Source organism: Rhipicephalus sanguineus, chromosome 10, assembly GCF_013339695.2.
Source record: "Rhipicephalus sanguineus isolate Rsan-2018 chromosome 10, BIME_Rsan_1.4, whole genome shotgun sequence".
NCBI classification, from domain to species: Eukaryota; Metazoa; Arthropoda; class Arachnida; order Ixodida; family Ixodidae; genus Rhipicephalus; species Rhipicephalus sanguineus.
The window spans coordinates 112,888,114-113,022,586 of NC_051185.1; the positions used below are offsets into that span (position 1 = coordinate 112,888,114).

At 46.3% G+C, this 134,473-nt stretch overlaps 1 protein-coding gene across 1 annotated transcript; it reads right to left on the bottom strand.

The window, feature by feature from the left end:
- Nucleotides 1–51,432: 51,432 nt before the first annotated feature.
- LOC119406666 (serine/arginine repetitive matrix protein 1) lies at nt 51,433–121,665 on the bottom strand. The gene is made up of 11 exons (XM_049420174.1): nt 121,543–121,665; nt 111,251–111,354; nt 107,831–107,955; nt 103,483–103,595; nt 72,791–73,078; nt 70,761–70,985; nt 63,919–64,206; nt 61,899–62,111; nt 57,971–58,750; nt 54,310–55,002; nt 51,433–52,161 (listed from the first exon to the last, which is right to left on the bottom strand). Exons 1-11 carry the CDS (start codon nt 121,663–121,665, stop codon nt 51,433–51,435), a joined length of 3,681 nt encoding a protein of 1,226 aa, XP_049276131.1.
- Nucleotides 121,666–134,473: the final 12,808 nt, after the last annotated feature.

A 134,473-nucleotide genomic window follows, 5' to 3' on the forward strand; every position in this document is an offset into this window, starting at 1 on the left:
TTATCTAGATATCACCGGGGCGTATGACAACGTTAATCAGGAAATTTTGTGGGATATATTGAAGGAAGTGGGCATAGGTGACGACTGTGTACAGCTTTTGAGGGAAATATACCGAGGAAATACAGTTCGTATAGAATGGGAAGTAATAAGTAGCAAGGACAGCGTTGAAATTAGCAAGGGACTGAGACAGGGATGCCCTTTGTCCCCGCTGTTATTCATGCTGTACATGGCGAGGATGGAAAAAGCGCTAGAAGGTAGCAACATTGGATTTAATTTGTCACACAAACAGGTCGGAGCGATGGTTGAGCAGAAGCTTCCAGGTCTATTTTATGCTGATGATATTGTCTTATTTGCGGACAGTCAAGATGATATACAGCGACTGGCAGATATATGCGGAAGGGAGTGTGAGGCTCTAGGACTAGGATTTAGTGCAACAAAATGTGGATTGATGGTATTCAATGATCACGGAGACCATACGGTATTAATACAGGGCCAAAAAATACCGAGGGTAAGCGAGTACAAGTACCTCGGAGTATGGGTAAATGAGGGGGATAGATATATGGAGGTACAAGAGAAAGCATCGGTAGCAAAGGGAAAGAGGAATGCTGCAATTATGAAGCACAGAGCTTTTTGGGGATACAATAGGTACGAGGTGCTTCGAGGGCTGTGGAAGGGTGTGATGGTTCCGGGGCTTACATTTGGGAACTCAGTGGTGTGCGTGAAGTCAGAGGTGCAATCAGGAATGGATGTAAATCAAAGGACGGTGGGCCGCCTCGCGTTGGGCGCTCACGGGAAGACGACAAATGAGGCGGTAAAGGGTGATATGGGATGGACAGGCTTTGAAGTGAGGGAAGCGCAGAGCAAAATAAGATTCGAAGAGAGGCTGAGGAAAATGAAGGAGAGTAGATGGGCAGAGAAGGTTTTCAGGTATTTGTATAGAAAAAGCGTTGACACGCAGTGGAGAAAAAGAACTAGGAGGCTCACCAGTAAATATACGGCTGGCAGTGCGGGCGATATGGCAACAAGGAACATTAAGCGGAAGGTCAGAGAGGCGGAGAGGACTTATTGGATGACAGCGATGGAAAAGAAGCCGGCTCTGAGTAACTACCGAAAAGGAAAAAAAACGAAATAAGGAGGGAAAGGTTTTATGATAATTCAAAGGGAAGCGCTTTACTGTTTGAAGCAAGGTCGGGCTGCCTTAGAACGCGTAGTTATAAAGCGAGATTTAGTAACGAAGAAGAACAATGTACATGCTGCGGGGGAACTAAGGAAACGATGGAACATGTACTGATTGAATGTGGCGATATTCACCCAGGTATACGTGTGGGCACGAGTCTACATGAAGCCTTGGGTTTTAGGGACAACAATGGAAAGCTGAACACGTCCGCGATAGAAATAAGTAAGAGACGGTTAGAGTATTGGTGGCAGAAAAGTAGAGATAAAGAACAAAAATAAATAATGGCGGAAAAATAAGGTCATTCTGCCTTAAGAGGCAGAGAGATGGACCGTGAATTTATATTTTTGGTATAATAACATAGATTTAATCAATGTAGATAAGGTATTAGGCCAACATGAAACAAGGAAGCTTTCTTTTTTTTTTTCTTCGAGCCTGGTGGCAGACATGTCACCGCCCCGTTTTAAAGGGGACGCTCATAGCATCCATCCATCCATTAGTCGAGGCAAAAATTAAAGGTGAAAGTGAACGCGGGATGACAGAGATTCGCGAAAAGAAGAAGGCCGCGCCTAGGATATTTTGGAGCCACCTAAAAGCGCTGGGTAGGAAGTCTGTCACAATGCAACAACATATGGTAGATGAAGGAGGAAATCAATTGGAAGGGTATGAAGCGCTAGGTTACATCCGAAAGGTAACAGCCGATTCGTTTAAAAAGGTCGCCCTGGGGATTCCCCCGGTGAGTAAAAGTACGCAAAGGAGTGCGTCCGACGAAGATGTAGTACCAGAGAATTTCAATTGGACGGAGGCCAAAGGAAAAATTCCTAAGCGCACTATTCCGGGCTTAGATGGGGTTCCCGTCATCCTTATTAACGAACTCGGACATAACACCAAAGAAGCACTGCTGAAAGCCGTAGAAAAGTGCTTACAGGAGAGGGAAATACTACCAGACAGTTGGCGAAAAAGTAGAATGAACTTAATCGATAAAGGCATGGGCGAAAAGGTTAACATTCGCTCGTATAGACCGCTAACCATTACATCTGTGCTATACAGGTTGGCGATGCAGGCAGTAAAATTAAAAATAGAAGCGTGGGTAGAACAAAATGACATTTTGGGAGAACTTCAGAATGGATTTCGAATCGACAGGCGGTTAGACGATAATCTGTTTGTTCTTACCCAGTGTATCGACATATCGAAAATAGAAAACAGGCCCTGATACGTAGCTTATCTAGATATCACCGGGGCGTATGACAACGTTATTCAGAAAATTTTGTGGGATATATTGAAAGAAGTGGGCATAGGTGACGACTGTATACAGCTTTTGAGGGAAATATACCGAGAAAATACAGTTTGTATAGAATGGGAAGGAATAAGTAGCAAGGACAGCATTGGCCGCCTCGCGTTGGGCGCTCACGGGAAAACGACAAATGAGGCTGTAAAGGGTGATATGGGATGGACAGGCATTGAAGTGAGGGAAGCTCAGAGCAACATGAGATTCGAAGAGAGGCTGAGGAAAATGAAGAAGAGTAGATGGGCAGAGAAGGTTTTCAGGTATTTGTATAGAAAAAGCGTTGACACGCAGTGGAGAAAAAGAACTAGGAGGTTCACCAGTAAATATACGGCTAGCAGTGCGGGCGATATGGCAACAAGGAGCATTAAGCGGAAGGTCAGAGAGGCGGAGAGGACTTAATGGATGACAGCGATGGAAAAGAAGCCGGCTCTGAGTAACAACCGAAAAGGAAAAAACGAAATAAGGAGGTAAAGGTTTTATGATAATTTAAGGGGAAGCGCGTTACTGTTTGAAGCAAGGTCGATTCAGTAACGAAGAAGAACAATGTACATGCTGCGGGGGAACTAAGGAAACGATGGAACATGTACTGATTGAATGTGGTGATATTCACCCAGATATTCGTGTGCGCACGAGTCTACAGGAAGCCTTGGGTTTTAGGGACAACAATGGAAAGCTGAACACGTCCGCGATAGAAATAAGAGATAAAGTAGAGATAAAGTTCAAAAATAAATAATGGAGAAAAATAAGGTCAATCTGCCTTAAGAGGCAGAGAGATGGACCGTGAATTTATATTTTTTTGGTATAATAACATAGATTTAATCAATGTAGATAAGGTATTAGGCCAACATGAAACAAGGAAGGTTTTTTTTTATTTATTTTTTCTTCGAGCCTGGTGGCAAACATGTCACCGCCCCGTTATAAAGGGGACGCTCATAGCATCCATCCATCCGTCCATCCCCTATTAATCACTACTAATAAAACTAGCTGCAATAAAAAAAGAACCTTCCGTGCATCAAGAGACGTAATAAAATGCTGCTTGTTCATTTCTCTTTGATTCATGAAAAAAAGAACCTCTTTTGCTTTGCCAAAGGGAACGGCGCGCGTGGTTCAAAGGTTCCGTTTTCGCCGAACTGCGCTTCGCCCGGCGCCCGCCTTTGCTCACACGGTCGCGTCTCAGTGGTAGTTTCAGTACCGCGTACTGCCGCGTGTGTTTTGCACGCTCGTGAAAGTCGCTGTGACAGAAAGTTCGACAAAATGCCGCATGCATGTGACGTTGCCGGATGCCCGAATGGCGCACGCCGCCAGTGCACGCCGCCGCGCAGTAAAGGCGGGCAACGTTGGGCACGGCAACAGTGACGTCAGAAAGACCACTTTGAGGCGGGTGATTTCAAGTGCCCTAACGCGATTCGGACCACTAAAACGTGATTTTATTTCAAAATAAGCACTTTATTTATTTATTTATTTATTTATTTTATTTATACATACTGTCAATCCCAGAGAGATTATAACAGGTGAACAATCAAAGACAGTGATTTAGTACAGTCAATAAAAAAAATAAAAAAGTAAAAATAAAAAATAATAATAAGAAATTAAGAAAAAAACATACACGAACATTTTTTCAAAGTACAAACACATTGGCACTTTACTTAAACAAGAACAAAAAAGTTCACGTAACACCATATTAGGTTTGCGAGGCTATCAAGTCGCCTTCTACTAGTTTTGAGAAAGTGGCTAAGGATGTGCTACTGGTAATGGAGGGGGACAGGCTATTCCATTCTCTGATCGCAAGCGGGAAGAATGAGAATTAGAAAGCATCTGTGTGATATTTGTAAGGGGCAATGTTATGAGAGTATTTGTGGCGGGTAGTTCTAGCTGCGGATAGCTTGATGTAGCGGGACTTGTCTATGTTTAGCTGACTGTGTAACAGTTGGTACATTAGCTTTAAGCGTGCCAATGTCGCCCGGTTTTTTATGGTTAGTAGTCCAGCCTTCTTAAGCAATTCTGTAGGCGAATCTGTTCGATTAAATTTGTTAAAAATAACCCTAAGCGCTTTTCGTTGGACACCTTCGAGCGTGCTGGTTAGTTTTTTTGTGTACGGGAACCAGGCAGCGTTTGCGTACTCCAGGATGGGTCGAATAAGTGTATTATACGCCAGTAACTTTGTGTGTGGTGGTGCTTGCTGTAATCGCCTTTTTATAAATAACAGTCTTTTTAGCGCAGATGATGTGATGTAGTCAATATGAGCGTCCCATCGTAGGTCATGTGACAGAATGACCCCTAGATACTTATGTTTAGTGACTTTAGAAAGGGTAGCTGAATTGATGACGTAGTTGAATTCGGATGAATGCTTTTTTCTAGTTATAGATAAGAGCGCGGACTTTTTTTCGTTAATGTTCATTTGCCACTGACTGCACCAAGCTGAAACCGCTTCTAAGGCCATATTTAAGGCGATATGGTCCTCGTGTGAGTTTATTTCTTTGTACAGGATGCAGTCATCTGCAAATAACCTGCATCCAACACTAACAGATGAAGGCAGATCGTTTACAAAAAGTAAGAATAATACCGGCGCCAAAACGCTGCCTTGCGGTACGCCAGAGGTCACCGGTACAACTGACGATTGGACGTGGTTTATTTCCACGAACTGCGACCTGTCTGTAAGAAAGTTAGTAATCCAGTCAAGAATTTGGCCCTTGCCCAGAGTAAGTTGGAGTTTCAAGATGAGTTTGCTCTGCGACACCCGATCAAATGCTTTCCAGAAATCCAGCAGAATAAGATCAATTTGTTTTTGATGATCGATGCTTAATGAGGCGTCATGGACCATTTCAATGAGTTGTGTTACTGTAGACATGCCCTGACGAAAGCCGTGTTGAAAAGGGGATAGTATTTTGTGTTCTTCAAGGTGTTCCGTTATGTGCTTTAAGATTATGTGTTCGAGCAGTTTACCAACCGTACACGTTAATGAGATGGGTCGATAATTGGAAGGTTCGTTTTTATTTCCGGACTTATGTATAGGAATCACTTTTGCTATTTTCCAATCCTTTGGTAGGGTGTGCAACGACAATGATCAGTTAAAACGTAGGCAAAAGTATTTTGATATCCACTCGGCATATCTTTTTAAGATATGTTTTTAAGATAAATATTGCTTGGCACAAAAATAGCACTACGATTCTTCTGGACCGCTATTTCAACAATCAACGTCGACTTAATATTTGCCTTTAGTGTTCCTTTAAAGGGGTACTGACGCCTTTTTTCGAAGGCGAGTTTACTCCGCCATACAAATTTCCTGTATGCAGAGACGGCTCTCAGCAAGTGTGAAGCTCAGCAAATGCTCATAAGATATTTTATTTTGATGTTAAAGTCCATTTTTCCATGGCGCACTAACCGACATCGACACCAGTGCCACTAGGCGTCAACGTGAGTGCGTCCACATCAGGCAGTGCTACATCTGCCAAACAACAATCTGTGACGACACGTTTCAATCTGTGACGAACTACTTCTGTGACGACACGTTTCACTTTCGTGTTATACCGCTTCCTATGACAGAGGGATCAACTATATTTTTTACTTGAAGCCGCACACCACATTTGATCAGTAGAGATTACTTAATAGTCACCCAACTTATAGCGAAATCTGGTTGAAGATAAACGGCACAGCTTCATTTTGTTGCGGATCTCTGTTTTTGTCAAGTTCACACGAGAACACGCGCTGCGCGTCAGAATTAGAAACTTTCGTATAGCATCAGCATAGATGGCGGGCAGCGCGAACAGCGTGCTAGCCACGTGTTTACCAACATGCACGCAACTTCGCTATTCCGTATTTGGCGCGTCGCGCGTCAACTGAGACGACAGAAAAGCTTGAAAATGATGTATTTTGTCTGCAAATAATGAGAGTAACGGCTACATAATGCGCCAAACCAGACATTTCAAAGTAGTCAGAAAAAAGCCATGTCGTCTACCTTGAATTCTTGTCGCCAGACGGGATCGAAAAGTAGCCAATTTGGCGCAAACTAGCCACCAACGGCAACCCTGTCCCTTAAAGGGGTACTGACACAAAAATTTTGGCCTCGCGTTTTTTTGCTGCAATGTGTTGCTGGGGGCCTGTTAGTCAAACACGGCACACACTAGGTTGTTTACACATGGAACAAATGGATACTGATGTTTCTTCACACATTCTGCACGTCTCTTAGCTAATGGTTGTGTGGCCTTGAAAATGCTCATTAGTTTCTGTGGGGCAGAAAAAAGCAAATCTACCTTAACCTTCTGGCCACTTTTCTTTAGGGCGCGTGACACGTTGTGAATATACGGCACGACAACCTTTTTCATTCCCTGAGAACTGTTTACACAAGTACCATCTGTCCAACTTTTTTAATCCACTTCCTGCTACTGAGATAAGTACATGGCCGGGGTACCCTGCCATTAAAAGGCGCTCCTTCTGATTAACAAAACTACTAGATATCTTATGGGGGCATGATTTGCGAAGCGCATTGTTAAAACAAAGATTGGCAATTGCTCGCTTCACCAGCTTAGAATGAAATGATTTTTATGGAAGCAGCATCTTGTTGTCGCGAGGGTGATAATCCCAACACACATGATGTTCGAACAGAAAAATTCTTAGGTGTAAAAACTGAATAACATTCTCAACGGGTTGCTCATGTGTTATCACCAGACTGTCAAGATGATGGGTGAAAAGGTTAACTACATCACTAACATGTTGAGTGGAGTCAAACAAAACAAGGTAGTCGTCTAAATACCTGAACACTTTGGTGATCACCGCTGACTTGCATGCTTCGATCCGTCTGTCATAGTGGGCTAAGAGAATATCACTTAAAATGGGCGCCAAACACGACCCAATACCAACTCCTTCTTTTTGAAGATAGACCTGTCCATCATATTCAACATAGGTTGACCGTAAATAAAACGTCAGAAGTTCTAAGAACCTGTTAGCTGACATGCCCGTCTTTGTTTGAAACGTGATTACTCTAAAATGGTCAATACAATCTACAACACACGACAACAGCGGTTTCTGAGGCATGGAGTAATATAAATCTTTAACGTCAATGGAGCAGAGCAGGCTGAAATACCTTTGTCAGTTTTCGTTCTTAGGAACTGTACCACATCATTCGAGCTTTTAGGAACGAACGGATCATCAATGCGCAACATGCGGAGCGCATCCTGAAGAAACCCGCTCAGCTCCTTCTGCCATGTACCTTAGAGCACTGCACGGGCCCGGGCCGGCCCGAAAGCCCGGGCCCGGCCCGGCCCGCGGGCCGGGCCGTCCGAAGCGTTTTTCGGCGGGCCCGGGCTGGGCTCGGGCGTGAAAGTGCGGGCCTGGGCCGGGCCCGGGCTGGAGGCTGCGGGCCGGGCCGGACTCGGTAAGTCGGGCCTTCGAGCACACGCGAACGTTACGCATTGCATGGTCTACGGTATACTGTGCCAAGCTGAAGTGACACGTGCAAAGAGCTGGCTCTTAGTAAAGCTTAGCAATAAAAATAGAAAAACAGTTGAAGTGCTATTTTTTTTTCACCAGTATAGATATAGATTGGCACTGTATATTTTCACTAACGTTTCGTCTGCTGGGCCAGACTTTGTCAAAGTAACAAGTACATCGTAGTGAGTTTCCTTATAAACACACCAGATCATGTATATATATATTAACAGCACTAACAATGGGCCAGATCACGGTTGTTCCCATGGGAGGAATAAATATTTCGGTCTTTTATTCTAGGTTGACACATACGGTACATTTCATTTATATTCCTTGGTATTACGTGCCAAAACCACGATATGATTACGAGGCACGCCGTAGTGGCACCGGATTAATTTCGACTACCTTGAGTTCTCTAACGTGCACCTAAAGATAAGTATATAGACGGGTGTTCTTGCCCCCATCAAATTGCGGCCGCCGTGGCCGCGGGAATCGCACCCGCGTCTTAGGACTTAACAGCGAAACAGATTAACCGCTGAGCTACCACCGCAGGCAAAGCAACATTTCGATGCATGTACACAAAGGATTTTCCGTCTGATCGCCCGCTACAAAGCGCACGGCATCATTAATAATCATCATCAACAACTAATATCCTCTAGCGGGCCCGGGTCGGGTCTGGTCATGAACAAGCGCGCCCTGGATTAGTGTAGTAATGAACGCCCGGGCCGGGCCCGGGCTTGGAACGACGGGCCCGGGCCGGGCTCGGGCTGGGTACGGTCAAGTACGCCCGGGCCCGGGCCGGGCCTGGGCTTGGAACCACGGGCCGGGGCCGGGCTCGGGCTGGGTTCGGTCATGTACGCCCGGGCCTGGGCCGGGCCCGCGCTTGGAACCACGGGTCCGGGCTGGGCTTGGGCTTCATAAAGCGGGCCCGGGCCGGGCCCGGGCCGTAAAATCCGGCCCGTGCAGTGCTCTAATGTACCTATCTCCGAAACTATCACCCTAAAAGGCCATCCCTGTTTGTGAGTTTTCACGGAGAACATTACCTTCAAATGAAGGTCATCGCTTTTGACTATGCACTTTGTTAGCTGGTCTAACTTGAGATCAGAGCATATCCTTTTCCCTTCCGCTTTCACTTTTTTCAACGAAACATTAACGCATCTCTTCATTGCAGTGTTCACCGCTTCATGGGCTTTTGTTGCGAACTCACCTCCTGTAAGGACAACAAATCCACCATCTTTATCCGCTGGCAGAAGGCACAGAGGCACAGAGAATTTTCCCGCAGAAATTGCTGCACTCGACGAACTGGCTGGTGGTTCGATGCAGGCCTCTTTCGGGACACCACGCTGACGCATTCATTCACGAGGCTGTCCTCATCACTGTTCGTTGCTGCTCTTGCTACACGTCTTGCGATGGAAATCAGCTCGGGGGCCGACTTCTTAGGTTCGGTGGCGAACTTGGGGCCAAGGCTTAGCGTCTTCTTGACGTAGTCAGGAAGGCGACCATCCCCCGATGTCTTGACAGCCTGAGTCGGAGCGTGACGAACCTTCGGCAGGCGTGCTCGCAAACTTGACAAAGCCACCGATCACATCCACTCTGTCGCTGCACTCTGTCCACTCTGTCGCTGACGCTGCAGGTTTTCATGTGCGATGAGTAGTACTTCTGCGTACGGATCTATTTATACCGTTGCTTTCGAAAATAAACAATCAGTTGAAAGTTAGCGCCTGTCCTGTTGTCTTTTCCTCGTCCGTGTGTGTTAGCGATATGCCCCATTCTGAAGCATATAACCAACTAGCCCAAAAAGCCACGTTGACAAATAGACCTCATCCTGCTCGATTTTTCGAAAGCGTCCGATCGGGTATCGCACAAGAAACTCATTAACAAACTTGAAATTACACTTGGCACTGGCCCTATAGTTCAGTGGATTCGCAACTGTCCTAACGAACCGCACCCAGTTTGTGGAAGTGCATGGCCAGACCTCCCGTAGCTCAGGTAATATGAGGGGTACCCCAAGGAAGCGTTGTGGCTCCGATATTATTCTTAATTTTTAGAAACGACCTACCATCAAAAATTACTAGAAATATTCGACTCTTTGCCGACGACTGCATTCTATATGGAAACATCAACTCGCAGGATGACCACATAGCATTAAATAATGATTTAAAAGCAGTGTCAGGCTGGTGCACCGTTTGGCAGATGACTATAAATACTAAAAAATCTGCTGTCCTATCAATAACTCGGAAAAAAATTAAGTCGAGCTTCTTGTACACCGTCAACGGCATCCCGCTGGAGTGCGTTCAAGAACACAAATACCTTGGACTAACGATAACACATGATTTGTGATGGAACTCGCATATCAACAACGCAACATCTACTGCACTGAAGCGGCTTTTCTTTCTTGGGAGGCACCTCCGACTAGTTCCACCCGATATAAAAATGCTGGCCTATAAAACCTCTGCTAGGCCTGGAGTATGCAAATGTGATTTGGTCCCCATACACAAAGGAACTAATTAAGAAAGTAGAAGGCGTCCGAAGGAAAGCGCTGAGGTATATATATAATAAGTATAAGCCAACAGACTCTCCCTCCGAACTACTCAAGAATGCCGGGATTCTAACATTACAAAACCGATGAGTACTCGCCCGCTCTAAGCTCTTGTACCAGCTTCTGCACAAGCAATTTAACACTGATGTCTCCACATACATTTCCAGAAGCGAAACACGGCCATCGCGACATAAACACACACAAACACTCAAGGAATATTCATTTCGTACTGACTGTTTCACAAATTCATTTTTTCCTTTAGCGACAAGAGAGTGGCACGATATCAGCGAGGCCATCACTAGCAGCTGCTCCTTGGATGTATGCACTTGTTCGATGGGAAACAGGCTACTAGCGTTACAGATTCAACTCTCCTGTACTAAATTCAAGATAATCTTGGTTTTCACTGCTCCTTTTTTTTACTATTTAAACACACATGCGTACTATCTTGAAGCGCTTCGTTTCACATTCTAAAAAAGTTACTTGTAACTATATAGTGACCATATTTTGAATGTCATACGATGCACATATTTTTGTAATTATATTTGCACCAACACTCCTGATATCATATATATATATATATATATATATATATATATATATATATATATATATATATATATATATATATATATATATATATATATATATAATTTGTTTACTCGCTACGTTATCATTGTTTTTGCCCTTCCTGTTATAATCTCTCAAGGGATTGACAGTATTTGTAAAAAAAAAAAAACTCCTGCAAGCACAAACCCTTTGTGCTAGTCGGCGACTAAAACGTAGACATGATGGACCTTAGGACCTAGCTTCACCCACGCGTCATAATTCACTTCGTGGAGATGCGTTCCATTTTTTGACAAATGTTAGTTTCGCACAGTGTGCGTCGATTGAAAGATGCTTAGAGCAGCGCCTCCTCTATTTTTTTCAATGCCAGTGCAAATGCTCGCTTCTCAATGGGAACGGTTGGTCCGCCTTAGTTCAGGGAATAGTCGTGGTGGGACGCCATCTAAAAGGTACGACTGCTTGCGTCATACATGCGTCTGGGCGCGTTCCCATGGAGATGCGATAGACACGCTGTCCCTCTCCAATACCTAGCGTCTGTCAGATATGTTCCTTCATGCTCCTTTCTTTGTGGCTTGAAGGAATGTCGCCTCCAACCTCACAACGCTCGTGTGGCACATCTTGAAGGCAGCGCATGCAACAGCGTCGCAGTGACGCGTCCCAGTTGGTAGCCCACATAGCGCCACCAGCGCCGCGAACGAAGACGTGCCGTCTCAATACACCGCCAGCGTGACAGCCAACATAGTGATCATGAACAATTCAAGACGTCGCCCCACGTATAACATGATTGCAACCGAACAAAAAATCACCTGCTCTGACTGCCGTCGCGAGGCACCACCTAAAGGATATACCCTCCCCTATGAACGCAACGCAGAGGCGAAGGCTAGCCAACAGGGTAGAGTAGGAAAGAGCTAGAGGAGAGGGTGGTGAACGGCTGGATCGGGCGCATCTGGCTGGCATTGAAAAAGTAGAGTAGGCGTTGGTTAGAGTATTGTTACGTGGTCGTGACGTCGTTCAAGGCAGCAGTCAGCACGTCAGAGATGAAACTCTTTATTTGGCCGAACTTGTGGCCGGTAAACTGAAAGACAAACTACAGCAATGCACTGATAGCGGCGAACAGAGCGTCGACCGTCGATCAACTGACAAGTGGTGAAGTGCGTCCGCATTTATACATGTGCCGTCGAATATCCCAGTCCCACTGGTGGTCGCGCGAGCTCTGGAACAATCTAGGCCGTTCGCGGCCTGCGCGCAATCCTAACAAAACGGTCTACAATAATCGCAAAGCTTCTCGAACAATGAGGCGTGGTTCGCGCTGAGCGTTGCTGGCAGTCTTTGTGGGCGAAAGCAGAATACAACAAAAGTGATAATAAGGAACGCAGGTGGCAATGCCCCCCTCTGAAAAAAAAAGCATCGTCCCGATGCTTAAAACAGAACATGAGGGGGGGGGGGGGAATGGTCAATGCATGCAACAATAAATGACCACAATAAAGAAATAAAGTACAATAAACATTAATCGCAAGCAAGAAAGTACAATAATAAAGAAAAAGTGCAGCCTTCAGAATCACTGTGTGGGAGCTGAAGAAGTGCCGACTAGTGCGGCCGCGCTCACATCGGATCCGGCTTTCAACAAATGTTCTCGGGTAGTTACCCCTGCGGAATCGGGTGATTTATGCTTAATCGACGAGGCGAGTCAAGAGGACTCTGCTGCTACCGGATTTTCGTCGGTGGAAGGACTTTTCGACGTTCTGTAGGTGTCTGAACTTTCGTTCACGCCGCGGTCCAGCTAACCCTACCGTGGTAAGCCTACCACGGCGAGGCGACGTGGGTAGGCTTAGGCCTACTCCCGCACATGTGGGGCTTCGAACCCAGGATGGAAGTTGTGGAAGGAGAAGAGATTTCTCAAGAAGAGGCATGCGACCCGGGATGGAAGGTGGCATATGGCCGCCGGCCCGGCAAGAGCAGGGAGGCATATTCTTCGACTCAAGACGGTGGAAATACACGCGGTAGACGGTGGAACGGCGGCCGCACTGCTGCACCGCGCGACGCGATACGACGCGTCACTGTTGCTTCGAGGCTCCCTCCACTGCCGAGGGACACTTTTCGTATCGTTGTCCGACCAAGGAATGGCCTGAATGTAAACAAGATCAGTAGAATACGCTTTGAGCAAGCCTTGGCCATGGCAGCGGTCTTGGCTCCTGCCGAAATCGAAGAGGACAAAATGTGTCCCAATGGTGTTCAAAATATTTTTGTGGTGTGCACCCCGCACGAGAAAAACGCAGACGCTTACGCCAGAGTGCAGCAAATTAGGCTCGGCGAAGGCACGTTCGGGGTGGCGGCGTACCTGGCCCCACCCGAGAATACGTGCAAAGGAATTATAAGAGGAGTCGACGTGGAAGTCACCGAGGCTCAACTCAGAGCGAGAATTGTAAATCATCGCAACCCGAGCGCTTTGGAGGCCAGGCGGATCAAGAACACCACGGCGGTGGTGGTGCTTTTCGAGGGCATGAGGGTGCCCAACTACGTGGCATGCGGCGCAAGCATATTTCGCTGCACGCTCTACCGACGCCACACGGAAATCTGCTACGAGTGTGGAGAACTGGGACATCGGGCTGACGTGTGTCCCAACCCGGGAAGCAAGTGGTGCCGCACCTGCGGGAAACGATCGCCGACGGAAGATCACCGGTGCGACCCGAAGTGCACTTTGTGCGGTGGCCCGCACCCTACGGCGGCCAAGGAGTGCAGGGACAAATTTCAAGTTCCATATATCGTAAGGAGACGACGGAGGCAACGGAGGCGACGCGCCGAGCAGCTGCAGGGGTTTCATCGGTCACGTGACTCGACCAATGTCAGCACGGCGGGTGGCAGGAGCCGCTCGCGTACGCCAGCTCTGCGGGAGCGCAACACCGAGAGGAGCCGCTCACGCACGCCAGCAGCGCGGAAGCACGACGCTACAAGGGGCCGCTCTCGATCCAGAGGGTGCTCGGCGTCCAGCGTGAGAATCCAGGAGGAGCCTGCCTGGGCGGATCGTGTCAAAGGGACGACGAAGAGGGAGCAGCAGAGACCAAAGGAGGTAACGCGGTCGGCTTCGCCAGAGCATGGTAGTAGGTCGCACGTAGATGCATTGCTTAAGGAAGTTAAGGCGCTTAGAGAGGAGGTACGCCGCCTCAAAGCCGTCAAGGCAAACCCCAAGCCTTGTGAAATAGAGGCGAACAACCAGTCGCCAGAGGTAGTCGAACAGGTACCCCGCGTAGGTCTCACTAAAGCAAAGCGTAAGGCGCCTCTACCTGAAGAGGAGAGCGACTAGGAAGCATCTGAGGGAGAGGCTCAGCAAAAGAAGATGTTGGAGGAACTACTCAGGATAAGTAGAGAAAATCAGGAAAGTGTAAAGCTTTTGTTGCAAAGAGTAACGGTACTGGAGGAAAAGGCGGCGATTAGGGCCAAAGCCAAGGTCCGAACGCAGAGCAAGACAACGAATCACTCCGAGGATGCTCCGGGTGCGGAGCAAGGCATGGTAATGTAGCATCATGGAGGGCGATCACAAAGAGCTGGTAATCTGGCAGTGGAACTGCGCTAGTTTTCAAAGGCGCAAGGCTCCACTGCGGCAATTTTTGGAGATTCAGGTGGAAAAGCCGCAGTTATTGTTATTACAAGAGACACTATGTGATGTCCCTACCCTCCCTGGCTTTAAAACTGTGTCGGTCAGGAACGAGGGAGGAAGAGGACTAGCCACGATGATAAGCAAAAAGTTAGCCTATATTGAACACCAAATCCAATCCGGACGGGGTAAAATGGAGGCCCTTTTCGTGGAGGTTATACCGCTCGGACGGCTCAAGCAGAGCGTCTTTGTACTTAATGTGTATAGCCCGCCGTCGGACTATAGACAGACGTTTAACTGTCTCCTTAGGAAGGCGACGTCGATAGCCAAGCGCTCTCCACTGATAGTTGCCGGGGACTTTAACGCCCCTCATAATGCATGGGGCTATGCGAGACAGACGGTAAAAGGAGAGAATCTGGTGAGGATCCTGGATGATCTCGCGTTTACTGTAATCACGCACCCAGGGTTCCCCACTAGGCTGGGCACGTCGGTTGCTCGAGACACAACGCCTGACTTGGCATGTGTGAGGAACGTAGGTAACGTCGCGTGGGCCAATAAAGGGAGAACCTGGGCAGTGACCACTTCATAGCAGCGGTAACTTTACAGGTCGACGCCAAACCGACAAGGGTATTTAGAGTCACGGACTGGGACCAGTTTAGGACAATTAGGAAGGAGCGCACGGACACATATTCCTCGTTCAGCGAGGTTATCGCCTCGCTCAAGGAGGATGTAGAGAGGTCTACTAAGGTAGTACATACGGAAGCGGAAGTCCCAAGGATGGACCCCCACCTAGCGCACCTGTTGGAGGCCAAATCCTCGATTCTGACGAGGTGGAAAACACAACGGCTAAACCGCAGGCTAAGAAAAAAGGTTGCTGAGCTTAATAGAGAGATAGAGAGATATTGCGTGGAGCTCAATAGGCTACAGTGGGACGAGGTATGCGCGGCAGTGGACGGGTCCATGCGCACAGGAGGGAAGTGGAACCTCTTAAAACACCTCCTGGGTGACGCGCAGACTAAGGGGAATCAAAGGCAAACACTCAGTAAAGTCATCCACAGGCACAAGCAGGAGGGAGGTACTGAACAATCGTTTTTGAATGCGGTCGCGGATAAATACCTCACCATATGGCCGACGCAGGACGAGGATTATCCGCAGATCGAGTGCGCGACGGTGGAGGATCTGTACGCACCCTTCACCGAATCGGAGATAAGGGTGGTGCTGCACAATTTAAATAGCAGATCGGCTCCGGGGCCGGATAAGGTTTCTAACAGACTATTACGGAACTTCCCACGAAACACAAGAAAAGCTAGAAAACTTCTACTAAACATCTAGAAAGGAAACTCCAAAAGTATATTAGAAGTTTAATTGAGATGTTATTTAGACGTAAGCAGCTTGAAAACTTCCTGTAGCTGTGCTAACGCCACGTTATTAGAAGTCTAGAAAACTGCTTGCAAGAATTCTAAAAAACTTCTTGCTAGATCTTTTTAAGAGCTTTTTTAGACATTTATTTTTCATGCAAACCAGCTTGTTGAGGAGCTTGCCCTAGTCAATTCGTTGCATCATGCCAGCCTTTTGCAATCACGTTTTAGCTGTTCACTGTCAAGCGTAATAGGTAAAGGGATGCCTGCGTAATATGGCATCAGGTTTATTTCTGGAGCTTCTCTAGCGAGCAGAATTGATAATTCAAAAAAGGCAGAAGTTCAGGGGAAGATGGAAGCTTAAGGAGGTGTGAGCTTCTTCGACACGGGGTGTCGCTGGAGCCATTTCGACAAGCGGATTTGTCAATTCACAGCTTTGAAGAAGACAAGTTTGCTTGTCGAAGCGCTGACTCCAGCGACACCCCTTGTCAAAGAATTTCTCATCTCCTTAAGCTTCCATCTTCCCCTGAACTTCTGCCTTTTTTGAATTATCTTCTGCTCGCTAGAGAAGCTCCAGAAATCAACCTGATGCCATATTACGCAGGCATCCCTTTACCTATTACGCTTGACAGTGAACAGCTAAAAGTGATTGCAAAACACTGGCATGATACAACGAATTGACTAGCGTGTTGCTGGAGCCAACATTTTGACAAACTAACTTGTCTTCAAGGTCCAGCCTTGAAGAAAAGTCCGCTTGTCGAAATAGCTCTAGCGACACCCTGTGTTCAAGAATTTTTTATCTCCGCAAAATTGGTGTTTTTCTGGCCAAAGAATTAGTTAGTCCTGTTTATTCAGACATGACATTCCTTAATTTATTGTGCTTAACAGATCTAAGCATTTTGATGTCGCCCCATTTTCATTACTTGTTTTGTATGGAATGCGCTATACCGTGCTTCCAAAAGTAAATGCGCAATTCCAACAAATGTTGTTGGTCATGCATAACCTTTATTGTGGCAATTCCAAACAATATGTTGGTCACTTGACATAGGCTGGAGCAATGGAATTGATGACTTTGTTCAAGAACCTGCACGCAAAAGGCACAGTAAAGTACAAGGTATCTCAATCAATCAGACATGTATCAGCACAACAAAAATCGGAAGGCTGTCTTGGCAAACACACAATCACAGCAGCAATACTTTGCTAAATCATCGAACATTTGTAAACGCCAATAGGAGCAGTTCAATGGCTTATTTTGTCTCAATGAAGTAAATTTAGATATGTTAAAGAATCTTGGGTAGGCAAAATTTAGAGTTCCTCCACAGTGGTGTGTGGCAATAATATTGTGGTTTTGGGAATATCTGGAATTCTAATTTCATCCTGCACATAAAAGGCACGATGAACCAAGAAAATGTTTCTGTCAAGCATGCACCTACACCAGCATAACAAAGAAACAAATAAAACGAAACAAGAGGCTAGTTTAGGTAAACGACAACGAACGCCGTAGCACAGGGCAACATTGGTTTAGGGAAAAATTCACTCTAGTTGGTAGCACATACTAAGAATTTTTTCGCATAACCAACACAAGAACAAAAATGGAGGGACACAACATGTGCACTGACTTTCAGTAGAGTGGTTTATCACACACGAGGCAAACAGTTGCACAATGCCGGTGCACTCACACTGCACCAAGAAGCGATGCACCGAGATTTGTCTTTTTCCATTTCATTTTTAGATATACATAACACTCATAAGCTCACAGACTACTGCACATTCCAGAAAGTCTATTCTTTATCTGACAAGGACAGGGACAGAGTACTAACACAAGTGGTACAGATATTTGCGATTTTGGCAGCTTATAGTATTATCAATCTCATTAGTTAAGCTCTGTTGGTTGATAAAACCTTTGAGTTCTGCAAGAAAGGTTCACACCCACACGCTCTACAGGACAATGCAAGCCACCCATCATTGGCTTTATTTACAAGATTACAATGCTCCCTTAACCTATCATTCATGCAGCTGCTTGTTTACACGACATACTGCTTACTGCAGGAAAGAGGTATCTGATAAGCGACAGTTTCTCCACATTCCACAAACCGCATTCTATGTCGTTTCTGGCAAGCAGTTGTCTTCTTCGGTGCTTGGCTGCTAATTCTGCACATCGATTTCAGCTTTCATGGAGCGGAAAAACTATTGTACATTAGCAAGTGACATCAACCTTATTATGTAGTGCAAAATATCGTGCAAGTGTGGCACAACAGCTATTCCTTTTTGAGCAACATCACCGTTGGAACGGCAGACTAGAGCAATGGAGCGGTACTTCCTAATCGGGACCTCTGCGACTAACACCTTTGTTTGAGTGACGTGTTGTTTGTGAATCTTTCCAATGTGCTATGTGTTCCGTTGAGTTGTTGCGCTATTCAAGTACAGAATAAAAAGGTTGGCATCACGTGCTAATGTGCAAGTAGTTTTTTAGCTCCATGCAAGCTGAAATCGATTTTCAGAATCAGCACTCAAGCACCAAAGACGACGACTGCCTGCAAGAAACAACATAGCACAAAGTTTGTGAAGTGCAGAAAAGCTGTCATTTATCAGATACCCCTTTCATGCGTTAAGCAGTGTGTCGGGAAATGGGGCACTGCAGAAATGATAGGTTGAGAGCATTTTTAAGAGGCGAGCGATTGTTGGGTGAGTTAGTGTCTCGAAATAGCAAATACCATCGTAAGTAGCGCAACTAGACAGGACAACAGTGTTCGTCTGTTCCTTTTTGTCGTCTTGTCTAGTTGCGCTACATACAATGGCATTTATAAGAGAGCATTGTAACATTGTAAAGAAATGCAACAATGGATGGCTGGCGTTACAGTGTAAAGCATGTGAGTAGGAACCTTTTTTTTCAGACCACAAAGGTTTTATCAGCTAATAGAGTTGAACTAACGGAGTTGACAATACAAGCTGCCAAAATTTCAATAGGGGGTACCAATTTTGTTAGCACTTTTCGACTGTCCTTCTCGATTAAAGCATTGACTTTCTTGAACATGGAGTAGTTCGCGAGGTGATCAGTATGCCGTATATTTTGCTAAAATAAAGCGGAAGAAGACATATCTCTCTGCATGGCACCTTGGTTAAGCTTGAGGGCACCATCCCATTGTCTATAAGTGCCTCGTGTGCAATAAACCTTTTTTTAAAAGTTAGTGCACACATTGTCCCTCTTTTTTCGGCTCTGTGTTGCTTATGTGCAAAAAATTTTTACCAAGTAGGTTGAGGTCACTTATGAGTACAGAAAATAAGATACTTCGAAAATTTCAACCACAAATACACACAATCACTACAGCAAAACCTAGTTAACAGTAGAAAACTTGTAACAGCCAAAGTAAAGTGCAGCTGAACAGTTGATATTGCCCACACAATGCGCTTAAATTAAGGTAGGTTTCAGAATCCCGGGTAAGCAAAATCAACGAGTTCCTCCACAATGGTGTGCATCACAATCGTGTCGTGGTTTTGGCAATAGTCGGAATTTTATTTTCATCCTGCACGCAAATGTCACAATGAAGTCAGCCAAGCATGTGCGTGCAACAGCTTACCTTGTGTCTTTAAGAAATCATGACAAATCGGAACATTTTCGAAGCATATGTTTTGACGCCTTCTGCACATTCTACAGGCCTCACAGCAAAGTTACTTGAACACGGGCACGAGCTGGCGCTCTGTCAGCGGGTTCAGGTGACGCGCTTTCACATTCATTACCCTCAACACAGATTGTAGCCAGGCAGGCATTCTCTACGCTTTCAGTAGTTGAGTTTTGTGCTGAAAGGTTACTTTCATTATTTTGCACCAAGGCGGTCTGGCGAAAAAGCGGCTCAACTGCAGCATCGAGTCGGCGAATTGTCGACGCGATAGGGAGCCGATAGCTTTTTTCTTTCCATGGCAGACCCTTGCGCGGAAAGCTAAAAATGGCACTTACGTCTGTTGGGTGTCTGGAAGACAATGAGGTCCTGCAGTTTTGACACGAAAAAATAGCAGGACGAACAAGAAGCACATTCCGAAAAGACGGAGAAAGGATATTCAACTTAACAATACTGCGCAGTTATCGCGGTTATCGTCGGCGGCTTCGGTGGAGAGGGAGCGAGGGCGCCAGAGCAGCGGCGTCACGGGCGGCCAATGAGAGGGCACGACACGATTACGTAAAATGACGAAGTGTGTGGCGATATGATGTCTCGATTATGGCCTCCAAGACAGCGGGCGCGCCCGCCATCTCGGAGGCCATGTCTCGACTCTCGACGGCGGGGGGAGGAGGCGAGGTTGAGGATATTCTAGGGACCGTAGTTGAGGAGAAGACGCTTTTCTTCCGCCCTCGCTGGGAGCGCGGCTCAGCAAGCATGGTCTGCGCGCGAAACAGGAGTGAACAAGGCCCGGCGCGGCTTTGCTCCTCTACCATGATTGCCGCTTCGCGGCGGTTCGAGTGTAGCGGGGCCAGCAGAACGAACTAGCTGCAGATGACGCTCGAAGGACCCGGGGACACTCTTGGTCCCCATAGATAGGAAAACTTGGTTTATTGATCTTCACATGTTGAAATGTGGAGAAATATAAACGCGCTACCCTTTCTTTTTATTGCGCATGCGGTTCAGGCGACCAATATTTGCGATTACGAACGTATACGAGCGACCGAAGTTCATAAGTGCGCATTTTAATGGCAAGAGCTCTAAAAAAATGTTTACTAAACGTTTTAAAAAGACTTCTTGTAAGAAACGCTTTTTAAACGTCTTCTAAAAAACTTCTTGTGAAAAACGTTTATTCAACGTCGCATAATATACCTAGATGTCTGCATACCTTTTTAGTCGTTTCAAGAAGTTTTTTAGAGGTTTTGTGTTTCGTGGGTTGGACGATAAGGCAGTGGCACTACTAACTGAGGAGATCAACAGAGTATGGGATGAAGGAGATGTGCCTGACGAATGGAAAGCGGCCTCGGTGATACTGATTCCAAAACCTGGAAAACCCCTTGATTTGGACAAAATGAGACCGATATCGCTAACTTCGTGCATAGGCAAGGTAGCAGAACACGCGATTTTGAACAGGGTTTCCGGGTATATAGAGCCTCTTTCCACATAATATGATGGGTTTCCGGCACGGGCTATCTACGCAAGATGTTATGCTAATGCTGAAGAAGCAAATCTTTGATAGCGGCACTCGGGACGTGAGGGGGATGCTAGCCCTGGATCTCACTAAGGCGTTTGACACAGTGTTCCATCGATACATACTGCAGGCCACGGCGGGCATGGGCCTGGGAGTCAAATTCCAGGCCTTTGTCAGGTCGTTCCTCATGAACAGAACTGCTACTATTCAAGCGGAGCAGATTCGGTCGAGCGAATACAAATTGGGACCTCGGGGTACCCCCCAGGGTTCAGTTATCTCACCGCTGCTCTTCAACATAGTCATGAAGGGTCTTTCAGACAGGCTGGGTGGCCTCCGGGGCATAGGTCACGCACTTTACGCATGACATCACGACATCATGACATCACGATTTGGTGCCCAGGGGGTTCCCTAGCGGACATCGAGCAAGCTTTGCAAGCGGCCTTGGACGAGACGGAGACCTACCTCGCGGACACGGGTCTCAAGCTGTCTCCGAGTAAGTCGGATCTGTTAGTTTACAGACCGGCAAGGCAAGGAGTTAGAGGTCTAACGCCTTTAAACCAGCTCCCCGTGGCATTATATGCGAGTGGACAGAAAATTCCTAGAGTCGACTCAGTCAAAATCCTAGGCCTGCTCATAGACGCGAGGGGCTGTAATGCCAAAACAATTACCCACGTTACAGCCAAGACAGAGAATATGCTAAGGTTAATCGCTAGGGTGTCCAACCGCAAGAAGGGGTTAAGTGAGGACAACCTCCTTAGGATGTACCACGCGTTTCTCATGAGCCATATTAACTATGTGGCGTCAGCTCTAATATGGACTAAAACAGAGAAAAGGAAGTTAAATACGCTCATGCGCAAGAGCATCAAGAAAGTCCTAGGCTTGCCTATTTTCACGAGCTCCGACAGGCTAGATCAACTTGGGATGCACAATAACATCGACGAGATAATAGAGGCGCAGGTCACTGCCCAGGTGGTTAGGCTATCGTCAACAAAGGCTGGCAGGAGAATCCTTGACGAGGTTGGCATGGCTTCTAGGATCATGGAGGAACGGCGGACAACACTGAGTCGGGAAACGAGGGCGACCTACATGGTGGGGCCCTTCCCGCGAAACGTACATCCGCAGTATAACGAGGGTAGACGTAAAGCCCGTGCACGAGCCATCTTGAGGAGAGTTAAAGATGACATGGACTCCGCCGTCTTTGTCGATGCAGCGCAGTACGGGAACAGGAGAATGTTCGCGTTGTCGGTTATAGACGGGTGGGGGGAGCTTCGCTCCTCCGCCTCAGTAAGGGCGGCCACCCCGGGTATAGCGGAGCAAATTGCGGTAGCGCTGGCCTTGTCTGACCCAGAGCGTTCCTACATTTACACCGACTCGAGGGAGGCAATCAGAGCTTTCGAATCGGGCAACCTCGCTCGAGAGGCGGCCTCCATTCTAGAGAAGAGGGCTTGTCCCGGCTCTCATTTTATCACTTGGTTCCCTGCACACATGGGGAAGAACGTTCTCGAGGGCTTCCCAAACCTCAACGAGCTGGCCCACGATCGTGCGCGAGAACTCACGCGCCGCGGCGGTCTGGAGGCTCCGGAGGGGCAGGAAGGGACTCAGCAGAATGATCAACTTCTGACATTTAATGAGGTAACAAAGCATTACCAACTTGGCAGGAGAGTCTATCCTCTTCCTCACCCGAAGCTCAGCAGAGCTCAGTCAGCTACTCTGAGAATGTTGCAGACGGGGTCTTTCCCGTCGTGGGGCATTCTCAGTAAGATGTACTCGGACGTTGACCCCGGTTGCCCCGACTGCAGTGAAACCTTTTGCTCCATGGCTCACATGCTCTGGCGATGTCCCGCGTTGCCTCAAACCCTTCTCTCCAGCGAAGCCGAATGGGAGGAGGCCATCAGAAGCACGGCACTCCGACAACAAGCCCAGGCTATCCAGAGGGCCCATGAAAGGGCGGAGCGTCACGGCGGTCTGTCCTCTACGTGGGCGCGGCCAGCAGTTACAACGGCCTCCCGTTAGGGAGTCGTGACTCCTCAGGATCCAATAAAGTTCGTTGTCTGTCTGTCTGTCGTCAGAATCACTAACGTGCGTAATATGGCTTGAGGCGCACGACATGGACGACTTCAGGTCGCGGACGGCGCCGCTGAGAGTTCGTAATGACGTCAGGGACAACCTCGTAGTCGAGTGCGCCGAGGCGTCGAAGTACCCTGTACGGTCCGAAGTATCGTCGAAGAAGCTGCTCACTAAGTCCCCGTCGGCGTATTGGCGTCCATACCCATACACGGTCACCGGGTTGGTATTCCATGTGGCGTCGTCGAAGGTTGTAGCGGCGGCTGTAAGTCGTCTGCTGGTTCTTAATCCGTAGGCGGGCGAGCTGTCGTGCTTCTTCGGCGCGCTGTAGGTAGGTGGTCACATCGACGTTTTCCTCGTCGGTCACGTTTGGTAACATGGCGTCGAGCGTCGTTGCCGGGCTCCGGCCGTAGACCAACTTGTATGGCGTCATCTGCGTCGTTTCTTGTACGGCCGTGTTGCACGAGAAGGTCACGTACGGAAGGATGGCGTCCCACGTCTTGTGTTCGACGTCGACGTACATGGCCAGCATGTCGGCGATGGTCTTATTTTGACGCTCGGTCAGGCCGTTGGTCTGAGGGTGGTAGCCAGTGGTCCGGCGGTGGCTTGTCTGGCTGTACCTCAAGATCGCCAGAGTTAGGTCCGCGGTAAACGCCGTACCTCTGTCGGTGATGAGGACCTCTGGGGCGCCATGACGCAGAACGATGTCTTCAACGAAGAACTTCGCTACCTCGGCGGCACTGCCTCTAGGTAGGGCCCTTGTTTCGGCGTAGCGGGTCAGGTAGTCGGTAGCTACGATGATCTACTTATTACCACTAGTCGACGTTGGGAACGGCCCCAGTAAGTCCATCCTGATCTGCTGGAACGGTCGCCGAGGTGACTCGATCGGCTGAAGAAAGCCCGCTGGTCTTGTAGGCGGTGTCTTGCGTCGCTGACAGTCTCGGCATGTCCTTACGTAGCGAGTGACGTCGGCGGCAAGGCGCGGCCAGTAGTACTTTTCCTGTATTCTTGCCAGCGTTCGGGAAATACCGAGGTGTCCTGCTGTCGGGTCGTCGTGCAGGGCCTGGAGGATTTCTGGTCGCAATTGGCACCACGAGAAGGTACTTGGCTCGATGTGGTGAGAAGTTCTTCTTTTGGAGAACGCCGTTGCGTAAGAAAAACGACGCCAGTGCTCGCTTGAACACTTTCGGAACGACGGCGTTCTTGCCCTCGAGGTATTCCATAAGGCCTCTGAGTTCCGGCTCGGATCGCTGTTCAGCGAAGTCGTCGGCACTTATGGTTCCCAAGAAATAGTCATCATCCTGGTCGTCTTGCGGCGGCGGGTCCACCGGGGCTCGAGACAGGCAGTCGGCGTCAGAACGTTTTCTTCCGGACTTGTAAACGACGGTAATGTCGAATTCTTGATGTCTCAAGCTTCATCGTGCGAGACGATCTGAAGGGTCCTTCAAGTTAGCTAGCCAACACAGGGCGTGGTGGTCGCTCACAACTTTGAAGGACCTGCCGTAAAGGTAGGGGCGAAACTTTGATGTAGCCCAGATTATGGCAAGGCACTCCTTTTCTGTCGTTGAATAGTTGGCTTCCGCCTTTGATAGCGACCGGCTAGCATAGCTGATTACCCTTTCCAATCCGTCAGTCCTCTACACAAGAACGGCGCCGAGTCCTCATTGCTTGCGTCGGTGTGCACTTCTGCGTGGGCGTATTCGTCGAAATGCGCGAGTAACGGAGGCGTCTGCACATAGAGTTTCCTACAATACTTACTAGAGGGAACTCTGGCGCTAGTGTCTATGGGAGCTGCAACGCATGACACTTCAGCTAGCATGGGAATGATGGGTAGTACACAAATTTGCCTAAACTTCGTACTTTCGGCTCCGTTTAGCTCCTCGTCGGCTGCATCCGCTTTGTCGAAAAACGAACTTCAGCAAAAGTCAGCAGTTTCACTTCGCTACTTTAACTTCTTTAGGCTCAGCAATTCAAATCTGGTCACGAAGTTCATAGCGATCCATTCTTTTATCCGAAAGAAATCCAAAACACAGCAATAAACAAAGCTACAAGTACGTTTGAAGCCGCAAGCACGAAGACTAGGCAAATTTGTGTACTACCCATCATTCCCATGGTAGCTGAACGATCGCAGCGCCAGAGTCCCCTCTAGTTAATTTTAGGAAACTCTATGCGTCTGCAGGCGTCGTTTTAGTTCTTGAAATGCTTCCTCCTGCACCGTTTCCCACTTGAACTCGACGTCGGCCCTGGTATGGTTAGTAAGTGGCTCGGCGATGCGGGCAAAGTTTTTGACGAACCGCCTGTAAAGGCACACAGGCCGAGAAATCGATGCCTTCTTGTCGTCAGGTGGCGGGAATGTAGCGATGGCGACTGTCTTCTGCGGATCAGGGCGTACTCCGGACTTGCTTATCACGTGTCCCAAGAACAAGAGCTCCTCGTACGCAAAGCGACACTTTTCTGGCTTCAGGGTGAGTCCGGAGCTCTTTATTGCTTGAAGCACAGTTTCAAGCTGCCGTAGGTGTTCATCGAAGTTTGAGGCAAACACGACGACGTCGTCCAAGTACACGAGGCAAGTCTGCCACTTCAAGCCAGCCAGTACTGTAACCATGACACGTTGGAAAGTCGCGTGTGCCGAGCAAAGACCAAATGGCATGACCTTGAACTCGAACAGGCCGTCTGGTGTTATGAAGGCAGTCTTTTCTCGGTCTCTCTCGTCGACTTCAATTTGCCAGTAGCCGGTCTTGAGGTCCATCGACGAAAAGTACTTGGCGTTGTGCAGTCGATCTAGGGCGTCGTCTATTCGTGGGAGAGGGTACACGTCCTTCTTCGTGACCTTGTTCAGGCGACGATAGCCGACGCAAAAACGTAGGGTGGCATCCTTCTTCCTCACTAACACCACAAGTGACGCCGACGGACTCTATGGACGGCTGGATGATGTCGTCGCGTAGCATTTCGCCGACCTGCTTCTTGACGGCCTCGCGTTCTCGCGTCGAAACTCGGTACGGGCTCTGACGGATTGGTCGGACACTTTCTTCTGTTATGATGCGATGTTTCGCGACTGGGGTCTGTCGAATCCTTGGCGACGACGAGAAGCAGTCCTTGAATTGTAGGAGCAGGGCTTTTAGCTGGTCTTGCTTGTGCTTCGGGAGGCTCGGGTTGACGTCGAAATCGGGTTGGGTTCGTCGATCCGTTGAAGCAGGTTCGGTAGCATCGAGGAGGGCGAAAGCATTGCTAGCGTCCACGAATTTGTGGATGTAGGCGACCGTCGTACCAATGTTGAGGTGCCTATATTCGTGGCTGAAGTTTGTCAGCACTACCTTTGCTTTGCCATCACGCAAATCTGACGGTTAAGAAGTAGGTGCTAATCGCCCTCGATGACACCTTCAAGGTCTGCGGGTTCTTCGGTGCCGACGGAAATGATTATGCTGGAGAGAGGCGGAATGGTGACGTGGTCTTCTATCACATTCAATACGGGGTTTCCAGGCGTCGTGTGTGGCGGCAGCGCTTTTTCTGAGGTTAGTGTTATTGACTCAGACCTCAGATCAATGACGGCGCCGTGGTGGCTTAGGAAGTCCATCCCAAGTATCACATCCCTGGAGCAATGCTGTAAGATTACAAAGCTCGCAGGATAAGTCCGGTTATTGATGGTGACTCTTGCGGTGCAGACTCCAGCCGGCGTTATCAGATGACCCTCAGCGGTCCGGATTTCGGGGCCTTGCCAAGCGGTCCTAACTTTCTTCAACTTTGCTGCGAACGGCCCACTGATGACGGAATAGTCGGCTCCATTGTCGACGAGAGCGGTGACGTTGTGGCCGTCGAATAGTACATCGAGGTCGCTAATCCGTCGTCTTGCGTTGCGGTTAAATCGCGGCGTCGGGTCGCGGCTAGCTCGGCTTGTCCCGCTGCTTCTACGTCGCGTCGACAGGTCTTCAGGGACCGAGGTTTCGTCGTCAGGGCTTCGTCTGCTTTGCGTCGTGTTCTGCAGGTCTCGTCGCGTTGTCGTCGTCGGTGGCCGCGGAGGATCTTCGGCATTTCGTCGTACAGCAACCGCACCTACATCGGTTGCTGCCCTTAGTTTCCCGGATACGGGCTAGGCGACCGGCCCTGGTTTCGGCCAGTGTGCTGCCGACGGTGCGGTGACATGTAGCGGCCTGGTGACGGCGAGCGGGAAGGTCGTCGTTCTTGCCACTGTGTTCCGGTGAGGTAGTCGTCGATGTCTCCAGGCCGTTCACCTGGCTAGGAGCGGCGCATTGACGGCGAATCCGCGTAGCCCCATCTGTCGGTACTGGCAGCGGCGGTAGGTGTGGCCGGCTTCCCCGCAGTGGTAGCAGAGCGGGCGGTTGTCTGGGGCGCGCCAAACGTCGGTCTTCCTTGGCGAGTAGCGCGGGGCATAGCGCTGGGTGACAGGATGACGGTAGGGCGTCGGTGGTGGTGGCGGCGGCGGCGTCTGGCGGCCAAACTGTGGCGATGCGGTGTCTTGACGTGAGCGCGGAGGGGGAACGTAGCGTCGGGCTGCTGCAGCGTAGCTCATGGCTTGCGGCTGAGGCGGCGCTGGCTGAGGAACACCCAGTGACTGTTGAATTTCTGATCGAACGTGCTCTGCGATCGAGTCCACTTGAGGCTGTGGTGAGGGTAACAGCTTGCACAGTTCCTCCCGAACGATCGCTCGGATCGTTTCGCGCAGGTCGTCGGAGGCGACGACATGAAGAATTGTACTGGCGGGTTCACATTTCCAGCGTCTTCTCAATCGTCGTCTCTTCTGAGACGAATTCTTGGACTGTCGAAGGTGGGTTCCGCATCAGACCAGCGAAGAGCTCTTGCTTTACCCCTCGCATGAGGAAGCGGACTTTCTTGTCCTTGGGCATGGCAGGGTCAGCGTGGCGAAACAGCCGGGTCATTTCCTCTGCAAAGATGGCCACGCTTTCATTTGGAAGTTGGACCCGTGTCTCCAGCAAGGCAGCGGCCCTTTCCTTTCGGACGACGCTTGCGAACGTCTCAAGGAAAGCGGAGCGAAAGACCTCCCAGGTTCGAAGAGTGGACTCCCGATTCTCGAACCAGGTCCTTGCTGCGCCCTCAAGGTAAAAGTAGACGTGGCGCAGCTTGTCCTCGGAGTCCCAGTTGTTGAAGGTTGAGACCCTTTCGAACGTCTCGAGCCAGGTTTCGCGGTCGTCGCTTGGTGATCCATGGAAGGTCGGCGGCTCTCTGGGCGGCTGCATCACGACAGCTGCAGGGGACGTTACGGCTGTCATCGTGCCCGTTGTATTCGTCGTCGTGGCTCTTGGCTTGTCCTGTAGGAGACCGTATTCGGGTTGCAAGCCTTGTAGCCTGCGGCTAGCTCGCTGTTGCACGAGGTCTTCGACGTCTTCTTCACGCTGTGGCTTGGTTCCCGGCTCTTCGTAGGTCTCCGGAACATGAAGGAAGCAGCACCTCCACCAGATGTCACGTGGTCGTGACGTCGTCGAAGGCAGCAGTCAGCACGTCAGAGATGAAACTCTTTATTTGGCCGAACTTGTGGCCGGTAAACTGAAAGACAAACTACAGCAATGCACTGATAGCGGCGAACAGAGCGTCGACCGTCGATCAACTGACAAGTGGTGAAGTGCGTCGGCATTTATACATGTGACGTCGAAGATTCCAGTCTTATCACTGGTGGTCGCGCAAGCTCTGGAACAATCTAGGCCGTTCGCGGCCTGCGTGCGATCCTAACAAAACGATCTACAATAATCGCAAAGCTTCTCGAACAATGAGGCGCGGTTTGCGCTGAGCGTTGCTGGCAGTCTTTGTGGGCGCAAGCAGAATACAACAAAAGTGATAATAAGGAACGCACGTGGCAGTATCCAGTGCACGTAATGTAAGGGAAGTAGGCAATGAGAAAGCACCCCCATAACAGCGCGCCTGCTCATCGTGGCACTTAGTTACAGATTAAGCTGGCCTGCTGCAGACGCCTTGTTTGGTGTGCAAGGGGCGTTTTGGCAACGTCACCTAAATCACGTGTTCGCTGTGTCTCGCGTGCTCGTGATTAGCGAATAATGGAGTCGTAAGTTCAGGTAGTAGGCTGCAAACTGTGCACGCGTTAGCCTTTCAGAGAGCGGAAGCAGCCCAGCCGCGCAAACGCTAGACGCAAATAAAATCTGAGAATACATTTTTCCTGAAGATAAACCGCCAGAGTAATGTTTTTATGCAGCAAGATAATTAAAACTCTCGATTTGCGCACAATGCAAGCTGGTAATAACCATCAGTGGCACTGAAGTGAGCACAGACAAGGGCCATTTTGGCATGTTATATCTCGTGAACAAAAGAAATGAAGACATATGATATTGAAATGGTGTTTTGACTGACATAAGTGCTCTTCGATAAAAATTTTCTTCAAGATGTAGACATGACTTTTTTATTTTATTTTTTGAAAACGACGTTTTTTGAAAAAAAGGCTTGCTTCTTTAATTATCTTTTTTTGTTTTACGTTACCTGTATTGCCGGTAGCGATCTTTCGCAGAAATGTTGCGAAGGCCTTTTTCTATATTTGGCAACGTTTTGAAGCTTCTGTGTGAAATTGGAAACGTTCCAAGGCGCATCAAAACCAGCAAATTTTAGCACGAAAGTGTTTTATGCCGGGGTCCACCACGGCTCCACTGACGCATTTCTGTCCCGCGTTGATGCCTAGTGGCACATCTGTACCGACGACTAACGCCGGTGATCATGATTTAGCCCTTGCGGTAGCTGAAGTTGCAAAGATATACCTGGACACCGCATGTGGTGAATTCCGCGCAAAGATGGTATCAACAAGCACATACTAAACACTGGCACTCGATATGTACTCCTTCAAAGTGTCGTGAAATGCGTAGAGAAACGCGACGAGCGTCGTGTCTTCCCTCTAGCCTGGCCGTTAATTCTCACAATGCGAGCGGGGAACGCGATACGACAGGCAGGCGAGCGTCGGATAGCTTTTTTTCTATATGAATGGATGCTATGAGCGAGGCTTGAGCTAAACCGCCACCTCGCGGTGTGTTAAAGCGTAGACGACATTGCGCTTCTCCTATTGAAAATGAGCCGAATGGGATGGTCGTAGCAACGGCGCGTTGCAGGAGGTAGCGGCGGAGGCAACGATGTTTTTTTTAAACCCTGGTGGCACACATGTCACAACCCTGTTATAAAGCGGACGCTCATGGGCACACTGCGCTTGCATAGGCGGCTCCACCAGCGCGGCGGCGTTCAGCGCCAATGCGGCCGTTTCCGCGTCCGTGGGGTGATAGCTTTCCCTCCCTGACCACACGCGCGGCTGCTTGTGCAAGCATAGTGTCGCCTGCGTGCGTTCCTCTGTAACTGCTGACTGGTTTTCAGACCGCCGAAGGTTCGGAATAATTTTTCAGGCGAGTAAATATTGATAAAGGCAAGCTTCTGTACGAGAAAGTCTCGTACAGTCGCGCTCAATATAATTTTCATCACGGGAGCGCGTGGCCTCAGGAGTTTAATGATTGCGCACGACTTCAATTTGCTTCATTTCTGTAATTAATATTATTTTCCTATTTGGGAACATCCCCAGTGAGAGAACAGCGTTTAGTTGTAGAAATAAGGGCTAGTGGAAGGAATGAGAAATCTTTAAACTCGTGAGGCCACACGCTCCCGTGTTGCAAGCCATATTGAGCGCGACTGTACATAGTGGTAAAGTACTTGTCTCTGAAGACGGAAGCGTGGTGACAAGTCGGTGTGTGTCCCAAACGCGCATCAACGCTCCGTCGAGGACTATGAAGTTGGGAGTAATGGTACATTCGACTGGTCGTTTGAGAGCGCTCTGACTTTGTTTAAAACTGTTAAATTGAACAGCTTTAAAGCTCTCCAACAAAAATAAACAGGTATGCAAGTCATGTTTCCCCTTTCTGATCATATTTTGACCCGATAATGTTAGTGGCAATGGTTAGTTGCTATTTTACGTAATTTTTTCAGCGCCTGCGGAGCGCTCGAAAACGACCAGTCGAATGTACCATAAGTAAGCGTTTTTACCCAATGGTCTGGCATTACTTCATTCTGTTTTGTTGTTTTGAAGCTCTCTCTCTAAACAGATGCGTCATTGACGCGACCTGCGACGGCAGAGCAGGCATGCTAGTGCAAGCACGCTGCGGCAGTGGACGCGTGTACCTGCAGACATATAGAAAACTGATTTTAGCACGAAGATTTTGTTATGTAAAGCTAACAAAAATAATAACTAGAATTAAACAATGTCGTCGCGATACCGATTCAGCGTGGAAAAACACATATCGCCATTCGGAGACCATTATCAATGGGTGTATCACAATTAATTCAGGTCCGAAACAATGTTTCATTTCATGGGCGCCTCTCCCATTGAAGAAACGTAACACCCTGCACCGAATAAAATGACAAGAAGTCTTGTCACGACGAACAAGTTGTATCCAACGTTGGCGTCTCTCCTTCTACCACTGATCATTCGGGAAGCGGTAAAACTTTGTTCCAGGTGAATTGCTGCAGGTACTGTGACGGCCCACAACACAACAAACTTTGTTGCTGCGACGCGGAGCCATGGAACGAGCGTCAAAGAAGAAACGCTTCGCAAAACTGCGGAAAAACATGAAGGAGCTAGTACAAATGCTGTAACCGGCCGCGGCGTGCGAAAGCAGCTATCACCCCAGGGACGCGCGCGCCGCCGCTAGAGGCGTTCCCGTCAGCGGAGAGTTTGCGCGTCAGCGCAAAGAAGCCGGCTCTGAGTAACTACCGAAAGGAAAAAAAAAACGAAATAAGGAGGGAAAGGTTTTATGATAATTCAAGGGGAAGCGCTTTGCTGTTTGAAGCAAGGTCGGCCTGCCTTAGAACGCGTAGTTATAAAGCGAGATTCAGTAACGAAGATGAACAATGTACATGCTGCGGGGGAACTAAGGAAACGATGGAACATGTACTGATTCAATGTGGCGATATTCACCCAGGTATACGTGCGGGCACGAGTCTACAGGAAGACTTGGGTTTTTGGGACAACAATGGAAAGCTGAACACGTCCGCGATAGAAATAAGTAAGATACGGTTAGAGTATTGGTGGCAGAAAATTAGAGATAAAGTACAAAAATAAATAATGGGGAAAAATAAGGTCATTCTGCCTTAAGAGGCAGAGAGATGCAGCGTGAATGTATATTTGTTTTGGTATAATAACATAGATTTAATCAGTGTAGATAAGGTATTAAGCCAACTTGAAACAAGGAAGTTTTTTTTTTCTTTTTTGTTTCTTCGAGCCTGGTGGCAGGCTTGTCACCGCCCCGTTATAAAGGGGACGCTCATAGCATCCATCCATCCAGTTAGAAGCGCAGTGTGTCCATAGCATCCATCCATCCATCCATCCATCCATCCATCCATCCATCCAAGAGCACTGTGAGGCGAAAGTGTGAACGATAAAAGGCGCGTTCATTTTGGCGGTAGCTTAGTGGGCTAAACGCCCGCCAGCCATTGACGCGGACCGAGAGGGCGTGGGTTCGACTCCTGTCCACGGAACATTTCTCGTAGCTTTTTGCATAGCTTTTTCTTTGCCCTCTGAGGGCGTTCATTTTGCTGACGTATTTCCGTCATGAAAGTCTTGGTGGACCTCGGCATAAAACACTTTCGTGCTAAAAATGGGAATAAGGACATAAGAAATTTGGCGAAGCTTGCACTAAGCCGCGCAATGCTCGAAACAGCGAAACTGCACTATTCTGAAGACTAATCTGGTTGCTTCTAGGTTGTTTCTGGGCCTTAGCTAGGTGATGAGGGTTCTAGGTTGCTTCTAGGTTGCTGGCTTTAGCTAGGTGACGCTAGGTTGTTTCTACGTTGATTCTCAGAGCAGAGAGATTCGAGTTAAACCACAGACACTCACAGACACAACACGGTTGTCCAAACTCTAGAAACAGAAAGTCGCGCTGAAACCAAGCGTTTGCACCTCTCATATATCTACGGGCACGTCGTCTTTGGCGTAGGCCTTCCGTCGCTTCGGGGTCTTCTCGGAGCCGCCGTTGCCTTTCACGGTCCCTAATATTCTCTTGTTTTACGTACTCGGGGTCTTCGGCTCGCCGCTGTCGCTTCGCAGCCATTTGCTTGGCTAACTCTTGCCTTCTTCCTTTTCAGTGGAAGTTGTGTGTAGTCGGAGTTACCCAGTTTATGTGGCACATACCGGTTTATGATGACGATAGTGTTCTGTATCGACTCGGAAGGAATGATTTGCTAAACATTGTCGCTGTTAAAGGATAGAAAGACTTGGCACGACTAGTGCGAAGCTGCAATACGAGGGAACGGGAAAGGCAATGGCAGCTGCGAGAAGAACCACAAGCGATGGAAGCCCTACGCCAACGACGACGTGCCCGTATATATATGAGAGGTGCGAACGCTCGGTTCTGGAGTTTGGACATCATTGTCGTGGCTAACCTAGCTAAACAAAGCCTAGCAACAACCTAGAAGCAACCAGATTAGACTTCAGAATCGTCCAGATTCGCTGTTTCAAGCCTCGTGCGACTTGGTGCAAGCTTCGCCAATTTTTTTCACCAGTCAATGACGCAACATTTTCCTTCACTCATGGGGTGCGCAAATTTTGTACTTTATCTCAGGGTTGTCCAGACGAGCCGTGCACTGTTCACCCGAGGAGATGAGCTTTCTGAGCAAGACGTCTATTTCGTGTATTTCTGCATGCCTCAAATCGCGTGCATTGCCTTCTCCTGGAGCCTAACTGTCTATGCTCTCATTGTGCATCGCGTCTTAGTCGTGCCTTTTCACCTGGTGAAGCTTAGAGTTGAGGAGCGAGAAAGTGCTTCTCTGTGGGGCACATCTTCACCGAAGTCATCGCTATTCTTCTCCCGTACTCCCACCATCATCTTCTTTCTCCAGTCCGGCTGGCCTACTTGTGATGGCTATGGCGAACGTTTTTTACCTCCGACTACATGGCATTGGGGCTTTCTCACCCGCGCAATTAGCTCTTCGGTAGATCCGAACTTCACCTTCGCGTGGCCCGTGTTCGTGACCATGAGCACGCGGCTCGTAGGAATTATGGCGGCCACCTTTGCCACCGTCATGGAATTCGAAGGCAATCGCTGGACGTCCAGAGTGTCGGGCAGGTACCGCGGACGACGCGCCGGGTCTTTCCATTTCTCGCCGCAGTACGACACCTTGATGCGGGCCCCTTCCAGCACCGTGCCCTGAAGAGCCTGCGCGGCTGCGGCCGCCTCTTCTTCGCTGGCGTATCGGGCGTAAGCCCATGCCAGCATTCTGCCATGGTGGCCGACGCGGACTTGAAGGGCGCCCTTGCAGATGTCCGTTACCTGCCGGAAGGTGGTGCGCACGGCAAAACACGATAGCTTGACCTCGCAGCGGTCGCGAAGCTCGCGGTCGATGACCTGTGACGTTGGCACATACTCTTCTAGCCTGACCTTCTTCAACGACGAGCAGCCGTAGGTTTCTGGGCTTCGGGGATGCTTGGGTGCAGTTTGTTCTGGAACCCTTGATGTCCCTGGTCCGTCTTCGGTTGCTAGCTTCCGGCGCTGGGCATCACTGTCGATGGCGGCCACGCCGTGGCTGGAAGAAGCAGCACCATCATTGGGGAGGGAGTTGGCATCACGTTGACCGTCTCTATTCCCGCACGACTGTGCGCAGGTCGACTCGCCTCCAACTTTGCCACAGTCCATCCTTGGCCTCCAGCATCCGACAATGATGATGATGATACTCCTGCGATAATTGGCACCTACCCACTCAAGGGATCGGCCAGGAGTCGGGCGCATCATATAATCTGAAATTTTTAAGTGCTAATACAGATTATAGAGTCAGTTAGAATGAATAGTTTTCTTAATTATTACCAGTTTTAGCCTTGACCATGTTGCATAACCTCGCAAATGACCAAGACTCATTATGTCACTTTGACATAATTTAAAAATTTCAGCTTTCGAACTCAACCTCTTCTGCGTCGTCTTCTCAGCCTACAATCTCGTGCTGCTGCTGATGATGATACTGAGAATTAGCACAGGCTCGCACCATGAGGAATATGCCTAAATATCAAAGCTCATACTATTTATAACTGTAATAACCGATGTGGACACCACAGCAACTTTTGCAAGGTTGTTTTATTGCGTAAAACATGCGATTATATGTAGGCACGGTGGGTTGCTTATCGATTCACTTACCGGCGATGGTTCTATAGCAGAGGAAATGCGCAGTACACACTGAATCACTCAGTTCATGCTGCTATCACATCCCTTCCCCCCTTGCACTCGAAGTGGTTAAGCTTTAACCATGAATTCGCTGATGGCAGAGAGTGGCAAGTTCACTGGCATAGGGAGCGATAATTAAGGAGCATTAAAAAAGGCATCGCATTTTTTCACGCTTTGTATGAGCTCCAAACGAAACGAACGCACTGAAATAAGAAACATAAGCAGCGGCAATTGATCACTGAGAAGGCCGATCAATTTGCAGTGCGAGGCAACTTGTCAAATGACATCGAAACGTACACGAATTCAGACCAAAAAAAAATTGAATCGTCGGGACGGCACATCACAAGTTGCCTTAGGCGCGCCGAAATCGTAGTTGTAACGAAATTGTTTTTGAACTGATCTGATAGCGTCCGCGCAACAATAGTTGTCTGTGCACGTATTCACAAATTCTCATATTTTGCGGCCTAAAGTTCACAGCAAGGTGCAAAAACGCGATCGAAGCGAAAGCGAAACCATCAGTACGAACACATGCAGACGCTGATACATGCAGAAGCACCGTCGGTCGCCGCGAACCCGTGAGATCGCTGGCTTGAGGCTTCTTTCTGTTATGCTGCATTTGGTTATACAGGCAGTCTGCTCTAGCTCTAACAAGATATTTCACATTGTTTGCACTCAGCTACTGACTACATTTAACTAGAGAAGCCGGTTTAGGGATCTCCATCACGGTGACCGCGTGAAGCGGGCGCTCCGTTTTCTGAAAAGGTCTGACAGCGACTGTCGACTATCTCGTGCGTTCTATTCGTCGGAAATTATTATTTTGACAGTAAAGAACCTATTTACTTTCGAAAGTAGTTGCAGAAATCTCCTGGAGGGCTTCCGCGAGGTGTTTTTGTAGAGCACGGACAGCAAATCCTATGGGGAGCGCGCGGCGGTAGCCTGCCTAGAACGAAATCGAGGCGCGTCAGATAGAGGGCGACTCCGTAACTCCTCGTGCCCAATACCGATGATATTATTGACAGCGCCCCCTATACACAACACATACCCCTCTCATAACAAAACAACAACAACAAGGACGACAACAACAACAACAACAACAACGACAACAACAAAAGTCAGTCTACTTTCGCGCACTCACTTCAGAGATGTTTTAACAAGGTGTGGGTTCGAGCTAGTTGGTACTCCATGATCATCACTTCTTGCGCAAAATTTTCTAAGACGACGGACGAAACAGACACGGACGGGCGCAAACTTCCAACTGTATGTATTATTAACATGTGCCCTAAATATATAGAAATGTGACTATGACAAAACAAAAACACCAATGCCACAGGTATGCAGTGTGTCAGCGCGCATCAGCTACTCACTCCCCCAAAATGTAGTGACCCTTCCAAGAATGCCATTTCCTTCTGTGTAAATGAAATTAACGTCATGCTCACGCAGGTGCTGCCCTCCCACTCTCGTTGCCCCACAAGTTGCCACTCTCGTGTGGACGACCTTACATTGGGCAAACAGGTCGGTGTCTAAACCACCGCCTGCGCGAGCACGCGAACAGGGTGGACGGGGGCAGGGATGGAAATTTGGCCATTCATTGCCACGAGTGTGGATGCAAACCGCTGTATAAACAGTGTACTGCTGTTTTTCATGACGCGGATCAGCGCACGCGAGAGATTGTGGAGGCAGCCAAAATGCAAAGGGAGGGCAGCAACTGCGTTAGCATGACGTCAGTTTCATTGACACAGAAGGAAATGGCTTTCTTGGAAGGGTCACTACATTTTGGGGGAGTGAGTAGCTGATGCGCGCTGACACACTGCACACCTGTGGCATTGGTGTTTTTGTTTTGTCATAGTCATATTTGTATATATTAAGGGCACATGTTAATAATAAATTCAGTTGGAAGTTTGCGCCCGTCCGTGTCTGTTTCGTCGTCGTCTTAGAAAATTTTGCGCAAGAAGTGGTGATCACTTCAGAGCACATATAACACGAACAACGTTCGTGCAGCCCTTCAAGATTTCTTGCAGCATTCGCTGAAACACGGCTGGTGCCGATGCGAGGCCAAAACACACTCTGCAGAAGCTAAATAAGCCTTCGTGCGCTCCACTTTATGGTAGGCTGCACAAGACCCAGTTTAGAGAACCATGCTGCTCTGCTCAGCGCATGCAACAGTTCCTCCGTGTTTGGCAAAGGGAATCCATCGGTGACTACTATACTTTGTTTGGCTCGCACAAATCGACGCATAGGCGAATAGTTCCATCCTTCTTCTGCACAACGACTATAGGAGACACCCATTCCGCAGCACTTACCCCTTCTATAATGCCCGCATCCAAGAATCTTGTCAGTTCAGCCGCTACTTCCTCTCACAGCGTCAGGGGCAAGCAACGAACCTTCGCTGCTACTGGTTTTACATCTTCGCGCAGCTTCACATAATGTACGAAGTTTTTCGCTAGTCCCAACTTATCAGCGAAAAGAAAGGAAAACCCACACAATTCAGGAGGAAGCGACTAGGGGCTGATCGTGACTTGTAGGCACTCCAGTGTGGAACCGATGATGTGTAACATCTGGCGCACCGCATCTATAGTCCTAGTAATGCCATGCCTTGGGGAACAACGTCAAAGCCGAGGCAAGCCGAGTTGTTCCCACGTACGACTCGGGCTATGAACCATCCCATGGCTGGAATTTTCGTCTGTGAAAAATCCAGCAGCGTCGCTGTAGCAGCAGTTATAGGAAACCTGTTGGTGAACTTGACTCGATAAACGTAGTCTGGCAAAATAGGCACCGACGACCCAGTATCCACCAGCAACTGAAGTGGCTCGTTCTCAATAACGACATCAACTACCAAAGTCCTTCGTTCCACTTGTCTAAGTGCCAGCACAGTAAGCGCGTCTTCTACGCTAGCGCCGTCTTTCCGGACCGTCCGTACGACCCGCTCCGCCGACATGCCCCAGACCGCTTGAAAATGTCCCATCCTGTGGTTTCCCCCGTGCTTTACAGAGCCGCACGGGTAACACCTGTGCACCGACGTCATTGTCGAGCCGCCGTCTGGGCCTCTGCCTTGGGATACGGGCTGTACTATGTCCGTTTGTGGCGACCCTTGGTCATAGACCGCAGCGCCCTCCGCTGCCTGCTCGTACGTCTGCAGTATTTCTACAGCGTCTGCCAGCGTAAGTTGTGACTCCTTTACGAGCAATTTCTGTCGCAACTCAGAGCTCCGTATTCCATCAACAACCCTGTGTCGCAGAGCTGCCTCCTAGAAATCCCGAAGTCACACGTCTTCGCTAACTGTCGGAGGGCACTGACGTACTCTCATATCGGCTCATCTGGCAGTTGCTGACGTAACGTGAATCGACGTCGCTCGACCAGTACGTTGATGGCGCCTGAGAACTGACGCTCCAATAAGCCCAACGCATCGGTGTAACGATCCTTGCCACTTGCCTCCGTCTTGTCTTCTCCTGCCAGCTTGTTTGCCTCCGGCCCGGCTTTTGTCGTGTCTGGCGTCCGCGCCGGCTCTGGGCCCAATGTGCGAAAAACACGGCGTCCCTCGACTGCAAGACATTGCAGCAGAATGGCCTTTTTCCGTAGTGGCGGTTGCGCATCCATCCCCTTCGCTTAATTCAAGGAACTTTGTGAAATCATCGCGCCACTGCTCTCATGGAATTGTCGCATCTCCAGGAGTCTCCAGGAAAGGCGGTAATAGCGGTAGTCCGTACGCTGCCATCTCGTAGGTGACGCCCCTTGGAACGGCAGGAAGCCAGGTAAGGGAAAACAGTTCGTCGCTAGCTCGCTAGCTTCACCGACTGCGCCAGATTGTGGTATCACGAAGCGCCGAATGATAAGTCAAGACGATACATTTACAGGGAATCACTGCCTTTATTTTTATGGCAATCGCTTATATACCGATGATATCATTCACAACGCCCCCTATACACAACAGGAGGCTTTGCGCCAGTTACAGACGAACACTTTCCCGAATCTTATATCTCTACCCGCACTGCTATATGCAGACCGTTGCCCCGGCTGCGGAAAGTCGCCCGCGACATTCCATGTCACGACTGAATGAACACATCTTCCCTCGATCCCTTACCAGTTTTCCTTCAATCTTTACGTAACGAGGAGCTCTGAGACGATTCTCTGCGCGACGAACCTCCCGAGGTCCTCCGAGCCATGATACAGCGGGCCCGACTCATCGCTGGAATCATCCTAGGGACCCCGGACTAGGGTTTCCTCCCACGCGCGCCTTCCCCACTCAAATATCAATAAAATCCGTAAACATGGGTTTCATCGCAAGCGTCCATCTTTCCCTTCATGTCGTTTTCTAAACATCAATAAAGACGTTTTACTCTCTCTCTCTCTCGAACAAGGCTCCTCGGAGATGCAGCTACCGCGCACAGCAAGTACGGATGTTCCTGACTCAAGCCGACTTCTGAAGCAAGCCACCGAAGGCAATCCCCGGAGCTCCACGTCAGCGGTGAAATGCCACGCCGGGTGAACGAGTCGACGACGACGTGAGGCCTAACCGGCCTAAAAGCTATCCACGTCAGCGGGAAGACAGCCTGCATGCACGGGCGACGGACGACGCATCGGGCGTGGGCATCAATGAACACAATGAAACTGGACAAAATGGGCATCAGATTGGACTTGGGCGCCGTCCCGAGTCAGCGGAGTCAAGTAAGAGCGGCCCGACACATCAGTGATTCTAGAGTAGCCAGACTATGAGTAGGACAGTCTAGTTAGCAGTGATATAGCTAGAGACTAGTTGTAGTTTCTTTGCAGTTTATGTTGTTGTATATTTTGTATATTTTTTGAGTGCCGTGCGTTACCCTTTTCATGAATGTGTTGTGCCCTTAACCGAGTCCTTGACTGAGTCCGTTAACTAGAATCACCCGAATCCATGATAATTATAAGTTTTAGCTTTTGGTATCAATGTTTTCCGATTTTGATCAGGCAATTTTAAAGCCTAAACAGAAAAGGTCAGAGAACGCTCCCCCCAGGAGGCGCCGTATATAACCGTTTTTTTTTTTAAATTTTTTCATGTGAGAACGCACGTGCAATCATTACAATCTGTGTTCGACGTTGTAGGTATACGAAGCGATTAGAACGCACGTGCAATCATTACAATCTGTGTTCGACGTTGTAGGTATACGAAGCGATTAAAAGCTTGCTATGCCTGCGATACCATAAAATTTTTTAGCTCTCTTAACAAAACGTTGTGGTTGACAAGGCCGAAGGCTTTTGGAGAAGTCTAAAAATAAGCCGAGTGGCAGTTTTATGACATTCAAATTTTTTCTAATATCAACTGTTTTCTGAGCAAGAAGAGCAAGTTTTAGGCGATACCATTTTTACGGAAACCATATTGAGCAGATCGCAAAGGATAGTGTCCTCGGCGCCATATCTTGACATTTTTACTCTAGACATCAGGGGGAAAAGACCGCAAGCGTGGTAAAATGTGCCTATTCAAGCGACAGAAGCATCGACTTATTATGACGATATCTGGGCTAACATAACCCATGAGTACTCCGTTTAATTTCTATCCTGTATCAGCCATCAGGCGTATATGATTGGTCGACACCTTCTGGGCCGTGCCCGCGCAGCGCCTGTCGTAACGCGATGCAACGAAAGGCTTAAAAAGGTCCCATCGCGTAAGGACTGCTCACGTGTGCCTAAGTAGAACCTGTTCTAATGGAATAAATTAATTCTGGTACTGTCTCCTTCTCCACATTAGCCACTCGCTCTTGATCAAAACTTTTCGGGTTGCTCTACAATCGCTGGCCCAGCTCTCACGATGTCACAAAACCGCGAAAACTCACGACGTCACAATGACGCGCGTACGCAGTGAACAACGCCTCATTTTTAATATGCCGAAGAATACTTTTTTTCTCTTCTCGTTCCGAATGACATAGAATACAGCTTCACGCCGACGATTTTGCAGCGGCTAGTCGTAGGAGCTGGCGAGAATGACTTAATTAAAATTATTTGCGTATAATAAATACTGTCAGGGTTAGTATGACGGTGTTGAGCCATTCGTACGCGTGTGTGACATCACTCTGTGAACGTTTTTTTTTTCCCCGAGAGCTAGTTTTCTCTAACGTTTTGATCCAAGTCGCCGTGGTCGTTGCAAACTACAGCACGGTGACCAGCAAAGCACAACAATCGGCAACGCAAGCGCAACCTTCATCTTACGCTGCTCCGCTTTAACTCGACATGTGTGAAACACTCGGAACTTATGCCCGCTCGTCGATTCACAGCAGGCAACGTACAGTACCGCCTTCGACTATTGACAGTGGGAGAGTCAGCGCACCCCTTTGCCCCCCGGTGAATACACGTATGCCTGCAGAAGCAACCAGCAATTCTCTTGACAAACCTATCAAGAAGAACGCATGAACGCATGCGAGGCCAGGCAATTTTCAAAGTGCCGGGTAGAAAGACGCTCTGTGCTTATTCAGAACAATGAGAAGGGTTTCACAGAACTGCTTGAAGCTTTCCTCAAGGCTGAACATTAGAACCTCAAAGCACGAAGACAGATCCCAGCTAATATACACGAAGATAAGATACAATGTGTTTCAGGCACGCGCGAAACATTTTTTAAAAGGTGAATAGACCAAAAATATAGAATTGACACACATTGATAAACGTTTATTGTAAGCTCACGTAATATTGAAACGTAGTACATCCTGACGCTGTTACTCACGGTTGCACTATTTAGCCTGTAAAGCGTGCTCCACCTTGCTGCTTGTCTTACTGCTGCCTGGATGCATGGTCTGGTATTCAGTTAAGTGAATACAATTTACAACTGCAGGAATGGAAATGACGCCGGAACTACAACTCGTATTACGCTGATCCGATGAACCCTGTATGTGCGGCAGCATTAAGTTGGCAAGTTACCCAAGACACTGCAACACAGCGCCTGGTATTCCTCCCAGCGAGACACGTAGAAGCCATTCGTTTGTCGGAGGCGCTGGTATTCGAAGAAGAAAAAAATATTAGTGGGCAAGTAAGATTGTGCTCGGTCATAATGTCAATAATCTCGTAAATATTTCGTGATCACTTTGTAAATACTTTTGTTGCATTAATGTTGAAACTTTTGCGGCTCGTAGCCACGTCAGTGGTGAAGGAATTAGCTTAGAAGTAATTATGTGTCTTTTTTAACGGAGATATGATGGTTACGCATCTATTCCTTCAGGCGAACAATCTCTGCGGAGAAATACGGTTCTGTACCCTGGGAGCCCTTTTTTATGATTTTTCTCTCTGACTAAAATGTAAATTACTCAGATAAACCATTCGAGCTAAAACAACAATTTAATAGCATAGTAGAAACAATACTTGTTTGCAATGTTTTCACTGCTAACACCTAAGTGTTAAATAGGGGAATAAAATGCACCAAAAGTGAGTTTCTTGATATCTTAGTGCCCTTTGATAGCCCTGTTAAGCAATGCTGTTGTCCAAAAATAGGTTCTGGGCATAGTACAGGTTCTTAGCACTCGTTTTATGTAAACTTTACGCTCTTTCCAGGAGTGTTCTAAAAAATAGTAGAACTAGAATGTTCTGGCATCTTTTATGAGCCACAAAAATCTAGGAATGCGTAATAGTGAGCAAATGTGACATGTTATGTAAGACTCTTTCATTTCTCAACAAAGATGTGCTGTTCTCGCATAGTAAAGGGGCAGGTTTTCCGCAACGCGTTTTTCGATGGATTGGTTGGCGTCTTACGCGAAATTGACGCTGTTTGTATGCCCCTGAAAAATGTTTGTGGGAAAGAAATAAATTTTTGTTTTGTATTGAATGACACCAAGTTTGCAAAAAAAATAGTAGCTAGTTTAGCTTAGGCTGGGATATTTTATGACACATAGCACATACCTTAATACATCTGAGCTGAGCTGGAGTCTTTAAAAAGAGAATAGAGAAACATAAATCACGCTGTACGCCATTATCTTTCTTACATTCTACAAATAACAAAGCTCGATTATCTTGACAACAACGGATTTTGCAATAAGAGTACACGCGATGCCATGTTTAGTTTCCTACGGCATTTTATTCGCAAATTACCATGAATAGTAATTGTAAAAAACATTCAAAGAGAAGCGGGCTCGCATGAGGCGTTTAAAGGGTCGAGTTAAAAAGAAACGCATGTGCTTGCTTGTTGCGTCTAATTTGTCACACATGAGTGAAGCCAGGCTTTCGCCTTCGCTTTCGCTTTCCAAAGCGTTGGAAGCAATATGATGAAAAATTCGTGAACGCGGGGTGTCACTGGAGCCGACGTTTCGACAAGCGGACTTCTCTTCTTCAAGACTGCAACTGCTTTTCTTAGCGCAAGTGCTAAGGCAACTGCGAAAGCGGGGGTGGGGGAGAAGGAGGGGCCGACGTGCTGAATTGGGTGAGTCAAACGGAATAGTCTGTGAAGAAGAAAGGAAGCAGGGGAAGTGGGGGTGGACACGTTTCGCTGAATTATGGTTTATAGCCAATAATAACTTCACGGGGATAAGTACGATTAGGAACTCCTAGAAGAAGGGCTTAAAGGCACCCATGCATTTGTGACCATGTTGAGGAACCGTTTTCTCAATAACTCAAGGGAATATCCACACAATACATACAATACATATACCATTTTCTTTTCGAATTTCGCGCTCTTTCAACTGCGCCAGATTCATTAAAATGTTCCTAATATTGCTATTTTGGTGAATTTTTTACCACTGGGAACTAAATTTTTAGTTAATTTGCATCTTTCAAAACTTGTGACACAAGACGTGCATAATTTCAACTCTGGTACAGTAGTTACGCGCTTGATAAGCTTCTCTGTAACGTGCTATTCTGGCCTCCCTTTGCCCTGATGTTTCAACAGGCATCTTTGCCTTTGGTTGAGGTTTCACAGCCTGCCGTGTAGTTCTGTCTACTGGATGACTGGATTCAGCCTGTCGCTTCCGCTTAAGCGCATGCACAGACGGTCCAGCTTGCAAGACTGAGCGACCAAGCGCCTGCGAAGCAACCTTAAACATTCGCCTGGTTCGCCTGGTCACGTGGTACCGTAGCAGCGAGGCTCCGAGCGAGCGTAGCTGCGACGCCTCTCCGCAGCGGATCACGTGGCGTGACGTCACGCCTGCCACGCTAGTGCTCCGGTGGCTCAAGGCATGGAGTTTTCTTATAATACATTAGAGGGAAATGTGGCGCTAGTATCTATGGGAGCTGCAACGCATGTCGCCTCAGCCAGCATGGGAATGATGGGTAGTACTTTGATTTGTTTAAGCTTCGTTCTTTCGGCTCCGTTTGGATCCATGCCGCCTGCAGCCGCTTTGTCGCAAGACAAAGTTGAGCAAACGTTCAGCAGTTCCACTTCACCACCTTGACCTTTTAGGCTCACCAATTGAAATCGGGTCATTAAGTTCACAACGATTCATTTTTTATCCGATACAATTACACCAAACACAACAATAAACAAAGCCACAAGTGCATTCGAAGCCGCAAACACGAAGATTAGGCAAATCCATGCAAGGCCGTAACTAGGGGAGGGGGGTTGAGGGGGTTCGGACACCCCCCGAAATTTTTTCATGCTTTAACTTTTCGGGGGACACTAAAATACTTTCACGCCTTCACAGCGACCACCAGTTGCCACAGTTAGCCGTTTTGCCCACAAACACACCCCGAAAAAAATTCCTGGTTACGGCCTTGAATCAATGTACCATGTATCGATGTATCATGGATCCCCTGGTGGCTGAGCGATCGCAGCACAAGAGTTCCCTCTGGTAAATATTGTAGGAAACTCTACGACTCAAGGTGGTTGCGACGCGATGGTAGCCATGGTAGCCATGGCATAACAGAGTGTCCGCTCTAAAAATAGATATAATGTTAATAATTCACCGCGCAAAACTGTAGAGGGACATTCACGTTATCTTGCACTAAACAAACCAGCGCTAGAACGTCTAAAGCCCATAATACCCAGTCGTCTTACTTGACGAATCTGTAAACCGAAAACTTATTGGCGGAGTCCGCAATGAGCTCAGCATACCTTGCTTTCAGCGACGAACGAACAATAATGGAAAGCATGATCGACGAACAAACAATACTAATTTTTTATTTCAACATATTTCACAATCACTGACCATGACTGTGTACGTAAAACTTCCGCTTTGATATAGTGCAAATAGACTACGTCTATATTCAAGCGTTGCTCGACCCCGGAGGAATACGCTAACGAAATTTACGTATGATATATCATCGCATCGTAAAGTACACTTCGTTTCGATTACTCACGTCTGTGCTCTAAAGTGAGCTACGTCAACCGTTAGTTACCCTTTAAACTCCAGTGTAGTCGACGTGCCTGGTAAAGCCCCGATGTGCACACAACGACTACGCTTACAAAAAAAAAAAAACGCCAGGCCTGCGCGAAAAGCGCAGCACAGACACAGCGAAAGCTGGAAGAGCGGCATTTCTAGAGCCTGTTATAAACTCTCCTGTGGCTACTAATACAGGTACATTAGGAACGTACCCACTGCGCAACAAAGCGTAATTTTTGGGAAGTTGGGAAGCACCCAGCACGACATTATTCGTTGTTCTGCGGAGAAGCGAGGTACCATATGTAAGCGATTATGTGCAGTTTGTTGATGCGGCGCTTGATGACGATGAATAATTATGGTTGCGCCCTTTGTAATGGGTTGGAAGCTTTAAACGACCCACTAGTTACGTAATGCATATTGCGTGACGCCCGGTCGTTATTTAACTGTCCCACCACGCTTTATAACACACTTTAACCAGAGAAACGTAGAGCGAGAGAGAGAGAGAATTGACTTTATTGAGACCCTGAGGAAATGGATCATGGGAGCCTTATGGGCTTCCTTGGCAACCAACAGAAGTGCACTTGCGAGGAACCCACTACGCTATAAATCATTGTAATTTTTGAGAAGTAGGGCAGTAGGCACTGTGCCATTTTTCGTCATTCTACAGACAGCCGTGGTACCTGCTAAACGCATGTAAGGCATTATGCGCACTTTGTTGATGCTGTGCGTGATGACGATGAAGAATTATGGAAGAGCTCTTTGTAATGGGTTGGAAGCATTCAACAACCTACTCGTTGCGCAATTCGCATTGTGTGACGCCTGGGTACAGAATTCGCGTTGTGCTACGCTTGGTGCTTATTTTACTCTTCTACCACGCTATATTGCGTATGCTAATGTGGTTCCTTCGCGACATGAAGCCTGTATAGGACCTTTTCGCAAAGCAGTTTCAAGCACCGGCATGGCTCAGAGGTTGAATGCTGGGCTCCCACGCAGAGGGCCCAGGTTCGAACCTCGTTCCATCCTGGAATTTTTTCTTATTTAGTTTTTTTTCTTATTTCGAGCGATACTGGTTACGGACACCGGCGGCGGCGGCGGCGGCGGACAACTACGGCACCATAAACGGCCGGTGAAATGATCTCATAACAGCTTTCGCTGTAAAACACGTCGATCCACCTCGTAACATTTGGCTTAAAGCAAAAAATGCAGCATTGACAACTACTCGCCGATTGCTTCGCATGATACCGACTTCCACAAGGCGTGGGATCTGCCGAATTTTTTTAGTGAAACAATATTCGAACCTAATGATCAGCGTGATTTTATTGTTGATTCCTCTGAATTTTTACGTTATAGCCTCGTGAAGTTGTGAGTGCCGAGTGTTTGCCATTTCTCTCGTGACCTGCAGTCTCCTTGTCCCATTGGCTGGATGCTTGACAAGCTGGGCTTCGGCATGAAAGGAATCAAGACGGGCACCCTGGCTGCTGCTTACCAAGCATCGAAGCACAGTAAAATCCATAAGACGAGCCTCTTCTCCATTCTTCAGAGCTGGGGAGCGAAGGGGATTCCCGGATGGCAAAGGTTTTTGCTCGGCTACTACACTTTCTTCATCTGCTACGTCCTTGGCATGCTGAAACTCATTATTTATTTATTTATTTTTTACAATACTGCCAGTCTCTACTGAGACCATATCAGGTGGGCACTATGCACAGATACTACGAATACTCATCATATTGACCAATCAGCAATACATAAAAAAAGAGTAAATCAACTTTGCTCTTTATACATATGCAATTTACACTAAATATATAAACAAAATACGAGTAGATGCAAATGACAGATAAACATTACAAGCTGCATACACGACTACATGCACAATGTACAAGTACATATGCTTATTGCACGAATGATGCTACTAACAAATTGAACATTCTATAGGATTTTTTCAATGTCTGATTCAAACTGAGATAGTGACGGTGTTAGCCAGACAGTGACTGAGTGATATACGACTCCTGATGGATAATACTGTGACCGGGACTGACAAGTAAAAATAAAACTGTTGCGCACCTAGTCTACGCTTTTCGCTAGTCGGGCAAACTAATGTTACGTTAATGACGCTCCGGTGGTATGAAAAATTCTTCACCTGCCAATTCCAATATCTTTCGTTACCTCTAGCGTTCGCTTACAAGAATATCCTTTTTTTAGGGGCGAAGCTCCTTAAAGCGGCACCCGTTCGTCCCTCGTAGTGCGTAACCAGTCTTAACGCTTGTACCAGATCTTGACCTCCAAGGTGGTGCCGGTGGGAGATTTCTCCTGTGCGTTGTTGAACAATAAAAAATTCGCAGCGTGCGCGTTAACTAAAAGCCGAATTCTTGTCTCTCATTCCCCATTAGCAGCCATTGGCATGTTCCAGTAGGAAACGTTAGTAGAAGTAGAAGTGTAAGTGTTAGCTAAAAGCCGACTTCTTCTGTGTCTCATTCCCATTAGCAGCCATTGTTTACCTCCGTGGTGAGATTTCTCCTGTGCGTGATTAAACAATAAAAATTTTGTTCAAAACGCCGTTGATTGATGAAATAAACCAACGAAAGACGCCAGATGTTTTCTAAAAGCAAAACGAAAAGACGCCAGCTGCTTAACGAAAGACGCCAGATGTTTTCTAAAGCAATGGTTTTCTAAACAATGAAAATTCACAGCGTACATGTAAAATTAAAATTAGCTGCAAGTCGTCATAACGCTCATCGAACCTTTAGTATAAACGCGCCCGATCTCACGTCGGTGATGATGTACTGGGCAGAATTCACGGAAGATTCACGGTTTACCGATGAACCTCCGCAGCTTCGCCCACTCATCATCATTCACTCCGTGGATATGCTGTGATTTTTTTTCTCCAGCAATAACATTTCTACAGCCAGTTGATCGACATCGAACGTGATGGATCTAGAATCTCGAGACTTGTAATAGACATAATTTATGTCATCAGAGCTCACCTTTTCTTACATTTTTCTTCCCTCCTCATTTTCTAATGCATTGTAGGAGGTCAAAGTAACCTACGGTCAAGGCCGGACTTTATACCTTCCTGTGGGTAAGCGCGTTCCTCGTCTTACTTGAAAAATGCGGGATGGGTTCTCACATTTCTTTAGGCACTGTCGTCTTGTCAGGTTTTTAAAGTAGATAGGACTATCAAGCGCTTATTCAGTTGAGTTTCAGGCTAAACCCCGTATTCACAAGCGCTCCTCGACTCGACCCTTCACTCGAAAAGCACCTCGACTGGAGGAAATCTCGAGCGTTTTATTTGAGAGCAGCACGGCGTCCATTCGGAGCGTGTCTCGCTTCGTTCGTCTTTCCGGATGGATCAAGCTGCCGCCGCCATCCGTCGCAAACTGAGCCATAGCCGCGGAAACTGAGCCGTTTCCGCGGTTCGGAAATCACGGTACAAGCGAGTGCCAAGACGACCACTCGCTTGTACCGTGCTGTGTTGTATTCTGTGTATGAGCCAGTGAATTACCTGCTTTCGGATAGTAGTCGTGCATATGCTCAAAGTCTTACTACAGACGCCAGTGCTTTCACGTCTATTTTGATGAAGATCGTACGCCGCATCTGTTCAAGCCCACTGCGAAAGACATTACGAACAAGCGGAAGGGAAACGTAATAGCAAACTTTTCTCCAGTTAATGGGTAACTTACTCGTGCTAGCTTCTTGCATGCGCCAGCATTAACCGCACACCTGAGCAACGAGAAGGTACGTTCTCCTATTTTTTCTTCACATTTTCCACCTGCTTGATGAAAGGAAAACAAAAGGCAGTGTTATAGGGCACAACGAGTGTGCAGTTGGTGGTATTGAAAGTTGATGAACTACGTGATTCGCAGCTTCGATATACAGTATTTATGCAACTCATTTATGAACGACCAAGCCCAGCTATAAGAAATACATCCGAGAGCTTGTGCAGTAGAAACCTGCATGTACGCAAAAATGCATTGTAGTGTCCCGAACAGAAGACGAAGAGGAGCGGTAGCGTGAAGAGAAGGCAAAGAAGATCAAATGTCGAGATTAAACAGTGCACAACAGTTGATCAGTCTTAGATCCCTATTTTATATTTGGCGCAGCCCGACAGTATGTGGATAGAAGTAGGAGTTGGTACTACTGCTGCGTGACTGCCGTACGTAATGTCATACAAGGCCGAAGACGAGCAACAAGTCGAACTACAGGAGTCAGCGACGTCGCCAAGCCTGCTGCAGTCCATCGCAAGTAAGGCGAATGTCACCGAGGCGGATCTCGGCCGCCGAGGCGTGTGGAAAATCAATATCAAGATGTTCCACTATGACAGATAACCGACAGATGTTCCGACAGATAACCAGAGACAAGCCGTTTTCAAGAGACGCTAACCAGCACATTGCGGTGCTTATGGAGCCGAGGTTGCAAGTGCAGGCGTTACAAACTGAGCAATATACACGATTGCTTGCTGTGCTAACACTCTACGCGCTAACACTGGTACCGAAAATGACTTGGTCAAGCCGGACATGTTCGATGGGACGTCCTCGTCAGCAACTACTTGGCTGAAACTCTTCGAGTACGCTAGTGAGAATAGCTGGATGACGTCACAAGACAAAGTGCAGAATATGAGGTTGTTCCTCATTCATAATACCAAGAGGGGGTATGAGCTCCGAATGTTAGACCATCCGGACGATTCCTGGGATCAGTGGAGAGCAAGTTTAATCTCGGCTTTTGACCAAAACCCTTTCTACCGGTGGGACAGAGCTATATTTTTCAAGCAACGATCATGCTCACTAATTGATTACTTCTACGAAGAGACGTCTTTTACAATCGGCAGACCCTGCGCTGCCTGAATCATCCATTGTGCCTTTAGTCATCCATGGTATGACAAAGGAGTGTCAAAAGCAAGTGCACATAAGATCGCCCAAGATGGTTGAAGACCTACTGGGATGTCTTAAGGACGTTTACGATGAAGCCTCTGGGCACACTGACCAGCATAATTAGACCCAATCAGCGAGAGTTCCTACAGATAATGCAGCGACCGCAATAACAGCAGCCACATGAAGTACCACTTCATACTACCGGCCTAGCAATTATGGAGACCTCCAGGAAACAAAAAACGAATAAACGAGGGTGCACAGCCCACCCGTGTAACCAAAATGAGGCTGTATACTTGATTATGTCAAACGTTTTACAACTGCACTGATTATGAATGGAAGAAACGTAAATGCATTAGTTGACGCAGGAGCTTTGGCTGGGAAAGCAGGGAAACTTATTGAAAGCTATGTTTCAGCTACCCCATCGCTAAAAACTCGGTTAACTTCTGGCATCAATGCAAACATTGCGCTGGCGCGGATAAAACGCTCATCTCAAGGTGTCAGTTATACCCTATTTACTAAAGGCTGGAATTCCCCACCCACCTTACCGGGCAGATGGAAGGTTACCGAAGGTTGCAGGTTCAGTGCCTGTCGGCGGCAAGTTGTCTTAATACAATACACTTAAAACAGTACAATTAACGTGCCCTATACCTTCCTTACCTTCATTATCTGTTAGGTTTCATTAGGGTTGTATCAAACAAAGAAACGAGCCTTCAAGATTCCCTTATTTCATTTACCGGGAGGTATTATTCTCAGCGTGCAGTTTAAACAGAAACATCGACATTCTGTCAATAGCTTAGCCATTCGCGGTTATTCATAACACGTGGAAGCTGCATTCCACATGAGAGGGAGCTGAAACAATATCATCATTGCAGCACTTGCCTACAGCAAGCTTTTTTCCTAACACACCAAACGTATACAAACACCAAGCTTCCCAGTATTTCTATGTCTGGGACAGCAGATTGGGGAAATACATTCGCAAAGTTTAAAAGGTTTCTTCGCAGTACATTATACCGTTTCACAATGTTATCTCGCGGGGCATTCGAAGTACGTTTTTGCGAAGCGGTAGACGAAAACGTCACTTCCTCGGCGTGTTGGCTTGCGCAGAAGTCTGTGCAAAGGGGGCCGGCATAAGGACCACAGGCAACGGAGAAGCACCCCGACTCTTTCCCTGTTCCGCTTTTTTCCCTTCTGATGCTGCTTCTTCTTGCCTTCTTTTTGCGCTTTAGGCGGCGAAGAAGGAGCAGCTCGTGACGGATGCACTTGTTGGACAGCTGGTGCTTCCGTCCCAATTAAAACTGCTGTTGTCCCGGGTTTTCCAGCCGCCAATGCCTCTTTGGGAGCCCCGTGTTCTTGCGCCCCTTCCACTGCCTTCTTGTTTGCAGTGGTGGGCGCTACGGAAGGCTTCCCGGTAGTATGTGACGGCGAGGTGCTCTGGGCGGGTTTTTGGGAATCTTGGGCGAGTACAATTCTCCCCGGCGATTTCTCTGGTGAGGTTCGAACGTGAGCCGCGGAAATTTTCCCAGGAGAGTCCGGTGACTTGGAAGACACCTTGCACCGCGCGTCTTGCCCTACTGTTCTTGGTTTAGCTTCTGCAGCGTCGGCAAAATGCTCTTGAGCAACCCTGGAGGAGTCCACCAAACCTCGTGCTCTTTGATGGGTGTTCTCTGCCATTGTAGGCGACCTCGTATCTCGTGCATGCGAATCAAAAATCACTAGTCCGCCAGAAGCTGGCTTCCGACGCTGATCTGCATCCTGCGAAGTGAATACAGTTCAAGTTTAAACGTACCCACGAGCTCTCATATTTCGATTGTATCGACCACTGGTCCGCTACAACTAAAATATTGTAATAAATTGGATAATAGTAGAAGAATATTTGAAAAACAAACCACATTACTAAAATGGTTGGTTATTCCAGCAACATTTAGATAAAGGCATAGCAGAAGTGTAATATGTTCCTTCTGTATTTGTTCATTTCGTTGCTGCCAGAATTTTACGCGCCTGAAACACGGTGTGATTATGAGACACACCGCAGTGGAGATACTCTGGAACAATTTCGACCACCTTAGCGTGCAGAAAATTGAAGTACACGCGTGTTTTTGCATCCGCCCCCATCTAGGTGCCGCGGCGGTGCCCAGGTGTTCAACCCACGTCCTAGAGCTCAGCAGCCCGACACCGCACATGCAACGATACCACCGCGGCTCATGTTCCTTCCATAATATGTGTTTCATGGTCATGCTCGTGTAACAGCTAAGTGAGGATGTATTTTACGTAAGAAAACCACCAAAAGCGATGTAAAAAATACATTTCGCGGTCATTGGGCCTCTGCATAGAAAAATATATGCTGACCAAGCTTTTCAATTTTGGCTTTAATGAACGTTTCTATGCTCGATTAGGTCCTTGCGAGGGTTGGCCGCCAAATGCTCGCTTGCTTTAGGCACCGGAGATCTATAATTGGCTGAAGAACGTGCCACTGCCACTTGCCCTTTGGCATGGAGTTGACTAATACGTGCAAACAAAGAAACTGCATCCTTGCATTGCACCAATATTGCAAGTTGTACGAGTTCGGGCGTATTCATGCCTCGAAGAAAGCAGTGAACATAAACGACGACAAAAAAGACAAATGGAAAGAACACATTCGGCTGTGTGTCTTTATTCCTTTCTAGTCTTCGCTTTCTACGTGCACTGCTTTCTTCAAGACATGAACTGCATTACACATACACCATCACCATTAGCTTACAACAGGTGCATAAAAAGAAGCAGCTGAAGACAGTTTGAAATGAACTGGTGGAATGAAAAGAAGTAAGCGCGTAACGTTAACAAGCAGAGCAGTCGGGCGGCCGTACGGATAACAAAGCGATCAGACAGATGTAGTCGTTTTTTAGTAGAGGTTGACTCGTTAGAAGTGAAGCTGACAAGGACATACCTCGATAGAAGGCAGGGCCTTGTTGCAAAAACATGGCTGATCCCTCCATCATAGGAATCGGCATAACAAGAAAGTGAAAAGTGTCTTCACAGGCGTAGTAGGGCGTTTATTGTGCACTGATATATGAGAGCTTATACAATGTCTATTGGTGTTTGGCAGCTATAGCACCTTTAAACTCAAAGAAGGATGTACGAAATAAACACACAAGTATACTCAGGACGAGCGCGAACTAACAACTGTTGCAGTTGTTAACTTCGAGATTGAGCAGCGCGCTCCTTTCGCAAGCGCGGCCGCTACAGCCATCGAAGTGACGTTCATGCGCTCTGTAACTTGAACGCAACCTTTGCGGTGAATACACAAGTACAGCGCATACGAGCGCATACCAGTGTATACACATTATCGAAACACAACTTGAGCAGTATAGTTGTTGCTAGTTCACCACTTACATTTATCTAAATATCGAAATACCTTGTTTTTCGCCTGCACAGACTTCCATCGAATACTAACGGCATTAAACGTACGGGGTTGCGCGATGTCTCTAATTTAAACATTTTAGAAAAAAATTTGTTTACTGAGACATAACGCGATGAACTCACAATATTCCCGTATGTGAGGGAAAACAAAGTGATTATTTAAATGGAATATAAATAGTTGTGACACACTTGGCCTGTTCTCTTTATCCCTCGCTCCTGCTTACAGAGGTGCCGGTACTCGGCTAGGCCCCTCTGTCGTTAAGCCTCTCCGCGGAATGGGTTGCAGCGCGATCGCGACACACGGACAAAAGAAAGAAGACAACACACGCAGCGCCTTTCTTTTGTCCTTGTGTCGAGTTCGCACTGCGACCAATTCCTCTAATGACATACCAACAAGTCCACTTTGCGACTCTCCGTGGGATTTTTTCCCAGGGCAATCGTGAAGCTTTGGCGCCCATGCCAGCTTATTTAACGTTAACCTTGACTCCACAGGTTCTTGCTTACCTTGTCCTGTGCGCGCTTCTTCTGATGTTTAGCTCGATGAGGTTTCGATGAGACCGGTGATATGTTTTTTGTGGTGGAGAGTAGTCTCGGTGACACCTCACCAGGCTGCTCACTGCTTGCTGCCGCCAGCGCCTTGGCCTTTGGATCACCAGCTTCCCGCAATCCTTGCTGTTGTTGCCCTCCATCTGGAACTTGCTCTCTCTTCTCTGCCACGTCTTTCAACTCTCCCACTCCCACTGGAGGCTTTGTGCGTGAAACACCTTCCTGCCCTGGCACCGTAGGGCCTCGGGGAGGCGGTGCCCCAGACACGCGAATGTACATGTCGCTAAGAATACCTCCCTCGGTGGGGGAAATCGGGAGAGCCTTATTTTGCAGGAGCATTTCCTGCACGCTCAAACGAGGTTTCTTGGAAGCCGCGTTCGCTTGCCCATGTTCTTGATCGATAACGTTTTTCTCTTCTGCTGCTTGAGCCAGCCTGGCCCCATCCCTGCGATGGGGAGGAGGAGAAGGAGCTCTAGACGTATCGGCTCCCTTAAAACCTGGTTCCTCGGGCACGTGCTTTTCTACACGTTCTCCCAATTTCTCCGAAAGTCCATGATCCTGCTCAGGGGCGTTCTCGATTTTTCTGTTGGCTTCCTGTCTGGGGTGGCCGCCTCTATCCTCAGCCAGCGGGCGTTCACCAGCCGGAGTAACCTGAAAGATACGTTGTGCACGTAGAGCACAAAAAAGTGTGCGAGTTAGAAGAATATAAAGCAAACAACCCTGGTGTGTGCTGCACTTCACGGCGTGTTCGTGTACTTGTCTAGGCCTCCTATTTTACGTCTTATCACGTTACATCTTCGATTGCGAGAGTACTCTGTGCCTATAGCTCCGTAATTTCACCGCCCCCCCCCCCCCTTTGTTACTGGGTCCCAGAGTATTTTAAACGGGCACTGATTAGCACCTATTGTTTACAGCTTTGGAATAACACCAAACAAAAAATACGCCATATCCACGAAGTGAATGATGATAACTGGGCGAAGCTCCGGAGGTAATCTGGTAAACCGTCAATCCCCGTAAATTTTGCCCACTCAATCATCATACAAAGACCTGACACACTAACGCGGGGGTCCTCATATATGACGTTAAGCTCAGGGGAACGTGTGTTGTCGGCGTTGCCGTTTTGCCTTTCGAGGGCGAGAGCGCGTTCACGATCGTTTTCATCAATGGTAGAAAGAGAATGTGTGGTCTGGAACGCGCTTACACTTCATAGTCATCAGCGTCATCGTCATCGTTATCACGTGTAGGGGGTACATTCCACTATATTGGAACGCGCTTATTCTTCATTGTCATCAGTCGTCATCGTCATCTTTATCACATGGAGTGAATACATCCCACTATACGTCGGTACCTACTACTACATACTACAAAGGAGGGACCGGCCCACACCCTGAGGAGCTTCGCCCCTAAAAAACCGAAGCACGAACGAAACGTTTATTTTTCGAGTATTCGGCATCCCGTCTGTTATGTCGAAAGGGCGTGTCTTTCGATGCGACTGCGTAAACATACGCGGTGCAGGAGTCATGAATACCACTCACCACAGCGTACAATGTCACAGCGTTATCGCTAAGTTATGCTTTACTCGTGGCCATCCGCTTACCATTCGCCTATTCTCACGCGCTTACTGCCGCGAGACGCCAACGTTACCTTGTCTAGAAGTCTCGAAGCTCATGATCCCTCTCTCTGATACCATATCAGGTACCTTCAATTAACACGACAGCGTTAAAGGGCCCGTCTCGCAGAAATACCCTCTCGGCGTTGGCGTCAGCGGCGTCCGTTGGAATCGCGATGGATGCGAAGAATAAACGCCAGAGGGTCGAGCCATAATCGAAGCCAGGCATTCTGCGTGGCAGTCAGTTTCCCTACCAGAGAGCCACGCCAGGGCTTGCAACCGCTTTATAAAAAATGAAAACCGTACAGTGCAATGCACTTATGACGATATTGACAGAACCATAAAATCTGATCGTCATAAGCGATTATCGTCATATCTGGACCGGTAAAAAAGAAAGAAAGAACATATCCACATGTTTCCTCGTGCATGTAGGCCTAGCTATTATTAGAGACGAGAGTTGGGCAATTTAGTGCGAATTGACTTCGTACATCACTAATTAGCGCAAAAAAGGACAAATGACCAAGTGAAGAAAACGACGTCAGCAACAGACAGACAGCAAAAGGTTAGCGCCGCGTCCCGTCTGTTTTCGTCACCTTGTCCTTTGTCCTTTCTTGAGCTCATTACTTATGTCTGCGGGTCCAGCTAATCACCAACGACGAATGAATAGAGTCGAAAAATTCAAGTCATGGCAATGAACACTGAACACTTTATTAAGGGCCACAAGATAACTCAAATTATTTAAACATGCTAAATAAACGATGTCGGCTACGCACTAGTGGTCGGCAAGCCTGCGGGAAGGGCGGAGGTGGGCGGCCTTCTTTGTTTCTCTTTATTTTTCGCTCTTTCCTCTCTTGTATATTTTATGTCTTCTTCGTCACTCTTGATTTATATCTATTTCTCTCCATATATATTTCTTTATATTTCTCGCTGCTCTCTCTCTCTCTCTCTATGCTTTACTTTCTCTCCTCCTCCTCACCCTCAGCTTCCTTTCCCACCCTTTGGTGTACTATACCATACACGGCTATGCTATTCTCGGCTAGCGTACCTGGATAGCTGAGTGGTTTCGAAGCTCGCCTTCGCATCCTGGTTATGCGGGTTCGAATCCCGCCTCGTGAATGTTTTTCGCCAATAATTTCTCTCTTTCTGTTCTTTCTTTCTCTCTCTCTGTACTCGTTCTCTCATACATCAGAGTTGTTCCATCCCACGCCGGACGCTATATATACTGCATGGGATGGCTTGAATATGGGCCACACGAGCGCTCTTCGGTGGTGGCGATATTGCCTCGAGCTGCACAGGGAGAAGTACGAAGGAACAAATCTGACAGACGCGTGATATAGGAGAGGAACGGCGCGTCTACCGCAACAGCAGCGTTGAGCGCTCAGACGCATGTGTGACGCAAGCAGCCGCACCCTTTAGGTGGCGTCGCACCACGGAAACTCGCTAAACTAAGGCGGCCCAACGGCTACCATTGAGGAGTGAGCGTTTGCACTGGCGTTGAGAAAAATAGAGGAGGTGTTGATTACACGATCATGGAAATGCTGGTTCGGAATTCCATTTTCTCGATGTCCACATTTTCCTGAAATGGGAATTCCTTAAGCGTTGTCCAGCAGATCGTTTTAGTCCACTAACACGAAATATTTCAACGAAGCGCCCATAGTAAGTGCACTACTTCCAAATTGTTTTCGCATCGTTGGTAGAACGCATTTGTACGCTTCAGTTCAGTTCATATTGTGCAAGCACGGGCGCGTGGCCGAGTGGTAAACGCACTCGCTTTAGGTACACGAGTTTAAACCGCAGCCCCAGAAAGGAAATTTATTTCGTTTTTATTTATTACTTCTTAGGTGCGCGCAAGTAGTGGGCAAGGAGGGTTTTTCGAACGCCACGAGCTTCACAGGTCAGTCATTGCAAGCCTGCCTTTAACTGGCATTCCAAACGCTCTAGCAAATGCCTATCGATCCGCGGTTAATTATGACCAAATTCGTTGTAGCTAGATTGTTCACAGTGACTTACCTTGTCTGCAAGATGTTTAGCCTTGTGGCGCTTAGGATGACGGTGCTTGGGCGTGGTTCCCTTTGCTGGGGACGCTAGTTTTGCTTTGGAAGGTCGCTCCCCACTTCTTAGATCACTGAGCTCTCTCTTTCCAGCTTCTGCTTGTTTTTGTGGTTGTTCCAACGACCCTTTCCTTTCTGGCTTTTCTGCCGCCGTCGCATTCACCACTTGCTTTCCTCCTGTGGCTTCATCCTGTCCTGGCATTGCCGCCACGGCGCCGGGAGCAGCCGGTGCTCCCAAAACCCTGATGTGCAAGTCGCTTAGTAGACCTCCGTCACTAGGAGAAAACGGCAAGGCCTTATTTTGCATGAGCATTTCCTCCACGCTGAGTCGAGGTTTCATCGAAACCGCAGAGGATGGCGCTTGGGCTGCCTTTTCTTTGTCGTCTGCAGCCTCAGGTAATCTGGCACCTTTGGCCGCCTTGTGGTCCAGTTGCGTAGATTCAACAGCCCCAGGCGATTCGGCGCCCTGAGAAACGAGTTTCTCAGACATTTCTCCGTCATGATTCGCTTTTTGCGGAAGTGCGAGTTGACCTTCGTGAACTATTTCACTCTGTCGCTGTGCTTCGCAACTTGCAGCTTGCGCCAGGTCTACTTCAGGAGCTGTTTTTCGGGCGCAGGCATCGGCGCCTCCATCTTCGATGGCGGGCTGTATGTCAGCAGGTTCCGGCACAGTCTCTTGCTCTAAAGGACGCACGTCGGCATATTGACGTTCGCCTTGACCTTCGCAGGCTTGCTGAACCTGAATATTGAGACAATACAAACAATGGGACCATTTTTCAAAGAATATAGGTCAGCTGCATTATTGTCAGAACTATTCAGGATTGCAACATAGCCACCTAGCGGCGCCCTGAGACGGAAGTTTGCGAATCGACGCCATGCCACCGTGCACAAGCCCCAAAAAGAAAAAAAAAACTGTGTACAAACACTGTTCTGTCTGCCGCATTGCCTATCATTGTGGTGGAAAGAGAGCAACGCATCGTTTCACTGTTTTCTGAAAGAAGGAAACTATATGCACAACGGAGAACGACGTGCACTAGAAACTTGCGCGTGGGAAAAAAAAGAGGGACACTATGCTGGCGTGTTTGAAAGAGCTAACTTGCGACTGCTTTCTCCCCAGTGAGTACACCACTAATTTGTATATGTGTTGTTTCTAATATCATGCTGGCATCTCGAAGAGCGGTGTCTTTAGGCAAGCGCTTGAATAATCATCAACGTCGGCAGCAGGAATGTTCACGATGACACACTTTTGTCGGCATGTCGGCATTTTCACGCTGACGCGCTTTTGTCGGCATTTTGTCAGTACTTTTGTCCTATAGTGGTGAAGCCTGAAGCGGACCTACGATAGGCACAGGTCCTAGTGAACCACAAATATCGCGTGGACACCTGTGGTACGTTTCTCGTGGACATTGTTAATGTCTTTTCGCTATCCATAGAAATCCACATTACAAATATTAGATGTGCCCGCAACTAGAGAAAGCTCACCCGTGCTAGGTTGCAAGTATACGTTGCACATGGATGCTGAGTGGACATACTTCATACAGTCATACGGTGGACATACTTCGTACATACAGTCATACATAGACATTGTCCTTTAGTAAATGAGAACATTTTTCATGCACTTCACAGACTTTCTGAATGTAGTTGATGTGTTAGATACAGACCTGCGGTCCCATTCCTTGCCGCTGTGCTATACTTTATAGAATGCGTCAAAGGCGTGAGGCTGGCCTGATTGCTGTCGTCATAATAGATATGTGTGGAGGTATTCAGGGTGCATGTATACACATTCATGGCCGGTGCCCGAAAAGCCGATCCTAGTGACGGTTAGATTGACCTTATCTGACAACTACAGTCATGAATGAGGTGGACGGCGCATTTGCAAAACAGTATGTAGCCTTCCTTTGTTAAATTCAGTATACGTATAAATCCACAACGCAGAAAAGCTACATTGATGCAGCTTTCAGAAACGTCCCATAAGACAGTTTCTAACTTTGTATCTATCGCTTTGTGCAATTCTACCCTTCCGCACGCATTATTACATGTGTTAACAGGACGTCTCACACTTCATGACGCCTGCGCAAAGTTTTGTTTTTCTGAAGGAGTTTCAAACACTAGCGTGGCTTCGTGGTAAAACACGTGACTGCCATGCAGGAGGCCAGGGTTCGATTCCCACTTAAACGGAATATTTTCATTATTTATTGGTATTTTTCGCTCAGAACCAACGACGCCGATGCCGAAATTTTTTCGACACAGGATTTTTGAAGTTAGGATGGACAACTGGGCGTGTTGGTCTTGCATGATTCGAGGTAGAAGGCGCGATGACATCGACGGACAAGGAGAGAGCCACACACAACGGCGCCTTCAAGGCTATCGCTCTTCAAGGGTGCTCTTTGAAGCTAGCGTGTTATGAACCACATTTGATGCAGGGCGTGCCTAGGAAATGAATTTCCTATTTCGATATGTTTACATATAGCAGCTCTTGAGATGGACCTTTTTGTATACAGAAAGAAGGAGCGTAACGATATCTTTCAATTAGGTTCAAGGCAATCTGAAAAGAAAATATGGAAGCAGAAGCTTTACTTACGTCATGTACGTCCTTGGATTTTATATGCCAACAAAAGGCACATACAATGTTCCTCCAATGCAATTAATCCGGTAAAAATCTATTGCTGTAGCTCGTTCAAAACATATATCCATCAACACCTATTCATTTGGTTCCCTCGTACTACACCACCCCTTCATCACGCATTCGAATATTTTGCCAACACATTGAGTATATGTTCATATGAAATATGCGAAGCCGTACCGTATACGATCTAAACCTTTCTTTGCAGAGTGGCATTAAAAAGCGTGCAGGTGCTGTTTCTTAGTAGAACAAAAATATCAATTTAACGAGAGCAGCATTTTGGGCTAGTTGGTGATCTATGACATCAAAGAAGTTGCGCGACGAAAACATGGACAGAAGAAGACAAGAAGAAGGTACTTCGCGCGCTTTGTATTCTCAAGGTCCGCCTGATAAGCCAGCCTTTAATGCATTCGCTCCTGTGTGCAGTGAAGCAGTTCGTGTCGAGGGTTCCTACTGTTAATATCTTGTTTAGCTTCCTCAGTGACTTATCTATGTGAACATGTTTCGGATGAGCGAAAGAGTCCGACTTGCAGACATACAAGATTCACCACTATTGGAATCATCGTAATCAATCGGCCCGACTACGCCCACTGCGAGCAAAAACCTCTCCCGCGTTTCTCTGATTAACCTTTTCCTGCGCTTGCCGCGGCCACGTTATCCCTACAAACTTAATCTCATCTGGCCACCTAACTTCCTGCCCATAGAGTTTTCCCCAATGATTACTAGAGGGAACTGTGGCGCTGCGACAGTTCAGCCACCATGGGAATAATGGATAGTACATTGAATTGCCTAGACTTCGTGCTTGTGGCTTCGAACGCACTTGTGGCTTAGTTTATCGTTGCGCTTCCACTTTTCTTTTGTATAAAGGAACGGCTCGTTGTAACTCTCATGAGCCTATTTGAGTTAGCGAGCTTAAAGAGATTACGGTGGTGGAGTGGGACTGCTGAACTCCTGGTGAACTTTGTCTTGCGATGAAGCGGTTGCGGGCCACAGGAAGCCTTAAGGACGAAGTTTAGGCAGATCCACGCACTACGCATTATTCCCATGCTAGCTGAAGCGTCATGCGTTGCAGCTCCCATAGACACTAGCGACAGATTTTTTTCTAGTGTATTATTAAGAAACTATATGTTCCTGCCTCTACTTGGCGCGCTTGCCTGTTCTTGGAATCCAGTCTTGGAAACGACCGCTTCACGCACGTTTCCTGCTTGTACAACACTTCGTTCTCAGCATAGTAAGTAGAAAGCAGTTGCATTTCCGTGCCCACCTCTCTTGGCGCTGCGCTCCGTTCCGGGCTCCGTTCCGGGCTCCGTTCCGGGCTCCTGATTTTCTGCTGCTGTTCGGCAGAAGCGGTAGAAGCAGGAATTGCGACTTCAGGTACCTCCGCAACCTCCTCAATCGCCGGATGGCTCTGCACAACCATCTGAGACGGCTCGAGTCCCTCGCGGACTGCACTGATCGAAGCCACATACATCCCATCCTGAAAAGGAGAATTGAATTATAGCTACCTCTTAGACACCTAATATGCCTCCATATGATAGTGCCTCTTGACTATCAGTTCAAAACATTGAAACAACATCAAAAAGATCTTCAAAGATTACATGGGCTGATATGTGGCTTACAAATAGTAGCCTTGTGAAAGTTCATACCCTACTTTAATGAAGAGTCCTGCCGCAGGACTCTTCATTAACGTCGCTTTCTTCTCCTGCGTGATTTTACAAAGGTGTGAATAGGAAACCATATGTCGTTCTGATACTATTAATGGGAGTTGACTGGCATCTGGATTCATTTTTAACAGGCTCTCCAGTTGCATTGCACCAAATGACCGACTTTAAGTAAACCAATCTTTTAAGGCTAATCAACGCTTCAAGGTTTAAGGCCAATCTATGTTTAAGGCCAATCTATGTTTAATGGTCGCGTCGTGAGCCTGAGAAAATATCACGTGAGTGCGCGATCTGTGCGTCCTTTGAGCGTTCACGTGAGTTAAAAAAAGAAAGCGTGAATATCAGGTGACCGTGCCAGCTGCGCCTTCACTATGTCGCTTAGGCTTGACTAAAAGATGAAAAAAACGGGGCATTCGCGTAATACGAACTTCCCGATAAAATAGCTACACCAGATGGAATTCGCCTTGGAATCGTCGTAGACGAGTCCAAGGCGAATGCATCAAAGAACCTGTACGTTCTTTTTGTAATTTTCGTAAATGCGTATCTCGATTTATATTAAGAACCATGGCGCGATGTCCAAGTCCAGCGAACGCGCATAAGTGCCCATAATAAGATTACGTTGAATAGCATTACGCTGAATATTGCATGTCCCTCTCCTTCTACCATCATGAAAGCAAGCGAAGTGGCAAGTCTTTTAGTATTCATCATCCGTCTTATTTTCTTGTTTTCAAATATGCGCCACGCCACTGCTTATCCATCAACTACACATATGTGCAGAATTTCACTGTGGCGGGATCGCTCCAGATAACTTTGTTTTAAAAATGAATGAGAGTTCGATTACCTTTTTTTTTTATCTGCATGTGGGTTTAAAAAGTTACCGCCAGCGATTTGACAACTCTACGTTTCAGTTTTATCGCGTTACTGTTATTACTACACGCGCCATTTAGCATGCGCTCCATTATGCTCAATATCTAATCGATCGACAACTTTGTACAAACACATAATGGAAATAATGGAACATGTATAAACTGAAGCTATAGCGTTACCCATTATGGTTAGCTCCTTTACTTTTCCTGCTTTACGTTTGATTTATGCGAAAAATGTGAACCGATACTAAAAATACTTGTTCTGTTCGCACTTACATCACACTGTAAATAAAGAAGCGTACGCTACAGTGAGGATTTCTATGCGGAAAGAGCATCGTGCGTCGGACAAAAATGCCACATGTAAACTACGCTGCTACGAAAACAGATGTGGCCAATACTTCAACGATCTCGTGAGCCTGAATGTTCCTATCGTGCTAGGTGACGCACTAGAAACCACGGATTATAAGATTATACAAAGCATAGAAACTTCCAGTCTTGTATGTAAAATTAGTCCACCAATGTGACCGCGTTACGTTAACGTTCCACATAAAGTTAAGTGTGCTCGCCCAGATGGTCCATTGTAATTGCAGTGGTACTAAGTTACAAAGAGTACTACTGTAGATAAGTGAAAGCAGATCGTCGAAGTATTTTGAACCACAGAAGTAACCTGGCTGTCCTGAAGCGATAACATAAGTGTTTACTTATATACGTTTAATCTAGACTGCAGCTAACACTGGTTGGTCTGCTGCCCCCTGACCTGCTTGTCAGCCCAATCCTCCGCTTCAGCCACGTCTCTCTCGCGAATCCCCGACCGTCGCACCGAGCTCAGGTGTCGGGACACGTGCACCGTGCCGGACAGCGAGGCCACACCACTGGGGGCGGCGGGCTTTGGTTTGCGCGATCTGCGTAGGGTGTCCGATCCTGGCTGGACGAACAGGCGGTCGCTGGCCACCACAAAGGCAGAACCCAGGAACTCGGTGCTTGATGATGAGCTGGAGTCGCTGGAGGACTCGGCAGGCTTCTTAGACGACGGTCGTGCGCCCGGCTGCAAGACACGTTGCCACCGATATGGCTGCTGTACACACAGTACGATGTATAACTGTGAAAGTGGAAATCATCTATACAGCTCTCGCAAACTTTTCCTCCTTAAAGGGGCACTGCAACACTTTTCCAAGTAACCATCGAATGGGTTTATTAAAGGAGTTTATTGCCTCACGGATCGACCACCGTAAAAATTTTTAGAACCCGTCAAGTACAAGCGGAGTTACGGAAATTTGTCGCACGCTGTAAGCGCTTTCTCTATTCTCTCGACCCGAAGAGAGCGCTGGAAGCTGAGCAGGGAGGGATCGCACGGGGAAAGAAGTCACGTCACGCGCGCGTCATGAAGGCGAGCACTTTCTCTTTGCTTTTTTTCGAACGTGCGGCTTACTTTCAGTGTGAGCGCTCGCGCTGGAGTGCCGCGCGCAGGCATCAAGGCAGCCTAGCTCGCGCGGGCACGTGTCGGCCTCCCGCGGCGGTAGCGGCAACTATGAGCTCACGATGCTCAAATCATAGTGAAGTGTATGGGGCAGCGCTAGAACGCTCAAATCACCCAATGGCCGTGAATATTGCTATATGGCGCGGTCATTTGGGTATATGGCAGCATTTGTCGAGAGAAGAGGGAACGATGTCTAGCAGACTTTGAGAATTAATTATAAATTCCAGGCGGCGTGCTGAGCGATAATGTTTGGCGCGCGTGTTCTCAGGAGCCTCGACTACCGACCGACCGGCAGCGTTTTCTACCCACGTTGAAAAAGTGTTGCAGGGCCCCTTTAAAGGGCGCAATAAAGTTTCGTTCGTGATTAAAGCTCGAATTTGAGCGAGGAACGACTGAATGAAAGAAGGCAGACATGAGCAACGGGGAAATGAACGCAATACGAAATCTGCCACTACAATTTCGTTATTCTTATGGTTTTCTTTCGCACAACCACCAGTCGCACTGTTTAACGGTTAGCTCGTAACGCGTTCACTAAAGAGGGATCACGTCTCGTCTTATTTCTAGCAACCATATTTTTCTCATTAGCTGCATCTGAGTGACGTGAAATAATGGCCAAATGGAAGAGCACGATATTTCAATTTATCCTGTGCCACAGTATCACATCATTATTGTACTATATGGCTCTATGTCATATGCATATGCAAGTACGTAAATTTCGTGAAGTTTCCATAGAATATTGCCACGTGCGCTTATTTTGCTATTTTCATGTAACTGGTCTGTTACACGTATAACCACGGCCAATTGGTTCTCAGAGCCACATGCAATAAGTAACGCGATTCATTATTGGGGAATTTCGGCATCTAAGCCAATGGTATTGTTATATTTTTACCTCTGCTTCTCATCTCCTTGATATCTAACATACATTATAATGTACTAACAAAAGGAGCTGAAAACCATGTGCTACGAGTACACTACTTTTTTTTATGTAGTAAATTCAGTCGGTTTGCACTGCCCTCATTGAAAAATAATGCAATGGTGGGACTAAACTTCAAAACATTCTTTCTTGACTAAAAGAAAAACTACTTCGATTAAACTTTCTGTGGACGAAGATGTTATGATTCTCAATCGTATGCGCTTTTCTGCTTATTTTTTCTTGGGCCACCTTTGGGTGCTACAGACGTCTAAACATAGGCCAATGTAGCGTTTTTTTCAAGTTCAGGATTTTATTTTGGAACCTGTACGCCGCACACAGGCAGCACAAAAACTTCAGGAGATAGTACGTTTTATGGAGAGTTCTATAAAAAGAATTGATGTATATTTGGTCTGCGACCGCCTTTTTTTGAAAAATTCCCGAAAACGCAGCACTTTACTGAATTTTACCTACGCGCCAGGGCGTGAAAAATATAAAGCTACTCTAAGCAACTGTCCTATATAAAAGCGCGATGCTCTAAAAACACAAAAAAGTAAGTTTGGAATGATTGCGTGAAATGGTTAATTTATAGCGAATTTTTCTTTCGTACCTGGTTTACCACCATATCGAGAAGTTCAAATGACGCTCACGTGCCCGAAATATTTTTGCCGCTCAAAATATTTTGGGAAAATACCGTACAACTAATGTCTATAAGTGTGTAATTTTCTCAGATTTTTTCAGAGAAATCAATTTTTGTCGAGCGCCCAGACTGGGACAGTTGGCATAAAATGACCCTATTACCATAAGCATTATTCAAATATTCTGGCATCATTAATGAAAAATGATATGTTGAAGATATAAAACTTTCCTTTGCACTACAAAAAGATCGAATACTTCCTTTTTCGTTAGTGTTAATATATCTCTATCTCGCGCACAGCATTCGTTCAACGTAAGTGGCATTGTGAGTTCAACCCTTTCTGTGTGTAGGGGAGAACGGAAATGTACGGGAGAATTCGTACGCGAGAACAGAACTTCAAATAGAGGCTGGTACCTAAAAGGATAGAACGCTATGCCTTCCTTTAAGCTTGCTGGGTATAAAAGTTCTTAATTTCGCCAAGTGTGGCATTTTCATACATTATTAGTAATTTGTGAATGTAAACTTTGCCCGAATTCATTTCATTCTATGATTACGAAAACTGGATCTGTGCGTTCTAGAAACACCACAATATCGATAGACCACAGTGCCTTTTTCAGTATAATGTACCTTTATATTATGTTTGTAAGTGTGGTGGTTCCGCAAACTGACGCGCAGTAAAACAAGTGGGAATTCAACAAGGCGCAGTATCAGGTCGGCGGAATATGCACTGCACTGCCTTTTTTGAAGAAAACCCGCTACGGTGGTCTAGTGGTTATGGTGCTCGACTGCTGACTAGTGATGCAAAACTATCGGCAAATTGACTATCGATAGGATCCATAGTTTTCTTGAAATTATCGATAGTATAAAGAAACTATCGATAGTACTACTATCGATAAACTATCGGTAGTAGCATCGGTAATATTACTAGCGATAAGACACTCTTAGGAAAAAAGTTAGTAAACAGTTAGTACATGCATGCATTTACTAGTTTCAAACGTATTTTACAACCCTGGCGACGTCCCTTTACTAACCAGCAGCTAGTAAAGAAGGAGCCTTTCTTAGTGTGTTTAACTAGGTAATTGTGACAGCCTTATGGAAAACTTAGACAAAACTTTATTTTTTAGATTTTGTTGGATTAACATTATCGTGCTACGTGATGGCATACATGCAAACAGTGGGATACAAGACGCTGGGTAAAAAAATAATCGATTATCTCTAAATTCTATGACTGTTAAGCGGTTCAGTGTGTGCTATTCCGAAGTAGGTATATAGGTCAAGCTGCTGCGTAGAAGCTTTGATATTCTGTGTCGGCGCCTCCATCTTCGATGGCGGGCTGTATGTCAGCAGGTTCCGGCACAGTCTCTTGCTCTAAAGGACGCACGTCGGCATATTGACGTTCGCCTTGACCTTCGCCGGCTTGCTGAACCTGAATATTGAGACAATACAAACAATGGGACCATTTTTCAAAGAATATAGGTCAGCTGCATTATTGTCAGAACTATTCAGGATTGCAACATAGCCACCTAGCGGCGCCCTGAGACGGAGGTTTGCGAATCGACGCCATGCCACCGTGCACAAGCCCCAAAAAGAAAAAAAAAAACTGTGTACAAACACTGTTCTGTCTGCCGCATTGCCTATCATTGTGGTGGAAAGAGAGCAACGCATCGTTTCACTGTTTTCTGAAAGAAGGAAACTATACGCACAACGGAGAACGACGTGCACTAGAAACTTGCGCGTGGGAAAAAAAAGAGGGACACTATGCTGGCGTGTTTGAAAGAGCTAACTTGCGACTGCTTTCTCCCCAGTGAGTACACCACTAATTTGTATATGTGTTGTTTCTAATATCATGCTGGCATCTCGAAGAGCGGTGTCTTTAGGCAAGCGCTTGAATAATCATCAACGTCGGCAGCAGGAATGTTCACGATGACACACTTTTGTCGGCATGTCGGCATTTTCACGCTGACGCGCTTTTGTCGGCATTTTGTCAGTACTTTTGTCCTATAGTGGTGAAGCCTGAAGCGGACCTACGATAGGCACAGGTCCTAGTGAACCACAAATATCGCGTGGACACCTGTGGTACGTTTCTCGTGGACATTGTTAATGTCTTTTAGCTATCCATAGAAATCCACATTACAAATATTAGATGTGCCCGCAGCTAGAGAAAGCTCACCCGTGCTAGGTTGCAAGTATACGTTGCACATGGATGCTGAGTGGACATACTTCATACAGTCATACGGTGGACATACTTCGTACATACAGTCATACACAGACATTGTCCTTTAGTAAATGAGAACATTTTTCATGCACTTCACAGACTTTCTGAATGTAGTTGATGTGTTAGATACAGACCTGCGGTCCCATTCCTTGCCGCTGTGCTATACTTTATAGAATGCGTCAAAGGCGTGAGGCTGGCCTGATTGCTGTCGTCATAATAGATATGTGTGGAGGTATTCAGGGTGCATGTATACACATTCATGGCCGGTGCCCGAAAAGCCGATCCTAGTGACGGTTAGATTGACCTTATCTGACAACTACAGTCATGAATGAGGTGGACGGCGCATTTGCAAAACAGTATGTAGCCTTCCTTTGTTAAATTCAGTATACGTATAAATCCACAACGCAGAAAAGCTACATTGATGCAGCTTTCAGAAACGTCCCATAAGACAGTTTCTAACTTTGTATCTATCGCTTTGTGCAATTCTACCCTTCCGCACGCATTATTACATGTGTTAACAGGACGTCTCACACTTCATGACGCCTGCGCAAAGTTTTGTTTTTCTGAAGGAGTTTCAAACACTGGCGTGGCTTCGTGGTAAAACACGTGACTGCCATGCAGGAGGCCAGGGTTCGATTCCCAATTAAACGGACTATTTTCATTATTTATTGGTATTTTTCGCTCAGAACCAACGACGCCGATGCCGAAATTTTTTCGACACAGGATTTTTGAAGTTAGGATGGACAACTGGGCGTGTTGGTCTTGCATGATTCGAGGTAGAAGGCGCGAAGACAACGACGGACAAGCAGAGAGAGAAACACAACGGCGCCTTCAAGGCTATCGCTCTTCAAGGGTGCTCTTTGAAGCTAGCGTGTTATGAACCACATTTGATGCAGGGCGTGCCTAGGAAATGAATTTCCTATTTCGATATGTTTACATATAGCAGCTCTTGAGATGGACCTTTTTGTATACAGAAAGAAGGAGCGTAACGATATCTTTTAATTAGGTTCAAGGCAATCTGAAAAGAAAATATGGAAGCAGAAGCTTTACTTACGTCATGTACGTCCTTGGATTTTATATGCCAACAAAAGGCACATACAATGTTCCTCCAATGCAATTAATCCGGTAAAAATCTATTGCTGTAGCTCGTTCAAAACATATATCCATCAACACCTATTCATTTGGTTCCCTCGTACTACACCACCCCTTCACCACGCATTCGAATATTTTGCCAACACATTGAGTATATGTTCATATGAAATATGCGAAGCCGTACCGTATACGATCTAAACCTTTCTTTGCAGAGTGGCATTAAAAAGCGTGCAGGTGCTGTTTCTTAGTAGAACAAAAATATCAATTTAACGAGAGCAGCATTTTGGGCTAGTTGGTGATCTATGACATCAAAGAAGTTGCGCGACGAAAACATGGACAGAAGAATACAAGAAGAAGGTACTTCGCGCGCTTTGTATTCTCAAGGTCCGCCTGATAAGCCAGCCTTTAATGCATTCGCTCCTGTGTGCAGTGAAGCAGTTCGTGTCGAGGGTTCCTACTGTTAATATCTTGTTTAGCTTCCTCAGTGACTTATCTATGTGAACATGTTTCGGATGAGCGAAAGAGTCCGACTTGCAGACATACAAGATTCACCACTATTGGAATCATCGTAATCAATCGGCCCGACTACGCCCACTGCGAGCAAAAACCTCTCCCGCGTTTCTCTGATTAACCTTTTCCCGCGCTTGCCGCGGCCACGTTATCCCTACAAACTTAATCTCATCTGGCCACCTAACTTCCTGCCCATAGAGTTTTCCCCAATGATTACTAGAGGGAACTGTGGCGCTGCGACAGTTCAGCCACCATGGGAATAATGGATAGTACATTGAATTGCCTAGACTTCGTGCTTGTGGCTTCGAACGCACTTGTGGCTTAGTTTATCGTTGCGCTTCCACTTTTCTTTTGTATAAAGGAACGGCTCGTTGTAACTCTCATGAGCCTATTTGAGTTAGCGAGCTTAAAGAGATTACGGTGGTGGAGTGGGACTGCTGAACTCCTGGTGAACTTTGTCTTGCGATGAAGCGGTTGCGGGCCACAGGAAGCCTTAAGGACGAAGTTTAGGCAGATCCACGCATTACGCATTATTCCCATGCTAGCTGCAGCGTCATGCGTTGCAGCTCCCATAGACACTAGCGACAGATTTTTCTCTAGTGTATTATTAAGAAACTATATGTTCCTGCCTCTCCTTGGCGCGCTTGCCTGTTCTTGGAATCCAGTCTTGGAAACGACCGCTTCACGCACGTTTCCTGCTTGTACAACACTTCGTTCTCAGCACAGTAAGTAGAAAGCAGTTGCATTTCCGTGCCCACCTCTCTTGGCGCTGCGCTCCGTTCCGGGCTCCGTTCCGGGCTCCGTTCCGGGCTCCGTTCCGGGCTCCTGATTTTCTGCTGCTGTTCGGCAGAAGCGGTAGAAGCAGGAATTGCGACTTCAGGTACCTCCGCAACCTCCTCAATCGCCGGATGGCTCTGCACAACCATCTGAGACGGCTCGAGTCCCTCGCGGACTGCACTGATCGAAGCCACATACATCCCATCCTGAAAAGGAGAATTGAATTATAGCTACCTCTTAGACACTTAATATGCCTCCATATGATAGTGCCTCTTGACTATCAGTTCAAAACATTGAAACAACATCAAAAAGATCTTCAAAGATTACATGGGCTGATATGTGGCTTACAAATAGTAGCGTTGTGAAAGTTCATACCTTACTTTAATGAAGAGTCCTGCCGCAGGACTCTTCATTAACGTCGCTTTCTTCTCCTGCGTGATTTTACAAAGGTGTGGATAGGAAACCATATGTCGTTCTGATACTATTAATGGGAGTTGACTGGCATCTGGATTCATTTTTAACAGGCTCTCCAGTTGCATTGCACCAAATGACCGACTTTAAGTAAACTAATCTTTTAAGGCTAATCAACGCTTCAAGGTTTAAGGCCAATCTATGTTTAAGGCCAATCTATGTTTAATGGTCGCGTCGTGAGCCTGAGAAAATATCACGTGAGTGCGCGATCTGTGCGTCCTTTGAGCGTTCACGTGAGTTAAAAAAGAAAGCGTGAATATCAGGTGACCGTGCCAGCTGCGCCTTCACTATGTCGCTTAGGCTTGACTAAAAGATGAAAAAAACGGGGCATTCGCGTAATACGAACTTCCCGATAAAATAGCTACACCAGATGGAATTCGCCTTGGAATCGTCGTAGACGAGTCCAAGGCGAATGCATCAAAGAACCTGTACGTTCTTTTTGTAATTTTCGTAAATACGTATCTGGATTTATATTAAGAACCATGGCGCGATGTCCAAGTCCAGCGAACGCGCATAAGTGCCCATAATAAGATTACGTTGAATAGCATTACGCTGAATATTGCATGTCCCTCTCCTTCTACCATCATGAAAGCAAGCGAAGTCGCAAGTCTTTTAGTATTCATCATCCGTCTTATTTTCTTGTTTTCAAATATGCGCCACGCCACTGCTTATCCATCAACTACACATATGTGCAGAATTTCACTGTGGCGGGATCGCTCCAGATAACTTTGTTTTAAAAATGAATGAGAGTTCGATTACCTTTTTTTTTATCTGCATGTGGGTTTAAAAAGTTACCGCCAGCGATTTGACAACTCTACGTTTCAGTTTTATCGCGTTACTGTTATTACTACACGCGCCATTTAGCATGCGCTCCATTATGCTCAATATCTAATCGATCGACAACTTTGTACAAACACATAATGGAAATAATGGAACATGTATAAACTGAAGCTATAGCGTTACCCATTATGGTTAGCTCCTTTACTTTTCCTGCTTTTCGTTTGATTTATGCGAAAAATGTGAACCGATACTAAAAATACTTGTTCTGTTCGCACTTACATCACACTGTAAATAAAGAAGCGTACGCTACAGTGAGGATTTCTATGCGGAAAGAGCATCGTGCGTCGGACAAAAATGCCACATGTAAACTACGCTGCTACGAAAACAGATGTGGCCAATACTTCAACGATCTCGTGAGCCTGAATGTTCCTATCGTGCTAGGTGACGCACTAGAAACCACGGATTATAAGATTATACAAAGCATAGAAACTTCCAGTCTTGTATGTAAAATTAGTCCACCAATGTGACCGCGTTACGTTAACGTTCCACATAAAGTTAAGTGTGCTCGCCCAGATGGTCCATTGTAATTGCAGTGGTACTAAGTTACAAAGAGTACTACTGTAGATAAGTGAAAGCAGATCGTCGAAGTATTTTGAACCACAGAAGTAACCTGGCTGTCCTGAAGCGATAACATAAGTGTTTACTTATATACGTTTAATCTAGACTGCAGCTAACACTGGTTGGTCTGCTGCCCCCTGACCTGCTTGTCAGCCCAATCCTCCGCTTCAGCCACGTCTCTCTCGCGAATCCCCGACCGTCGCACCGAGCTCAGGTGTCGGGACACGTGCACCGTGCCGGACAGCGAGGCCACACCACTGGGGGCGGCGGGCTTTGGTTTGCGCGATCTGCGTAGGGTGTCCGATCCTGGCTGGACGAACAGGCGGTCGCTGGCCACCACAAAGGCAGAACCCAGGAACTCGGTGCTTGATGATGAGCTGGAGTCGCTGGAGGACTCGGCAGGCTTCTTAGACGACGGTCGTGCGCCCGGCTGCAAGACACGTTGCCACCGATATGGCTGCTGTACACACAGTACGATGTATAACTGTGAAAGTGGAAATCATCTATACAGCTCTCGCAAACTTTTCCTCCTTAAAGGGGCACTGCAACACTTTTCCAAGTAACCATCGAATGGGTTTATTAAAGGAGTTTATTGCCTCACGGATCGACCACCGTAAAAATTTTTAGAACCCGTCAAGTACAAGCGGAGTTACGGAAATTTGTCGCACGCTGTAAGCGCTTTCTCTATTCTCTCGACCCGAAGAGAGCGCTGGAAGCTGAGCAGGGAGGGATCGCACGGGGAAAGAAGTCACGTCACGCGCGCGTCATGAAGGCGAGCACTTTCTCTTTGCTTTTTTTCGAACGTGCGGCTTACTTTCAGTGTGAGCGCTCGCGCTGGAGTGCCGCGCGCAGGCATCAAGGCAGCCTAGCTCGCGCGGGCACGTGTCGGCCTCCCGCGGCGGTAGCGGCAACTATGAGCTCACGATGCTCAAATCATAGTGAAGTGTATGGGGCAGCGCTAGAACGCTCAAATCACCCAATGGCCGTGAATATTGCTATATGGCGCGGTCATTTGGGTATATGGCAGCATTTGTCGAGAGAAGAGGGAACGATGTCTAGCAGACTTTGAGAATTAATTATAAATTCCAGGCGGCGTGCTGAGCGATAATGTTTGGCGCGCGTGTTCTCAGGAGCCTCGACTACCGACCGACCGGCAGCGTTTTCTACCCACGTTGAAAAAGTGTTGCAGGGCCCCTTTAAAGGGCGCAATAAAGTTTCGTTCGTGATTAAAGCTCGAATTTGAGCGAGGAACGACTGAATGAAAGAAGGCAGACATGAGCAACGGGGAAATGAACGCAATACGAAATCTGCCACTACAATTTCGTTATTCTTATGGTTTTCTTTCGCACAACCACCAGTCGCACTGTTTAACGGTTAGCTCGTAACGCGTTCACTAAAGAGGGATCACGTCTCGTCTTATTTCTAGCAACCATATTTTTCTCATTAGCTGCATCTCAGTGACGTGAAATAATGGCCAAATGGAAGAGCACGATATTTCAATTTATCCTGTGCCACAGTATCACATCATTATTGTACTATATGGCTCTATGTCATATGCATATGCAAGTACGTAAATTTCGTGAAGTTTCCATAGAATATTGCCACGTGCGCTTATTTTGCTATTTTCATGTAACTGGTCTGTTACACGTATAACCACGGCCAATTGGTTCTCAGAGCCACATGCAATAAGTAACGCGATTCATTATTGGGGAATTTCGGCATCTAAGCCAATGGTATTGTTATATTTTTACCTCTGCTTCTCATCTCCTTGATATCTAACATACATTATAATGTACTAACAAAAGGAGCTGAAAACCATGTGCTACGAGTACACTACTTTTTTTTATGTAGTAAATTCAGTCGGTTTGCACTGCCCTCATTGAAAAATAATGCAATGGTGGGACTAAACTTCAAAACATTCTTTCTTGACTAAAAGAAAAACTACTTCGATTAAACTTTCTGTGGACGAAGATGTTATGATTCTCAATCGTATGCGCTTTTCTGCTTATTTTTTCTTGGGCCACCTTTGGGTGCTACAGACGTCTAAACATAGGCCAATGTAGCGTTTTTTTCAAGTTCAGGATTTTATTTTGGAACCTGTACGCCGCACACAGGCAGCACAAAAACTTCAGGAGATAGTACGTTTTATGGAGAGTTCTATAAAAAGAATTGATGTATATTTGGTCTGCGACCGCCTTTTTTTGAAAAATTCCCGAAAACGCAGCACTTTACTGAATTTTACCTACGCGCCAGGGCGTGAAAAATATAAAGCTACTCTAAGCAACTGTCCTATATAAAAGCGCGATGCTCTAAAAACACAAAAAAGTAAGTTTGGAATGATTGCGTGAAATGGTTAATTTATAGCGAATTTTTCTTTCGTACCTGGTTTACCACCATATCGAGAAGTTCAAATGACGCTCACGTGCCCGAAATATTTTTGCCGCTCAAAATATTTTGGGAAAATACCGTACAACTAATGTCTATAAGTGTGTAATTTTCTCAGATTTTTTCAGAGAAATCAATTTTTGTCGAGCGCCCAGACTGGGACAGTTGGCATAAAATGACCCTATTACCATAAGCATTATTCAAATATTCTGGCATCATTAATGAAAAATGATATGTTGAAGATATAAAACTTTCCTTTGCACTACAAAAAGATCGAATACTTCCTTTTTCGTTAGTGTTAATATATCTCTATCTCGCGCACAGCATTCGTTCAACGTAAGTGGCATTGTGAGTTCAACCCTTTCTGTGTGTAGGGGAGAACGGAAATGTACGGGAGAATTCGTACGCGAGAACAGAACTTCAAATAGAGGCTGGTACCTAAAAGGATAGAACGCTATGCCTTCCTTTAAGCTTGCTGGGTATAAAAGTTCTTAATTTCGCCAAGTGTGGCATTTTCATACATTATTAGTAATTTGTGAATGTAAACTTTGCCCGAATTCATTTCATTCTATGATTACGAAAACTGGATCTGTGCGTTCTAGAAACACCACAATATCGATAGACCACAGTGCCTTTTTCAGTATAATGTACCTTTATATTATGTTTGTAAGTGTGGTGGTTCCGCAAACTGACGCGCAGTAAAACAAGTGGGAATTCAACAAGGCGCAGTATCAGGTCGGCGGAATATGCACTGCACTGCCTTTTTCGAAGAAAACCCGCTACGGTGGTCTAGTGGTTATGGTGCTCGACTGCTGACTAGTGATGCAAAACTATCGGCAAATTGACTATCGATAGGATCCATAGTTTTCTTGAAATTATCGATAGTATAAAGAAACTATCGATAGTACTACTATCGATAAACTATCGGTAGTAGCATCGGTAATATTACTAGCGATAAGACACTCTTAGGAAAAAAGTTAGTAAACAGTTAGTACATGCATGCATTTACTAGTTTCAAACGTATTTTACAACCCTGGCGACGTCCCTTTACTAACCAGCAGCTAGTAAAGAAGGAGCCTTTCTTAGTGTGTTTAACTAGGTAATTGTGACAGCCTTATGGAAAACTTAGACAAAACTTTATTTTTTAGATTTTGTTGGATTAACATTATCGTGCTACGTGATGGCATACATGCAAACAGTGGGATACAAGACGCTGGGTAAAAAAATAATCGATTATCTCTAAATTCTATGACTGTTAAGCGGTTCAGTGTGTGCTATTCCGAAGTAGGTATATAGGTCAAGCTGCTGCGTAGAAGCTTTGATATTCTGTGTGTGCTTCTGTGTGCTCTCGCTTACGGTCTGTTCATGCCTCAATGTACGTTGTTGTGACGCATACTTACTGTGGCAATTAAATAAATAAAGAAATTAACGGTTGTTAATTGGTGCAACAAGCCGTGCCATTTTTGTTTTTTTTCATTTCACCTTATGCATGCTTTCTCGGTACAATCAACTTGATATGGCAACGCACACGTACACTTAAACAGAATAGGCGTAAGCCTCTAGCTGGGTAATTGTAGTCCTCTAGAGTTAGTACGGTTACTAAGTTGCTGGTGTGGTTACTAACAATTTAGTAATCGACTAACCATTTTTGTTGGTACAATTCATTTACTAACAAGGTAGCGAATTTCACTAACCTGCATTTTACTATTAGTATTTTGTTGGTGAAGCCTAACTTTTTTCTAAGAGTGTACTATTGATAGTGGTGTGAATAATGATGCTGTTGCTGGCCAACGATATTGCCAAAACAATTGCGATGGCCTACTATCAGCAATACTCAGTTCGCTTAAGTTATGAGTACTTTTCGGCGAGAGAAATAAATTATTTCCGCAGTAAAAATGACGGAATATGTCCATCAATAAATTCATATTTAAAAACATCCAGTTACTCCTTGCAATTAAAAAACTTAGTTCTTGATATTTTTTTGCTTTATTTTGAAATCCTAAAAGGCTATATGAACTTAAAGAAGCAGTTCCGCCACATGTAACTACTTCCTTTCCGCTACGGCTGAACGGTTTTAACTTAATTATCATGTTTGAGCGAAACATTCCGGTAAATCTGGTAAAGCAACAGAAACACGTGAACTTTCTTGCCCGTCAGCACTGCTCCTCCTGCTCAACTATGTAACACCCACTCGGGGAACCAAGCTTATGCTGAAATGTTCGCGCGGTTGATTTTGTACTATTGATAGTGCTATAGAATTTACTATCGGTATCGCTATCGATAGTTCTTTTTTACCATCGATAGTTCAATAGTGACTCAGCTATCAATAGTGTCGATAGTACCATCCATAGTTCTGCATCACTACTGCTGACCCGCAGGTCGCGGGGTCAAATCCCGGCCGCGGCGGCTGTATTTTCAATGGAGGCGAAAATGCTTGAGGGCCGTGTATTCAGGTGCGCGTTAAAGAGCCCCAGGTGGTCGAGCAGTACTTTGGTTTGGGCTAGTTGGTGCATGATACTGTTTGGAGAGGGCAGCGCAAAGCCACAAGGACGAAGAAACCAAGTTGACGCCTACTTGGCGTCTGCTTTGTTTCTTCGTCCTTGCGTCTTTGCGCTGCCCTCTCCACCCAGCTGGTCGAAATTTCCGGAGCCCTCCACTACGGCGTCTCTCATAATCATGTCGTGGTTTTGAGACGGTAAACACCGACAATTGTTATTATTCGAAGAAAATGCTATTCCTAGAGCTGCTTCGCCCACTTTATGTAACGCCGTAATATTGCCATGATTTCGCTGATACCTTGCCTCTCTTGCCCCTGGTGATGTCAGTTAACACCATCACACAAAATTCCCTCTAACACCTCGGAAACCAAACCAAAACTGCTAATTCTTGGGAAATATTCTTTTTTCTAGGATACCCACTGCGAACGACACCATCATTGTGGTATTTTTGCAGAACTGGGAGCCCCAGCGAAAAAGAAGCTTGACCGAAGTCATGGGAGACGCTGAGGCGGGTGAGCTGAGGCGGGTAAGCACCGTTTTCGGGACGAAGTCTCAGAATGTTTCAAGGACTTCCACATAGCCAAATAAGACACTGGTTCTGATTTTGTGCGCTGTAGTGAGTAACTTGAATGAAGAAGCTATTTTCTCGTTTCGCAACCACCGAGCCCTGATGTCTTAATCTGTCGCAATGTTTGTAAATCCATCAATACTTGCACCACTGGCTGAATTTGTTTGCGGTCTTCTGAGGGCCTAACTGTTAGTAAAGCACGCACAAACAAATTTTCGATAAAAATGAAAATTCCCAGGCTGAAAGGTTAAACTACCGCAATTACTGGTAGCTTCTAGCACAGACAATTGCTCTCTGCAGGACGGCTAATGATGGCTACAGCTTTTAGCCCAGGAGACCATCCAGAATGTAATGTTTTCGTTTTATTCTGGAAAATAAAGAGAGAATGAATGAATGAATGAATGAATGAATGAATGAATGGCTACTTGAAGCATATGCTGGCTCTCCGTAGCAATGGCATCACTGTCTTCATTCAGTCGCAGCCTAATCATTGAGTTGTCTGCAATTTCATTAACCATGGTATAAAAGAAGAAAGTGCGATATAATTTGTTTTTAGGAGACAGAAGGACCAGCACCACCGCGAAAGTTTCCATTAACCATGGTAAGAACAACCATTCAGCTCTACTATCTTTTTCCCTGCGACCTTTCCTGTAACCATTCTGAATTACGCCATTGTCAACACAAACAATCAAAGAGCAACCATCATTCAAAAGCTGCGTATGAACATGAAATATTATTAACGTAGTCGCGATGGGCTGCCAGTAGCGGCATTTCATCCACACTGTCTGCATACACACACTTTTCACTGTGGATTGATGAACACCGTGGCCACGGGATTTTTCGACAAACACCGGCAAGAAACGTGAGCCATGAGTCAATGCTGCCAAATTTCAAGGAAATTGAACTTATTTGACGTGTATGTATGGCGACAGCTTTGCGTGGTTGTTCCTTATATTCCTTCAGATATATTTAAAGAGGCTTTCCCGTGCCTTCAGCTTGCCCCTTACCTTTGCTCTCCGAATCTTTCTGCGTTGTTCGAAATACCTTTGTGCTTCAATGTTTGTTGAACCAGAAAAAACGGGCAGGCATTGCCATTTTGCGAAGCTTCATTTAATTCAGACATATGACATGTAAGTCTCATCGCCGTCGAGTTTTTCTCTATTGAAATTACTAGAGCGAATTCAGGAAATTATGTGGTTAAGGTACTATGGATATTATGGTTCCACGACGGATCTCTCTAAGGTTATTGCCTGCGCCGTAACAAACTCTTGCAGTCACATTTGCTGCACTTAATTGGCGCTTGTTGTCCTAAATGTCGAGCCATTCCATTTTTTTCTGAAAGCAGAAGGCAATAAAAAGGCTCGCAACATATGCATAGTCGTCACATAGTGTTTCATTTATAATTCGACGTCTCGTTGACAAAAATTTCGTGAATTTTCAGATTCGCAAAGACTCTACGCTGGCGCAGATATCCTGCTAGCAGCTCAATGAGGCACTTGGAATTGGAGTTCACCTTTACATTTTTGGATGAAAGTAGTAACTGCAGCGTCCTTGGTGTGCCGTTTCAAGCGACAGTGCAGTCGTGGTTATGTCGATTCCGCAGCAGGATCCGAAAAAAAAATCTAATACGACAAAGAATCCAAAATAGCGTACCTGGGCTCTCGCTCGAGGAGGGCGCTTCCGGACGTCCGTGTCGAAGCCCTCGACCACGAGCGTTTTTCGATAATACATGGCATGCTCCCAATTGACAGGAACCCACGTTGGTAACGGGAGCAGGCAGTGATCTATATCCTGAGCAGACAAAGTTTGATGATTGATTGGGCTTTCTACTTGTCGTGACATTATTTAATCTTGCTCAAATGTCTACAGCAAGACACAATAACACCAACCTACAATAACAACAGCTCACGCAATATACGTAAAAGAATAAGCACAACGACACGGGTAACACCGCCAGTAAAACATCGAGGAGGTTCTATATGGCATGGACCTCAAGACGATTGGTTTTCTAACCACATAGCTTGTATTAAAACAGCTGCACACGAATTTAGTAATTAAGCTTGTAATGAGTTGAAAAATGTTTCTAAGCAAATTCTGTTAGGTCAATAAAACAATTTTTTCGCTGTTTACTTAGCTTGCCTATTAACAGCACGCGTTACCCAGGATTGAGCTCTTGTTGCTGCCTTCACGAGTGGCGTTGAATGTGTGTTACCTACACTTCAAACGTACTACACTTAAAATATATGTGAGTGAACAGCCGTCTTCTCGGGAAAGAGGACCAAGAGCATGCTAAAGCTTACCAACTCTGTTTCATTCATAAAGACAATGGCGAACACCGGGATGCAGCTGAGCTGAACGAGGTCGAACCACGTCATCACAGCATAAATCCAAATTGGATAATGACCGTCTCCATAGAAAGACGTAAGTTTGGCTGAGAGCAGGGCCTGTAGAGAAAGATGACAGCTGGTGTTGGTAAAAAGGTCGAATCACGAAGGAACTCATCTCTGTGTACCACAAAGCCCACTATCTTTTCTTGGCAAAGGAACCTATCTATCTATCTATCTATCTATCTATCTATCTATCTATCTATCTATCTATCTATCTATCTATCTATCTATCTATCTATCTATCTATCTATCTATCTATCTATCTATCTATCTATCTATCTATCTATCTATCTATCTATCTATCTATCTATCTATCTATCTATCTATCTATCTATCTATCTATCTATCTATCTATCTATCTATCTATCTATCTATCTATCTATCTATCTATCTATCTATCTATCTATCTATCTATCTATCTATCTATCTATCTATCTATCTATCTACTCTTGTGGCCGTATCACTAGGTATATAAGAAAATGCGCATGACATGACACGAGGGTACGAGAAACGTGAACGACAGGTCATGATAGCAGACTGCCCTGCATCCCATGCACGTCATGAAACAAATGACAGTGCCTGGTGCAAACTTCATTATCTTGCTATATACAGAATCTAATAAAGGCACTCCATGTGTCTACGATAACAATAAATGGAAGGACATGACATGAAAATCATGACATGCGTGGCAGCTATTCGCGACATAATTGATACAACTTATATGATGACTAAGACATGAAGCCTGCGTTGTCATTTCATTGCCAAAGTACATACCGGTACGTGCTTTCATGCATAACAAACACCCGGTAATGAATGACACATTGTGGCCCGATATATGTGGAACAATCTTGGCAGAGAACAGTGCTTTGCGATAGGTAACGAGACACTGGAAGTTATAAAGGAGTACGTCTACTTAGGACAGGTAGTAACCGCGGAGCCGAACCGTGATAGTAAACTAACTAGAAGAATAAGGACGGGATGGGGGTCATTCGGCAAGCATTATCAAATCATGAATGGTAGTCTGCCACTATCCCTCAAGAGGAAGGTATATAACAGCTGCATCTTACCCGTACTTACCTACGGAGCAGAAACCTGGAGTCTTATTACAAAGAGGGTTCAATTGAGGAGGACGCAGCGAGCGATCTGGAGTCTTATTACAAAGAGGGTTCAATTGAGGAGGACGCAGCGAGCGATGGAAAGGAAAATGACAGGTGTAGACAGGAAGAGAGCAGAGTGGATCAGGGAACAAACGGGGGTTAAGGATATCATAGTTGAAATCAAGAGGAAGAAATGAATATGGGCCGGGCACGTAGCACGTTGGTAGGAGAACCGGTGGTCATTAAGGGTAACTGACTGGATTCCAAGAGATGGCAAACGCGTGAGGGGGAGACATAAAATTAGGTGGGTAGATGAGATTAAGAAGTTTGTAGGTATAACGTGGCAGGAGAAAGCACAGGACCGGGTTGATTGGCGGAACATGGGAGAGGCCTTTGCCCTGCAGTGGGCGTAGACAGGCTGATGATGACGATGATGATGCATGTAACGCATGTAATCTATGGTATGACGTTATGCTTACGTCGTGAAGCCATCATGGCCTATTCGTTATGCATGCATGGTAAACATGCAGCGATGAATGGCATGTCATCTCATGAATTATAAGACGCGCGTGTCATGCATGGCAAGATATGAATTGAATAAGTGACGATATGACATTGTAATCTTCTCTTTAGCTGCGCTATCTAGACAAACAGGGGCGAAGAATGATATGCCATGACTTCAATGGCATGACACTCTGGTTAGCCAACTGTCGCCTAGTGGAGTGTAACTGTGCCCAGCTTTGGCTATCTCTCCACTGTGATGTTGGCTTGCTAGTTCCGTCTCCTGCTAGCGTATGTTGGGTAATGGTGGCAAACTGTTCGTTTGTGCGTGCTAGTTTTTCCTAGCACTAAAGAGTCAGTTTCACTGTAAAGGCGAATAAATGAATACGATAGCATCCAATTACGAAGTCACAAGAACACCAAGCAGCTCGATACTTGCAGCGCACCCATAAAGCGCAAAGAACTCACGAAAAGAACACACACAGGATGACCACGAACTAAGAAGGGCAATAGCCCCAGGCAGCACGCCGGCATTGGACCAATGTCGGAACAACGTTGGTAAACATTGGCAGAAATATTGGTCCTGCGTTGGCTTTTGGGGGTTTGCTACACCTAAATGTGCATTGGTCCAATATTGGATGCCAATGATTTTCCAATAACGACAAGGATGGCTGGAGCCAACATTGTCCGTCCGACATATCGCCAATAATGGCAAGGATGGCTGTAGCCAACATTGTCCGTCGTACGTATCGCCAACATTTTATAAACATTGGCAGCTCCAATGTTTTTTGCCAGCCTTTATCGTTGGCTGCACCATCGTTCTTTCTTTTTCAGCGTTTCACACTGGTTCTTGCCAGCCTTTTTGTTGGCTATGTCAACATCTTTACGACATTTTTCACTGAATGTGTAGTTTAACATGAGGTAGATTTTTGTGCACGTAAATAAATGCATGTTGGCCACGCTTTTGCTTTTTGGCAAGCAGCAGGGATAATCAGCGTAGAAAAGCTGAGAGTACACACAACTTTATTCTGCATGTATACATATGTCAAAGATACTGCAAGTATTGAAAATAATTTCACATTTCACGCTTTGTTCTGCTGACCGCTTGCACAGAACCTACACCAATTACCTTGAATAACGCTCTTATATTAGAAATCGTGGAAACGGGACCACTCACAAACACACACAGCCTCCCTGTTAGCGCTTATTTAAGTTGTCAGTTCACCGAAGGTTCAAAAGGAAATGAGTGAAAAGCGAAGCGTAATGCAAAATGAAATAAATGAACATCTACATGCGAACAGACATTCGACACAGATGAAATCCATAACCATCTTGAACTACCGGAATGTTCATAGCCTATTTGTTAATTAAAAGGTAACTGCGGCAAGAGCTTGAAAGACTGCAACAACTTCAAAACTAATGAAAATTTGTGTGTTACAGAACCATCATTTCTTTGCGTGAAACGAGCGGCGAAGGGCAAATCAAAAACGGATATTTAGCTGGCGCACGACAACGCGATAAAACAACAAAACAACAAACGCAAATGCTGAAACATCGCTAAGGGCGAGGACTTAACTAACCTGCTTCGACGCGCACAGCAAAGCCCACCACATGGGTATTCACAAAGTAACAATTTTAGAGAAAGTACGCGGTAATGTATACGTTAATAAACGCAGCACATATTTCACGTACGAAAAACACGGAAAGTAACATGCGACTAAGGAACGAAACGACTTACTGAACGCGATACGTACACAAAAATCCGGCGGAAAGTTTGCGATTTGTCAGGACACATCGGCGCTCATCTGCGGATCGCTCTTCAAAAGTCAAAACAATCAAGTCCGATGAAGAACAGGACAGCTGCCTTCTCACTGTGGCATCGTCGTCGAATCTCCGTATCCATAGGATCGCGGCATCCTGTCTCGATATCCGACTTCGTTTTTTCCCGATGACTCTTGACTGAATACTGAGGGGCACGCGCGCGGCGCCCGCCGATGCTTGGAGCCCGAACGAGGGAAAGTAACCACCACTGACTGACGAAGAATAGCCGCCGGCCAGAAGGGGCCGAAATGCGTACGCATCTTCCGAGGTGCCGTCGTCTCCCGCGATCTCCTCACCCCCACCCTCTCGTTTTCTAAGGCATTGAAAGCCCGGAGCCACGTTTGAACCGTCGTGGGCGGAGCAGCCGTCAAGTGACAAGTGTTTTATGACCAGCCACCCCCGCGCAACTGCCGGGAGGAGAGGATGTAAAATTCCTGAGCAAAACATGGCGTCGCGCTGCTTCTCCGGCCTCCCGATCACCGAGAACATTTGTTCGAAGTGAACACGTCTGGTTGCATGAAGCGTTGAGAGTGCAAACATAACTCATCGCTCATCTGGAGATTCCGCGGGCGATACTGTAGTCTTGGACAGCACGTCGTTGTAGCACGCACACAAAGAAGTTACAATCCTGTAATCCAACCAGTCGTGTAGCAAACACAAAAATACGTGGTGTGGTTGAAGTGACATGAAATGTTTTGATTGTTCGCCGCTAATAAAGCCGTCAGAAAAATTTCGGTGCGCGTGCGCTAAAGGCGCACCAGCGCAGAGGCCCATTGCGAAACAGACTAGAATTCTATAGCTTCAATCAATGTAAAGGCAGGGTTTTTTTTTATACAGTTGCGTTGTGTACGCTGGCTGTATCACACAATTAACTTTTAACAAGCATTGCAAAGTCAGATGTTGTGTTGTGTTTCCTTTCTCATAGATGTATTTCCAGCAGCGCGAAACTCACTTGAAAACTTGGTACTTATTTTACATTGCTCAACATCTCTAAAACAAATTTTGTCCAACTGTTTGATATATTTTGTGCCACACTAAATGCCAACTTAAAAATCAAGACCCTGTGTGCGCCAATGTTCCCTTTCCTATAGAATGGAATTTCCAGTTTTGTTTGTTGACTGACAGCAATGGACTGTTTTTGCCATATTTATACAGTAAAAGCTCGTTAATTCCACAATCATTATTTCGGAAAATCAGACAATTACAACGTGTTCTCTGGTCCCGCCAAGCATGTTTATTGTTTAATGGCATCGAACTCTCGTTAATTCGGTCATATTGGGGCGCAACCGGGTTAATTCGGACGAACCTCGGAACGCGCCGAGCGCGAAGCGCCGCAAATAATGCGATGCAAAGGAGCGAAAACGGCACTCGCGGACGGCCGAAACGGCCGCTGGCTTTCAGAAATGCGGGGTCGTCATCTACAATCGCGCTGTGATACGTAATAAGGAAGGAATGGGTTCAGAGCACGTTTCGGATTAGGACTCGACCGGGCCGCTCCTACGTCGGAACAGAAATACCAAGTCTCTTTTGCGTCGCGGGCCCGTTGGACGGCCCATAGCTGTTCTCGAGTCCGGGGCTAGTAAAAACATGCAGCCTCCTAGTTGGACGGCGTGATGCCTTCGCCGCCGTGTAACGCGGGGCTTTTGTAGAATATTTGTAGAATAAAGCAATGTGATAAGTAACCAGAAATCTTCTTTGAGGTGCGCTGGATGCCGGACAAAGTGATTTTCATATTAGCGTGCATGCGCAGGTGGTGGCTCGATTCGGGCTAACCTTCACTCAGTGATGGTAAAAGGGAAAAAAAACATTCTTGCCGATATATCATGCATATGCTTGCCAGTGTTTAAGACATTGGAGCGACAACGTGTAAGTCTGGACAATATTGTCCGGCGCGTAGCATTGGCCGTCCAATATTGTTTAACCAGTCAGATTGACTGGACAATATATCCGATCTACTGCCATTACTTAACCAATATTGTTTTACCAACGGATAAGCTGGCCCAATATTGCCATCCATACGACCTGGTTCTGCCAATATTGTATGTACATCGGCAACCATGGACCGTTGTTGCCAACCTCAAAGAATGGGACGACCAATATTGTATGTTGGCTGGCAAAGATGGACCATTATTGGCATCCTTGTAGGCTGGCTTGCCAACATTGGTTTTATAGTGGTTTGTATGGGCCATCATTGGGCCATCGTTTGCCAACGTATAAACAATATTGGACCAATGTGCTGTGCTGCCTAGCTCGACACTTGCCGCGCGCTGCGCTGTTCAAGCACAACGAAGGACGCTCGAAAAGAACGTACAGGTATACACAGGACGAGCGCGAACTTACAACTGTCCCTGTTACTTATTCATGTTTCAGCGGCGCGCTACAACCCAACGCTCTTAGTTATTTTTGTTGTCTTGAAAACTGCCCCGCCACGGCGGTCTAGTGGTTAGGGCACTCGGCTGCTGACCCGAAGGTCGCGGGATCGAATCCCGGCCGCGGCGGCTGCATTTTCGGTGGAGGCGAAAATGTCTGAGGCCCGTGTACTTAGATTTAGGTGCACGTTAAAGAACCCCAGGTGGTCGAAATTTCCGGAGTCCTCCACTACGGCGTCTCTCATAATCATATATTGGTTTTGGGACGTTAAGCCCCAGATATTATTATTATGTCTTGAAAACTGCGGTGCGTGGAGTGGCCCGTCCGCGTCTCCTGCCGCACGGTGGCGTTCGACGCATTGTTTAGCCGGCGTTCCACATCGCGTGTGGGTGCAGAAATGGGCCACTTTTTAGTGGCGCATCTTAATGCCCTTAAGCTTTCAAACATAAGCAAAATCTAGGAGCATTCCTTTAAATCGCGCCTTGTGGGTATCTCGCGGGTGATACTGCACAGGTGGAAGCACCTCCGAGATCTGCATACCCCAAGCGTTGAATCGTGTATATAAATAGCTCGCCGTTAGCCTTCAACACAAACGGCGGCGCGTGGCGGAGTTTAAGGCGGCGCGCTCACGAGCAAAGGGTCGCAGGTTCGAATCCCGGTGGCGCACTTAGAAAGTTTTTTCTTCTGATTTCTTTTTCTTTGTTGGTTTTAGTTATACATAAATACATACATATATCCGGGACATGACGGCGACGACCACGGCAAAAGTCAGCCGAGAGTGTCCATATAAGTGCTATTGCAATAATAACGTTGGCTAACTGTCATTTAGTCGCGGGTAGTATTGGTAATGTTGGCTTGCTGTGGGTAGAATACTGCTTGTGTACGCCTGTGCTAATTCAGCCAGCGGAAGTATACACTAGGGTAATGTCGGGCAAGGGGTAGCTAGTCTGATGCACGGTCGTTGAGTGTCTGCTAGTGCATGATAATTAAGCCTAGCTGTGACTGATTCTGCCCAGCACTGGCAATGTAGCTAACTGCTGGCCATTACGAGGTTAGTGCTTGCTAGCGACGCCTAAACCTTGGCTAAAAACTCGATAAGCCTGAATAACGGTCAGCGTCGGCAAGCATTGGCTAATGTTAGCGGTCCGCTAGTGTTGCGTCTATTGGCTGGTGCCCGCCTATATCGGCTACAGTCGTGTACTGTTGACTGCCTGCTTTTATAACAATGTAATAACTTATGCACGTACACTACCATCATTTTGCCACTTATAGTCCAGCATCGCTACACGCCGCTGAAATGCGCCAACGATCGCTGCGATGATACCTCAGCGACGGGCCGTGCATCTGTGTAATGAAACTACAGTCTGCGCTCAAGTGCACGTACCGACGTGGCGCCGGACTACAGGCTACCCACTAGGCGTCGCACTGCGGTCGACGTACCTGGTAAGACCCCATCACGCACACAACTACTCGATTTACGCAAAGACGTGATCCGACTCGTAACACTTAGCTTAAAATCAATCAATGCGCCATAGCCAACTCCATGTTCACTCCATGTTGACGCTGCTCAAGCACAAAGGACGCATGAAAAGAACACACACAAGACGAGCGCGAACTTTCTGTCACAGCTCGACACTTAAAGCGCGCTGCTCAAACACCAAGAAGTACACACGAAACGAACGCACAGGTATACAAAGGACGAGCGCGAACTAACTGTCACAGTTGTTAATTCTTTGTGTTTCAGCAGCGCGCTCCTTTCGCAAACGCGGCCGCTGCAGCCAGCGAAGTGACCTTCGTGCGCTCTGTAACTTCAACTTTGCGGTGAAAGCATAAAATGTGCAAACCACCCCCTTCATGAGATAAGCGCGCGCGTACGGACGATCAGGCCCTGTAGGGCAAAGTACAACTGGTAGAAGTAACAGGCACGCGTACATCGCAACGAGTGGGGCGACGACATTTAAAGTGCGCCCTTCGCGCCACCTCGCTGGTAATCAAGAAAAGACGCTGAAGGGCTTCCGATCTCTGCGTACCGCCAGCGGTAAATGGTGTATATAAATAGCTCACCGTTACTGTGTTGAAAGGCGTATTCTCCGTGGCCGAGTCGTATAACGCCGCGCGCTGCGGAGCGAAGGGTCGCATGTTCGAATCCACGTTGCGGAACAAATCTTTCCTAATTATTTTTCTTTGTGGCTTTACGTGTATGATGGCGACGACAAAAACCAACCGAGAGTGCCCATATATTTGCTATCGCAATAAAAGATTGCTGTCGGTAATCGCGAGATTGGCGGCCAGAAAATGAAGGGAATATCAAGTCCAGTAGTTACACTTACAATGGTTATCACTGGAATGATGGATGCAAGGCACACTTTCACAAAGACACTGCATTCACGTCCTGTCATCATCCTAGAAGCGATATCGAGTCGCCGTACACCTGTAAGAAGAATAAGGTAGCAATTGAGAAGGCTTATATAGTTCGTGATTAGCATGACATCTAGGTGGCAGCAAACGTTAACAGTGGAATTATTCAACAGCTGGTGCCTCTTCTGTGTGTCAGTTTTCTAAACGCTTTGCTCGAGTGTAGGTTCACACAAGATATGAGCCCGATAAACACATCCAGAACTATTCATAGAATAAGGAACTGTACAATACAAAGCAATGAAGAGCTTACACCTTCGTTGATTTAAGAATGCCACATGGAAAAACCACTTGTGTTCAAAACAAAGACAGCATGACCCTCGGTGCTCTCACTTTTTCTATAGGTTGGGATGAAACGTGAAGTGTGAATGTTACGTAAAAGATGCTTCAGCTATTCTGTTGTTGAATGGAACGATCTTCCGGATTTTCTTAACTCCCCCTATAACGATCATTGCGTTTTATACGCAGACGACATTATCATATCTTCATCCGATAAACCAATTACTGCTCTTACTTCATATGACATTGAGTAGCATTATGATTTGGTGTAGCAACAATTAGTTCTTAATACTCTTAAAACGAAATATATGTTGTTTAAGACTGCTCAAAGGCCCGTAACATTTATTCCTCAACTAAAGCATAGGACTCATTCTATACCCGCTTGTGATGATGTTACTTTTCATGGCATACATCTTGAACCTAACCTTACATTTCGCTGTCACTTCCATCATCTCAAACAGAAGACTTCGTTTGGCACCCGCGCATTAATCACGGTTCGCCCCTATTTTCTCGTGAGGCTGCGCTAGCGTTGTACTTTGCTTTCATTATTCACATTAACTACGGTATCGTTTCATGGGGCAACACGTACCTTTGTCACTTGTCATCAATTCAAGATACCCAAAATCAGTCGATACGCATCATCACTTCCAGTTCCATACAATCTAATGCCTCTGTGTTACTCCACGCTTACAATATCTTGCCTGTTAATTATCTGTTCCAGTTTAACATTGTCATCTTGTTCCACGAACTTTTTCATAACAAGCTCACGCTTCCGTTCATGTCGTATAATCTATTGCAGAATAAAAATGTAGCAAGATTTGCAGCTACTAATTGCGGCAAAAAAAAAAAAAAAACTTCTGCTTTCACTGCAATTTCGCTTTGGAATGATTTATCATCACCTAATAAATCTCTTGTTTCTCGGCAGTTTTTAAAAATGATCTTTGGCATCACTACCTCCAACAACTGTACTCATATCCTGGCTGCTGTACCATCGGCTCTTTTTTTCACTCTCTCGCTTGTAACTTGAGTTTCTTTTTTCTGTGCTTTTTCATGTTTTTATTGATGTGAACTGAAATGTTTTATCCGATACGTTTTGATTTTGCCAATAATTGCGTTCATTTGTTTAGTGGTGCTTCGACTGTGTTCATTTCCTTACCATCAGTGTTTGCCATCAATGTTTGCATTGTTATTACCATCAATGTTTGCATAATTAACCGAGGGTTCCACTACAGTTCTTTTACTTTGAACCCTCGCCTGTATACTTGTGATCTTGTAATACTGTTTTGAAAGCAATAAAAAGCTGTAATTGAAAAAACTGAATTGAATTGGAACTGAAGTTGACGTCACCACCTATTTGCGACGTTGACACTTAGCGCCGTCGCTGTTTACAGTTTCTCATCCCGCAGCCATGGCACTTGAGTATTCTCGGCCCCCCACTGATGTACACTAATATAGCTAAACGGCGCATCGTCGATACTCGAGGCACAAGCTTGTGAGGCCATGGGAAGTTGTCCAGCTTGTCCCGGAAGCTGCCGTTTGCTGCGCTCCTCAATCGCGCTAAGCTGTTTTTGTGATCGTATTTCCTTAGTTATTAGATCAATTGCTTGTGGTCACTAGCGCTAAAAAGCATGAGGCAGTCGGAGACGCAAATAAAATTTGGATAAATGCACTTATTAAGAGGAAAACTTGCACATATAAGTCTGACAACTTTCTCGAATTGAGAATTTCTCTCAGAGACAGTTACGCTTATATTTGCCGGTTGCTTCTATTTCGCTTGTGGTGCGCTCTGTGCCGTTTCATGTTTGCCCACAATGCGAAGATTCCAGAAATGCACGAATGACGCCCTCTTTCCCCGAGCCCACACGCCTGCGTAAAGACAGAAAAAAAAGGCTTGATGCATTTCGAGCACATAAACAGATAGAAAAAACACGCACACACAAAGGCAAAAGAACAGTAAGATCAGTCTCTTTCCGTTTGCATGTTCCTCCTATTTCTCTTAAGCGCTGAAAATGCATCAAACTTCGTGGTTCCAACTAGCCAAGCTAACCACTTTAAGAAAGCTTAATTGGAGAGTCCTTTTGTTAGTAGTACCGCGCGAAAAACGATTTCGATTCCCGAAAATCGAAGACATCAAGGTTTTAGTAAAAAAAAAAACAGCTTACACTCAATTTTTATAAAACTGAGGGCAGCTAAATAATAAAAATTGAATGACAAGGAGCTGAATTTAAACGAACTATCACGTTGTAGTTACTGAAACCGCACATTAATCCTATTTAAGATTAGTGGCACTGATAATGCGTGTCATCAAAGATGCAACGTGCAGGGGCGTAGCCAGAAATTTTTTTCGGGGGGGGGGGGAGGACGGTTCAACCATAGTTTATGTATGGTTGAAACCCACCCCTGGCTACGCCCCTGGCAACGTGCATTATGCTTAGGACTATAACGGGCTTGATAAGAAGAATGTACAATAAACTAAACGAGACAAAGGTTCAGAGGAAGATACAGGACTGAAGTGATACTATAAGCTGGGAGTGTGGCTGGAGCCACCGTTGTGGACTTGTCGAAACTTTGGCTCCAGCGGCATTCCCTGTTCAAAGATTTCTCATCAATGCAGTGAACTAAGCTCTATATAAAAAATAAACACCCAATTTCTGGACTATTTTATAACGAATGATAACAATTGTGAATGATAACAATCGCAATTGCGATAGCCTTCCGAGTTGACCAAAACTGAATAAAAACGTAGGTTGTTGAATTAATGCAATTTGTTAATGGCTAAATTAACACACGAGCGTCAACTTCAGAACAAGTCCGTTACGTGCCCGAAAACAGTTCCTGTTAAATTTCTGTTGATCATGAGACGCGTAGAAGTTAAACCATCCAGTTAGGCTACATGTGCGGTAGAAGATGGAAAAATTACACAAAACAGGTCGTTTACTTATGTGGTAGTGTGACATAGGTATCCACTTTTTTTTTACTGCTGTCTCTAAATGAACGGTTTCATGAACTGCTTGCAAATGCTTCATGCAGTAATCTTTCTACACGCTGTTTCTGCAGTGTGATGCACCTTACGCTTGATATAAGATGCGATTTCGCATTTCACAAACAGCATGAAGTGATTTGACTGAGCAGCTGACTCAGGCGTGTGCTTATTGGAAAGCTGTGTCGTAGCTGGCACCAAGAAATATTCGACTTTGTCTGGAAGACTGTGTGCCACGAAGCTTGTCTTGCTGCCAGATTATTTTTTCTCCTGTCTGGAAGGAATACATTGGAAGACATGATGGCGTCTCTGAGACCGCCGCGGTTTTACCGCTTGAAGTGTGCTGAAGGACTTCTGTTTAGACTGCGGCGATGACCTAGACTGCACTGTGAGGTATCTGCCTACCGAGAGAGCATGGCCGACACGACAGTGATGTCTGAAAACTAGAATTATTGTCCAGTGATAGCCCGTAAGATGCCCGTGCCCCGTGGCACCTGCGCTCGCGAGGGAACGCGAGCGTCTGAGTCGTTTATATGCGACGCTGACGCGGTTGCCTCTGCCACATGTACCAGTGGCACAGGGTATCCGCCGCCGGAGAATCAGACCCAACGTAGCCAGTTTACTGCCGATATATGGTTAGAGTGAAGGTAGCCGCTCAGCCCCCCTTTCAAGTTCGCGGTTCTCGGGAAGCTCAAGCATCCCTACTACTAACAGTAAAATATGGCAAGGTAGACATCGGGGTACGTGAAAACGTCTTCCCTCGAGGCTCTTCTTGTCGGCTTGTACGCTCTACAGCGCAACAGGCAGTTATTGTTTAAAAAAATGCAATAAACCACGGCCCTCCGGGAGCAAATGACCGTTGGCACTCGCTTCTGGTTCAAGATCGGCGAAATCCGGCGCCTTCACGCCCGCACGCTCGATGCGGCATCCAGCGCTCTCTAGAGGAGGTCAATGTCCTCGGCAATAACGGGAGCTATAACCACAGCATTAGGCACATCTAATCGTCCTCAGAATTCAAGTTGACAAACCGACATGTTTTTCGCCCACGTGAATAAAAAAATTTAGGTGACCTTAATGTTCTATTTAGTGTGTTTTAGTGGTGCTATCCAGTAGTGTGGCGAACTTTTGCGTGAATTGGGTAGACTTTCGGTTAAAGCCAACCATCACTGTTCTTAAATACCAAAGAGTTTAATCGATTGTGAACACGTGCCCTAGATGTTTCCCTTGATGTACCTCACTTTGACATGAGCGATGCAGCCCTTTTTTATATATGCATTTTCACACTTATGCAAAGTTACAGTTGTGAGTGAACGTTTCTGACGTGCGCGTGCCTTCTTCGAGCTGCGGCTTTCTATTTGATAACGACGTTTCTATGAAAATGGTCGTACGAAAGCTTTGCAGTCGAGGATGAAGGAGTAGTAAATGAAGTGAACTGAAGGAGATAGTTTTTAGAACACTATCGAAACAGCCAGTCGAGGATTACATAAAACGTTTATTTTACTTAGTTGCTTATTGTGTACAAACGCGCCAGATGCTTTAGAAAAGCCGCCCAACAACGCATGAGTTTGTTTGGCAATATTAGGATTACTACTAATGACCTTTCAAGATCTCAGCAGTTGGGCCCTATATGGCGGTGAAAAGGCCGGATGTAGGACATGCGGGATGTAGGAAAGAAGGTTAGAAAAGAAGGTGTGTTACTAAGGAGATTCTCAGAATAGTCTGTGCTAAACTTTTACTGTTTTACTTAAAAATACCTGCCATTATTGTGCTCAATATCGTTGTCTGTTTTGGTGGCTGATGCTTCAACTTCATAAAAAATCTTATTCGCGCGAATCTACATCGCTGCTTGAAAACTTATATAATCTCTGTCGTAAAGTTCGCTTAAAAATGTGCCGACGCACCGCAGAATTGCAGGAATACCATGGACTCGAGAAAGAGCATCACGAAGCGCAGGTTCTGGTCATGATTGTGCACAATAATTGCCGCAATGTTGGCTCCGCCCTGAAAAAAAGATAACGCATTTTAACACCGCCCTCGAGCAATCAGCTGTCTCCGACGACATGTTCGGCTTGAGGTGTAATAATAATATACTAATAAACCACGATATGATTATGACAGACACCGTAGTGGAGGGCTGCGGAAATATCGACCACATGGGATTCTTAACGTAAGTACACGGGCTTGAAACATTTTAGCCTCCATCGAAAATGCAGCCGCGCGGCTTGAGGCGTACTACGGTGGCATCATAAGAACTTAAACGTTTAACTCACCGACCTCGATTTTCAGTGGAATGATTCAGAACGGAACTGGCGTGATTGCCAGGTTTGACGTGCCTAAACCACAAAATGATCACGAGGCACGCCTTAGTGCGGCTCTGTGGAGTAACAAATACCAAACGAAATTCTTTGACGCGCTCCCAAATCTTAAGTACACGGCTGTACTTCCATTTCGCTACCATCGAAATGCGGCCGCTATGTTAACTACCACGGCAGGTATTACAATGAGGTGGACATATCACTATAAGTGCAGGAAAATGTTATGCTCTTGTGCTCTCGGTGTCGTCTACGGGCTAGGCCAATAAGTATATGTTTAGTGAAAATGTGCAGCCAATTGCCTCTCTTGTTATGCGCTTCTTAAAGTACCTGGACACTCTACTTATAATAAATTGTGACGGGAGAAATAATATGAGAAGTCTATACACAGACTCAGCAACATTTATAGTACAGAAGACACAGTTTGCCGCAGCGCAAAACAGTGCTTTCGTTAGGAGCGCCATGCATTTCATCATTATTATTTGCCCGACTACAGACAACGAAAGAGAACACCCTCGTGGGTGAATGCATTATCGAAACACCCTTTATAGGCCCTTATTTTTCCAGAATTTGCTGCAAGTGGGTTCTATTGTTGGCGTAACGCCCCTACTGACCCTTTTCGATATTTTAGAGGTGACATGACACACCACAGTGAGATTAAGGGTGCTTTGTTATTTCACCTTTTCAAGCAAGTAAAAACCCACAAGAGATTATAAACGAGCTGTTTATACGAACGTTACTGTTGCGCATGTCAGACATTTGCACTAGGCTGCGAATTATCCTTCAGCTTACGAATGGCATACAAGACGCATTCACAGACAACATACATTCACAAAATGTGAAAGTTTAGCACATTGGCAAGTTTAGCACGATTATATATAATCGTCATCCTCCTCGCGTACTTTTCTCCCGTTATCACCGCGCTGCCGGCATGTTCCGGTCACGAACGGCGCGCGCGTTATCAGCGTGACATAGCATTCCAGATAGGAAAGTGGCGAGAGCCGTGTTTTGAAGACAGGAAACGGGAGCAAGCTAGATTACGAGTATAGTTGTGTGGCAGAAATACTCCCCAAATACTCGATTTTGTCTTAGAGTGCATATACCCGCAGGTGCCCCATAAGGGATTTAGCGAGCACAGTGACGTCTTAGAATTTGATTTGATAGGAAAATTTCCCATGCCCTCAAGACACGCGGCACTTTGGGTGATGAAGTCAGTGCCATGTACAAGGACTGCTTACAACAAAGATAAATATTCTCGGTAGTTGCTAGATGCACTCATAATCGTCTGAGCAAGAGCTGTACGTCCTTGAGCGCTGTCTTACTGGCGTTCACTCAAAACAGTAATATGATATTTTGCAACAGCGTTTTGAGAACATTCTTGCAAGTCTGGGCATTGTGTTATCTCCTGCTGTCTATCATTTCACTTACCTGAAAAACTTATTCACTTTGTTAATTGACTGATTTTCATTATTTTTCTTAATGTCGATTAGCTACATACGAACAACATTTATACAAGCATTACTAGAGTCCCATTGCGTATTACAGGGCAACGAGTCAGGCACAGTAGATGCTGCAGAAGGCTATTGTGGGCCACACTTTGAAACTGCTACAAGGTATGGGTTATTGATCATAATTATGATTGGCGAGTAAATTTCCACTGCGGAACAAAGAATTCTCCAAGTGATCTCCAGTGATACATTCTGATGTCCCTTTTCTTCGTACCATTCTGTGTCCCATTAAGAAATAAGTGCTGCTATAGCAGTAAAAACGGAAGTTGAAGGTATGGTATTTAGTCACATATCTGACGCACTCGTGTAATCAACGCCCCCAAGAAAATGTATGCATGCTCTAAGCATATTAATTGCACCAGTAACTCGCTGCATAAGGCTCATCTGCTCGGCCCGCCTGAACACCTAGCGGTATCTACGTGTGCTTTTCTTAGCGACTAGCTACGATGGATTTACACATATTGAGTGGATTCAGCGCGATAGAACGAGGACAGAGGTTAAGAGGGGACATGAACACCAGTGCTGTTCTCGCAACCAACTTTATTATCGCAGAAACACATATTTTAAAGTGGAACCTAGAACCACGTGACCACACGCCGATGACGTCAAACTGAGGATAAATGCAAAAGATTAGGACTAACCATGAACAAACTGTATCATGTGACAAAACTATTCAAGAAAGAAATTTCTATGTCATGCAGGACTATAGAAGGCACGCTTACGCAACTAGGGCCTTCTTGTGAACGTACAAACACAGCCTTGATGAATTTACAGTTGCCTGCAAGCGGTCACTTCTGACGCAATATTTAACGTGTTAAATTTTGGGACTTGCATTTGTGTTAAAATGGTTATGTAGACATACATACAAAGAAAGAACTTTATTGAAAGACCAGAGGGACTAGTGTAAGGAAGTCCTAAGACTCCCTCAACCAGTCGGCGGCTCCACCCAGGTCGGCACCGGAAGGTGAAGACCCTCTGCCCGGGCCCTCCGGACAGTAGAAATATTTATTTTTCTTTCACGTCTATACATCAGTAAAAACTTTCTAGTCACGCCGATCTGTATTTGCTGTTTCACCCTATAGTAACTACATATTAACCATTTCTACGTGTCCAGCTTTCCAATTCTTACATTTTCTTCAGGATTCCAACTTGCTTAATAAGAAAGATGTAATGAAAGCACAGCAGGAAATATTTCAACAGATGACATGCCAAGTGCTAGATGCCTTGAGTGCAAAGAAGATACAGTGGAGCGATGACTAGGGCCAGTTCGTTCATGACAAAGATTTGTTTATGCACTCATTGCTTCCGTAACCTCTGTCCGTCCGAGTCCTTCGTTGCGATTCTTTGAATCAGCTCACAATCAAAATTAAGACATAGTGCCTCCACAAGATGTAGACAAAAAGAACTATTGCCCAAGGGCAGAGAAGCGTAAGTTACAGTAACTTAATATACTGCTTTCAATTAAATTATCATAGTCGGTAAGTAAATAAACTTGCAAAAATAATCTGCGAAATTCGGGAGTTAAGTCTTGCATAGCGAGAAAAGGAGACGGAATTGACAGAAATTCCTCTAGCATTTCGAACGAACCTTTCTCAAGGCAGCAATCGAAATCCGGTGGCAAGCAACGCTCTTGAATATCGTTAGTATGCAACGCGTTAGCAACGCGTTGAATATCGTTAGAATATCGGAGTATTTTAATTATGTAATGTTAGCCCCGCAATTCCCTTGTCTTCGTTAATAATCTCCTATGCACTTGTTACTCTCAAGCATGCCTTTGTATTCTGAACATCATCATCATTAACTAGTCGTAGACGTTTTGAAATATTGTGAATAAATGAAAGTTTTTCCACAGAAATTTCAATTTTAAGTATACAATCTAGAAATTAAGGGTTCATTTAGAAGTCTTATGTAAATTGCCAAATGTTTTTTTCTCATTATTGCTTGTTAGTACGGTGTTTAAAAGGACAAACTGAGAAATGGCGCCAGTCTCGCTATCTGCACGAACAGAAGATGCACTTTCTTGCGAAGAAGGTCACGTGTCACAAATCGTGTGAATGCGCGAATCAGAGGAAACCACTTACCGGGCTGCAGACGACAACGCTGATCAGAAGAAGAGATACGCATATGAAGAAGTGAATCAGCGTCCGGTTAATCAAAACTAGCGGTTGCGCCGGGGCGAGCACTTCGATGACGATGTCCGGCATAATGAGCTGGGGAAAGCGTACCACGGATTGAAGGGGGTTATCAACTGAGGCATTTTTCTGCGATCAGTTTTCACTATCGCACACATTAATTCCTGATAATTTTGCATTAGAAATGTTTTCTAGCGTGTAGTACCGTAAGAAATGAGTTCGAGGGAAGTTGTAAGCTCGAAGCACAGGGAATGTCTGTCGAGCCAGTGCTTAGGCAAGGGAGCTTGTCTTCATCGGAGCAGGAACCACAGTAGCTTCCCGGACAAAGGCTATCGGAACCCCTTCAGAGACATCCCCCGTTAAACGATTCATCATTTCAGGAGTTGTTCGAACTTGCAGTAACCATTTCTTTGCGCTTCATAGTGGAAAACTGTCGAAGTGTTTCACTAGGAAAGATAACAAGAACGTCAAGCTGCTGATGCGTAACTAATTACGCGCAAGAAAGATAAAAGCTGGCGTATAATCATGTTCTCGAAATTTCGTTGAATTGAATAAACGAACTTAACGCAGTGCGCACGGACTGAGGAAGACTACAACACATAGCGCCATGTGATTTGTACTGCTTTTGGCCGTGCCTTCTTTGCGCCATACTAGCTGTATATCGCTGTACGGCCCAACAATGAAGGGCCGTATGTGCTGCGTCATCGCGCCGGCTTCCGTGGCCGCCGGAGCGTTGTACCAATCTCGGTGGGAGCCGCATAAGCCCCGTGAGTTTTCGGAATAAAAGGGAGGCATTGCTTCATTGGCTCTGGGTGTGCGTCTCTCTTGCTCCATCATACGTCGTAGAAAACAAGGCCCAATTTCTACTCTACTCGCATCAACTAAGACAATTTTTCATGGTTTTGTTTCAAGATAAACTTCAAATCTTGTGCTGAAGTTACTGGATAGCATATCTGAAGGTCGAGAAGATTACTCCCCCATGAATCTACCTAACCTCAGAAAATGTGACTTAATTACTGGATAGTGCAAAGCTATATGATGAAAATTATGAAAATGTGGCTGACATAAAAAAACAGCTTCAATTTGTTCCCATGTTTTTTTCTTGAGAATAATACACATATGCAAATACCATTCTCGCTGCTCAAGCATGACCAATATTTCTGAAAAGCTTATGACAGCCGTTTGCCACATGACTGAAGCAGCCGAAAAGCAGCACAAAAACGTCTATTTATTCAGCACTGCGCAGTGGCCATCGTTGAGAGTATTCACTCATGCTGAAGTCATTGCGAAGACGCACACTCGGCCTTCCTCAGATGCTTACCGGCGTCGCCGATAGTGCAATTCAAGTAATTAATCCCGGATGGCTGATTTTTGGAAGCGTACTCGAAAACGGCACTGTCAGCCTGAAGGCCACGCCCGATAATCGGGAATATTCCTAGCGCTACAGTATACCAGACGTACACGCGGTCACTAAGGTTTTGACAGACGGAAACGTGTTAAATGTAACATGTCAGATGAGTCACAGCTCAGGTCAGGGTATGTTTATTAACCCTTTTGTAACCCTCAGTGATAACGCTAAGTTCGAGTCCCTTTATAACGCAGAGTGATCCCAACAAGATAATCGTACTGATAACCGGAGCAGGGAAAGATACCGTCGCACAACATCAGCTCGGCGTCAACAGCGGCCACCGATGTTGCAGAACGTAGGGGCAGCCGAACAATCCGAGTATCTTCATGCCCCGCTGAGCAACACATACATCTCATCGCGCAACTCTTAAGAGGATAGAGAGAAAAGAAAGAATATAATAATAATATCTGGGGTTTAACGTGAGAAAAGAAAGAAGGCGACACACAGCGTTGTGCGTCGTCTTCTTTCTTGTCTCTGTCCACGCGCTGCAAGTCTACTGTCATGGATTTCCAACAACCCCAAGCCTCCACCCTTGTCCTCTTGCGGATTTCGCGTCGTCGGTGTACCCAAGAACGAACGCGTAACGCAATGGCGAGTAAATGACAGTGACAGCCAAGAGTGCGAGAAAAGTGAAGGAAGGTATAGAAGAAGGAAGAGGAGGAATGGAGAGGGGGAGAGTAGTGACCAATGTACAGGAAGAAAAGAAAAAGCTTTCTTGACCCTAGTGTCATCTAGAACGGGAGTCTGCTAGACAATGCCTGTCAGCCACCTCCCCGGCTCTGTTTGTGGCCCGAAGCTGGACCCCGGGTTGTTAGACGGCAAGCAGGCGCTGAACGAGCGATGAGCGAAGCTCTTTCTGCGGCGGCTAAAGGGTGGCTATAGAGTAGAGTACCCAAAGAGTAACATACGAATTACAAGAGTGGACACTACAGTCCGAAAATTACGCCATCTCCCACTAAAGGGGACCATGAGGCGATGCGAAGCCGGAGCACTTGCACGATCGCGTTCCGTTGGCGTTCGTTGGGCATGCTACCGCCCTCGTGTCGTGGAACGCGAAGAGGGACGCTACGCGCGTCGTGTCTTCCATCTAGCCTGGCCGTTAATTCTCACAGGGCGAGCGGGGAACGCGGTCGACAGGCGGGCGAGAGGGAGGGCAGCGTAGGAGAGGAGAGAGAAGGGGAGGGGACGCGCATGCGCTCGAGCTAATCGCGGCGTTGTGCAGGAGAGAATTTCGGCATGTCTAGCCCGCGTTTCAGAGGAAGAGTGGAAAGGGGAATGGGAGAGGGAAGTGGAGAGGGAAAGTGGAAAGGGAACGTGGGAAGGGAAGGAGGAGAGGGAAAGTGGAGAGGGGAAGGGGAGAGGGGAAGGGGAGAGGGGAACGGGAGAGGGGAAGGGGAATGGTGAGGGGAAGTGGAGAGGAGGTATGTGGAGAGGGTATGCGCATGCGCAGTGAGGGTGGTCACGCCGCACACCACCACCACCACCACCACCGCCGGATTGAGCTCGACCTTAAAGCCCGAACCATATAGAGCGTTTTTGCCGGCGTTTCCTGGCGTTGCGTCCCTCGGCGTCGTCGCATCAACGCCGTCAGAGAGGGCGGCAAACCATATGAAGAGCGTTAGCTCAGCGTCGCACAGTGTGACCAGAGGGAATGAACCTGACACCTCGTAAAGCAGTTGTACAGTTTCCGTCAATGGACCAACAAGATATATTCCTGATTATAGCTTTTATGTCTCATTAGCAGTTCTGTGGTGCAGAAAACGAGTCACAGTGACACAACGCCATCGAAAAGTATTTTTTTTTATTTGACTTGTAGCGCCAGCTATTGGCATTAAGAAGAAGCACAAACTTGTAATATATGGCCTCTGAGCTTGAAGCTGCCGTACATCTTTGAGGCCACGTATTCGACCAATACACTCATTCCTGCTAAGCCTACCGATGAACTTGAGTACGGCACTCGGAAAGACTTCAGAGATATCACGATCGCTTTGCTGTCGAAGCTTCTAGGGAACAAGCTAAGTCAAATACAAGCATCAGTTGAGAACTTAAGGGCCACACAGTGCAGGGCGACGACTTATTAGATCCGAGGCGGGCGGCAGCCATCTTGGCAGCAGCGATGACGCCGTTACGTAGCGGAAGTCGCTGCCAGCCGCACGCTGATTGGTTCTGCGTCCATCGAACTGCTTCCGGCGTCGACGCTGCCGCCCGTGATGTCTGGACCGTCCAGAGGTAGACGTTTCGGCCACCGTCACCGGTAGCGTCGACGTCGAGGGACGCCGGCGTACGAAACGCCGGCAAAAACGCTCTATATGGTTCGACCTTAAGATACTTCGCATTTAAAAACGGCGGAGCCACGCAGCGTGAACACACCCGACCGAGGGCAATACATCACTCCCTGTCTCCAAGGAAACGCGCGTACTACTTATCCACTGTAGTAGCTTCTCTAGTGTACTATTCATCTACTTGTCTGCGTGGTTGTGGACGTGACTTTCACTGGCTGGCAGTGCGGCTCTAAATCCGTCTTTATCGTCTGCGATTGGACAGCTCGACGTCGTCGATCGGGTCCGTGATCATGCGCGCTAAAGTTTTTCTTTGCGCGGTATCGTAATTGCCGGTGAACTTACTGTTGATCTAGAAGGACAGGGTTTTTTCCTCAATAAATAAAGACGCGAAGTTCAGGTTTCAGTGATGGTGAAAAGCGAGAACGCCCGCTTACCGCGCATTGGTGGTTCGCAAAACCCTACAAGGTTAACTTTAACCAGAACAGAGCCCTCTAGCATGACGTGCCTCATTATCAGATGCCTATTTCGCGTACCAAATTTCATTTATTTATTCTCACACACTTTTCATCTACATTAGGAATGTTAGAATATGACTTTAATGTTGAAATATGGCAATAGACTGTCATCACTACTACGGCACCATTCTGCCGAAGGATTCTCAGTGTTGCAACAATTCGTACGGCGTTGCGCCATTTTCTCACCTGCACATTTAGAATAAAACAAGCGATAAAAGCTTTTCTCGGTGTTTCTTCATCAACAAGGATTGGATAATAGGACGCTATTATAAACGGGTTATGTGACCCACTGCTGCACATACGAACTGTTGGACCGGCACCCAATGTAATCCGCTTTCGTAGAGCTAGTATTGTGCAGCGCAAACTAAATGATACCAGAAGGAATGTAGAAATTACACATTCATCACCACTCCACGCAGTGCCTTGTCTCTGTTTGCCGTGCGCGGTCCTAATACTAAAGAATATTTCCACCTATAGTGCGAATGTGTCTACAATATGTACCATGGATATGTGCATCATCATAAGCGCATTGTTTAAATTCCTAATACTGCTACAAGGGTGCTATAAACAATGCAATTTCGAAACAACGGTCAGATTCTCTGGACATAAAGTTCCATGCATTTTATGCAATTGCACAAATATGACACGCCTTCTTTTTCATCCAATACAGGTAAACGTCCCCTCCACCCATCGCAGAAAGTGTGCATCTTTCGGTCTCTGTGTATTGTACACAAGTCACTGTTCTGAGTGCCTCACGTTCGGCAACGCCTTTTGGAGCTTGACGAATACGTCCCTGCCTGTCAGGACACCGAGGTAGCTACTACACTTCTCACGTGGCCGGCGTGTGTTTAAGTCTCTTAGATCTTGTCTCATTGTGTTTTGCATTATCTCCAGGATAGTATCACGTTTTTGGGGAGAAAATGAATAAGACTGGACAATTGCTACAGTGGATAGAAATGGAAGCTTCTTTCTAAGGGTGATTATCTCCTTGAACACCTATATTTGTTGCATCGCGAATAACTACGCATCGTTTGCTGTTCAATGTCGCAATGTACTGGTAACAGAGCTGGCCACCAGCACTGTTTAATCTGTGGTGGAAAGTTTCGTGTTAGCCGATCCGTTACATATTGTGTCCTATGTCCACTGTTTAGTTATTTGTGCAAACAAAAAGTGGTAGGCTTGGAAAGGAGCGCATCGCTTTGTCAAACGGCAGGGTGATTACAGCGCAAAATTTACGAACTCTTCCAGAAAAATCTGCACCAGATTCGTGTGCTCCCTAAAATACCCGTGGGTAATATACAAAATATTTAGGATCCCTAGCAGGATTATGGGATATCCTGGGTTAACAATACGCATACTATGCCCTATATACTCACAAACTTAGGGAGCATCGTCGAGAGCAGCCAAAGCGAGTGAACCTGGCTCCACAGTTCCTGGTATGGCACCACGCTCATGGCCTCGGGCATTGCGCTGACAATGAGCTGCGACTCTGGTAGAAATAATAAGCATATAGCCATAGCGCTCTTCCGCCTACTACAGCCGCTTCTTCATTTTTGTTCAACGTGAATTTCACTGCCGTGTTGACATCACTGTATCCTCAAAAAACACTTTCAAATACAGCTGACAGTCATCAATCACAATGAGTACATCCATCAGTACTCTTCATTATACTCTTTTCAGTATTCTAGAGCAGACTAGATCTGGATTATTGAACGCATACACCAGTGATATTTCTGCGTTGCCCTATATATCATGTCAACTTTATCTTTAGCGAAACGCACATATCAAATCAATTTTCTAAGTGCGTCATAAAGACAGTGACGTCTCGACTGCTGCGTGCGTCATTAACCTTTCACACTTGCTTTTTCAAAGACTCGAGTCTATATTCCGCATTTTTCGTTACCATCCGCATTCGCAAGCATTGGGACACTTGCATAAAAATCAACACATTGCAATGAAAAATAGAACAGAGACAACGCCTGTTCTCTGGGCTCGCTGTTATTCTCTGACTACGTCTTTCTCTTCCTCTCGGTGACCGAGCGAGAGGCCCAAGCTACGTTGCCGCTCTTTTTCATTACACTCGACGATGACTGGAGCGCGCGGAGCTACCGAAATTGTCCCTGTACAGCGGCCGTGGCCATTGCGTGCCGGATGGTCTGGGCCACGCATCGACTTCATGTGGTGGTCGGTCAGACATGCCTGTGGCGGCATCATCCAACGCAGTTGAAGGAGTGGGACCCAGATTCGCCTTCGCAGGCACGCATCGAGATTGCAGCTCCTCTCGCGCTTGACACACCTCGAGGGAAGGAGAGCATGTCATCCATCACCGTGTTTGCTGACGCATCGGGGATGCTTGATGCTTCCGCAGCTTCAAGTGCAGTCGTCTACCGAATGCGCACTCGATCACCTTGCGCTGAGAGACAAAAATGTAGCAGGGCCCGCGTTGACACTAGATACTCATCGGGAAGATGCCGGGACACGCCTGTATCTTCTCAGTGAGGGGGCGGGGTAAAAGAAGCAATGAGAATAATCGATCTCGCAAAGAAAAAAAACGAGCAGCCTGTCATGTTCAGAGCAAGCGTGATCAGAGGACAGTAACCGCCGCACATGATTTTAGACCTGCAAATGATGGCAGGAATGCAGTGCAATGTGTCAAACACACCTATATTGAGCGAGAAGGTGTCAAGCGCAAGAAGGTTATCAGATCGCTAATCCCGCTGTCCGTCGTACCGTCACTTATTCAGAAGACGCCTGCGCTGAAACTCCCAGTCGACGCACCCACTGTGCCACCGAGAGCGCCTCCAGAACTGTCGGACGATATTTAAAAGGAGGAAAATGAGCCCTCTGTTAAGAATGGGGCTGAAGGAAAGGATTTCTCAGTTCCCGCAGAGTCACGTAAGATTCGTTTTCCTTTTACGAAAGGTCCTGGCCGTCCTGCTGTTGTTGACAATGATGCGGATGTCACCGAATTCCTGAAAGAGGTGGTAAAGAAGCATCGAGAATCCATGTCAACTCCGACGCCTCCTCCGGCGCTGTTCTGGCACCATCTTCCGAGCCCTGCAACCTTCGCCGTTACCTCCAAGGCACAACCAATGCCTCCCACCCGAGGCCGTTTTGCAGCTCCCTATGTAATTTTGCAGCGTGGCCTAGTGTAAGGAAGACAGAGCAGCGCTCGGCCAGAACGAAGGCAAGAAGGACCAAGGGTCAGAATAAGAACAGCCGGCCCAGAGAACGGGTGTTTGTGTTCTCTAATTTTCTCATTACAGAGTGTTGTGTTAGATAATTCCAAAATGGGTGAAACCCGACTGTCATGCTGTAACTAAATGTTTTGACCGATGGAAAAATTTATTGTTTTCCTGTGCAGCATTCCCATTTTCTAATTGTAAGGTCGTCATCGCTGGCATGTTTCTCTCAGGCCAAATCAGTCCCTTTTGGAACGTCTGGAAGGTGCCATAGTAGCAGCTTTTAAATTATTTCATTGTGACCAGAAGAACTTTTAGACGCTCTGTGACACTCTACAACGTTCATGATCGGGTCAATATTTCTCTTAGATGCCTCTGACGTGCGTGATGTTCACCAGTAACGCTGTCGCATTAAGACTTCTTTATACTGTTTCAGTAATACTCTCCTGAGGCCCAGATTGAATTTAGGGTCATGGACTTTTGTTAAACTTGCAGAAATGCTTTTTTTTTTCTGAGTGCAAACGTAAAAAGTGTCACATAGTTTTTCTGTATCTCATGTTACTTGGCCACATCACGTTGTCTAATATATCTGACATTGGGACTCTAGGCGGGCTTTTTTTGGAAACAGATGGTAGGAGGTATACAAATATGCGTTTTCATGTGTGTGCGTGCTTTTCGAGTTCTTACGAACAGAAATTAATGCTTAAATACGCATTAACACATGCAAGAATGCGTATACAAATCGACCTACTTCCTAGGCGGCAGCCGCAAAATTCGCTTGTGTTCAATCCCTCCATTTCAAACGCTCCTGGAAGGCGGGAAACGCAGCGACTTTGACCATATTCGCTAAATGGCAGCACGGGTCCCAGTAGCAGCCGAAAAAGTGCTTCCAAGGAGAAGGCAAGTGCTTCGAAAGCCGTTGCGCGCTGTTTTCCATTGTCCAATATATTGGACAAATTTCCAACTGCTGGGTCTCAGGAGGATAGATATCTAACTAATCTTCTGTGCAACGACGAGCGTTAGTTTCTATTCTTTTTTCCACGACTAGTCAAGAAGCTGACTTAAGACTGCAAATAGGGCTAGTTGGATTTGGTTGATGGTGGAAGGTAAAAAACAGCGCAAACACAGGAACAGAAGAATAAACGAAAAACACGAGCGCTGTCTCGCAGATGAAATTTGGTCAAAAACTTTGCACACTATATATTCAGATAAAACCTCTTCACAGGAAACAAGAGAACGAAAACCCAATGCCCTGCCGACAAAGCAACATTAGAGCACAATCACTAGGCAGCTGTCTGTAAAGATTTATCAATATCACAAAATGCAGCATCACGAGCAACTCCTAAAAGCACCCGCCGTTATGCGTCCTAATGTAAAACGCTTCTGCTCACGGGTTATTTCATTAATGCTTTTATACAACATAGTGGTTATGCTAAATTTTGGCGTGCAGCCTCAACTGCTGCCATTAATGTGATGTCACATGCAAGTTAAGACTGTTGCTCTCTAAGGACGCACAGTGTTCCTAATCCTTGTTGAATGTAAGAAGAGCTCTTGGTGCGATTCAGCCAGGCTGTCTTTCCTGACAGGGTCATTTCCTCGGTTTGCGAAAAGGTGCTTCAATGATTAGAGAAGCAGGGTAACCCTTTGCGAACTGTTCATAGCACGGATGGTAAGGAAACAAAACGTTCGCCATTGTTTCGTACGTGTGCAATATAGCCCATAGTATAAAAAATATAGGTGCGAGATATGGTATGAAAGTGCTTTTTCCGTAAGCCACAAAATACAGAATATTTGCAACTTGGTTGACAAGCATGATTCGAATACGGATGCTAATATGGTGGGCCCTGTCAAGTTAGTTATATGCCAGGGAATTTGTTCCGTGTGCCGTCAGGGTAGTTTACATGATTTGGCTTTCGTGCAATGAGCTGTATATATCGGACAAACGGGAAGACGTATCAACAAAATTTACCAACACGGTTTTATCAACACGATGTATCAAAAGGAATTTATCTGTATTTGTATTGTGCAACGTTTCCAATGAAGTTTCAGTTGCGAGCAGTGACCGTGTTCGTTTCTTCTTCTGCCTCTGTTTTGCGCTGTTTTGTACCTTCAACCATGCGAAAAGCTGACGTTTGCGTCGAACATATCAAAACTTCGAATTAAAAGTGTTTACCGACAAAAATGCCTCAGGAGTTGAAAAAATGAGGTGAGCGAAAAAATACCAGTTACTAAATAAGATGGCTGCGTTAGCGGCAATTTGTTTTCGAAGACGACGTCAGCTATCTCTTAAAGCACAGGAAACAGCTGCCACGTCTCGGAGGCCCAATCAAATAGCGAAAACTGTACATCATAGATGTTACAGGCTTACTACGCAAAATTTTCATCAGAACAGCAATATAACTTGGTAACCGTCTAAAACTAATTCCACACTCGTCATAGAGGAATTACCTGATACTACGATGCGATATAGTGTTGTCGTGAAGCATTACAAGCTGAAGATCGCACTAATTAGGGCCTTAATGAGTAAATAAGCAAAGCTCACCGATGCCGACAAGCATGCGAGTGTCGATGCCGACGCTGGAGGCGAGATGACCCAGGAACATGAACGTGATGGCCATACGAAGTCCCTTGGTAGCCGTGTCCGCGACCAACACGAAGTTCACGTCGCTGCGACAATAAATGCAGTTCAAGCACCTCGTAATGTTTCCTGTCCAGTTAGTTGCTACAGGACGGGTACATCCCCGTCTTTTACCGGGTCACTGCAGTGCTTGCACACGCGAACAGCAGCTGCCGAGCACGGCCATATTACATAAAAGCAGGGAGGCGTAAACTCGCGGAGGCATTCTCTATTAAAAACATTTTGTTTTGTCGGACATGAAATATCTTTTCTAACCTAGTGCAAGGTCATTATTAGTGTTATTAGCATGCCTTGGTTTTATGTTACAGCGTCGAAGGTTGATATCAGTTGCGAGTGTGCGCTTGCTGGGGTCTATTAGTACGCGTAGTCTTTCGCCTCAATTTTTCTGTGGTTTATTTCAATATCGCTGCGCAGAAAACGCTGAAGTGAAATAATTTCATCTGAACCAGCTGATTTGCGTAAGCCTACATAATAAAGCGGGGCACAATTAGACAATGACGCCAAACTCGAGTGGCTTTCTTCCCATTTGTATATTGTCGCGCACTAAACAAAACGGAAAGTAATGCTATTTTTAGCATAAAGTCATAACGATAAACAAAAATAAATCATCAGCAGCAGGTATTTTATGCACATCACACGATGAACCAATATTCAGGTAACCTGCTCACTAAGTAAAACTAACGGTTTCGTATACATGGGTTTTCCAAAAAACGGCAGGATATGGATAGGTTTATGGGTTGTGTGATCTTACCATCCCACCAGCGGATATTCCATTTCTGCAAATGCATGTTTCTTTTTTCTATTTATTTATCTCAGTCGGTTACCTGCCCAACGTAATGCACGTCCTGCCAAGGTCTAAGTTTTAGATGCGAAGTATCTTAAGGCGAAGCTCAATCCGGTGGTGGTGGTGTGCGGCGTGACCACCCTTACTGCGCATGCGCATACCCTCTCCACACACCTCCTCTCAACTTCCCCTCTCCAGTTCACCCTCTCCCCTTCTTATCTCCACTTTCCCTCTCTCCTCCCCTCTCCCATTCCCCTCTCCACATCCCCTCTCCCCTCCCCCTTTCCACTCTTCCCCTGAAACGCCGGATAGGCATGCCAAAATTCTCTCCTGCGCAACGCCGCGATGAGCTCGAGCGCATGCGCATCCCCTTCCCTTCTCTCTCCACTCCTACGCTGCCCCCCTCTCGCCCGCCTGTCCATCGCGTTCCCCGCTCGCCCTGTGAGAATTAACGGCCAGGCTAGATGGAAGATACAACGCGCGTAGCGTCCCTCTTCGCGTTCCACGACGCGAGGTCGGCAGCATACCCAACGAACGCCAGCGGAACGCGATCGTGCAAGTGCTCCGCCTTCGCATCGCCTCATGGTCCCCTTTAGCGGGAGATGGTGTTATTTTTCACAATCTCATGTATCATAAGCTGAACCTTTCTGTTTCGTGACGTAAACCACACGCGACGTGTGCCTTAGTATTAAGCATATTACTTACTGCTCAGTCACTCGTCCTGAGGCCTCAAGTTTATTGCCCCTCATGATTACTCGCCTTGGTGGTCTATGGTTATGGTGGCTGTCTGTTGACCCGAAGGTCGTGGCGTACTCATAATCATATCATAATTCTGGGACGTAAAACCCCAGCAATTAATTAATATTACTCTCGTCATGATTAATTTCATAACATGGTACAGCCAGAAACGCACACTTTTGAACTTCTCTGTAAGATAACTCCATGCTGCGAGTCAAATTAATTTTTACCATATGCACCCTAATCAACCTTTGTAATTCCCAAGCTTTTGTTTTCTTTACCCGGGTCCATGGGTGCAACTGACTTTCGAGAAAATGTCGCCAAACGACGAGCAAAAAGTCGCCAAAAGTCGCCATTTTTTTTACAAATTTCGCCAAAAAAGTCGCCATCCTAGATATGTGCGGCATACATAATAATAAAACTTTCCACTCACGTATAGCTCGGTAGAATACAGTACCATCCAAGACCCTTAAACTATATTGACGTTTCTCAATGCCAGTTGTATCGCCCGCTTCACCATGGGAGTGCATGCTGCTGCTTCTCCGACTAGCCGCAAGATGTGCGTGGTGGCGCAAGGGTGAATGAATGAAGCGCTCATGATATCCTTCCATCCCTGTCGGCTCGTTTCAAAGGTAAAGGTATGGTAAACCTTGGGCGAAAACCGTGAAAGCGCTGTTTGTAGACAGCTTTACTAAAACTAAAAGGATTAAAAGGTTCATTGACGGTAACACGACAGAATTCTTGCAGGAACCGATCGTTAGAGTGACTTACAGTTTTTAAGTGTGAACTGATATGATAAAGGACGCCACCGACCCTTTGTTATAGTCACTTACATCTACACGTGTCAATCCGATGCGTTAATAATGAACAGGTAGAAATGTATAATGTTTATAGCAATTGTTTTCATTGCACACGCTCACCGACAACAGTGGAAAATGCCTCGATAAATAAGCTAAATTGGGGGTACTGCAACAGTGAATAAGTCGCCAAGCTATTCAGAACAGTTAGAGCTTTGGCGGAACAAATGGTCGGAACACGCGGCCAACCCGTCGTCTAGCCCCTTCAGAAGCGAAACTTTAGAGAAGCTTAAACCACCTAAAGTTATATACTTATAATCAAACACTGCCCCTTCGCGGTTTGCGAGGCAGTCCGCTGACTTACATTTTGCTAAAATGTCGCTGGGGGACATTCGAGTACCTGCTGCATTTAGATGAATTGAGGAGATACACACGAGTTACAGGACGGACATACCGAATGACGCGTAATGTGCGCGTTCTACTCGTGGCTCTAAAACCAAGAAAAATACCGGGAATGTTGCCGCTCTTTCATTGGAAAGACACTGAACTTAGGATGCATTACTCAGTGGAGACCTAAGCCGAAAATCGCCAAAAATTCGCCATGTCGCCATTCATAATTTTAGGTCGCCCCGGGCCTCTCAAATTCGCCAATTTGGCGAAAAGTAGCCACCATTGGCAACCCTGCCCGGGTCAATCTATCACTGGTTGCCGTGAAGAAATCTCTATGTCTGCATTGCTAAAAGTGTTGCTAAAAATGTCATCGTTTGAGTATAGCGATCTTTTAGGCTCGTAAGCTTCCGAAACTAAAAGTCATGGTTTCCTGTGAGTTACTAGCCTATGCGATGAAAAAGTATTTACGTAAAAGGTGCGCACACGCATGCATCCAACGCCTTCACGGCAATAATGCTCATAGCTGTAATTTGGACATGTCAAGCTATAGATATGTCGAGCCGTACTGAACGCGTGCCTCAGTTAAATGTCAAGCGAGAAAGCGACAGTCCTGACCGGTGGTAGTCGTTCTTGAAGTTGTTGAACCGCACGATGCCCAGATAAATGGAGCCGGTGACGCCGAAACTCTCGAGGGACACATACAGTGCGTGGCACCACATCTGTGAAAAAAAGATGGCGTCAGGGTGCAATCTGTACGACAGGTTTGTCTAACTGAGGTAGATCCAGCCTCATGACTTAGCGGTTATGGCGCATTCACACTTGAGAAGCGAAGAGAAAGCGAAAACGCCAGAGCGGCGGGAAAACCGTGTTCGCGCGCGTCGAAAACGTTCACCCCTTACAAAAATGGATTTAGACAGTCTATAGAGTGCCTGTAGTCTTCTTGTAGACGAGTTCGCCTTTATGTAGATTTAGTAATTTGCCTAAAGAAAATCATTTGACAATCTATAGACAAAAGTTTATAAATCCGTGTCATTATTTGTCTAATTGCGTTCTATAGATTGTCTATAAACAAAAGTTTTAAAAAGCGTATGGTTCTTTTTTTTCTATTGTTAGTCTATATACAATCTATAGACAAAAGTTAAGTTGATGAAGTTTGTGTTTTGTCTAATCCCAGTGTATAGATTGTCTATATACAAAAGTTGATAAATTGGTGTTATTTGCTACTGTCAAATCCTAGTCTATAGACTCTCTAAAGACAGAAGCTAAAGTGGAGTTATTTAATTTTTTGCTGAAAATAAGGTTTTTCATTGAAATTTTATCAGACGTGTGTACTTTATGCAATTTTGCTACCTTTTTGTTTATATAACATCTAAGCATGCACTCCTTAGAGAGAGAGAGAGGTTTATTTGTAGAAAGGCAGAGAGGTCGGCCTGAGCGATATTATGCTCTAGCCTGCTACTCTACACCGGGGGTGGGGAAAGGGGAGAAAAATTGCCGCATTGGGCCCTAGCTGTAAGGTATGTTAAAAAAGAACTAAGGGGGCTCATTAATTAATTGAACCACAATGTGAAACTGAGCAGGAATGCGTTTTTGTACATCTCATTAACACATTCTGGCGCACATAGCACATATATATTTCCCCTCGTAACTCGCATGCTCACATCAGCACTAAAGATGTTTCCATGAAGTATGTCGCACTCGATCTATGGCTCACCGACTGGATGTACTGCAAGGACTGTGTGGTTCTTTCCGCCTTCGTTGCTACAATGCAAAGGGCAATGTATTTCGTGGAACACTGGAAATCGCAGCTTTGAAGCGGGACGATGGGCAAACAGTGAACAGAGTACAACAACTCTTTTTCAAGACACAAATAGCAGGGCCCACTGCAGTGCTTTCATTTTTGTTACTATTCAATATACAGTATTTCGACATTCTTTTCATATACGAAGCACTGTGCCTAGAAACCAATTTTGTTAAAAATATTTTGCGAATTAGCTATGGCCCTTTCGCTAGCTCATTATATTTCTTCATTTTCACGACATTTTCAGAAGGTAATATGTTAATTAAGATGTTCTTCAACAAATATGCATTTTTCTGTTTTCATTACGACGACGTGCAATGTAATATTAAATTGTGTTTCAGTAAGCGATTTCAAATTCATAATGTGTGTGTATGCACTTGATTACATCTCCCGCTTAGATTATATTAATTTAAATTAACAGGGAACATCAATAAGAAAGAACTTGCAACTGAATCGCCCTAAGGTCGAGGCATCGATGGTGACACTGGCTCGGTGCAAATTTCAAAGAGATATCACTCGGCACTGCGGACACTTGCTGTCAAAGGCTCAAGTTTTCCACATGCATGTGATCATACACACAGACACGGCCGTGAGGGCAACAGCTGTTACAGATAGTGGTAAAAACGGACCGTTCGTTACATATCCTGTACACGAATGGTCCACGAACGGTATGTTTAAACAGCAAGCACTGGAAATACAATTGAAGAATCGCTCAGAAGCGGCCTCCCCACTAAGAAGTTGCTTTTTCGTTCAGGCACTGCCGTGAAGGCCAAACCCCATATACGCGAAAATGCACGCGACAGCGACGAGCGACGCGACATAGATCGCCTTCGGGCAAGCGGTCGCTTGGATGGGCAAACCCCATTCACGCGACGCCCTCGGCGAGCGATCTCCACTGTTGCTGGCATGAGGGCGTTTACTCGTACCAAAAGTGGCCCATTCTCAGCGGTATGCAATGTAAAATACGATGTTTTGTTGCATAATGGCACATAAAATGTTTATCATTGTCTTGCAGCATTTTTTTCGATCCCATCACTGCTGCTACGTGCTGCCAAGACGCGTCGCAGACGGCGCGGGTCCCAGCGTTCGCGTTCAACAACGTCAACATTGCGCTCGTCGCCGTTGGTCATGTTGATGAACGTTGTTGTTGATGTGCGTCGATAAGAAAGTGGCGGCAATCAGCAATACGTCACTGATGCATCTTATTCCGGTGTTTTGCTATTGGCTGCTTGAGCACAGCACTTCCGGGTGACGAGCGACGGACATGCGACGGATTCCAAATCTGAAAAACCGAGCGATCGCGCGAAATCGACCACGCAACACGTCGCGCGAACGGCTCGTTTCGTCGCTCATAGCATCGCTCGTCGCTGTCGCGTGAATTTTTGCGCATATGGGGTTTCGCCGTTTCGCCTTGAATCGTGAAGGCGTGCGAGTGAACACGATAAGGAAGGGGAGAAAAGCGAGAACCGGTGCGGCAAACGAACGGAAGAGGGCGCGCAGCTGCAACTCAGTTTCAAATCGCTCGCTGAGCGAGAGCCAATCAGTTCAAACCAGGGGGCGCGCAGGCGCACTGACGTTTAAGCCGTTCAGGCAGTTGACGTTGACGCATTTGAGGGTCGTTGTAAAAGTTCTTGCAGCGCAGTGTGTAATGCCGAAATAAGTTTGTTGCGTGCATGTATTTTTACCACGTTGATTAATATTACGTGCCGGTATCGTCGCTGGAAGTCGTGGAATGGACACGTACTTACACCGCGTGTCGGGACGGACGCATCGTTGTTTGACATGGAATCGTTGACGGCCATGTGTTGTAGCCCCAACGAGCGCGAAGCTTTGAACAAGATCACAAGCGCGCGCCTTTTGACGAGACTGTCGCCACAGCGAATATCGCTCTTCGGTGAGTTCAAGAACGTTGCCAAATCGCGTGACTGTGCATGACGACTTTGTGTAGGTAAGATTGCCCGAGCGGCGAGCTGCCATAATAGAGATGGTGTGCAAGAGGAAGTGTTTGATACGAAAGTATGCCTTGTACTAGTGTCTCTGCCTTCTGTGGTGTTCGTTACACGCTTGCGCGGAGCCGTTGCCGTGTGCGTCGATTAGAGCTAAAAACAGCCTGAAGAATACGCGTTGCATTGCGCGATGCTATGGTTGTGTTATGCGGGCCTTGTGTTGTTTTGCCCTTCTTCCTTGACTGTATGCAATGCGGCATCCTTGCATGAAATGACGTGCACATGCCTTGTCACTGTAAAATTGAGTCTGCTTTTAAACATTACTGGTCACCCCGTAACCTTTCTATGGTGAAAATGCAACATACGTTATCGTTCAATAAGCATAGTTACCCGCCACGGTGGTCTAAATATATAGTTGTTAAGGCGCTCGACTGCTGACCCACAGGTCGCGGAGATCGAATCCCGGCCGCGGCGGTCGCTTTGCTTGAGGGCTTGCGAAGTGCTTGAGGCCCGTGTTCTTAGATTTTGGTGCACGTATAAAGAACCCCGGTTGGTCAAAATTTCTGGAGCCCTCCACTAAGGCGTCGCTCATAATCGTGGTTTTTGGATGTTAAACCCCATCAATTATTGTTATAAGCATGGTTATAGTTAACTAACGTGCAAATCAAGTTTATAAAAGTAGACGGGTGTGCAGATAGACACATGTACACACACGGCGCGGTCATGCATACGCCATGCTGCTCAGAGGCTATGTGTTTGTAGCTGCGTCGCCGTCTACGGTGCCGCGCTCGTTTTTGCAAAGAATGGACGTAACTGTTCTATATCAAAGATTTTAGTCTGTCTGTCGCGGATCGTAGCTCTTGGGTGTGTACAGACACAACCAAATCAATCGATTAGCCAAGGGGAAGCATAGCGGACTTTAATTGTTGGCTTTAACTGTAGTGTAGTAATAATGGCCTAAATTGAAATGGAATAAAGTGAACGGAAAATCGCCCTTTGCGTTGAGAGTTTGTCACGTGGCACGCGATCTTTCCATGAGGCGGCAGCTGACCGATAAAACGTCGCATGCGAACTTGAGGCATAAGTCAGCCGGGGCAAGGACTTCGCGGTGAATGAAAGAAAAAAAGGGGGTTTTTGGTGGGCCTCGTTTCTTTTTTATACACAACCAAAACGATCGAAAAGATCCCCTTCTTTCGTAGATTCAGCGAGGGCGTCGCCCCTGTAGACTTAAAGCATCAAGTTAACATGCGATGGTTTATTGGTCAGCTCTTATTTGGTGCTAAGACCCCGCCGCGGTGGTCTAGTGGTTATGGCGCTCGACTGCTGATCCGAAGGTCGCGGGATCAATCTCGGCCGCGGCGGCTGCATTTTCGATGGAGGCGAAAATGTTTGAGGCCCGTGTACATAGATTTAGGTGCACGTTAAAGAATCCCAGGTGGTCCAAATTTCCGGAGCCCTCCAGTACGGCGTCTCTCATAATCATATCGTGGTTTTTGGACGTTAAACCCCAGATATTATTATTATTACGTGGTGCTAAGATCAAGTGCCACGTGATGCCTTCTGTCAAAAATGAATGTTCCAAACTCGCCACCTGGGCTACGTGCGGTGCTGGCTGAGACTCCTAGGGATAACAAATACATAAGTACCCAACAAAGTAAACGGGGAAGCGCCAGACGTGTAACTAGAAGGTTGTGGAATCAGATCCCACCGACGGAAAGGGTGAGTTTTCGTCCACTGTAATCAATTTCAACGTACGCCATTATTACTACACTACAAGTAAAGGGACACTAAAGAGAAACAATGAATCTGTTTAGATCGATAAATTGGGCTCTGAGAACTCTAATGTCGTTATCTTCGCCACCATAGGTTTATTAATAGAGGAGAAAACCAAGGTCAAAGTCTCATTTTTAAATTTCGCGCCGAAATCTTCCCGCGTGACGTCACTGATTTCAAAGTGTATTTATCTTATTCTGGCGCCATTTGCTCAATAAAATTACCCCAAACTTGGTATGTCAAGTCTCTGGCCCCCTCAGAGGACAATGCACTTCATTTTTACCGATTAGGAACTACGTAGTCCCTAGTAGGCGCCGTCAAAACATTTAACGTCACGGCGAATGGTGTGGAAACTTCAAGGTGGCGTCGCCACCCACATTTTGTTTTTGCGTATTTTCGTGTTTACTAAGCATCTTTTCGCAGCAAGCGTGGTGGTTTTGGTATCGTGAAAGAGTAATTTACTAATATGAGAAAAATCGTTTTGCTCTACACTGCCCATTTAAAGACGACAATTAATGTCCGCTATGCTTTCCCTGGCTTAATTGTCTGTTCGATTAATTTGGTTGTGTCTAACAAAGAAACGAGGCCCTCGAAAAAATTCCCATTCGCTCGTTCATTAGGTTTGTACACGAGGCTTACTGTAAGGCAACTCATTTGTCTGAAACACGTTTTGAACTGGTAGTAACAGTAAGTACACACATACAACTACAAACTTAATTCATTCGAAGTAGCACACTACGTATATGTAAATTATCGTTGGTGGATGTGAGCTTCAGTTCAATTAAACTTGTTAAGCGAGTTCATGATCTCCTTGTTGCTGTATCTGTGTGAGAAAAATTGGGACAAATATTGGTCCTGCCACTCCATATTTTCCTTGTTTGATGAACCATACATAGTCTGTCTAGTAAAAGTTCTATTAACGGAGAAGTAGCTTCGTTACATTGTATGCAAAAATGGGTCTGCATTTGTTTTTCGCGCATGCTTTGTCGTAAGCTTTTACATTTTTGTATCTTTTCCTGAATAAAGCTCTGTTGTAAGTCAGCGCTTGTGCTTGTCATTCTTTTCTGTGTGCTTTGCCTCGTTTTCTTTTCCAGAATTTATTGGGATAAATTTATACATCACTAATCTACAGGAACTGCCTCTAGGCAATCTGTAGACCACAGTATATTTGTGAGGTAATAAGTCCGTAGACACTCTATATACTGGGTCATAGGAATAGCCTATGGATAATCTACAGACATTTGTCTGTGGATATTTTATAGACAAAAGTAAACCAAAGTAGATTTATATGAGCCTATAGACTTTTGTTTATAGACATTCTGCAGACATCGATTTAAACGCATGAATTTTTATTAATCTACAGACCTTCTATAGCCAATCTATAGACTTAGACTTTCTTGTAGACTGGTCTATAAAAACGAGTGCGGCCACTATTCCATAGACTGTCTATAGACCAGTCTAAAGAACTCAGCTATAGAACGTCAATTGATTTTATAGACAGATGTCTACAAACTTTATATAGACTATCTAAACATATTTTTGTAAGGGACATTTGGTTTGCCTCTCTGCATGCCGTCGCCGCCGCTGCCTTCACCACATCCAGAATTCATTCTATTTTGCACGTTTCATGAGCATTTAATTTCGTACCGAATTAAAGTTATGCACGCAAAACGCGGGAAAGAAATAGCTTTCACCTTCTCAAACCACTGTTTCGGAAAATGCATCAGCAGAAACTACATGCGAACACGCCAGCAGCGGCGGCGTATTCACCCGGCTGTGCAGAAGCGAGATAAGTTGGGGCACGCCGACTCGCATGCTGCTGCACCTGCTACTTCCAGTCTTCTCGGCAATCTTAATCCAAACCAGGCTCTCGAGGAACGCGTCCTTGTCGAAGGTGTGAGTTTTGTCGTGCTGCACGGGTTAGTTTGCAAATGCGCCGTTGCGAGCCACTACCAACGCGTTTCCCCACCATGTTGAATTTGCGGCCGGTTGTTTACGTCACGTGATTTAAGCTAGCGTAGCCAAAGGACGGCGCGTGAAGGCCAGTCCGCTTTTCCTTGGCAGAAAAATCGGTCTCGGACCGATTTTTTACAGCAAAAGCTGTTATGAGATCACAACAAGTGCCGTTTTTGGCGCCTTAGTTGTCCGCCGCCGCCGCCGCCGCCGGTGTCCGTAACCACTATTGCTCGAAATAAGAAAAAAACGAAATAAGAAAAAAATTTCCAGGATGGAACGAGGTTCGAACCTGGGCCCTCTGCGTGGGAGCCCAGTGTTCTACCACAGAGCCATGCCGGTGCTTGAAACTGCGTTGCAAAAAGACCCTATACAGGCTTCATGTCGCGAAGGAACCACATTAACACATGTAATGTAGCGTGGTAGAAGAGTAAAATAACAACCAAGCGTCACACAACGCGAATTTTGTAACCAAGCGTGACACAATGCGAATTGCGCAACGAGTGGGTTGTTGAATGTTTCCAACCCATTACAGAGGGCTCTCCCATAATACTTCAGCGTCATCAGCCACAGCATCAACAAAGTGCAATGCCATAAAGGTGTTTAGCGGATACCACGATTCTCCGCAGAAAGAAGAAAAATGAAATAGTGGCTGCTTCCCTACTTAAAAAAATTATGATCATTTATAGCGTACTGGGTTCCTCGGAAGTGCACTTCTATTGGTTGCCAAGGAAGCCCATAAGACTCCCATGATCCATCTCCTCAGGGTCTCAATAAAGTTAATTCGCTCGCTCTCTCTCTCTTTCTCACGTTAACGTATATTATAAAGCGTGGCGGGAGAGTTCCATAACGACCGGGCGTCACACAATGCGAATTACGTAGGGGGTCTTTTAAAGCTTCTAACCCATTACAAAGGGATCAGGCATAATTTTTCATCGTCATCAACCGTCGCATCAAGTGCACATGATGCCTTACAGATGATAGCTGGCTTCTCCCCGCAGAATGACGAGTAATGCGTGGCGGGTGCTTCGCAACTTCCCAAAAATTATGATTTATGGCGTAGTGGGTACGTTGCTAATGTACTTGTATTAGTAGCCACAAGAGAGTTTACAACGGGCTCTAGAAACGCCGCTCTTCCAGCTTTCGCTGTCACTCTGCTGCGCTTTCCGCACAGGCCTGGCGTTTTTTTTTTGCGTCGGGCTCGCCGCGTGATTTTTCGGCCGCTTAGGCGGCGAAGCGAGTGAATTTTCGGTGAGTTTTGGCGCTTTCGCCTCCTTCGAGGCCAAGTGTGAACGCGCCATTAAAGTGTTGCACTGCTAAGATCGAGGATGTGGGTTCCGTTCTCGGCAACAGCGGCCGTATATCAGTTAGCGGAGCCGCATTCCTCTCTCACCGAGGCTGCCGCGAAGGCCTTGGTAGGATTGAAAGTAATCTCGGAGATCTCGCACAAGCGTTCAGTAGCGTTTTTAGAGAGGGATGTAGTCGGCGCGAAAGGGTTAGATTCAGCAAAGTGCGTGTTTGAGCTAGTTGGTACTCCATTTGAACAGTTCAATAGCGGAAACTTCAGGGACGAAAGACAGGAGAATGCTACCACGCTTCTGTGGTAGCATTCTCCTGTCTTTCGTCCCTGAAGTTTCCGCTATTGAACTGTTCAAATGGAGTACCAACTAGCACGCTTGTGTGGTAGCATTCTCCTGTCTTTCGTCCCTGAAGTTTGCGCTTTTTAACTGCTCAAAAGGGTTAGATTCCTTTAGAGCGCAGCTCTTAGGCGCCCGTTCCTGCGTTGAGTGGCGCCGGCGTCACCGTAACCGCCACAGCGAACGAGGGCGAAAGAGCGCGAACCGGAGCATGAAAGACGGCCATAGCGAGGACAGCGCGAGGAGGAGGGAATGACACTGGCGAGACGACAGGTTCCGCGGCGTGGTCGCCGATGACGTCATCACTAAGGTATGCGGCGAGGGCGTTGACCAAATACCATATATGGAAATAAAGTGCTGCATGAACGGACGCCTGTCTGCGGCGGCTGTCGTGGAACGCGCCCCGCACTGCCTTCCGCGGTCTCCCGGTTCGCGAGGCAGTCGCGCTACACTCCGTCTGCGGCTGTTGATGTGAAATGGACTGCACGAAATTGTACCTGCCAGTCACGCTACTCACGGCGTTCTCTTCTTATTGTAAACCGTGTACATACATGTCTCTCTCAAATTGTTTGCCTCAACTTGTCGCAAAATCGAAACACCTAAACAGCTGCGCAGAGAATTCGCATTAGGCAGTATCCTAATTGTCGACGAATTTTTTTTTGTTTTCGAGATCACTGTATTTTAGGCGCGAAGCACCTTAGGGTCTCGGCGTGTCGGCCTGCATCGTGCATCGTCGTCCGCTGTCGCGGCGTGCATCATCGTCTGCTGTCGGGACGGTCCATTTGCTTGATCGCAAGAGAGTGCGCCACCACCTCAGCGCTCGCCGTGTGGCGAGAGAGAGCGAACGGCACGCGTTGACTACGGAAACGCTCTTTCTGCGATGAACGCTGAACCACTAGCTCGCAAGGAACGAGAACGCGCCCTCGCCCGCGAGAGACAACGCCGACGCAGGCAGCGTCTGCTAGCGAGTTTCTTGTTTGAAAAACCCGACTTCTCGCGCTGCACAACCGTTCACCGGCCACCCCGTATATATAGGCACTGGATCTTGACCGGCAATGTAGTGCCGGTGGGAGACTTCTCTTGTGCGTAGTTGAACAAGAAAGATTCGCAGCATGCACGTTAACTAAAAGCGGACTGCGGGTCTATGTGTTTAATCTTTCTTCTGCCTTTCATTGCCCATTAACAGTGATTTTGCTGTGGGAAGCACCGGCGCACACTGCATGCTTCGTCGCTCCACAGGTTTTACGTTAGTGGAGCTGAAACACCTTTCCCTACATGCTTCGCCCCTCCCCAAATGTTTATTATTTCGACTGATACGGCAATTTCACTTGGTGAAAACGACGTGTCAAATACCTGTCGAAAACAATTCATGCGTTTTATATCCAACACAACTTGTTTGGCTATGGGGAGCATCACTGAACCTGCTCGATGATCTTGTTGTATGACGATTCTATGTTCCTGCTTGCGCACTGGTATTTCTCGAGTCGAAATAAGAGCCTGGGTTAGCTTCCCCGTTATGTAACGCCTTCATGCAGCTAAAAAGACACTTGTTATCGTGATATATCCCTACTTACACACACATCGAAGACACCCTGCATACTACCATAAGCCCTATAATTTGCAATTATAATCATTAGTATTTCATTTCTTCTAATAATGCAGCAAAAGGAGTGCAACGTTTTTGCGCCATGGTTATAGAGTTGCATTACAATTTTCATTTTGAAAATTTTTCAGTAGTAACGTTGGGACAAAAATACGTGATGCTCGTGTTTATACCGAAATTGCAGTGGCACGTACCTCGAGATTGACTACGTAGCTCCAATCAAAGGAGAGCAGTATGCTGAGGCCGCTCATAGCACCTGGAAGGGTCGCACCTCGCACGAGCAACAGAAAGGTGGTGCACACGTGCAGGCCCACCATGACGTACACAGTCTGAAAAAGTTAAAGTACGTGGGTAGTTGTCTTACGCACCACGGACTTGAGAGATTCTAATGGCTCAGAAGGCGCAGCAGTGCTAAAGCAGAAAGTCTAAAGAAATTTTTCATTATGGACGCTTTTATGCCCAACGTTATGTGCCCCATTTTCATAACTAGCATGCAAAAAGGAATCATTCGCTCAGCAGAGGCTGTGACGGGTAGCGGAAATGATACCTTATTTCATGTTAGTTGCGTTTTACATGTCTGAGTCTGAGTCTTTATTTCAGACATGATTACAAAAATACATGGCTGAGGAGGAGGGACTTATTCAACCCTGTGCTGAAGCCTACGAGGTGTCCCATGTAAATGTGGGCCTCCCATGCGCGTGATCGTAGGTGAACTAAATGCGTGCCTTAATAGCCATGCTACATGCATGCAGATGACAAGCAAATATCCACTTTCATGGTCTTGTGGCACAATAGACGCAATCTACGCATCAGATATTTTTATACGTATCCAGACTTCTGTGTGTAATGATTCTTTGAGACCGTATTTAATACGAACGAAACGAATCGAATGGAATATTGAATAGTTTTTAATACTGAACAGCGATTTTTACAATTATTAATAGTGTTCCAATTCTAGTATACATAATTTTATCCCCCGCAGGGGCGTCTGCTTCAGCATGCATTTGGTGAGTAGCGTCACCACGGAGCCAAGCTAATGGGGGGGGGGGGGGGGGGGGGAACTTCTTCCCATGCCTCGCCGTGCGTGGCTAGCTCTATCTGGGAAAAAGGGGTCCTGGGGGTTGAGCCAATGCGGGTGATTGGATCTTTAAGGAACCCTGGAACACATGCCTTTCCGCAGACAGAAGCCTGTGGCTTTCCCACTCAACATTCGACTTAATAAAATATTCTTAACTGCATCAAGCAAAAAAATTCGTCAGATCCCACGCCTTGTGAGAATCTGTTTTATGCGAAGCTGTCAGCGAGTAGTTCCTTGCTGCATTTCTTGGCTTTGAGCCAAGCGTTACGAGGTGGATCGACGTGTCTTTGCAAGTGTAGTAGTTGTGGGCACATCGTGGGCTTACCAGGCAAGTCGACAACACAGGCGTTTAAAGGTTAACTCCCGGTCTGACGTAACGTCAGAACTCACGTTAGAACGCATACGTCAGTACACTCTTATTCAAGTACCGTATAACGTCCGGCACATAAACGGCCCATTTTTATTCCACCACAACGTACTGCATATAAGCGGCCCTTCAATCGCCATTAAGCGTGACAAATTCTGCGGTGACGGATTGGGCCCGCTATATGCGGCCGCGAGCGGTCGCAACGCTTATATGGAGCCCGAGGCGGAAATGGCTCGAGCGGACGCAACGCTTATATGGGGCCCGACGCGAAAGGCGGACGCAACGCTTATATACAGAGCCCCGCCTCCCTGACCTTCGCCTGTGTGAAAAGCCACAAATACGTTTTATTTTTAATAAAAATTGTGGCCTGTAGCATATCACGACACTGCTGCCACCTACATTCTTTTTGGTTTAGACTGTAAGCTAACAGTTGCAACAGGTCTCGTACTGCCGGAGCACCACCAGCTTCCCGTGAACACATGTGTGCCGCGCTTACATGTTTATCGTGTATTGTGTGCGTTTATTGCGTGCTTATCGTACGCGACATTCGTCGACTGGGCATTTTCCGCGTGTTGGGGCGTTCTCCTGCCTTGAGCCAGTGGCGGATGATGGTCGTTGTTCGTTGCCACTCAACACAGCCTCACGGGACGCACAGCTTTGTGTCCGCGCTCAAAAGTGCTTTCTTGCTTCGTTCATCGATTACTCACGTTGATCGAGTGATCGAGTGTACTTCCGAAGACAATCCGCGTCCGAGTGTTTTGACAAGCGGCGACCGCGGTTCCACAGGAGCGGAAGCTTGAGCCTTTTGACGAGCGACTGTGCCAAACTTGGGTAAGTTGAAGAAGGTCGCTGAACTACGTAACTTTGTTACTTCATTGCATGACAACTGTTTGCAGTAACCGTCGTGTTGGCACAGCGAGGATGATCAACAGATACCCGATAGGCAGGTATGTTTTGTGCTTTGGGTGCTCTTATATACACCACCATAAATGACATGTTTGAAGGATGCGCATTGCGCTACGCAATCTTATGCTTCGATCATGCAGGCCTCGTGTCGTTGTGCTGTTATTCCTTGACTGTTTACTGTACGAGGTCATCGCTTGAGAGTGTTTCTAGAATTCCTTGTCGCCGTTAGAAAGTGTGTGCTTTTAAACACATGGGGTCGTCCCATAATGTTTTCACTGTGGTGATGCGAGAGTTCACCAAACTCGGCAATAACACGCAAAATTATCACAAGACTGGGGACGTGATACAGGGGCGTAGCCAAGGGGGGTGTTGGGGGGGTTCAACCCCCCCCCCCGAAATTTTTCAGTTTTGCTTGCGTATATAGGCACGCACATACATAAAGTATGGTCGAACCCCCCCCCCCCCCCCTCCCGAAAAAAATTTCTGGCTACGCCCCTGACGTGATAGCAAAACACACAGCCCTGACACGCGCACACGATGATGGATATGTTTTCGTGGTTGCGTCCCCGAGCTTTTCGCCAGAAATCCATGCAGTTGTTTTGTGGATAGGATTTTAACCTAGCTGCCTCATAAATGTTTTAAAGGAGCTCACTCGAAGTAATGTATTTGAGTGAATTACGTTACGTACTGGTACTAAGTGCACACTCCAACAAATGCGTACTTAATGTGAAGAAGCACATGTTTATATCAAATAGTGTTAGTAGACGAATATGTCAATTCAATTAGGCTAATTAAGCTAACACATGCTACTCTTTGTTTCAATATTGTGTGTTTGAGAAAATATGCGTGAGCTCGTGTTCTGCCATTATATATTTTTTCTTAGCATCTTTAAGCACACGAGGTTCTCTATCACAAATAACTTAGATTGTGCTCATGTTGCGAGAATGTTGCTTTATTGTGTGGTGCTTTAAGTTATTGTATTTTCACGCTTTTTTTTTACTTAGCACAGTACCAATATTGCTCTCTTACTTAAATGCATAACCAAGGTTTAGTATGCAGTGATTTAGGGTTTATTGAGCTTTGTAAGGTCATAAATTAAAAGAAAAAGATCTCAATTCTCATATATGTTTCCAGAAGTTCACAGAAAGTTGGAAAATATTATCGGTTTTGTGAAGGCCTTACATAACTTAAAATGAAATCAAATTGACAGCTCAACTCTACAAGACAAACTACACGGGAATTCGCTTTAGAGAACCAAAAGTTTGTTCCCTGAATGGCTTACATTCATGATGCAATACAATATGCATGGCTCATTCCCACCTCACACCAAGTGCACATGGACCACACACACTCTTTCATTTTTTTTATATTTCGATAAAAGTGTGCATATCGTTATTTTCATGTGGATCGCCCATAGGGCTATGTGCATATTTCGGGTATTCCTTACAGTCTTGAGCAATAACTAGTTACTAGTAACGCATTACCGGTAACTAGTTACTTTTTTCGGTAACTTGTAACTGTAACTAGTTACTTTTAATTTATAGGAACTTGTAACGGTAACACTGTTACTTTTTTACAGAGTAACTGTAATGGGAAATACCGTTACAGTTACTTTCCCATATCCTCTCCACCTTTCATCTTTCCACAGCACGGCTCCCCTACCAATTTAGGGGTGGAGGTCGCTTAGAGAATTATCTACCCTGCAGAAGACCGAGGTCAGCAGTCAGTCTTTAACACAACTTAAGTTTACTTGTAAACTACATGTCGTAAGTCAATCATGTTGGAACTGAACAACTTGCTAAATTCAAGTAGTTTTTTTTTTCCGGCGTATATATATCCTTTTTGTCACTAGAGCTTCTAGCTCGGTTCTTGGTGTACCGGTGGAACATCACGACGCCAAGTTTATATTCTCCTTCGTCCGAGGCTGCGCAATAATCGTGTTTGACTGACGGCTAGAAAGCAGCAGAGCGCGAAACGGTTGAGAGGCACAAATACTGTGAACTAAGTAATTTTTCAAAACCTCTTTGAAACTAATTGTAAAAGGTTTACTCCAACTTAATACAACAATTATTAACAAAATCACATGGACGTTTTGCCTCCTATGCATGTGACATCCTCAGTATACACTGGCAACAAGAAAAAGAAAAGGAAAGAAAGAAAAAAATTTGCGGAGATCGACCAGTGTCCCATACGTCCGTGTAAACCAGTAGGGGAATGTGGTTGTTGCATGTTATAGTCGGATACAACTTTAGAAGTCAGCGGCATTTTCTCCTCAAAGGCAGATGAACACAAGCCTGCACCAATGGGCGCGCACTCGGGACGGACATCATGAGCGGGATGGCGGTGGCTTCGCCTTTGGAGAACATCGGCGCGTGCATGAGCGGGACTATTTCTTTTCTTTAGTCTCTCCTGACTTCTTAAGTTGTATCCGACTATAGTTACTATATATGCTACGACATGGCTCCTAAAGGTGCCATATACAGTAACTATATTGCAAGCCGACGCGTCGCGGCGAATGAACCGCGATTCCAGGAGTTCCTTCCCCTCACCTTCGTTCACGAGCCAGCGTCGTCACAGTGTTTACGTCAAAGCTATGCCCTGTTCTCCGGAAGTGTTAAACAAGCTCAGTCTTAGAATGCGTTGCATGAGTTGCTTTAACAACATCCCGTTTGCCTTCTTTAAGCCTCGTTGATTCTTTCCTTCCCGTTTCGCCGATGCAAGTCGCGTCGCAATGCCCGCATCGGGCTTGTATATCACCCTACTCTGATCGTCTGCAGGTGTGCAGTCTTTGAGTTTCGCGAACACATGCCCCAGAGTATAACGGGACTTAGAAACGGTTTGTATGCCCAGCGGACGCAAAGCTAACCGAACAGGGTCTGATACACCTTGAACATATATATGGAACAGACACAATGGACGTCGTCTTCATTCGTCACACACTCTCCGTTGCTATTTGCATGCGCTTCTGGGTGTCGTTAATAAACATCCTATGATACTGCTGTCGTTCTAGTGCATCAACCACATTTTCTATTTTGAGTATCAGAGGACATTTGTTATTATTTGCAAATAAATTCCCTTTTTCACCAACGGTGCATGAACAACAAAATTGATGCAACAAAATGAGGTGTACACAACAAATGCTTGTGTTTGGCCCCCTATTAGGTTTACTTCGTCTAGGGTTTTACCACGTGCAATTTTGACTGCCCGCATGCCTTCCTACATATTTAATAAATGAATTCTATCGTTTGGTTTGTAATCTATTATTTATTTTATACAGTAACGGAAAAGTAGCGACGTTACTTCGTCACAGTAACTGCAACAAAGTAACGACGTTACTTGTCACAGTAAGTGTAACTGTAACAGGTTACTTTTGGAAACTCTGTTGTAACTGTAACTGTAACAGTTACTTTAACAGAGCCAATGACTTCACCCATCAAGCACGTGTTTTTCAGACACCCCTCTCAATATCACTTAAATTCCACATGTGGGCTTTGCTTTTAAAAGTACGCCGCCCGCTTTCCCCGCCTGTAGTTGCCTTATCCACCATCTTCTGCAGCCCTTTGTGAGGGCTAGACGTGCCGCCCTTCTGCAGCCTTTCCAAGTGGCTTTCGTACTCCACTCTTTTTTTTTTTGCCTTTGACGGCTCTTGCTCAGTAGACCCCCCCCCCCTTTTCCATTTTTTTTCTTTTTTTCTCTCCTTTTTCTTGCTTTTTTTTTCCTTCTTTGCAGCTCCCCTTACTTCTGAGATGAGAGGCCTGAGCGCCGTTGCAAACTTTCTTGAAATGATGTGGCAAGGGCTACACTCCTCTCTCTAGTTTTCTCTTTCCAGGCAGCAATTACCAACAGCGACAAGCACCACCGCTAGACATGACGTCAACACTAACCCTTTAAAACTAACACGCCAAGGATGACAAGGTGCCTTCGATAAAAACCTATCCCACTTTTTTGGCTTAGGTAACTGTAACACTGTTACATTTTACTGGTAACGTGCCCATGACTGATTGCTTACTGTGTACATGTGTGAATGTTGAACACGCAATGGCACTCTTTCAATAGTGTGCAAGTGGCTGGTCCACTAATACCTGTTCTTATTGCACCCTGATCCCTTCATTCAAGGATCGATCTCTTTAATATATGAATATAGACTTGCCTGAGGACATGTTTGGTACTCACTATCTGTGTGTGGTTGGGTTTGTCTTGAGTGAAAATCAACATTTCCTTGTGGTATCTATTATGCATGTATCAGCGATGAGAGCTGTTCATGGCACCGACACAGAGGACAGATTGCAGTACAAGATAGGAGCATACTTCCTGCAAGCCCGGGCAAGCCATAATGAGTGGTAGGCATTTCTTTTCATCACTAGATTGCGACAGTTTGGACACATAGCACCTATAGACCTTATGCAAAATCTGCTGCCATCTAGCGGCCGCTGTGTGCATTTCCGCCGTGAAGGCTAAGCGCGCTCCGCATGTAGACAAGGAGCGTACATATCAACGTGTGGCGGCTGATAAGAACGAAAATGCCAACATATTTTCGAGTGCTGTGTTGCTGAGATTGAGGAAATTGGGATGCTGAAAGAAGGTTTGCAGGAACCAAGCCTCCATGTTAGTACATTTCCTCGTGGCCGACGAGAATCAGCAGATCGTTCCGTTGCTTCGGTTACTGCTTACGACTAACGCCGTGTTTCCGTTCGCCGTTAATATATGTGGTGACAGCATCGGCACTCATCAGAGAACACTCTTTCATGTCATGCCAGAACAAGAAAGTTTTCGCACCGTGTGCTTGCTGCAGGCACAAACCCGCTTCGTGTACGAGCTTCAAAGCTGCATCGCGGCTACTCGCGCATGCCTGCGCTGCTGTTGATATTAGCTTGTTTATTAAATTGCGATAACAATTACATGTTAGACAGATAGCTCGTGCGCGTCATTGATTTGCAGCGGACGGACCGATTGTGCTGGAGCGTGTTGTTTGTAGTTTGTTTTCGATGGTGGAGTTTAACAAGGTAGCGTCTGGTGGGATGCTTTGCGTGCGTATTTCTTCACTATGCGTATTTTTCAAGCATTTCATGTGGTATCACTGCCAGGTTCAGACGGGTTGCCCGGATGTCCTGACCGCCCCCACCCCTTACTTTTTTTTGTTTAACTTATACCCCAGGAAGAGCAAATCAGGTTCTCCCAAAAGCTGATCCCCCCTTCGGAAAAATCCTCTGTACACTCCAGTTTGCTATGAAATGTTAACAGGTGCTTCAAGTGCGCGGTACTTTTCTTATGAAACTAAATAAAATGCTGTTCCGGGAAATGTGCTACATTCTACCGTGGGTGCGCTACCGCTGGTTACGCGCTGAGGCGGTTTCAGTCGGCGAAGCAAAACTGCCTTGCCGCAACGGGTTTAAATTGTAAAGCACCAGTAGGCCCCTAAAGCGACAATGTGAACACGAATATTCTTGGCGTTTCCCGTTATATAGGATCACATATCGGAAGGATATTCAATAAAATACCAGCTGATCGGCATCTACTTCTAGGAGACACTACACTTTTCATGTTCACTTTCCACGTGCATGAGATGCGCAATTTTCTGCATTTTAATCGCACGGTAATTCTGTACATAACATAGGTCGGATGACTACAACAGCGAAATAATATTATTTCAAAGATAAAAAGAGGACAACGTTTTATTTAAAATTAGATGGACACTACGTCGGCTCGACATAGGCTGTCCCTCATGAAATATGCTTTCAATTGGGTCAACTGCACTTTCTTACCGTCATCGCTGCGCCTAGCCGCGCTAAATAAAGCCTCTTCCCAACCATCCTACATTATACAAGCATGATATTCAGATAGCTAACAACGCTTTATTCGCTACACTGAAAACAGACAGGCCAATTTGTAACCTAGCGCAGAGCTTCATTATCGACGACGACAGGCCTGCACGTGACTCGCAGTGTCAAACTTGCACCTTCTTCTCGCTGTGAGGTGGTTCTTTACACGTAATAACCGTCAACGTAAAAACTAGGAAATGCCGGTAACGTGTACAGGCCCGCCTGACATTTTTATGCCCTGATTGCCGACTACCAAAGCGGATACAAGCAAGAAGTGATAGCGGCGACAGCAATAGAATTCGGGCACAAGCCTCCAACATGGCGCCGAATCGTTAGCTTCGTCAAACCTCCAACAGATGGCAGCAATTTTGCATAAGGTCTATTGATATACAGCATATACTGGCCTTTAGCTTAGGAGTGAGAAACGTACCTTCTGCACTTCAGTGCAATGCATATTATTTAGTTTGCATTCCTTGAACATGGAACGTCGAATAGTTTGTATTGTTGAGCTTGTAATCTTTGAACATGGGATGTCGCCAGAGCCAACGTTTTGAAACTTGGAGTTGTCTTCATAAAGGGAGCAACTGTTAATTCTTGATGTTGCCATCTTGATGAAGGGAAGTCTACTCGTACAAGAGTTGGCTGCAGTGACATACCGTTTGAAGATTTTTTTCGTCTTTTCAAGCCTCCTCCATCTTCCATCGAACATCTGTGATGTTTGTGCTGCCATGAAACTGTGGTGAAACTGTGTGGTGCTGCCATGAAAAAAAAATTGGGCGTGCGCAGGCACAGCACCATCGAAGAAAAATAATTATTTCTTTGTTAAAGATAGTGAAGGCACACTAATGCAATCTCAGCCAAGATTATTAATAGTTGCCGACTCAATTTTAATGTAGTAGTTTCGTTGCTCAGTAATTCCACTCCTGCGCCAACTGCGCCAAAGTGCGCCAAATTGTATTTACTGCGCCATCCTGATAATATCGACGAAATTTGCGCCAAACTGCGCCAAAGTCTCGGGTTTGGGGGCGTCTATCACCGGCAATCGCACCGCCGGCGCGTCATAACATGTGCAGCTCGATCTTGGGGCTGCCAATAAAGTCGCACTCATGGACCAAGAATTCTTCCGCTGAATAAATGGCGCTCGCGCGTGCGTTCCGAGTAAGCCACGATGCCATGCACGGTGCCGACGCAGCTTCTGTTCTGCAAGTCAGCTCGACAGCAAAACGCGCTCTCCGCAGGGGCTCGTGACGTCTAGGCCTATCGGTAGCGAGAAAGTGCGACGGCGATTCATCGGCGGACGTCGTCAGTTCCAGAAACGCTGCTGATAGCTCGTTTCAAGCGTCGCACGGCACGTAAGGAAAGCAATGTTCAGTAATAACTACATGAGTACCGCTAAAATGTCTGTCACTTCTGTTTCCGGACATCGCGGAATGAAACCTGGGATCGCTCGCAGTAGATATATGGGACAATATCGAATTTTCCTTGCTTCGCGTTTATGGAAGAGCACGCGAACGGTGGAAACGCGTTGACACTTTTCCTCAGATATACTTTATCCATGGATCTTCATCCAGAACAGCTTTTTCCCTTCCGCCAGCACGCGTCCGAGTTTCTAATCACTCTGCGGTAAATACCCCCTAAAAGGCCCTGCCCTTTCGAGCTCACGTGCTAGGGTTCCAATTCGAATTTTTTGCTTGCTTTTTTAAAAATGTCATCTCATTAGTAAAATCATATCTCCTGGTCGGAGCAGCCTCAAATGCGCAGCTGTCAGTAGCGGGCGCCCGTCGCTGACGGCCCACAGTGAAGCGGCTACGCCATGTTACACGACCGCCCCTCGCTTTCGGGGGTCAATAGCTAACGGTTAAAAAAACTCAGTTTCGCTTAAGAGCGAAGCAATGAATGCGATACCAAAAAATTGTATTGTGAAATGAAGTAAGACTAGCAGCTAACTCTTTTGGATCCGATCTCGCGTAACTCAACAAAACGCTGGTTTAAGGGAATATGGCCCCTCCAGGAACCGAAGCGTTTTCTTGCTCTGAGTTCTCTAAACGCGAAGTAAGCGTTTAGAGCACAGCAAGTTTACGAGCCGTCTCCTGATGCCTCGAGATAGCGCGCGCGCAAGCGACTGCGCCCTTCGAACGATGCGCCCTCCCCCCCTTCCTCTCCCCTGGCGTCCCTTCATGCTCCTTACGAAAGACGGGCGGGGCGTTTCCTCTCTGTTTGATGAGCATGCAATCGACGGCAGGCCCGCACGCGGGAAGATGTTATCTCATGCGCTGTCCGTGCGACGAAGACAGACGGCCGGCTAGTTTAATCTGCGCATCAGCCGCGTTCGTCGCCAGCGCTCGCGAGCTTTCACCCGTGGCTAGAATGCGCGTGGTGATGTTAATAATTTGGACTTTATGCGGAAAATTACGGCAACGGCGACGGCAAAAATCCGCTGAGAGTGTCCATATAATTGCTATCGCAAGAGTCAATGTACGGGGCAGATTTTGCGCCCCCCACCCTCTCTTAGGTGATTGGGGGGGGGGGGGGGGCTGCCCCCCCCTGTGCGCACGCCTATGCTCCTGAGATGATTTTTTCCATGAGATTTGCAATGAATCGAAATATTTCTAGCCTTCATAAGAGCCCCATAATAATACTCAGGTGCTTGAATGTTAATGCAATATCCTTCTGTATTGCACTCCAGGATGTAAAATTCGCTGCTCCAAAGTGCTCCCAGATGCAAAATTATCTGCTCCAAAGTGCTCCAAGATGAAAATTTTGCTGCTCCAAAGTGCTCCAAAACGGAAATTTTGCTGCTCCAAAAATTGCTCCAAATCAGAAGTCATCGGTAGCATCACTGGTTGCTGTGCATACGCACGATGAAACTCTCATCAAAAAGTGGGAAGCAACCACACATGCTCCAGTGTTCAGCTAACCAGTCATCACTGCCTTTCTTTATGTTTCAGTCTTCCCTGAGCCTTTCTTTGATACACTGCCCCATTTGCCCCACATAATGCTTATCCCATCATCTGATAAACGATGCCTTCTTTGCAGAGCACATAATGTGTCCTGTGATTCCTATTGCAGCCAAGTGAGTGTCTGGGTTGCAACCTTTTCATAGTTTAGCACGCTTATTTGAGGCCGTGAACACTATGCTGATGATTGCCCGACCACCAACTGTTCTTATATTGTCGGATATCCCGTGCAGGTATGACATAGTGGCAAACATATTTTGGCCATCACGATTAGCCATTTCTTTGGCCTGGCAGCTGGAAGGTGTTTGTTTAGTAGGGCTTCTGCAGCCAATACAGCAAGGGGAGCAGGATATCCTGCTTGCATCCAGCGAGTTCTTGAAATCAAGCCTCGTCCACAAGAAATAGGAACATGATTATTTAGTACAATATGCAAGCACATAAGTTTTAAATGTTTTAGATATGAGGATGACTGCGTCTTTCTTTATTAAATACCACAAAGGTTCTTTCGAATCTGAAGCCACTAACATATTAACACTGGCACATGATTACTAACACCACTGGTGCTTACCCACGAGCATCTGGGCAAGGATTGTACCATATCAGGTTCCTGAATGTACAATTTATTTGCATAAAAAGTGCATGAGCTAGTTATACGAACTGATGGGAAACAAGCCATTGCTGCCTCTTAGTTTCTCCCACTCAATAATGGTAGAAAGGTGCATTGTCTGACACTGCTTGGACAGTGGCGTAGCGAGGGGGTAGCAGACCGGGCCCATGCCCCCACTCGCCCTCTTCCCCGAAATGAATTTCTGCCTATGCCACTGTAGCTCGCTAACGCAGTAAAATTTCTGTTTCTATTACTGTGGACTAGCCTTAATTTCCAAAGAACTCCCCTGACACAAGCAGGATATCCTGTTCACCTTGCTGTATCGTTTGCATATGCCCTACCCAGAAAACCACCTTCCAGTTGCCAAGCCAAAAAAAAAAAAGCCAAATCTTGATGGCCGAAAAATGTTTGCCACGATGCCATATCTGCACGGAATATTCAACAATATAGAAACTGTTGGTGCTCGGAATCATCAGCATAATGTTCATGGCCTCAAATAAGCATGTTAAACTATGGAAAAAGCAGCAACCCAGATACTCAGAGGAGAGGCTTGGCTGCAATAAGAATCACAGGACACGTTACGTGCCCTGCATATAATGTACCGTTCATCAGATACTCCTATCATGGGGTAAGCATTATAGAGGGCAAATGGGGCAACATCTCAAGGAAAGATTCAGGGAACATTGCAACATGTAAAGAAACGCAGCGATTGCCTGTTTGCCAAACAGTAAAAGAAACTATACTACATGAATTATTGAGTCAGCAAGTATTCATAATCTTGCCGAGATTGCGTTAGCGTGTCATTACACTACTTTGTCAAAGAATAACTATTTTTCCTGGACGCAGCTGTGCCTGCGCATGTTGAGTTTTTCTGTTTAAAATAAAAATATGTGTGGTATCTGAGTCCAAAAGACACTTAAGGTATAGCGCCCTACTCTGTGTCACCTTCTTGTCCCTGTCTCACTCTCTATCTGCAATAAAACTAATGGGTTAAAAGGCGCCGTTCGGCGACCTAACAGCTGTCACTGTTAGCGGGTTAGTAGGCCTTGAGGCGCTCCACGTTGACTATGTCGCGCCCTCGACGGCGCATGTCCAAAGCTGGTTCGATGGGGTTCGATCAGGTAGTTGACCGGTGATGTGCGCTCGATGACCCGGTAGGGGCCTTCGTATTTCGGCAGTAGTTTTGAAGAGAGGCCAGTTTGCAGTGGTAGGGACGAGAGCCATACGAGCGCTCCGGCGACTAACGTGGACTCAGAAGTGGTGGTGCCACCGTGATGGCTCTTCTGCCGCTCTTGTTCGTGCATTGTAAAGGTCTTTGCAAGCTTGCGACACTCTTCAGCAAGCCTGGCTGTGTCAGAAATAGGCGCAAACTCAGATGGATCCGGCTTGTA

Coding starts and splice junctions, on each gene's coding strand:
- LOC119406666 (XM_049420174.1), bottom strand. CDS start 121,665: ATGGTGGGCCTGCACGTGTGCACCACCTTTCTGTTGCTCGTGCGAGGT. Junction 64,207..70,760: donor GGAGCGCAGCGCCAAGAGAG/GTGGGCACGGAA, acceptor CGTGTCTTGCAG/CCGGGCGCACGACCGTCGTC. Junction 52,162..54,309: donor AGAAGCGCGCACAGGACAAG/GTAAGCAAGAAC, acceptor TTCACTTCGCAG/GATGCAGATCAGCGTCGGAA.